The 122,479-nt window shown below is 46.8% G+C and overlaps 2 protein-coding genes, 1 long non-coding RNA gene and 2 other non-coding genes across 5 annotated transcripts in view; 2 read left to right on the forward strand and 3 right to left on the reverse strand.

Moving 5' to 3' along the window:
• Nucleotides 1-18,589: 18,589 nt before the first annotated feature.
• Nucleotides 18,590-48,808, forward strand: LOC126526369 (uncharacterized). Its single transcript, XM_050174289.3, has 4 exons — nt 18,590-18,907; nt 25,034-25,329; nt 40,626-40,736; nt 45,089-48,808. The coding sequence occupies exons 1-4, from the start codon at nt 18,844-18,846 to the stop codon at nt 45,182-45,184; spliced, it is 567 nt and encodes a 188-aa protein (XP_050030246.2). The 5' UTR covers nt 18,590-18,843; the 3' UTR covers nt 45,185-48,808.
• Nucleotides 48,809-53,745: 4,937 nt separating this feature from the next.
• On the reverse strand, nt 53,746-80,342 carry LOC129383493 (uncharacterized). The gene is made up of 4 exons (XM_055068079.2): nt 80,259-80,342; nt 73,448-73,785; nt 67,917-68,024; nt 53,746-53,965 (listed from the first exon to the last, which is right to left on the reverse strand). Exons 1-4 carry the CDS (start codon nt 80,320-80,322, stop codon nt 53,774-53,776), a joined length of 702 nt encoding a protein of 233 aa, XP_054924054.2. The 5' UTR covers nt 80,323-80,342; the 3' UTR covers nt 53,746-53,773.
• Nucleotides 80,343-90,394: 10,052 nt separating this feature from the next.
• Nucleotides 90,395-90,558, reverse strand: LOC126526528 (U1 spliceosomal RNA). Its single transcript, XR_007598594.2, has one exon. It is a non-coding gene; the product is annotated as a U1 spliceosomal RNA (small nuclear RNA).
• A 5,417-nt stretch (nt 90,559-95,975) lies between these two features.
• LOC126526533 (U1 spliceosomal RNA) lies at nt 95,976-96,139 on the reverse strand. Its single transcript, XR_007598597.1, has one exon. It is a non-coding gene; the product is annotated as a U1 spliceosomal RNA (small nuclear RNA).
• Nucleotides 96,140-114,963: 18,824 nt separating this feature from the next.
• The window catches only part of LOC140219792 (uncharacterized), a 10,568-nt gene continuing 3,052 nt past the window's right edge, over nt 114,964-122,479 (forward strand). The window contains exon 1 of the long non-coding RNA XR_011895973.1: nt 114,964-117,485. This is a non-coding gene — a long non-coding RNA (uncharacterized lncRNA). The remainder of the gene's footprint in view (nt 117,486-122,479) is intronic.

Below are 122,479 nucleotides of genomic sequence, written 5' to 3' on the forward strand. Positions count from 1 at the left end.
CCTCCTTCCTTCGCCGGCTGGAGAGTTGGAGTCATAAATTTCGTGTATTCTGTTAGCGGCGTGAAGCCCTGCGCTTACGTAGTTCTTTGCAATACGGCTTTACGGTGTGTCATATTACTTTTTCTATCGCTCTACCCTAGCTCTTGCCCATTCTCTATTAATGTTTCCCATGCTATTTGCGAAGAAAAATTGAATATACAACTAGAAACCACCAAGGAAGCTCGCTCGTTGATCTTGATTTACAGTGCGGTCATCCATCGTTACATCCTATGTGGTGCTTTTCAGAAAATTTTCCGCGTGTACTTGTCCAGATGTGCTTGTGTTGCGTCTCAATTCAACTCGCGGAATAGTTGTGATGATAGCAAGAATGACAAGAACTCCTAGTCAGCATCGTCACCAAGTTACTTTGTTTAAACACTGGGCTAGGCTCTAAAGAATTTGAGGAGTAAAGCCGAATATAATATTACCCGAGCCATGTTACTTTTTTGGTGCCTCTATTAGCTCTAGTCCATTCTATAGAATGTTTCCCATGCAATGTGCGGAGAAAAATATACTATTCAACTGGAAACCACCTAGCGAATTCTGAAGATTTGAAGGAGTAAGGCTGAATATAATATTACCATGCCCATGTTACTTTTTATGTGGCTTTACTAGCTTCTGACACTTCTGCTGTGTGCAATTCACAGCAGCCGCCGCAGACAGACCTTCGCTCACGCAGCCCTTTCTTTCCATATATGGTATCGGTGGACGCGCTCGCCGCATGATATAAGTGAAGAGTCGATGGCGCGCTACTCTGGCGCCACTTCGTAGCGGCTGCCGCCACAGAGCCCTCCTTGCATGGTACTACGCTTTTCTTCCCGCGCTTTTGCTATACCCTCCTCCTATTAGTTCGTGATTCTCCAGTAATGCCCCGCAGGGGCGTCTGCGTCAGCAGGCGTTTGGTCTGTTGCGACACCACGTACCCGAGCACACGAGGGTTGGACCCTCCCGCGTGTAGCCGTGCGCGGTTATGCCATGGCCGGGGAAAGCGGTATCCTGGGGGTGGAGCCGATGCCGGGTGTTCGGACCTTTAAGGCCCCCCGGCGGAGGCAACACGCCTCTTTGGCCTCTGCTTCACGTAGACGGCACTCCCGGACTGACCCACCCGGGGGAAATCGGCAGTCGCCTTTTCCTGTCTCTCTCTACCCTCATCTTCGTCTTTCTCTTCTACATTTAATCTTTCCTGTCCTCTCATCTTTTCCGTTCACTTCAAATTTTCCTGGCGGCAAGGGTTAATTTTCACTAACCTGGTGTGGCTGTCCTACCTTGGGTATACCATATTGGGTTATAGTAACGGCATACTGCTGGCGCTGTGCATACTTATTTACATGTTCTGCCACGTCCCCTTGTTGGGCTCCGTGGTGGGTGGCAGACGCCGTTGCCGAACAAATCACTTCTTCTATGGGATCCTCGAACCCGTTTTCACCCGATCGTGCGTCGAAAAGGGTACGCACCGACGCAACCTCTCTATTCATTCCAAAAAGCAAAGAAACTTTTCCGAAATTCCACGTACTTCACTGCGAACAATTATCTACAAAAGCAAGAACAATTTCACCATTTCTTGTGGCTAAGTGCCTAAAAGAGACCATTCGAGCTGGCTATAAGGTAACAAAGATGGCAAGTGGGGATTTGCTCCTCGAGCTAAAAGACAAGGAACAGTACAACAAACTCGCACACCTCGTAGCCTTTGGTAACATCCCTGTTTCTGTGAGCGCACATCGAACCATGAATACAGTAAAAGGCGTAGTATCAGATGAAGACCTAATGACATTGAATGAAAAAACTCCTGGATGGATGGAAGGACCAAGGCGTAATCCATGTGCAGCGCATCAAAATCAGACGAGATGACAATGAAATCCCAACAAAGCATTTAATACTCACTTTCAGCTCAACTACTCTACCCGAAACACTTGAAACCGGCTATGTAAAACTTCATGTTCGACCCTACATTCCGAACCCGCGACGTTGCTTCAAATGTCAGAGATTTGGTCACGCATCCCAGAGCTGCCGAGGACAACTTATGTGTGCAAAGTGCGCCACAACCGGTCACTCTGCTGACGACTGCAATAATGAGGTACGTTGTGCGAACTGCGATGGCAGTCACCCTGCATACTCCAGAGCTTGTCCAGCCTGGAAGAAAGAAAAGGAAATAATTACTGTAAAATTTAAGGAGAACATAACATTCCGTGAAGCACGACAAAGGGTTTCCTCGTTATTTTCACTAAAAACAACTTTCGCTGAAGTGGTGCAAGGGGGGAGCAGCCAGCGCTGCCCTGCCATCTCTCAAACTGTCCACAACAGTGGCCTCTTCAAGCTCCGGCAGAAGCCAGGGCACCGCAGAGGCCACAGGGGTCTTGTCGACCTCTGCCCCGGTAGGGACGAAGACTTCATCGCTTGAGATGAAGTCTACGCGACGCACACATCGCTCTCCGGAGCGGGTGTCCAGTGCCTCGCAAGAGGCTATGGACACTGGTCCAAGCCAAACGGCGCAAGTAGCGTCGCAGGAGCGGCGAGGTTCTCTTGACCGCTCCAAAAATGACAAAACACCAATTACAGGGCCTAACAAAGGCTCTGTAAAGTAATGTCACTTTTGAGACAAAGCACAATTTCTTTTTAAACATGGATGACGTCATACAGTGGAATGTTAGAGGACTATTAAGAAACCTAGATGATGTCCAAGAAATCCTCTGTCAGCTTAAACCTAAAGTGCTGTGTGTTCAAGAAACCCACCTAACTTCCAAGCACACTAACTTCCTCCGGCAATACATGACTTTCAGGAAAGACCGCGAGGATGCTGTCGCATCATCTGGCGGTGTAGCCATCATTGCTGATAGAAGTGTAGCGTGTCAGCATCTGAAGCTCCAAACGGCCCTTGAGGCCGTGGCCGTTCGAGCCGTACTTTTAAATAAACTCATTACCATCTGCTCTTTGTACATACCACCACATTATCAGCTTCACAGACGCGACTTAGAATCATTAATAGATGAGCTCCCAGAGCCCTATATGATTCTCGGTGATTTTAATGCACACAGTAGTTTGTGGGGTGATTCACGCTGTGATGCGCGAGGTCGCGTCATTGAACAGGTGCTTTTTTTCTCTGGAACATGTCTCTTAAACACGAAGGAGCCCACATATTTTTACCTGGCCAACAAGTCATACTCTGCCATAGATCTTAGCATTTTATCGCCGACGCTTTTACCGTATTTTAAATGGAATGTGCTTAACAACCCGTATGGGAGTGACCACTTCCCAATAATCCTAACTACGCCGAAACAAGATCAACTTCCCCCGCAGGTCCCTCGGTGGAAGGTTGACTCAGCCGATTGGGAACAGTACCGAACTCTTACACACATGACCTGGTCTGAGATGTCCGGTATAACCATAGATGACGCTGTTGCATATTTTACAGCTTTTATACTTGATGCCGCATGTAAATGTATTACTCAAGCGAGCGGCATTGGTTCCAAACGGCGTGTTCCCTGGTGGAACGATGCATGCAGGCAAGCACGGAGGAACCAGTACAAACCGTGGGCGATGCTTCGCGATTCTCCAACAGCAGAAAACCTGGAAAACTTTAAATACGTCAAACCCCAGGTGAGGAGAACGCGCCGACAAGCAAGACGAGAGAGTTGGGCGAAGTATATATGAAGCATCAACTCGTACACAGATGAGAGGAAAGTATGGAATAGAGTGAAAAAAAGTCAATGAGCAACAAACATATTCCCTGCCTTTAGTAAATAGCCACGGAGAAAGCCTGGAAGATCAAGCAAATTTTCTTGTTACACACTTTGAACACATATCCAGCTCCTCACACTACTCCGAAACATTCCTAAATTACAAAACACGAATAGAGAAGCAAAAGTTAGAAAGAAAATGTGCAAAAAGTGCGGCGTACAACGAACCATTCTGCATAGCGGAACTGCAGGCAGCTCTGAACTGTTGTAATACATCCGCCCCAGGTTCAGACCGCGTAATATATGAGATGTTAAAACAACTACCATCCGAAACACAGAAAACCCTCCTTTGCCTTTACAACGTTATATGGTTTTCCGGCGAGATCCCCTCTGCTTGGAAGGAGGCTATAATAATTCCAATTCTGAAGCACGGAAATGATCCTTCCTCTGTAACAAGTTACAGACCTATAGCACTAACAAGTTGTCTCTGCAAAGTATTCAAAAAATGATTAACTGTCGCCTACTACACTTCCTCGAGTCAAACAAATTGCTCGACCCATATCAGTGCGGGTTTCGGGAGGGTCGATCCACCAGTGACCATCTCATACGTATCGAGGCACGTATCCGTGAAGCTTTTGTCCATAAGCAGTTCGTCTTATCAGTATTCCTTGATATGGAGAAAGCCTATGACACTACGTGGCGGTTCGGGATATTGAGAGACCTCTCACACTTAGGTATACGTGGTAATATGCTCAATGTTATAGAAAGTTATCTGTCTAATCGCACATTCGGCGTTCGAGTGGGCAATGTTTTGTCACGGAAATTTGTACAGGAAACTGGAGTGCCGCAGGGTGGCGTACTTAGCTGCACGCTCTTGATTCTAAAAATGAATTCGCTTCGTCTACACATACAACATAACATCTTCTATTCAACATATGTTGATGACGTGCAGATAGGATTTCAATCAAGTTCTCTTGCAATCTGTGAGCGACAGGTCCAGCTAGGTCTTAACAAGGTCTCCAAATGGGCTGATGAGAACGGGTTCAGACTGAACCCACAAAAAAGCACTTGCGTGATTTTCTCTAGAAAACGAGGCCTGCACCCTGATCCTGAAATTGTGTTGCATGGTGAGCGTCTGCCTGTAAACAGGGAACATAAATTTTTAGGTATAATTTTAGACGCGAAATTAACCTTTGTACAGCAGATAAAGTATCTTAAAAACAAATGTATGAAAACAATGAATACCTTAAAGGTGCTCTCACGCACAACCTGGGGCAGTTATAGAAAATGTCTCATGAACTTGCATAAAAGCCTAATACGCACACGACTAGACTATGGAGCCATAGTCTACCAGTCGGCTACTCCAACTGCTCTAAAGATGCTAGACCCTGTCCACCACTTAGCAATTCGCCTGTCCACAGGTGCCTTTAGAACAAGCCCAGTGGAAAGTCTGTACTCTGAATCGGATGAATGGTCACATCAACTGCAGAGAACATATTCATCTTTCATGTATTTTCTTAGAGTGAACGGAAACAGTCAGCGCCCCACGTATTACACCATAAACGATTTGTCCAGTTGTCAACTTTTTCGCAACCGGCCCACAGTGGCAAAGCCTTTCTCACTGCGTGTTAGAGACATAGCTGAAGAAACAAGGGTTCCCCTGCTTGAATACCACCTTACGTCCCCTGCTATACGGCCCCCACCGTGGCAGTGGCAACCAATAGAGTGTGATACATCGTTCGTAGCTGTTACAAAACGCGCGCCTCTGGCGCATATACGAATGTAGTTCCTGGAATTACAGCACAAATACTCCTGTCCTGAATTCTTTACAGACGCATCAAAGTGTAATTCTGGCGTATTTTACGCAGCAGTCGGTCCATCCTTTTCGGATACCGGTGTTCGGCACACGAGCACAAGTATCTTCACAGCAGAGGCCTACGCGATATTGGCTGCCGTTAAACACATTAAAGAATTGAATATCCCAAAGGCAGTTATATATACAGACTCTTTGAGCGTCGTAAACGCATTGAAAACTGTCAAGAAATATCAAAATCCTATAATTGTATCTCTCTATTCAGCATTATGCACCACCTATTCGTCCAAGCAGCATATCGGAGTATGCTGGGTGCGGGGGCACCGCGGGATTGAAGGAAACGTGTTGGCTGACCAGCTAGCCACATCCGTCCACGTGAACGCTGCAGACACTTCCACGACTGTCCCTGTAATGGACCTTAAGCCCTCCCTAAGAAAAACGCTCAGGGCTTACTGGCAGCGGTTGTGGGATAAAGAAACAGAAAATAAACCGCATGTTATCAAGCCATATCTTGGCAACTGGCCGCGGGTATCAAACAACCGCCGCACGGAAGTAACACTTTGCAGACTTAGAATAGGACACACATACAGTACACACGCATACCTCTTGTCAGGTGATAATCCACCCACGTGTGATAAATGTGGTGAGCCACTTACAGTGCTTCACATCCTGATGCATTGCAGGGAATTAGACGCAAATAGGAAAAAGCATTTTCCATTACCTAACCGGCAACAAATTCCACTTCATGCTCAAATGATTATAGGTATGGAACCTCTCTTTAAACATCAATCACTGTTTCAATTTTTAAAAGCTGTAGATAGTTTTCATATTATAGCCCCAGGAAATCCGTAGCACAGCATCTTAACAGAGGTTTCTGCTGCGGTAGCTGCATTAAAAGAAAGCACCTGCCTCCCAGCCTTTGGGCTCAAAGGCCTTAACGAGACAGATGTGCTATTTCCATATTCATGCATTTTAGCCCCATGATCACTTGTCATTCGAGCTATACCCACAGACCACTCCACGTATCACTGTCATAATTTTATACCTATATACTGTTTTATGCTTCTACGATAGCGATAATTTTAGGCCACTTTACAGCCATGCTACACCCCATCATCGTAACTCACCAATCAGCGCTTAACACATCATTATCAGTCATGGCGCTCTTTGGCCAGACCTGGCCCTTGCGCCACTAAACAACACACATCCATCCATCTCCGGCAATGACTTAAGCGTAAACAGTAACGAAATCACGTTTTAGATAAATAGCACTTATTACTGCGGTTGTCTGACCTCAGGATTTTCGTATTGTAGAAACTTTTTCCTATTTTTATACATGCTCACGGCAAGCGCATCTTCCACGCTTTCGGGCTGAAAAATGATGCTCCGTTCTTGTAGCACAACTAGCGTGAGATGCGGCAACTATGAAAGCCAAATAAACCGGTTTCCGGTCTTAGTTGACACACCTGTCTATTCTTTCACTGTGGAAAAGGCCCGTAACCCCACTCGGTCATCGGTACTGCCAACAGCACTACCATATAGTACCCACGTCAGCGAATGCAATGGGTCAATACAGGTGTATAGCTACTTACTTCTGCTACATTTTCGTGAGTGCCACCACGACACTAGCAATTGCCAACCACTTTATTGGCGGCTTCACGGCTCACTAATATTGTTACGTAGGAAGACGCCGACGAAAAGCTATATACAAGTATATCTACAAGGCAATACACCGCCCTTGGCGAAGAGGCAACAGCCCGCGCTGTCCTCCAATCGTCGGCGTCGTATTCACAGTGCTCGCCTCTTCGTCATCGCAAATACTGTTCCGTAGCACTACCCCCGGCGGCAAAAGTGCCATCCCGGAGCGACTAAAGGCCGGACTCGGAAGCAGTGTAGTAGGCCTTGAGCCTACTGACGTGCACGACATCACTAGATGCCAGAGTAGATGACGAGGTTGAACTCACAGGAGCAATTTCGTACGTCACAGGCGTCACCTGGCGGAGCATGTGGTAGGGCCCTGTATATCGCGAAAGGAGCTTCTCTGAAAGTCCGACGTGACGAGAGGGCGACCACAGGAGCACGAGCGCACCAGGCGAAAACTGTACGTCATGGTGGCGGGCGTTGTACTGACGCTGCTGAGTGGTTTGCGAGGCCGTCAGTCGAGTACGGGCAAGCTGGCGTGCATGGTCCGCGAGGGCGATGGCGTCGCGCGCATACTCGCTTGTTGAGATCGCCGCAGGAGGAAGTGCCGTGACTAGGGGCAAGGTCGATTCGCGACCGTACACTAAATAAAATGGAGAAAATCCGGCGGTGTCGTGCTGGGAAGAATTGCACGCAAATGTGACGTAAGGAAGGGCAATGTCCCAGTCGTGATGGTCCTTGGAAACGTACTTGGACAGCATATCGGTAAGAGTTCGGTTTAACCGCTCTGTCAGGCCATTGGTTTGAGGACGGTACGAGGTAGTCATCTTGTGGTGAATGGAGCAGGAACGCACAATGTCGGCGATAACTTTCGAGAGGAAGTTGCAACCATGGTCAGTAAGCAGCTGTCGCAGGGCGCCATGAAGTAAGATAATGTCACGCACGAGAAAGTCCGCGACGTCAGTGGCGCAACTGGTAGCGAGAGCCCGCGTGATAGCGTATTGGGTGGCGTAATCAGTAGCGACGGCTACCCATTTGTTCCCAGACGATGACGTGGGAAAGGGACCGAGGAGGTCTGATCCAACACGAAATAACGGTTCCACAAGGACGGTGATCGGCTGGAGATGACCGGCAGGTAGCACCTGAGGTGTTTTCCGACGCTGGCAAGTATCACAAGCAGCAACATAGCGTCGGACGGCGCGAGCGAGACCAGGCCATTAGAAGCGACGGCGGACGCGGTCGTACGTGCGGGTTACCCCAAGATGTTCTTCAGTGGGTGCGTCATGCATCGCAAAGAGCACAGTCTGTCGTAGATGTTTTGGCACGACAAGAAGAAGATCAGAGCCGTCAGGGAGGAAGTTCCTTCGGTACAGAATGCCGCCCTCGAGGACATATCGGCGAACGGATGCGTCGGTAGCTGTAGAGTGCAGACGCTCGATGAGTACTCGCAGCGATAGGTCTCGGTACTGCTCATCGGCGATGTTAGCGAAGATAGACACAGAGAAAATGCCCTTGGCGGCACTACTGTCGGCGTCGTCAGGCTCGTCTACCGGGTAGCGAGACAGGCAGTCAGCATCCTTGTGTAATCGGCCAGATTTGTAGGTGACAGAGTACGAATATTCTTGGAGGCGTAGGCCCAGCGACCAAGTCTTCCTGTAGGATCTTCCAGTGAGCATAACCAGCAAAGCGCGTGATGGTCTGTGACAACGGAAAAGGGTCGGCCATATAAGTATGGGCGAAACTTCGCAACCGCCCAAACTAGGGCCAGACACTCACGCTCAGTGATGGAATAGTTGCGCTCCGTGGGCGAGAGGAGCCTGCTGGCGTAAGCGATAACACGGTCGTGGCCGCGCTGGCGTTGTGCCAGTACTGCGCCAATTCCGTGACCGCTGGTATCAGCACGGACTTCGGTAGGCGCAGAAGGATCGAAATGGGCCAGAACGGGAGGCGTTGTGAGAAGGTCGATTAGAAGCGAGAATGCAGAGGCCTCGTTATCGCCCCACTGGAAAGGGGCGTCTTTTTTCAAAAGCTCGGTTAGTGGTCGTGCTATGGGCGCGAAAATTTTCACGAAACGACGGAAGTACGAACGAAGGCCGATAAAGCTCCGCATTTCACAGCTATATAAAAGTATATACAAGTATACAAAAGTATATACAAGTATATACAAGTATATACAAGTATATACAAGTATATACAAAAGCTATATACAGGTATATTTACAAGGCAATACGCTGCACTTGGCCAAGAGGCAACAGCCCGCGCTAGCATCTCATCGTCGTCGTCGTCTTCACCCTGCTCGCCTCTTCGTCATCGCAAATACTGCTCCGTAGCAATATTACTCTGACTGACTACCATGTTGATATTATTGTCAGAGTGTATACACGCGGCCAGTGGCAGTATATGCTCGGGTAATATTATACTCGATCTTAGTCATTCAATTCCCACTGTTCAAAGAAACGAAGTTACTGACGACGTTGGCTAGAAGTCCTCCTAATTCTCGCTATCATCAGAAGTATTCCACGTGTTGAATTGAATTCTGAGGTTTTACGCGCCAAACCACGATTTAATTATGTGGGACACCGTAGTGGGGGACTCTGGATTTATTTGTATGACCAAAGGATCTTGAACAATGCATGGTAAGCAGGCGTTCTTGCATTTCGCCGCCATGGAAATGTGGCCGCCTGTGTGAGAATTTGATCCCGTGACCTCGTGCTTAACAGCGCTACACCACAGCCACTAAACCATCGCGGCGGGCACCGCATTAGTTAAAAGGGAAGAATGATTACAACGTACCTTCGTTGAATCGGCAGCTTTGGGGCGCTCTCATATGTTGTTGCGCAATTCCATAGACAAGGAGATGGTCTTCCTTTATTTTGAGATTGTTTTATTTTCACCATATTGGCACATCAGTACATAAAGAAGTGTACCTAAATGGTGAGGACAGCGGGAAAAAAGCTGCGTTTTAGCGACTTGACTAGCCCGCCAACCCCTACTTACAAAGGCAGCAATGAAATTATTATTTAATATTATTATTTCTTTGGAAACATGTATACGTTTAACAGGAAAGGGAAAGCGAGGAGCAGGCTGGGAACTGCCAGCGAAAGGGGCACGACGCCTACCTAGTACCTACCCTTCAGAAAGGAGGTGACAGCAGCACAGAAATGTAAGGTAGGAAGGAGGGGAGTAAAGAGTAAGCTCACACAGAACCATTCAAAGCAATGGTCTCATCTAACTGTATAATTCACAACATTTTCACGTTTCAAAGTGCAAGAAAATTCATTATATCATAGTTAAAATACAATTTTTCGATAACTAAGCGTAAGCTTCCATCTGTTCGTTCAAACTTTTTTAATGTGCTCGGCACACAATACTGTAATACTTGCAGTCCATAATTAGTTCACAGCCGGGGGATATACCAATGGTTTGTATGTTTTGTTAAGCGTGAGGAGAGATTAGGAGATAGATTTGCTTAAGTGCGTATGTGGTGGCCTTTACGAAATAATTCGAACCTAAAAGCTGTCAAAAGGTGATATTCGTATAAGGATGTAACTTTCAAAACGTTAAATTTGGCAAATAATTCGGACATGTGCGCATTGTACGACAAACCTGGAATGCGAAGCAATTCATGTTTTTTTCTTGCAATATTATTAAGTTGGGCAGCAATTTCATGGTGGCAGTAGCCCAGACTACATGACAGTAACGCAGGGGAGGAGAGAAGAGAGCGCTTTATAGCAGAACCGCTTGCGGCTCTGGCAGTATGCATTGATATTTTGGCAGGATACCTATGGTGTTACTAAGTTTATTTCTTATGTGGTCTGAGTGGTATTCCCAGGACATGTACCCAGTATATTTTCCGATTACGAAAGGAATAGGAATATCATGTAATACTTCTCTCTCATGTGTTCCTTCTATTCATTTCGCATTCCCACGCATTTGATCGCGCTATTCGCTGGCCGGAATTAAATGATCACAATTAGAAACACCCAAACTCGCTGCTACTATATTCGGTAGTATTTACCCACTGCTCAAACTCACTCTATTTTATTATGCGCTAAAACGTAGCAAGCCTCCAGCCTCCTTCTGCCCCCCCCCCCCCCAAGCCTCGAATGTACCGCACAAGCAAAACAAAACATAATTCTCGCCATCAGCACACAACTTTCCCGCTTGAATGACATCACGTTAAAGTTACATCACCTTCGCCGCGCAACAACGCGCAGCTGGCTGATACATAACCGGTCTAGTTATGAACGTATGCGCTTCTATAGGCAGGCTTGGATAAACTTTCTTAAGCAAGAAGTATCAACGGCCGTTTTAGGTTTTGAATCTACCTAATAACGCTTACTTTTCACGCAAGCAAGAACATTCTCATCAGCGGTACAGGCCTGATGATGCCCACAGTGCTCGTGTTCACGACAGGGGCCATGGAGTGCATGGTAATGTTTTTATAGTTTTCATCTTGTGAGTACGTTTCTTTTATGACAAACTTTCTTGCTCTGAAATGGCACTGTGAATCAGGTTGGCATGTCAGCTGATAATCAGAGTATTATTAGGCAACAAGAATCAAACGTTTGCGTTAGGTGGCAAATGGCAGAAGGATGCAACTAAAGGTTTGCGCTCTTTCCAACTGGTAACTTTTTCTTGAGCACTTAGTTCATCAATAATATAAGAATCACGCACACTGACCAATATACACTTTAATAAATCAGTTTTCATGAATAACTCTAGAGTATATTCTGTTATGCCTATTGTTTTCTTTTTCTGGATGTGCGATTAAATCCGGTACTGTTCTTTTTTTTTGGGGGGGGGGGGGGGGCGCTGAAACAGTCTTTTTAAGAAAAGATTACCAAATATGAACGCGATTTTGCAGGCTTCGCTTACGGTAATCACCAATGCATTTTAAATGACTCACATCTGCGTCATGGCCGCATAACACGAGGACAGAAGAGTTTCAAGTGACTTTGGGCTCCGGCTTATCGAAATGTCATTTGCGAATTCTGTGGCTCTTTACACCAGCAATGAAATTGTTCATCTGCTGTGTGTCTAGGACGCAGGCAACAACGTTTCTTTGGTGACGAGGCCCGTGAGCCTATATCTTAGGAGATATATCTGAAAACGCTGAAATCCAGGCGACCGAAAACCTCATAACGTCATTCTCTTATATTTCTGAGGTGTGCTTTGGAGCCTGCAAGACGAATAACGTCATAGGTATCCTTGGAAAGAAAAGGTGGGGAGGGTGCGTTGGTTTTTTTTAACAAGCTCTAAAACTATCTGAATGCAAGATAGCCGTTGCAAACACTATCTCAAACTTCAAGTAACTCATCGCAACTGGGTAGTAATCATTGCCCGTAGCGGTGTACGAGTATTAGCTTTTTATACCGAATCGGATAGGAATCGCGTAGTGTCAGAAGCAAATGGAAATAACTATCGAATACTTCCCGAATAGGTCACGAATAATGTACAGCATTCTCACCATTATTATCGAACAATTTTCACATAGTGGTATTCCCACTATACGAAAGCTTCTAGTATTACAATCCACACTATGAAAAATTCTTTATTAGAAAGAGAGAGAGAGAGAGAGAAGGGAAGACGGAAAGGCAGGGAGGTTAACCAGACTGAGTCCAGTTTGCTACCCTACACGTGGGGAGGGAAATGGGGAGTGAAAGAGAGAGAGAGAGAACTTAGGTGTAGGATGTCTGTAGTCGGGCACTCAAGTCTGTTGCCCTAAGGTAGCGAAAAAGCGCTCGAACTGCTTTCTGGGCTGATTAACTGTGAGGCCAGGCTCCCAAGATTTTCGCTTCCGTAAATGGCCTGTCATCCAGTCTATTTAAGGCACACTGGAGAGTCTCACGTTTATTATCGAAGCGAGAACAGTGGCACAGAAGGTGACTGATGATCTCTTCACACTTGCACTTAGCGCACATTGGTGAATCCGCCATTCCAATACGATAGCTGTAGGAGTTGTTGAATGCTACTCCTACCCACAGCCGACACAGCAATGTTGCGTCACGTCGTGGAAGGCTCGCTGGTAATTTAAGTTTCAGTGATGGGTCGAGGCTGTATAAACGACACTTAGAGTTCTGTGGTGTATGCCAGCAACCTAACGTGATGGTACGAGCGAGACTGCGAAGCTCTCTTGCAGCGTCGATTCTGGATAAAGGTATAATGAGTGTCGGTGAGCCAGCCTGGGCACGTCGGGCAGCGTCATCGGCGAGGTGATTACCAACGATGCCACAATGTCCCGGCCGCCACTGAAATATAATATCATGTCCTCGTTCAGAAGCGCAATGGCAGGTTTCGTTGATTTGTGACACCAGCTGTTCATAATTGCCACGTCGTAAACTTCGGAAGCTCTGGAGGGCTGCTTTCGAGTCACAAAATATTGCCCATTTGTTGGGCGGTTCTTTTTCAATATATTCGACAGCAGCGCGAAGAGCGGCCAGTTCGGAACCTGTAGATGTCGATACGTGTGAAGTCTTAAACTTCATGACGACCGATTGAGATGGTAGAACAACGGCGCCCGTAGAATTTTCCGAGACATTCATTCATTCATAAGGAACAAAAAAGCATTGTGCTTGCAAACTCAGGGCTCTTCAGAGCATACGCGGTGATGCGTTATTATGCACACTCTTTAAAAGGCTTGTGAGCCATAAAAGGCTTGCGGGCCAATTCTACTCTGTGGATACCTTCGCGACCAATCCAGAAATGCTGATCGCTGGCTGCGATGGCAGGGGAACAAAATGAAAAAAGAATCATTTTTATCTAGTTTGCGTAGCACCGCCAGAAGGTGTCACTAGTGTATCAATAAATATAAATGTAATGCATTCAGATTTAATCCAACAGAATGACGTTGATGCTGCATCTTTAAATGGTACCAGCCAATACCCACTGTTGAATGCCAATGTCTAGACTACATTGTATTTCGAGTCCTCATGTTTAGAAAGAAAAAAGTGGCTGTCTGAGTGACGCACCGTGTTTTAGTATTTATTTATTTATTTATTTATTTGTGTGATACCCTCAACTTCCATAATTGTAGATTTCAGAGGGGGATGTTAGTCAACTGTGGATGGGATGAATATAATCGCATTGTGTGCTTCATTGTTATTACTAATCGTGTATTGTTGACGATGTGATGCATTTGAAGACCATTTGATATATATTTTCGAAAGGTGACTGTTCGATTCGAAGAAAATATCGGGTAGTGACTTCATTTCCAGTACCGAATCGAATAGGCCAATACTCGATTCGTTATTGGAAAGTTTAGATTGTTGCCCCCCCCCCCCCTCCACACACACTGAATGAATGAATAAAATTTACTGATAGGAAAGACAGAGAGGTCGGCCTGAGCTAGTGCGCTCTAGTCTGCTACTCTGCACTGGGGAAGTAGGAAGTGGAGTGAAAGTATTGGGATGGATGATGATGATAAGAGAAGTGGTGAGTGCTTATGTACATGAGACAGTTGTCTCGCTAGAGCCGCTCGTCTAGCTTGGTGTCCTGCAGAAACTTCAACAATACTTTTGTTGCACGCATTGAAATTGCAGTGTCAGGCCATGGGCCGAGGATAGCTTCCTCCGACAGTAGTTGTCTGCCAAAGCTGGCTAGGAAACTGTCGAACGTCCTTCGCTCCCGCATATATGCCGGGCAGTCGCACAGTACGTGTTGCAGTGTTTCGGGCATCTGGCAGTGTTCACAATCAGGGCTGTTCGATTGGCCGATGAGGTGTGCGTACCGACGAGTGAAAGCAACGCCGAGCCGAATCCTGTGTAGCAATGATGTTTTGCTCCGTGTAAGCTTCGGTGGCAAACAGAATTTACCGTCTGGGTCAATCATATGTAGACGTCTGTGGATGTTGTCATAGTGGGCTCTGTAAGCCTTTGTAAGGTCCTGCATGAGTGCCTTGATCATGAGTTGGTGTCAGGTCACGAGTAGGCAATCGGTACTTCATCAGAGGAAGAGGAGGCCGATCTTGCCTCACTGTCAGCGAGTTGATTGCCAAAAACACCACAATGGCTAGGCACCCATTGAAAGGTGATCACGTGGCCACTTAACTCGGCGTTGTGATGAAGTTCGACAATTTCCAGCACGAGCAGATAGTATGGTCCTTTCTTTAAAAAGTATTTTAGCGCCTGTAGCGCTGATTTGGCATCGCACAATATCGTCCATTTATGGGGTGTCTGCGTTCTCATAAAACGGACAGCCTCCCGAATTCCCGCAAGTTCCGCAGTTGTAGATGTCGATTTGTGGTCTAATCAAATTTTTCGAGTAATTCCAAGTCGTGGGATGGCAAATGCGGCCGTTGTGGCAGATGGCGTGACCGAACCATCGGTATATACTTGTACAGTCCCACTATATAATGTATATATATGGGACAGGGTGAGCTGCTTCAAGCCAATGGAGGAAACGTGAGATTTCTTCATACTTCCGGGTATCTGAAGCCTCACTAGTGGTCTTGGTAATGTCCACAGAGGTGTCGCGGGGATGTCGGTGGCCTGGAATCTTGCAGGTATAATGCTTGCGTGACATGCAATAGCTTTAGAAAAAACACAGTCAAGGTTGGTGCTTTGAAGTGTTGACACACACACTTCCTTAACACTCTATAAATATACATTCACAGGGTAAGACAACTATGAATATGCCCTATACAGCGCTCTCCTGCACTCTGCAGTCGTCTGAAAGGCAAGTACCAGTTTCGCGAAACAGACTTAACATTGGTGCGAAAGGACAAAAGGATCCATTGAGCGAAAAAGCAGGCGCCTGTAGCAGCAAAACGGAACCTAAATTCTCACTGGTTACGGCGCCACGTCACGTTCGCGGCCCGACGGAGCGGAGCGGCCGAAAGGGACGACTTATTGCCGAGCTGGCGGCAAGGGGTTGCGTGAGGTGAGAGGGAATCGCCGAGGCGCCGTGTAACCTTCGCTCACGGAAGCCTGTGTTATCCGCGCCTGCCTTGTGCGCGCAAGCTCTCACCTGCCCTCTAACTTCGTTTCGGTACTCGCTATAAAAAAAAATTAAGTTACATAAGCAGAATACACTCGGCAGAAGAAACGTCGGTGGTAGTGAGTTTCGAACATACCACCCCACAGCCGAGTGTCTTACCCACTGGGAAAAAACCGGCGCACCCTAGATAGCAGGCCACGTGCTCTCTGCATTAGGACATCGTGCTACTTGGACCGATATTTCCATTGCCAAGCCCAGCCTGACGAAAAGCGGTGACGTCAAAATCATCGCTGCTAACTCAGAAGCGTTCCCGTAAGATTCTATGGCAGTCGGACAAGGTAGCATGACGTCACTGATCAAAGTGCGCCTGCCTTGTGTTATCTAGGAGGCGTTGGCCAAGCGTCTCAGCGTGCTCGCTTGGCCGCGAGCAGCTCATCACTCGAAGGACCGGTCTGCGGCGTTCCACTGCACATTAATGCTTTCGAATCCACAGCTCACAAGAAGTGTTTAGAAGTCCTCGGATTTTAGTTTGTTACAAAATGGACAGGCGCGATTGTAATACTTTCCCCGATAACCTCAAAACAAAGCGAAGAAAACAGACGTAGAGAAAAATCTTGAATTTGAAGGTACATGATGTTTCCCGCACAATACCACGAACACTTACGAATAGCGCTTATGTATTCTGAAATCGTGTACCACAGCCCTTTCTTTTTCTTTTTTTTTATCAGAGAACATTCGTATTGAGGTATCGCTGAAAAATGATTCGTGTAGTACCTTTTGCATGTCAAAGTGCACTAACCTCAACCACGCGATTGAGATATTTTCAGGTATACTTGTTACGTTTGCTAAGATTCTGGCGACACAAGAATCGCAGTGTTTCACTTTAGTTATGGCTTAATTCGTAGGATCCTTCGAGAAGAACGTTGTAAAGAGGAACATCACGTTTTTCTGCTTAAATTCTACCTGAAACCTGGGATATTTTTCAGTAATAATCGATCTATTAGCGGTTTACACAAACAAAAAGTAGTACTGGGTACTTAAATGAAAAAGAAACATTAAGAAATATAGGAAACTCTGATCGTAAAAACACAGACTTGTATTGATTTCCAATAGCACAATCTACGCGTCTGCTTCACTTGTTTTTCCGTTCAGTATTATGCGCTGGAAAGCATATGAACCTGGAACAGAAGTTATGACTTTTCAGGCATTAAATGTGTTGTGCGAGACAATGCCTCTGCATATGTGCATATTGAAACAAAAAAAACTATCCCAAGTCCTGCCCTGACAGTCTTTAGGTAAGAGAAGTTGAAGTTAAACAAAATCATATTCTAGGCTTTTACGTGTGGAAACCACGGCATTATTATGAGGCATGGCGTAGTGAGGGACTCCAGAATAACTTTAACCACCTGTAGCCGTTAGACGTGATCCCAGTGCGCGCACATGGGCGTCGCTGTTTTTCGCCGCCTTTAAAATGCTGATACCGCTGCCGCCATCTCATCACACAACCTCAAGCTTAGCAGCGCAATGCCAAAGTCACTACGCCATCACCGCGGTTTTGTAGCTTATCGAACTTTGTTTGGTGTACAGTATCGAACACGAGGAATAAGGAAACCACCTGCTTTTCGGCAACATTACAAAGCTCTCACCCGCTGTAACAACTATACAGGGATCAGCATGGGAACAGAGAGCTTACGAAAAATGTGTCAAGTGGCAAAAGGACGTACAATTCTCTCAAGTTAGACACATGTGCAAAATATGACCGCTTTAAAAACAGGAAACGCTACAGAAATTTACACTGAATATCCGATACGTCTAATTTGTATTCGCCATGCCTTGGTACACAAAACACAGTTTGCAGTGACACAAACACAAAAACTGCGCGCTCAGAAGAATAAAACTATAAAACTGGTGCTGCACAATAATAATGCTGCCTAGTTTGCTTCGATGTAAAGTGATCTGTATGAAACGCAAGACTGTGTTCCAAAAAAGAGAACTTAATGGCAATGTATTGCGTGTGTGGCTCAACATTTAATCGACCACCAACCACTGGTTGAAAACTGAGTGGTATAACGTCTGAAATGACAATGTGTCCGCCTTGGCCGCGGATCCAACCCGCGACTTCCTGATCAGCGGGCGTACGCCAATGAAATTGAGCTACGGTGGTGCATAATCTTTTCTTCGAATACCAAATGACGTACTGGTTTCTGGTCCTCAAACGCGCGCTTTCAATGTGCGTACGACCCCTAAATGGTAGCGCTAAAAAACACATTTCTTGCCCTTTCACACAATTGCGCGGTCGAGAATTAACTTTTTTTTTCTGGCTGCCAGCCAGCAGAGGGACACTTGTGGGATCCGAGATCTCTTCTTGGCCTCTCGCAATCACTCCTCCATCCGTGCTCCTTGATAGGCGATCGCCCTCGCAACATTGGACACCGAAAAAAAAAAACCGGACCGAAAGCGCGCTATCTTTGACACGCGCTCGTGTTAACGAGAAGTGATGTCTCGCAGAGCCGCCGCGGTCACTTGAAGGAACGCGCTCGGCGCGGCGTCACCAACCGAACGCTGGTCCACTTTCGTCCGCAATACGCAATGCGTTTCCGGGATATATAGGGAGCTTGTGTTCGTGTGTGTGGCAGTATACGAGACCTTCTTTTTTTGTGGCCTCGGCAAACAGCGAGTTCATCAACAGCCCGCCCGTGCGCGTTTCTGTGCGCTCATCACCGTGTCCCAGCTGTTACCATGGGCCTCTTCACTCGAGCCGTGTATTTCTTCGCGGTCACGATGGTAGCGTCCTCCAGACCCGGTGAGTACGCATGCGCGCGCGCGCAAACTGTCAGTTCGAGCTACACCATGTGTTCACTGTAGGAAACCTCGCCAGACGATCTTCGCAAAGAGTCTGCGCAAGATGGCGTCGTGGGGCCCAGCCCAATCCAGCGTTGATTTCGTTGTTTCTCATCGGCTCAGCGTAGAATCGTGAACGAGTGCCATGTTCTGTCAGACACGAGCAATTATGCCGTATTTCTTTTTTTGTTGTTGTTGTTTTTGTTGGCGCTTGCTCCGCATGTTAGAGTTGGCTTTTCGTCTTTTTGGGAAGGAATGTGAATGCATGTCAGAAAAGACGTAACCAATAACTTCTCGGGCGTTTCTTGCACCAAAGATTGCGCTTTTACTTAGCTTGGTGCGAAAATGTCATAGATCGTACCAGCTAGAACCTCGTTGCTAAATGTATTTAAACAGTGCAGCAAACTATAATAAGGCGATCGATTTCGGCTCGTCAGTAACAATTTCTGGCTTTTATGGTATTGAGCAACATTTAATGAAATGGGCCAATGTAAAGCACATCTTCCAAGCTAATGTTGCTCTGCGGCTCGCAGAGACCAAAGTAGCGGCAAACACACGTGTCACACAAAGCCATCTCACGTGAAATGTTGTAGCGGAGTGACGACAGTCAATAATCAAAAACGATGTCTGTCTTCCTCCTCGACATCTCGTACTACGATCAACAATTCCTTTTACGAGCCACAATTTATAGCCGCAGCTCACGGGCACGCCCAACAATCGTACACCATCCTTTTCAGTCTACACGCAAGGGATTCGCTTCCCATAAGAGAGAGCTGAAAGCCATTCAGCGGAGTTTGGTCGTCGGTTATATGGGCTTGCGTTAATCGTTGCCATTGCATGCTACGAGCGATGCCTTGACAAGCACTCTATCAACTGCGTGCCACTGCACTCCCGTGTTCTATTCTTAACGTCTTTTCGTGTACATGCGCGCCTTTTTTATCTCTCAGACTCTCAGCCTTTGCTTTTCGTTTTTATCTTCTCTTTTTTCTCCATAGTAAAGCCTTAACTCTCTCTCTTTCTCTTACTTTTTTTTTTTATCTTTCAGTCTGCATTTACCTCTTCTCCAGCGCAGAGCTCCAAACTGGATGTTGGCCTTCTGGTTATTCTCTCCGCCTTTCGCGTTTAGTTTCTCACTCTCTCTTGTCTCTACAAACTTGACCACGAGCTAGTCTTTTTAGTTGTGCGAAAACGGGACTGCGTACCGTTCCCTAAGGACTGGGTTCGTCCTATTGAGCAATATGCCCCCGTGCGACCCAAAAGCAACTATCTCTGTTATAATATACGCCCGTTTGTTCTATCGTTGTGCTACTCATTTGCAAATATAGACGTTCTGGTGCAAAGCCATGGTTGCTTTTTCTTGCCGTGCAGGCTATGATTTTCTCTTCGTCCTATATGTTTACAGCAGAAAAGATACAAGAACTAAACGAATCATATTGCTTTCAGATTGTTTCGCACTGATTTATCCCAATTTCATGGCTTTTCTAGAAGATTTTTTCCGGGTTCATCCGTGTCAGTGCAGCTCTCTTGTGTGGATGAGACTGCTAACATAAGGTGTAATAATATTCTTTGAAAGTTTGAAAGTTATTTATGCGTCACTATGTGTAATGCTCTTTCTCTCGTTGAGAATTAAACTCTAAATATAGAATACGCCCACTTGTTCCATCTCTGCGTTGCTCATTAGCAAGCACTGAGGTACCGGCGCAAAGTCCTGTCTGGTTCATCCTGTCATGCAGTTTTAGATGTGTTCTTCGCCCTATGCATTTTTTCTAGCAAAGAAAACCGAACGCTCTGGTGGTAGCGACATATACAGAAGCAAACTAAAAAATAAAATATGGGGTCTTATGTGCCTAAGCTACGATCTGATTACGAGGCACTCCGTAGTGGGGGGCTCCGGAAATTTGGACTACCTGGGGTTCTTTAATTAACGTATTCACGGGTGTCTTCGCATTTTGCCCCCATTGAAATGCGACCACCGTGGCTGGGGCTCGATCTCGCGACCTCGTCCTTAGCAGCGCAACACCATAGCCTCTAAGCAACCACGGCAGGTACGAAGCAAACTAATCTCGCGCCTCATTACAGCAGTTAAATCGCAAAAACAAAATGCTGGAGGCTGTTTTCTCCGCTCCATTATGCAGGCAGTGGATCATACTTGATGGCGTTCTTACAACTCGATGACATTTCTACAATAGCCTGTCTTGATTCTTGCTCTATCATCACGCCTGATATGTCAGTCGCATTTCTGCGTCTGCATTGTACGGAGCTGTGTCTGTATATTCCACTGTTTTGTTGTTCAAACGCACTGTATGGCATTTCGTAAAGCGCACTCCTGCTTAAGGCCTCGAATACAGGCATGCAGCACCTAATAAATTAGTAAATAAATAATAAATAAACAGATGTGCTAGACAAATATCGTGTACCCTGTTTTCTAATCAATTCAGACAGCACAAGTCCGCAGTAATATACGTCTACAGTACCTTATTTTCGCCAAATCCCATAATACGTCTGCGCAATAAACTTGGCTAAAACTACGCAATCGCGATATCCACGTAGAGAAGATGCAATTTCTATTCTGCTCTCGCTCATTCACGTTTATATTTCAAAATATGTATGGTGTCTTTCGTTCCGCTTACACCAACCGTGGTGGCTTAACGTCTGTGGTGTTGCGCTGCTAAGCACGAGGTCACGGGATCAAATCTCGGCCAAACCGGCCACATTTCGATGGGGGCTAAATGGGAAAATGCCCGTATCGAGTGCATTGGGGCCACATTACGGATACCCTGGGGTTGAAAATTAATCCGTAGTCCCCCACTATGGTGTGCCTAATAATCAAATCGTGACTTTGGCAGGTAAAACCCCAGAATCCATTTGAATTCGTTCCGCTTAGCAGCGAGATTTTTTTGCCTTCCCCGTCATATAGTTTCCCTAAACACGAAGCATTGAAAAGAAACCATGTAACGCACATTTTAGGCTAAGAAATAGAATGCTTTGTCATGAACTGAACCCTTAAGATGATGGAGATGGTGCTTATTCAGTTTTATATAGAACACCCTCATGACAGAATTCTGACGCGCACGAACATGCTCAAATTCGGAGACATATTACGAAAGTGACACTGCACTGAGCAGCTTAAATCAATGCCTAAAGATGACTCCAATATAGACGCATGTATGTCGGAGTGCCTGCTGCAATAGTAAGGTACTGAGGTGAGACAGCTAAGCGTATCAGCAGGCGATCTCCAAGAGGACTATATGGGATACTGTGTGCGCTTAGCGCTGCTTATTCTGAATGCGAATCCCGCAATAACGAAGACAGTGGACGTCAGAAACGGATGTTCAAAAAAAAATTTCTGAAAATTTCTTATCTCGAGTACAAGCAAAGCGCTTGAACTTTCGGATCTTCCCGTGTTGGCACAAAAATGCCAAGCGTTACAGTGAGGGTGGCATATAAGCACAATACCACTTGTATTCCCATGACATATCGAAGTCTTGACGTAAATGACGATATACCGACAACGAAGCCCGTAAAGAGGAAGCCAAAGGTCGCGTTGCATCACACGACGCCAGCAAGGAGGCGTCGGCGGCTGGCAAAAGCACCAAGGAAAAACAAAGGCTACGAAACTTCTGGGCTCTTCTTGCGGTCAGATCAAAGCGATCACGAGCGATAGCTACCCTGGCGGCGTAACAAGAACCCCTGCGCTGGAGCGTCTGAACAAGGGGAAGCGAGGGCACAGATTGGCGAGGGGAAGCGGCGCGCAAACAGGCCGGTCAAGGTCGGACTGACTGCGTCAGCCAATCGCCCGGCTTCCGCTACTGCGTGGTCGCCTACAGTAAGCGGAAATGCTTGCTGCGTGGACACCTGGGGCAGAGTTCGCGAACTAACATCCAAGTTAAAATATAAAGAAGGCGAGGAACGCGAACAGTCACCTGCGACGTGAAAGACAAAATAAAACTAGTATTATTGCCTTGAAAATGAACTTGTGTATCCTACACGACGCATTGCTGGCATGTAGTAGCAGTACAAATTGTGAAGATAGTTCTTTTCCTCATTCAATCAAAAAGAGCAGGGTGCAAATGTCGACAGTACGATTCGAGAGACCGACACTGCGCTTTCATATTTTATGTTTTAGTTCGCTTCGTTGTATATGTTGCCACCACCAGAGCGCTCGGTTTTCTTTTCTAGAAGAAATGCATAGGGCGCTGAACAAATTCCAAACTGCATGACAGGATGAACCAGATAGGACTTTGCGCCGGTACTTTCGTCCAGTCTCATGGGCTGTTTGTCCGTGGGAAAGTCTTATCAATAAGTACTTATTACAAATTGTTCTTAAGAATAAAGATTACAAATAATGACGATATCGAACTTAGCTTTAACAAACATCCCGACCCGCCGTGTCATCTTGTGGTAACCACCTGCCCTCTCGAAGAGATTGAGCCCACGGCCCATTGCCGCAAGCTTGCTTGCACTGCGCATGTATGTGACCTCGTTCATAAGGCATGCGGTTATCACGAGGCGCTGCTGCAGGTATCGGTTGCCATGAACTGGCGCGTTCCTGGTACCGTATCTGAGCTGTGTACGTCAGATCGAATTGTGTTTTAAATACAATGTGTTTAACGCCTAGTGAGGGTGCTATTCCGCTTTCGTGTTACGTTTGCGTGTACTAGATATAAAGGTGGTCGATGAACTGCTCGTGACTATCTACACTTTAATAATGTAAAGTGGAAAAGGAAATATCAAAAACGGAAATTTTCTATTCTCACTGCCAAAAATATAATTCAACGGAAGCAACAGATGTGTCATTAGAAAAAAGAAAATCACCACCAAAGCACACTGTGCGGACGGTTAACTAGAGCAGTTGAGACATGCGGCCCCGGCGTCTATCCTGCGTTAATCCCGGCGGTTCAGTAAACGACGGCTTGGTACGCTGCCGAATCCTCGGTACGCATTTGCTGCTTGCCCTCGGCTGCACGGCCATGTTCTTGTGCCCAGGCTGCAGCATCGGCACTGCGTAGAAGAGCTCGTTCCTGGTTCTCCTCGCCGCGTTGCTGTTCGAAAGCTGCCTGTTACTAAGCAGTAGGTATGACGCGGGGCCTACTCATTTCGGAGACCGGGGTAAACTGCTGCGCAAACGCTCGGCCGCGACGGAGAGCAACGACGTCACTACTGGAACAGCCAATCGCGCGCCTCTCTCTTTTCTTTCGCGCATGCGCATGCGGTTGCGCCGAAGGAGTTTTCGGCGCACAGGCGACATACGGACATACGGACGAATCGGCTAGCCATATAGAGCTTCGCTGTGAAAATGACTTCTCTCGGTTCATGGTCAAAGACAGATTTGGTTTTCATTTTTTTTAGAGAAATTGTCCCCATCCAGTGAAGTGACAATTTTGTCATCAATATTGCGAGAGAAATTAAATTTGTTTGCGTGTTTACTCCGCTGAATTACCATTGGCGTGCAACTCCAGCAGCCACGTAAGTATAGGCACGTAGTTCTCAAATGCGCGAGCCAATGAGTCTTCGTCTCTGGATAAAATACATCTCCAATCAGGGTGCGTCCTGCCACTGCTAGCATGGCTAGACAAACTCGGGGAGTGGTTCATTGCATGCGTCACGTCGTGCGGAAAGTCTTGACGCTATATGTCTTACTGTCAATGGTCACATTTAGTAATTTTCAACTCGCGTGCTTGCGTGTAATTATACAATATGCTACAACAGTCATCCGAGCATTTGACTCTTTCGTAGTTCATGAAAGCATGAAATTAGTACAATAAACCCGTTAACAATGTTTTTTAAGCTAAAAAAAAGAAATAGACCAATTTGTCTTCTGAAATCTCAGAAATACATGCTAACCGAAAACAAAAGAGAAAAAAAAAGGATATATTACAAAAGGTGTCATACCCTTTCTGTTCTTTTTAGCCATGAAACATTTGTAACAGTGTAAAGCCCTGGGAACAAAATACGTGCACCTCAGGGTCATTTCTTCGAAGAACTTAGCCAACAAGAATGCGTCTGGATATTCGCAATGCACCTTGTACGCAAGTATAGTACGGTCCACGGGCATTGCTGACGATGCTGGACTACGTCTTTTTTCCAGCGATAAGGACCTGCAACGAGACCATCGAGCAGCAGGTTCACGAGGCCAGCTGCCGGCTGGTTGGCCGGCTGCCGGACCGCTGGCTGCTTCGCTTCGACTCGGTCGGGGGCAGCAACGAGTCCGTGCCGGTGCTGGCCCTCGTGTTCGGTCTGGCCGACCCCACCACCCACATCGAGAGCAGCAGGTGCTCGTCCGAGATGACCGCCGCGCTGGCGATGCAGGGCATGGCCAAGGTGGCACTGCCCGAATCTACGGCGCGCGTGTTCTTCGCAGCCAAGGCCAAGGTCACGGCAGAAGTGAGCAAAGCTATTAAAAGCGCTCGCCGGGTGCCCGCTCACGTTACGCTTGCGTTGTGTCGCAATACACACGAGGAAAGTCAGTGACGACACAACTGTTACAGAGCTCCTGACTTATCAACTAAGCATTGCAACATAGTAGTACGTAAGATAGCTGATCACGGCGGCAAACCAAGTGCCATACGCCGCTTCGTCGGTCATCTAAGAGACCCGCACTCCACGATGGTGCCGCGTTTGAGTTAGCGCATAGTGCAAAGAACGAATGGCCGCGTATGATTTCCGGCCGAATTTGCGGCATTTCCATATCAGTAGTGTTCAAACAACGTGTGCATCCTCGTTTATTGAACTTTTAATAGGGCAGCTGGTGCTAGCCAGATGACGCTGCGGCTTTTTCAGATTCCTACAAGGTGTGCCGAAGCTAGCCGCTTCGGCTACAGTTGGAACGAGGTGCTATTTTGAAATGGAACAGACCCGCACCTGTTTGTGAACAGACACGCACTTGAGAAGTGAGGCGTTGCTCGACGAAGGCAGGATTCCAACGCATAAAGTTAAATTGAATTCCTGAGTTTCACGTGCCAAACGACAATATTGTTGCTCAACAAACGCATATTTACAAATATTGCCAAGTAAGGCGAGTAGCACAGGGGTAACAGCAGCCAAGATGGCGAGGAGCAACCTCTACCTCTTCTTCCTCTTTGCCGGCCTAAAGCTGCAGCTTTTGCTGCGGCATTACCCCCTGGGTGAAAACACCCGCCGCATCTGGGCTGGTCAGAGTGCAGCTTCAGCGGACGGGTGCGCCATCATTATCATTTATTTTCGCTTAAGGACCCCTATCGGCGTATCAGGGAATTACATAAAGAAGGAGGGGGTCGTTACAGTAGATCAGAATAGAAACAGAGATATGGTTACAGTTTCCTACGAAACAACCTGTGGATTCGTATGAGAACAGAAAAAAAAAGGCTGAGAGGCACACTGAATACAATGCAAAAGCAAATCAGCAGAACAGTCACAATATGACACGGCAATCGCAAAAGAACGAAAACACAGTAAAGTCATTATAAAGTTAGGGTTTAAGGTAATCAATAAGCAGCTGTTTGGAAGATAATGGGGTTATGTTCGTTGACAGCTCTATCTGGTAAATTGTTCCACTCTACGATCGCGCTAGGACAAAACAATTTCTTAAAGGAAAATACTGAACCATGCAAGAGCTGGATGCTGCAAGAGTTAAAAGGACCACGAGATGTACGGGTTGGTGGGATTAAAAGCTTTCCATGCAGTTGAGGTAAGTTATTATTGTCGGTGAAAAAGGCACAACTTTGCAATTTTCCGGCGGAAGACCGAGGGTTCGATTCTAAGGGATGATTTAATCACACTGACACTTTTTTCACGGCTGTCCCTGGAAGTGACGAATCTAGCGGCACAATTTTGTATTGATTCTAATACGTTAATTAGGTAAGGTTGGTGCGGCTTCCAAATAGCTGAGGCTTATTCAAGTTTACTTCGAATGAAAGTTTCATACGCTTGTTTTCTTGTGGATGAGGGGCACAGGGCAAAGGTACATCTGACGTAACCAAGTGATTTAGTGGTGTCGGTAGCCAATTTTGTGATATGGTCGAACCAGGTCAACTTGCTGTTAATAGTGATACCGAGATAACGCTATGATTCAACGGTGGATAGGGCTGTCGAGTTTAAAGAGTACGGGTGATCCTTATTAGAGTGTTTGCGGGATACCTGCATAACTTTACATTTGGAGATATTATGTTTCATTAAAGAATTGGAACACCAAGTTTCTATTAGGCGCAAAATTTTTGAAGCATTGCTTGGTCGGTTGGGCCTGTAATTCGACGATAAAGTGCACATTCGTCTACAAAAAGTTGAATAGAGGATGATATGTAAGGAAGGTCGTTTATGAATATGAGAAAGAGAAGGGGATTGAGGACGGTCCCCTGTGGTACTCCGAAGATGACGCTACCAGTGGTTCAGCAATTATTTTCTACAGCTGTGCGCTGGCAGCGATTAGTAAGAAAGCAACGGATCCATGACAATGCGAGAGGGTCCAGACAACATCAAAGTTTGGCCTGAAGCCGCTGACGGGGAACACAGCCAAATGCTTTGGTAAACCCTAGGTATGCGATGCCAGTTTGAGGTGATGTGTCTAAGTTTAGGTGAAGTTCAGTATTACATTCAAAAAGCTGTGCATCGCATGACAAACCAGGCAGGAAACCGTGCTGATTGTGAAAAAAATGAATGATCAGCTAGATTACATGCTATTTGCGAATATATTATATGTTGTAGGAGTTTACAGGGAATACTTATTAGAGAAATGGGGCGATAGTTGGAAGGATCAGAGTAGCTGCAGGACTTATTTAATGGTGCCACTTTATTAATTTTCCAATCATTTGGCAGTGCATTATCGGTAATGACTGGGTAAAAATTACTTGAAATATTAGACCGAAAATTTCTTTCGTACCTTCTAGTATCTTAGCAGTGATGTTATCTGGCCCGTGGACACTAGAAATCTTTAGGTTTTCGATAAGTTTCATAATGTCTTGAGAATTAATCGTAATGGGAAACGTGAGGCCTAAACTGTAGCTGGGCAAATTAAAGTCCTTCAGTGCACGCTCACGAGTGAAAACAAAAGAAAAATACGAGTTACTGAAGTCTGACCGCTGATCACGCGGCAAGTTGGAACCGCCACAGAAATGTTATTGGAACTATTGTTTGGTTTCAGAATATTCCAAATTTTTGGAGGTTGACAGGTATGATGTAAGGCAGGTCGTGGTTGAAGAACTTCCTTTTGGATTGTCTCAAAGCGCTAGTGTATTCGCGCAGGCATGTAAAGTACTTCTCCCACTTTGAACACGATTTCGAGCGTTTCGCATCACGAAAAATACTTTTTTTTAGGCAGCCTCCTTAGTGTGTTAGAAAACCAGGGTTTTCCTAAATCGGCGCGAATGTGAACCAGAGGCACATCTTGCTCAACAAGCGATAATAATTTATTCTTAAAAGCAATAAGTTTTCATCTAAAGTACGAGAAGGAGCAGTCTCACCAAAAAAAAAGCGATTTTTTAAAGTGTTTAGTTCAGTGTTAGTTTTGCTAAAGTCTGCTTTGTTGTAGTCCCTAATGTGTTTGGTCGAGGGCTGTGGGATAGGAACTGAGATGCAGAGATTAAATACTAGTAATTTGTGGTCGTTTAGACCGGCAACGGATAATAGCGATTTTATTACTTAAGTATTAGAAGCAAGCACAAGTTGTAGAATGTACTCCCCACGGGCTGCCATATTAACCATCTGAGTAAAGTTGATGTCAAGATTGTGTGAAGAAATTCTTTGGATTGCCGGTTATGTGCCTCTATATTTGTCCTGTTATTGTCGGGAAAATTAAGATCGCCACAGGGCATAACATTCGCAGACGAGAAGCTTGAGTAAAGATTCGCTAGTGCAGAATTTAGTTCATGGTTGAAACATCACCGTCACAAGCGCGATAACAGGCAATAATCACATTCATACTTGAAAGAAGCAAAATATCTACAAAGAAAATTTCGCGTTGACAGTTCAATTTGGTGACATATGAAGGAGTACTTTCTTTCACAAAAATCAAAATGCCGTCTCCCCAGCGCCCCAACCTGTCAAGCCTGTGAAGAGCGTACATTAAGCTATCATGTAGTAGCTCCTGGTCACCAATATTTGTATGCAGCCAAGATTGTGTAAGTATAGCGAGCTCAGTATTGTTGTCTTTCAAAATATATTCTAGTGTGTCTTTCTTAGGCAGATAACTAGGCGCGTTGGCAACCAAGACCGACATATTTTGAAAAACAAGAACAGTGATCGGGGTGAGGCAGGTCTGGGGGCAAGAAGAGGGACGCGCATGCGTGGAAAAACGCAGTGACCGCTATGCCCTCCGTTCAACTACGCATTCAGATTTAGCTGTGTACGTGAATTGCTTGCCATCAAGCAGCAACCTGTCAAAGCGAAGCTTAAATGTTCTGCCGCTCACGAAATGTTCTGCCGGTCCATGAAGATAGTTTCCTTCACGCCTGTCGAACTCTGGCTGAGTAGTCCTCGTGAATGGAAAAATTAGGACCTTTGAACTTAAAGTCACTGAAAAAATTCTTGATTTAGCTTCAATTCTAGCATATTTTACAATAATAGACCTATTTTTGTCTCTATCGTAGTGACCAAGGCGGTGTGCACGCATCAAGTCGTCTGTACTTACGGATAAACCAAGTTTTTCGGAGCACAATGATACTATATTTGTCAGAAACTGAAGCCAAGTCTCGCCTTTTGTGTCTTGAATTCCTCAAAAAATGCTAGTTTGCACGACGCCGGCAATTTTCTGCGTCATCGCATTTTTCGGTAAAAAATTTCATTTCAGTGGAATGTTTTGCAAGGCTACCATTCGCGTCCAGCTTTAAACCTATATCGTTAGACTGAGTCGACTAGACAATCTTCTCTAGGGCATCAACGCGAGCCGAAAGGCTGATCACGAAGGTCTCAATGCTATTCTGTGATGCTCGGATTAAAGAAAGTTAGGACAGAACGCAGCTTTGCGGTGTTTCTATACGAGATATGGCCCTTGAAGTAGTTTCAATGGATGGCGGTGAAGTGTCATTTGGTGCAGGGTTTAATTCTACATGTCCCAAAAGCAATAGCAGCAGATTCGTTTCTTTGAGCATTGAGGTAAAGAGGTAACATTCAACACAGCCCACAACAAATTGTAAAAACACAAATGAGGGAGGGAGCGCTCCACATCGCAAGACAGCAGCGGTTTCCAGAGCGGACACAAGCCGCCTTCAGAAGATAACTGACCTGCGTCAAGAAAGGGACTTTTGTGACCACTGTCGTTGCGGTTGCGTGATCCAACTGGCCCCAGTCCGGTGACTCAGTCTGTAGTCGATGCGGCTTTAGCGGGTTACGCGATGCGGGTTATACGGCTTTAGCCAAGTGGCGTGACCTACATTCCTCTGGGCTGGCACAGGTGGCACCATTGGCTGTGTCGTTGTAATATCATACGTCACGTCCGTTACTTGGCGCGTGTAATAGCGCGTCTACTAGCGTAACGCCCGGCCTAGTCTATCTCGACAGTGACTCATTTGTTCCGTGATGCTGATGTAGAGAAGGGTGCGAGAATAACGAGGCCAACGCGGAAGAACTGCTCTACTCGGACATCGATGGCCTGATGGCCTCTTGCGTCGTTGGCACAGCTCGCAGCTGCCAAGCTAGTTCTGCACGGAGCGATAAAGCCCAGGTCAAAACAAACAATGCCGAACGCAATGATAAGTGCGCGTTACACCAAAATGGCCTGCTACGGATTCGTCATGAAACTTCTGCATGGAGGACAGTAGAACGCATGCAAGAGGGCACGAGAAGCAACTGCTCACGACATTCTTTAACTTCTTACGAAAACTAGTGCATATCACGGATATGTGTGCACCAGTATCGATAAGGGCCGTAACAGTAACACCATCGACTTGAGCTTCGATCAATTCTTTGGTGAGGGCGCTGGGTAAACTGCCTGTTCATCACCACCACCCAAGCACGGAACTCTGAAGCTGCCTCCGCGTTGTTCCCTCTGCCAATGACCACTAAAGAGAGCACCACGCCCGAACCCACCACGCAACAGTCATCCCCACCTTTAGTGATTATGTCGCTTACAAAAGATCCAGGCAGCTTCTGTGGCACGGATGACGTGGACAGCAAGAATTGGATCTCATGGCATGAGCGTGTCAGTAAACAGAACAGTTACGACGATAGGCTTATGCTGGAAATTGTGGTATTTTATCTTAAAGGGACCACGCACGTCTGGTACGAGATGAATGAGCACAATCTGAACAGCTGGGATCTATGCAAATAAAAATTGAATGACTTGTTCGGCAAGCCCTTTCATTGCCAGCTCGCCGCTAAAGCAACTTGGCTATCGCGCGCAGTCTTCTATTGAATCGTACATTTCTTATATTCAGAATATTATTACACTTTGCCGTAAAGTTGAGGGCAACATGTCCGAAGCAGACAGGATCGGGCACGTACTCAAGGTTACCGCCGATGACGCATTCAACCTATTAATATTCAGGAACTGTGCTACCATGGATGCTGTTGTGAAAGAGGGCGATAATATAATTATGCGGCACGTCGTAGTGGGGGACTCCAGATTAATTTTGAACGCCTATGGCAGACACCTTTATAGTATAGATAAATATAGTAAATTATATTTAGTATATTACAATGCGGTTCTAGTGCTCACATATATGCACAACGTCGAAATTGCTGCCTCGAGATGGGTGCTGGCTGGAAGGCATGGTGAACACGCAAAGTGCCTGCTGTAGCAAAAATCAGGGGACAACTCTGCACGTCCTAAACGAATGCGAAGGTGCTCACCCAACAATGTCCGTAGTTAACATAGACCTTCCAGAAACACTGGGATTCAAAGTAGATGGAAGTAGACCAGTGAGCAGTCGAGATAAGCTAGTGGCGTTTAGAGTATTGGTGGCAAAATGCAGGGGATAGATTGATAGGATCGAATCCGTTACAGGCGTATAGGTAACTGCACAAGGTAGGTAAACTAAGAAGTTTTAAAACAGAGAAAAATAATTAAGGAAACGTAAGCAAAGTGCTCCATTGAAAAGCATGTATAGCATATCTGATTAAGCTAGTGGCGTTTAGAGTATTGGTGGCAAAATGCAGGGGATAGATTGATAGGATCGAATCCATTACAGGCGTATAGGTAACTGCACAAGGTAGGTAAACTAAGAAGTTTTAAAACAGAGAAAAATAATTAAGGAAACGTAAGCAAAGTGCTCCATTGAAAAGCATGCATAGCATATCTGATTAGCTGAAACAGGATAGATAAATATTTGTCACCACCCCGTTTCGAAGGGGATGCCAATACATTGTCATCCTCACCATCGTCTTCAACAATGTATGATCCTTCCAATCACTTGGCTACGTGACATGGCCCTGCTGTCAGTAGGGAAAGCTTAAGCGTTCAGTATATGCAGAGCACTCTGCGGCCATCTGTCATGAAAGATATTTCTCATGCGATAGTATAGCCGCCTTGGTTTGATAAACCCCATCTGTAAGGTAAAGATGCGAACTAATGCTGTTGGTTCCCACATTACAACAGTGTTTTCGTCACTTCTTGCACTTATCGGTTGTTTTATTTTGTTACGCTGAATTATTTTACCACAACATCTTACGATGTACTCTTAATTAATAACGTCTTACATACATTTCCTTTCGACACACCCTTAAAACGAAAGCAAAGGACTGTTCTCAACCCGAATCGTTTCCTGTGTTCCATTTCTTATTTTTCGTTCTTTTTTGCATAATGCTGATATATTCATAGTTAAATTTTGTCAAATCTGCCTTTCGAGAGCCCCTGTTGAATCCGCCCCGCCCTGCGACAATGACGACGATGCTTCCCCTGGGCCCATAAGCTCTAACACTTTCGCACAAGATCAACGTGCCGATCCTTATCTACGCTGTGTCGTTGAATATCTCGAAGGCAAGACCGATTCGGCAACAAAGGCATTCAGGCACGCGCTTTCGTCGCTGTGCCTGCGCGACAACGTGCTTGTGAAGGAAAAAAATTCACACAGTACAAAGCGGCATACCTTCTCGTCGTGCCAGTCTAGCTCCGGCAAAATATTTTAGAAGCGTCTCATGATGAGCCGACAGCAGGGCATCTGGGATTCACTCGAACTCTCAGAAGAATCCAAGAAAAATACTATTGGCCCGGCCTAAATGCAGACGTCGCCCGCTACGTGAAATCCTGCCGAGATTGCCAACGTCGGAAAACACCGCCTACAAGGCCAGCCGGCCTCCTGCAACCAATCGAGCCACCATGGAAACCACTCCAGCAGATAGGGATGGATCTACTTGGCCCCTTCCCGACGTCTACTTGCGGGAACAGGTTGATGGTGGTAGCAACGGACTACATGGCCGCGCTATGCAGAGACAATGGCGTTACCATCGAGAAATGCAATCGAGGTCGTCAGATTCTTCGTAAAGAACATCGTTCCCCGTCATGGTGCACCCGAGGCCCTTATTACCGACAGAGGTACGGCATTCACAGCAGAACTCACGCAACAGATTCTGCACTTGAGCCACACGAGCCATCGGCGCACTACAGCGTACCACCCGCATACAAATGGCCTTACGGAGCGTTTAGATAAAACCCTCACCGACATGCTCACCACGTATGTCGACGTCAGGCACAAGACTTGGGACGAAGTCCTTCTGTACGTGACGTTCGCGTACAACACTGCGCCACTGGAGACAACGCAGATGAGGCCATTGGAGCTTTTCTTCGATCGCCAAGTCGCCACCATGCTGGATGTGATGCTGCCTCACGTCTAAGACAACAACATCCATGCAGACGTTGCGGGCTTCCTTCAACGCGCCGAGGAAGCTCGCGAGCTCACCCGAATACGTATTAAAGAGCAGCGAAACGTCGACGCCCGACTCTACAACCTACGACGACGAGACCAAGAGTACGCGCTTGGTGACTGCGTTATGGTGTGCACACCGATTCGTCGCCGCGGGCTTAGTGACAAGCTCCTGCGCCGTTACTTCCGGCCCTACAAGATGACTCGACGACTTGGGCCGCTAGTCTACGAGGTTGTGTCCGATGGAGTGACACAGTCACAGCGACCTGAGATGGTCTACGTCGTGCGCCTCAAAAAGATTTTTTGAGCGTTAGCGGACTAACGGACATTTCTTTATTTCGTTTTCCATGTCTGATTGCATGCTTACATGTTTCTTGTTTTGTCTAGCATCGGGGCGGTGCTATTTCACGGAGGGGGGGGGGGGGGGGGGGGGGGGTTACGCCACTTGAGTTTATTTCGACGCGAGCGACGCCGTCGCTCGCGGCGTCGCTCACACCGCGTTTCGATCGTGACCGCGAAATGTATAAATACGGGACCACCGCTTGCGCTGGCTCAGTACGGCGAACGCCGTAGGCGCGCTTGCTGCTTTCGCCGTCACCGAGTTGTTCGCTTGCTTCAGGGCACAAGTTCGCCCAATACACTATCTTTAAGTTTACCGCCGACGCAGCGCCCCTTTCTGTCTGCCTGCGTGCCAGGCAGCTCACCGTCACCTACGTGACAATATTTCCTGTACAGGGAATTCTGAAGCGTAGCAGTCATTTTGGCCACGTAGAATATTTAAAATCAAGATGAGCAACTATGCGTGCGCTTAGGTATTGCCCTGTGTTCTTGTATATTTCGCCTCTGTCTTCACAGGTGGTCTGGCAGGCGCTCACTGCATTCAATGTGACGCAGGCTATTAATTCTCGCTCTGCTGCAAAGGTTGCCTTAATTTTCATCGCCTGTTTTGCTGCATGGCAGGTTCTAAGCAAGTTTCACCGCTATCATCGCCTTCTACTAGACTGACGTAGAAAGAAAAAAAGCGAGCTCCGTCACCACAATGGCGCAGCACCACCAGGCTACCATTGCATTCATAAAATTTACACAATGCATTTGCTACAAGAAATAATCTTTTTTCACATGGAGGTTGAAAGATTTGCAAGCATGTTTGTGGCGCTATCAGTCATGTGTTTACGGGCCCGCTAACATATTCAAAGGGGTTGGCCTGTTAAATTTCTTTTTGGGAAATCCTCATTCTCACCACACTAAACGCTCTGAAACTGGTCAATGGTTTCTGTCGTCCCGAGCCTCATAGCAGGTACACCTGCTCCTTTCCATTTGCTGTCCTAGGTATACAATAAACGTCCTAGAATTACGAGCTGACGCTCTTTTCTACATAGCATTACGAGCTTCTCACAATTCTCTTCATAGCCAGGCACATTACGGACATGTTACAGCAAAAATGTCTGAACTGTAATTAGCTGAATACCATCGGTTATAGGTCTAGCACCAGGGAAGCACTTGTGCGACGCAGCGCGTAATATGCGAGACACCCGGATGGTTAAAGAGACGAATCACGAATGTTTTACTCGCCTCATTCAAGAATTGTTTAACGCTAACGAGCTCTATACGATGACTATAACCACATTTTATCGTCGATAACTGACTCTATCGTTAAACACGTCTGGGATGACCGCCGCAAACTTTTAGATCATCGAATAGATCCCTCTGATGGCGATGAAGAACGCAGCCTCGAATTCAGCGGAATTTCACAGCCGCTCCCCTCTCTTCTGCTAAGTGGTATGTGCGGATCCATCACCATTGTTCTCCACGACAGCTGGTAGCGGTAGTGGTGGCGAATTACTGTGATTTTTGCGTGTTTCGTACGTAATAGTGTGACGTCATGTGGGCCAACGTCCACTGTGCTGATGCGCTGTGCGAGTAGGCTGATATGCAGAATATATTTCTCCGGCACACGAAACGTACAATGCGCCCGAAATGAATACGCGTAAATATAGCTGTATAGTAGAAAAATAAAGCAAACTGTCTCTTGCGCTATGCGCAACATGGCTTTGCAGTTAACTGCGTGTTTTGTATAATACTGTAGGAGGCGGTACGAAGACGTAGCCGCCGTTGCCATGGTTTATTTAGGCCGGTCAGCAATGGTGCCGCGGGATTTTCGAACCGGCAGCGGCCACTCAGGTCGAGTGCCTCAGCTTATTCTTTCTCGTGCTCACTGCACACGAGCGATCTTTGCCAGCTTTGGAGGCAATAGTCGCGCCGCTACAGGGCCCCCCTCCTAGTCCTCCTAGGGTTAAGTGCGATTTGAATAAAGTCCAATGGTAAAGTCCAGGTAAAGCAGTTGAAGTAATATGTGCAGATGATGTCGTCGTTGGTAGTGTCGGGTTCCCGCAGTCCGGGAGAAATGCACCTGGCAGCACCGGCAGCGTGGGTTGTGAACGAGGCGCAGCCACAGTGATGCCGTAGTGCGAAATCGCGACCTCCGGCAGTTCCCGGGCCTGTAGAAGTCGAAGCTCTAAAGTAAACCTTCTGGCAGCTCGGGACTTGCGTGGAGATAGCGCAAGTGTTGGTGACTCACAATGTACATGTAGAAGTGATGGTGGAGTTAAATAAACCTGATGGCTGGACTGCTCCTGTAAAACTTTGCTAGGCGAAGCATCTGCGGAAGGTGTGAGCACAGAACACCGGAAGGCTCGCCTGCTGCTTCTTACGGCGATACCTTGAAATCTCACAGCATCAAGGCGGTGGTCACTGAAGGCATCGCCAAGATTGTGCTTGTGGCGTTGCCGTGCCTGCGAGAGTGAAATTGCGCCTAGTGGAGCCGGAGGAACAGCCTCTGAATCGTTGATGGGTGAGGTGCCCCCGAACGGAAAGCGGACAGTTTGCAGGGACGTCCAAGGAAGGGGAGCGGCGGGCCGTAGAGTAGCTGAAAGCGCTTGCATTGGGTGCAGTGAATTCCTTAGAAAAAGTCTTCGCGCAGCCTCGTTCGAGCTGGGGAGGAGGCTCACGGACCAAGTAGAGAGAGGTTTGACGCTGGGGCTGGCGCTTGTTCATGATCGGCGCGGTTGGACGCAGACGACGTGGGACAAGACACGCAAGGACGCGGCTGTTCGAATGGCGCGAGCTGTTGTGACTGGGCGCTCGAGGTGGCGCAGTGACCAAGGACCGCTGCCCCCAAGTCCTCGTAGAAGTTGGGGCGGGGGGGTGGCAGCCGGAGCCTGGAGCGCAGCCTCAGCTTGGAACCTTGTTCATACAGAAGTGGCTGCGAAATTTGAAGAACCAGAGGAGCGGCATTTGGATATGGAATTCCCGAACATCCTATACCCGCGGGATGTTTGCTGGACCGCGTGAGGCTACATCACTCTCGCCTTGGTAGAGTCGGTGCGCTGTCGCTGGCAATGATGGGCTCAGTCGTCCGGTGTCACCAATTATTGGGAGGTGGCACGAAGAGGTAGCCGCCATGACCACTGTTTGTTTATGCCGGCCAGCCATGGTGGCGCGGGAAGTCGGGAGCGGCCGCTCAGGTCGAGCGCCTCAGCGCGTTCTCCTTCTCGCGCTCACTGCACGCCAAGGGCCATCTTCTTCGCCGGCTTTGTACGCGATAGTCGTGCCGCTACAATAGTAAGCAACCGCTGGACAGTTATTTGTTAAACTTTATATGGTGGAGCGGATGCCCCGCAAATGAAAAATATTCGAGATATACATGCTACCAGAAGCCGCGATATAAAGCGCACGTATTAGTTTCGACAACGCAGTCACTGCCAGTTCACATACATACACAAATACACATAAAAACAAACATGCATAAGAGTAATTGCAGCACACAGCCAACCGCAGATACCAGCACGAGGGCTCAGCCCGATATATGGCGCCACTTTCACAAGGTGACGGCACCCTCATGGATGTGGTCTATAAGGCGTCATTGTTCCCCATAGGGAGCTTGTGCTAAATCTCTCCATATTCACAGAAGCATCTGAACACACAGCCTAAAAATCAGTGGAAGCAAAATGGGAGGAACGCGACGCATATTCGACCTGGCATATTTAATCGATTATCAGGGGGCAATAATGACCGAGATCTAGAAATATCACAGTGCGCATGCAGCGTAATGCTGAGCATGTTCCCGATAGACACCAGAAGCGCGAACAATTTCGAGCTTGAGCTCGGCAAAGCTCGGCGCCTAGCACCATGGCCTCCTGTATATTGTTTACCTGCGGAATCAACGGCGAACCAATACGAAGCGGCCATCACTGGAACTATGGCACCAGCGCCACTTATCTATGGATGCCCGGAGTGCACTTCTTACACTTGTGGTGCTCGCTGCCGACAGAAAAAGCATGGTCATCAATGAAAGAGTGGCAGCAACGAGTAAAGTATTAATTCTTTTTCTGTAGTTACTTTAAAACAATATCATCTGGGGGTATTCTGTAAGAGTCCACCTAGTGGACTGACCATTTCGGCCACTGCTGATTGGCTACGTCCGCTCGTCTCCTCCTCTCTCGTACAGCTGCATCCAAACAGCAGCGGCCAGAACGGACAGTCCACTATGCGGACTCTTACGGAATACCCCCAGGTGCGTCTGATGCGTACCGCCAAAGACAAACACTTGTTTCAAGAGTAGACAACTTTTGCCTTCGCCGCAAATGTTATATGGTAGGCGCTGGCAAGGTTTGTTGCTACCCTGTCCAAAATATCGGTACTTGGCTATCGGGTCTATGGCTACGCCATGACGCCGCCATAGACGATGGCAGTATATTTGGTGGCCCGGCAGACACCGAGTCTATAGAGAATGTCCCACGTAACTTGAGCTAAACATTAAAAATATGGAAATGCAACATAGCTGGACTGAACTAAGGTAATATTGTTTGCCGTCGCTTGGAGCTACTCAGGATGGTATCTTTCATTCCGCCTAATTTGATAATTAGTCTTAATCAATTATCTAGGTTCTCAAACATTATAATTAGATTAACAGTGCCAATTAGAAAATTGTAGAGAAACATGAAAAACACTCGATGCAGCTTTCTATTGCTCGATACGTAGTGCATAAAAGTGTTTTAACGCGATAGCGTTATGGGCCCCATGTCGCAGAAAATCCGGCGTCGGACGTCATTTCGGCAAAAAAGGGTTTTCGAACCGCCCATACTCAGGCCCTCCATGTGGCGCAAGGAAGCTACTGAATTAATTGAATTCCTCAAGCTAGAATACGCAGAAAAACCGTAAAGTACGACTTACACACAATCTACAGACACGACAGCATCGAATTGTAATTTGACTACACGAGAAAACATAATTTTGTTTCGCGAAAACTAAAACAAACCTATTTTCCAGCGTTTCTAGAATTCATAGGTCGGCCACGGCGTCCGCCATTGGCGCGCGGTGGCGCGTGAGTATCTTGGAGGCCACAGAGCGGCGCGCTCGGTTCCTTGAAATGCCTTCAGAAGGCACTCGCCTCCGCCGCTAACGGCCCACGCAAAAGGCCGCGTTTCTACCAGAAAGCCCCCTTCGTGCATAGCGTTCGCGGCCAGCGTTTCCCGGTAAACATTGCGGTTACATACGCTCCAGCTGCCAGGAAGCGTGAGAAGCGGTCAGGGATCTTTGAATGCTATCGTGTTCCACTCTTAAAGGCGAAGCTTAAGCATCCTCCATCTTTTTGCAGGCATCAAAGAAGCCCGCGAATACACGCAAAGTGCCTCGAGCGGCGCGTCACGAGGGAATTATGCGTGTATTTGTGAGCTCCTTCTCACGCTCAAAAAATCACATTTAAGTAGCACGTACTGAACAAGAGAAAGCTAGACAGATAGATGGCACAGAAAAAGCGCAGTGATGATACCCCTCTGCGAAGGTAAAAAAAAAAAAACCTCGCGAACACACAAAAGTAAATAACCCTGGTGAAATGTCTTAATACACTGGCCGTTTATTACAGAAACCTGAAGTCTGAAGCTCGCCAGCATGATCTGAACACTTCATAATGTACAACTGTGTAGCTATTGTGCCTCAGTTTATTTTCAGTTATTTGTTTAGTTCGGAGATACATATGTTTGAATAATGCGGCGAGCACCTGATTTTTCCATTCAACATTACCAGCACAGATTTCAGGCAATATTTTAAGTAAAGCGAACTTAGAGCGATAGGAGCCCCTTGCCACGCACGCTATAAATTGTATGAGAGCATCCTCCTATCCGACACTAGTGCGCGTGCCTCCTCATTGTGTCCTGCGCGCACTGCTCCTACGTTCACGCATTCACCACGCACCATGACATTCGCGCTTTTCCGGTAACGCCGTCGATAGATGCAAGTCCATGAACTGTACAGACAATGCAGGGAAATTCTCCAAGCGGCTCTCCGCGATCACATTCAATGAACTTGAAGCGCGCGTAAAAACTGAACGTGAATGCTATGAGCACATTCACATTTTTCTAAACTTGTTAAGTGCAACGTAAATATAGATATTTTTAATGAATTCTTATGTGGCTACATATCACCCATTGGAAGACATAATGAAGCAATGTGAATAAAAATGAAGGAAACAATGAAATGAAACGATAGCAACAAGAGGAGTGTGGAGAAAGTTGTGTGTTTGTATAGAACCTTTATTCTGGTATTGTTATCGACATTTCAGCAACGCAAACTAAAGTGCTGTAGATGCACGACAGCTCGTAGAGCGAACGCTTTGGCCATCAGTTTGGAATACACCGACGATCAATTTCATAATAAGACGTGAAGGTCGATAACCTTCCTAGAAATGACAGTAGGGAGACCTTCCTCAGGGACACACAATTGCGCACGTGCGTAATTTTCTGGGTATCTCGTCCTCGCGAAGCAAGACGGCAGAGTTTTTATGAGTAGCCTGTTTGGTCTTATAGTCGTTGCAAGTATAGTACTAATTTATGAATGGTTTCTTGCCTTTTGTAGCTTTCATGGCCTGGACCTCTGGTGGACGAGCTCTACGTGGGTGGGTGGGAGCTTATGGACAGCTCACACGACGAGGTGGAAACAACGAACGACGCTGAATTCCTGCTGCAGGTATGGGCCGCACAACTGCTGTGGCTTCCACACACAAAAAAAAATGAGTTGATGGGAATCTCGTATGCTACACTCTTAAAACGGCTGCACCCGTTGGGGTGTATATTTGTCCCACAAAGATAATCGTCATCTGCCTTGCTTGCGTTCCCTTTCTTGAAAACGCTGCGCTCGCTACTTTCCTGTCGAGAATGCTCTGTCAAGCTGATAACGCGCAAGCCGTTCGTGACTGGGAAGTAGCGGGCTCGAAGCGTTAAAGAAAGGAAATGCGGGCAAGACAGATGACGATTATCGTTGTGGGACAAGCCCCAAAGGGTGTAATTCTGCCGCGTTGGCACATCCCCTTCTGGTTTATCATAAGTGCTAATCGTCCACGTTTACAGCTTATTCAATATTAGAGGGGATAGTGGTTTGTGGATGGAAAAAAATTACCGACGATTACGTTACTTCCTAATGCGAAATTTGAGCGCAGCAAATAAGCTGTTTCACCTTTTCGATAGATTGAGGCAAAGAAATCGAGCAACACATGTATGCGCTATCACAGAATTTTTTTTTTTATTTTTCACACGTATTCCTTTAACAAAGACTCCACTAACAGTTCTTGACAGTCATGAAGGAAGCTTTGTGGTCGGAGATATAGACTGATATATGTTCGACTTGGTACACCAATGCTTGATTCTCAAAGACGAGATCTATACAAGTGCCTCGCGAGGTTGTCACAGCCGTGGGACGCGTTACGAGCGAGAGGAACGGGATGTTCTCCCGCATAAGTGTTAGGAAATTGCTGTTTGTCTTTATGTCAACATTAAAGTCCCCCACTACTAACATCGGTGTGGATCGATGGACGGTTAATGCGAGTTGCAGGAAGTGCACGACGTCTTTCGTGAGTGCGGTAGGGGCGAAGTCAGATACTACCAGCAAGCCGTTGGGCAACTTTGCGGCGCACAGTTCGCCAACTTCATGTGACGTGCCAAACATTTCGACTGGTATTGCAGAGAGACCTGTGCGCAAGTAGATAGCGACTCCTGCCGCTCTGTTGTGGTCTCTGCGAGCACCACAGCAGTATAGGAAATCTATGATTTCGAGAGGCTCTTCGGGATCCATCCAGGTTTCAGCAAAGCAAAGTACAGAGGAATGGCGCATAATGTGATCGTGGTGTACGTCCTTGGCATGTGCGGCAAGGGAGCGTACGTTAAGAGCGGAGATCAACAAGCAGTGCGGCTGTTCAGTCATGGCGAGGCACTTGGCGGTGATGGTGTCAAGTTTGTGGGACTGCAACCGACGAAATTCATCGGCTAGCTTTCTGTCCGGATTGGCTTTTCCGTGGTAGAATGTGAAGTCGAAGAAAGGAATTAAGTTTGAGCCGGCGCTTTGACAACCGGAGACTCGCAGGAAGAGGGGGGAGGGGGGCGGCGTGTACACCCAGCGGCAAACGATGCGGGCAGAAGCGCGCGCAGCAAGCGGACAACACGATAAAGGGAGGAGGGAAGAGATAGCAGCGACTGACTGATGCCGCTGACGCCGATAGTGAGTCAACCCCAGCTGCGAAGTTGGTTTCAGGGACAACGCCGCCGAAGCCGACACAAACAATATGATACCCTCGCTTAATAATAATATTTGGGGTTTTACGTGCCAAAACCACTTTCTGATTATGAGGCACGCCGTAGTGGAGGACTCCGGAAATTTTGACCACCTGGGGTTCTTTAACGTGCACCTAAATCTAAGCACACGGGTGTTTTCGCATTTCGCCCCCATCGAAATGCGGCCGCCGTGGCCGGGATTCGATCCCGCGACCTCGTGCTCAGCAGCCCAACACCATAGCCACTGAGCAACCACGGCGGGTTGATACCCTCGCTTCCGCAGCGCTAAGAACCAGGTCTAGCCGTGGGAAGGTGGTCACGTATTCGTCGACGTGCCGGGGCCTACGTGAAATAACCGGCGCGTCGGCAACTGAAGAGCACCCTATCCGCCACACAAGAACAGGGGGGGGGGGGGACCCTTTCCTCCTCTTTCTGCATGGCGGCGACGGTGTTCTATGCAGTCACGTTATCTTGACTCTCTAGCGGCGTCAGCGGCATCCAGCGGTATCAGTCGGTCACTGCTAGCGCTGGGGGGATGAAAGGGGGGCGGAGCTGGTTACGAGGCCGACGACAACGCCGACGACGACGCGAAACCCAGGAACGGACGCCAAAGAGCTGCGCTCTAAAAGAGTGAACAAAGTGTAGATTGCACAATTGTTTTAAATAGCTATTTTGTGGACGCCCTAGCTGCGTTTGAGATGCTGCCATCCTGCTGTCCTGTTATCGGGAAGGCGTGCGCTGCTAACGCGTGGAGTGTTAGGAGCCAACCAGAGACCTGTAGCGCGTTCTACTGGAAAAACCAAAAGATGCACCCAAACGAATGCACTGTCACGCTCTGCTCAATCGGCTTTGCCAAAGCCAGGGCAGCGTCCTGGTTTCCACTGCTTGCACGGGCATTGTGCGCTCATATATTCGCAATCCTGCTCAGGAGCTGTGCGCATGCCCCAACGTGCTGCATACGCAGGTCTCAGCGGAACGGATACTAAACCTTAAGCCTAATCTACATAGTCCTTTCATTCCTTGCTTGAAAAATATTTATCTTTGAGACATTTCTCACGCCGTAGACATTGTTTCGCCGTCGTCACCCGGTCGCCGTCACTGCGTTGTCATTCGCGACCATGCCACCGTCGTCACACCGTCATATTCACTCCATCGTCATCATGCCGCCATCTTCAAGCCGTCACAATCACGCAGCCGTCGTCATTCCTGCATCGTCCTGCTGCCCTTGTCATAGCATCGTCATCACGCCACCGTAATTATGTCGTCTTCATTTATCATCACCTTGCTGTTATCCTCGTGCCGTCGTTTTTCTTGCGTCTTCGTCATACACTTATGATGCCATCGTTATTTTTCCATCGCCGTCATTCCTGTCTCGTCAACCCACTGTCTCCCTGCCGTCGTTGTCCCGCCGTCGTTCGTTTCGGCGTGACAGTGATCATTGGTACACGGTGCGCGAGTTGTCTTCCCTTCCTTGAAACAGGGAGCCTGCGCTTTCCCTGCTAATTGGTTGACACAAACCCTATATAGCCTTCGATGCACCACCTGGAATTTCTGAGGCGGAGAATAGAATGACTTCATCGATTAAACTTAAAGCCGTGTTGCGAATGACAGCTACATCGTGCACTGATTTTCTGCGTGAAGACATAGGGTGCTCTTACAGCCTAAATTCGTGCACCGAAGCCACCGCCGTCCGAGTGTTTGCAGCGCATGCTTTAACTATACTCTAAGGAACGCTGAAGTGCTCATTTTGTGACAACTCAGCATTTAGCGCGTCACGCTCACATTTGCATATTGTCCCGATTGAATATATCATTGCCCAGCGTCAGCGCGTGGGGCAAACGTTTAGTGTCTCATCATAAGTAGTCGGAAATCTGTGTAAGGCAGACTCTTCAATCAAACGTGACAACTCGCTGTCAGATGTAGAAGCAAGCTGTATTGCATGCTGAAATTTCAACTTTGTGCTGATAATGAATGCGTGCAGTAAAAACAGTGAAGCCGCCAAAGAGTTGGTTAGAAGAACGCTATTGGAATGGGCAGGCAGTTTTCTTTGCACATCCTTTCTCGCATAAGAAAGTTCTCGCCGTAGTACATTATTACTGTGAACTTGATCATCGCGCATGTTTACTTTCCGGATGTTGTGCTTGTTTCAATGTCGGCCCATCTTTTTGTTTTTGCATTTATAGATAGGCTTGCTTTCTATCTCTCAAAGAAAGACCTATCGCCGTCTTCAGTGTACAAATAAACTGCAATGAACAATGATTCTGGCGAAGCCGACTACCTTACTCTGAGTCCGCAAAGAAAGGTGTTCTCTTGGAAATGTTTGCAGTGTCTGACTGATGTTGCTTCAGATGCGTTTATAGCTTGAGCGAAAGGCGGCCAAGTTGTCGCTGACACACCTGATCAGCCGACGTGATAAAACCAGAAAGAGAAAGACGAAAACCATTCAAACAAAAAAGCGCAAGATAAACAGTGCTGGCCTTGCTCATATTTTTCGTGGACAGTCTCTTATTATTGGTTATATCCAGCTGCCTTGGTATAGCATGTGTAGGTGTTTCGCCTGCCCTTGTTGTCTTCCTTATGTTTCTCACCAAAATATCAGGTCGCATTTACTAGCGCTAGACCAGTACGCCTCATTATTTCGTCTCCTTTCTCGTTGTGCATGCATCAGATGTGTATGCATCGTTGTGTATGCATCTATATATGATATGTATAGCTGTGTATGCATCGAGTTCTCCATGCCCACGCTTTCTTCAAACTGGCTGCGATTTTATGCAGGTGACTCGCGAAGCTGCGCTTACAGCGATCCGCCGCCAGCTGCCTCGACTTCTGCTGAAGGTGTTGAAGCCCCGGTCCCCGACGATAATGCAGTAGCAGCACCGTCGTATCGTGGGCGAAGCTCCGCCCTAATGAAACTGCAGAAGTGACTAGATCCCATTCACTGCGCGAATGTCGCTTGAGTGACGTTGCGCAGCGTAAAGTGCGATTGGCCAAACCTCTGTCTTCTTTTAAAGGAACATGATTGCTTTAGGAGCTGTTGTCGCTTAACAAACAACTTCTGCTCCTCCCGATAATAGTAAGCCCACTGTTTTGAGCGAGAGGGTGTTAAAGTGTTATTTTAGATGCACCGTGCTTTAGCGACTATGAACTGGCTTTAGTGATTATACAATGACCAACATTGACGCCAGTACGTAGCAAACGGGTCCTTAGAAATGTTTAGCTGTTTCCTTGTTGTCCGCGTCGTCAGGAAGTAACGGTTTATTTTTTATGTTGAGCGTCATGCAACTAAAAAAACCAGAGTTATACTTTACTAAATGTAACAATTTTTTTTTTCATTATTGTGAGAGAGAAGGAGCGAAACAGCTAAAAAGCGACTCAGAACACCTTTGAAGTTCTGTGCATGTTAAACCCGGCTTTTTTGGAAGTCCATTCAAACGCGCAAGTCAAAAAAATCAGAAGCTGTACATACTGGTCTTTAAGTTCACCATTAAATATGGTTGGCGCTGCCTTCAACTACTACTACTAGGCGAATCAGAACAAAAATGAAGACGCAAGACAGACTAATATAAGAAGAGTCCTTGTCCCGTCTTTTTGATGTTTGCCGACTTATGTTGCCACGACAACAGGTCCGGCCAACAACCGTTTTGCGTAAAATAAGTGCAATAACGTGACCAAAAATGGCCGCGTTCGGTAAAATGTCAGCTTGCGAGAAACGAATCTCCACTGGAAGAATGCACTGCTACTGCATTCACTTTTGCTCTCTATTCTAATTATGACAAATTATTTTGCTTGGATGTTCGCGCGTGTTTTACTAGGCGATTTTTTTCTAAAGACACATCTAACATATGGGCTGAATGTTTTGCGCTGCGGCGTCCGATATATTTTATCAACTATGGTGTGTTTCACAAACGCTAAAAGAAACACTGTGAGAAAGTCTGTTATTGCAGGCGGTAACTATTCCCGCGACACGTCTTTAGAAATGTTTTGCAGGAAAAATACTCACCATTAAATATGGTTGGCGCTACCTTCAACTACTACTACTAGGCGAATCAGAACAAAAATGAAGACGCAAGACAGACTAATGGGCTTTTCCTTGAGGAACCCGTATGGGTTTCCTTTGTAGCAATTGCTACGATCGGGTGGATGTCTGATTTTCCCTTTATTCATTACTTCCCTCCACCTTGCGGGTTTCCGCAGAGCTACTACGTCAAACACTTGCCTTTGCTTCGTGTTGTCGACAAATTCGACTTCGCCCTGCCACCTGCTAGCCGCCTGGTTAGCTCAGATGGTAGAGCGGCTGCCCCGGAAAGGCGGTGGTCCCGGGTTCGAGTCCCGGACGAGGACGAATTTTTCTTCAACTATGAGGCTTTTCTTTCGAGGAACCCGTATGTGTTTCCTTTGTAGCAATTGCTACGATCGGGTGGATGTCTGATTTTCCCTTTATTCATTACTTCTCTCCACCTTGCGGGTTTCCGCAGAACTACTACGTCAAAAATACTTTTTGTGTATGTTAAGAGCCATTGCAGGTGTGGAAGGCGACAGGAAATGAACACCATAGGCACATTTTCGTTAGCCTTACCGTATGTTGCGCCGTCATTGCCACTTAGCTTACGTAGGTACGTAACCATTGTTTTAGATAAGTAAATGCATATCTTTAGTCACATGATCGCTTTTACAGAGCCCCTCAACTGCGCTTGTTAATTTTCATAAACCTATCACGAATCGCTGCCATGAAGGCGCGGTAAAATAGTGAATGGACGATTCTAGCCACTGAACAGGAAGTACCCACAATCAATAGTGTGTGAAATACGTCAACAACTCAAGGGAAGCAAGTGCATTTTGACAGCGTTGTTAGGCACTTCACTTCTCAGTACCCTCTAAAAAACAAGCCGAAAATGATCGTAATATTCAGAAATCTGCCGCCCTTATTCTTGACCAAAGAAAGGCTGAGAACTTTTGAGTCTCGTGTAGTGTGCGTTACAAGCTTGAACTTCACTCTCATTGAATTAAATGCTCACAACAAAGAATTGAAACTGTTGCTAGCTTGATTAGTGTGTCTGAAGAACAAGTTGCGACTCTCACTAGCGTAGCAACAACTTTCTTTTGGTGTTCGTTGCGCACAGTATGCACAAGTGTCTCTCACTGGAATGGAGATCGCTTGCCTTCTGTACAAAGAGCAGATTCAGTAAGTTCCACGAATCCAGCAGTTACGGTTCTGCACATTTAAGATGCAGATGTAGCGTGTGAACTCGGTCAAGGCCGATGCACATTCATCGTTTACGCAGCTCATTATAAATAGCTGTTCTGTAGCACAAGTAATGGCTGTGCAAAAACTAGCGAATGTCTGAAAAAGTGATTTCCCGTATGAGAAAATTTGGCAAACATGGTGTAAACTCTATCGTCGCAGCTATAGCACCCTGTTATGTTGTCCTATATCGCAGTTTGCAAATGAACCATATTTTTAGAATAAGTTTGAAATAATGCTACCTCCACATGTGATAAATTTGAAAGCATGGTGTCTTGGCTAGAGTCATCTGCGGTTATATCCTATCCTCTGTACCATGACAGCGCGCCTGAAAGGGGTCGCCACGCTACGCCCTTGAAGCCAATGTACAAATGCACGTTTTGGTTCATATATACTATCTCTATGCTTTAGTTCAATAAGTATTTGCATAAGTTGCTCGAGCTGTGCATTTGTTCCATCTCTACAGCGGGATTCCGAGACAGTGCCACGTCTAGCTATGATTGCTGGCTACATGGCAATAGTACCACAAACACACCTTGAATTCTTACACAGTACAACGCCCCCCCCCCCCCCCCTTATAGATAAAATACACTCGTATCATTATCAGGTGGTCCACACTTTTCCATCATACTCAGGACCACCATGTTCTGCAGTTGGCTGGATCTTTGGATGCTGATCAGCACTCTTTAAATTACGTCTTAATTTTCGCTGAGGTGAAATACCGGTTGCCCAGCATGATCGCCAAGTCATGAACTATATTTAGAAAAAACCATGCACAGCTGATGCTCCAAAACATGCTGACTTCATACACGCGATGTCTACTAAGTGCCAGACAGAATTACACGTTCATGTAGAATCGTTTATATCGCAGCGATCATCTTGCACTTTCGTGCTCAGAAGTCCCATGTACAGCGTAAACACTAATTTCTAGCCTCTATATTTTGTTTCTTTCGACACCACAGTTTTTCCAGTAGTGCACTGTAACACAGCACCCTTTGTGTTTTCGCTTGTGTGTGCTACTTCTCATCTCTATTTTCTATATAGTCCAGAATCAAAGAACTCCAGCTTAATATATATAGCTTCAGAAATAGTTTGAGAATATTGTGTCATTGCTTTGTGTGAGTCAATAAAGGAACAGTGTTCCCTCCAAAAATGCACCTTTCTTTATTGCACATAAACATGTATTCACTCTTTATAGAATCTTTATAAAATGTTACAATGAATAAACAATATAAAAAAGCCGACCTAACATACTTGTTGGAGCTTTGGAGTGGTTTGTGGAACTTTGCTTAAAATGTGCCGATCCGTCTTCTCTCAAGATCAATGCAATGGCAAATTGAATATCCCACACAGCGTCCAATGGTAGATCGAACACATTCCCTTGTTGTCATATGCAAAGCCCTCAAACAATTTAATGAAGGTTATTTTGTGTATCAGACCTTCAAATGTGGATGTGATTAGGTTTGCCCTTTCCGCACGCATGCTTTGAAGTCAGTCTAAATAGACTTCTAATAGTTCAAAGTCCCTGCACGCGAACTTTGACCACTCGCACGCACAATTGTGTACTCTCCAAGCGTTGTGACAATGTGAACGCAAGAAGCACGAGGTAAAATCATAGCTACCCATCTTTTTCAAATTTTTCGCTAACATTGCCGACTGGGAATACTGTTCACAAATGTTTACGATTTTACAAATTCTGCGTGAAGTTTTGAGAAAAATGCTGTTCGCGAAAAAAAGTTTTGTTCGTCGGACACCGAACTTCCTGTTGGAAATGTCCCTATGGTGAAAGGGTGCAAGAGTGGCGCTTGCTTCGAGCAAGTTGATACGACTTCCTGAAGCAGGTGAAATCTACAAGAGCAAAATCCCCGAAAAACTTCATGTGATGTAAAAATCAATGCGTTGCTTGGCATTCCCGGTTGTTCCAGCTTGACTGCTGCCGCTTGTGTATGGTGTCTAAAGCTAAACCATTATTATTCAAGTGCGTACGTATCGCCCAAAAAGCATGTACTCCAGGGTAACGTTAATTGAATATAGTCTATCGCCCCTTCCTACTAGTATCATACCGCAAGAATTTGCATGAATGTTAAAGTTCGATGGTTTCGAGGTAGGGTAAGACGGTTGGTGTCGATGACAAGGTGTCAACTTAGTTTTTCACTTAGCTCCAAGCATCGGTTCTCGCTGCTCATGGTCCATCGCTAGAAGAGCACAGCGCTTATCTCGCACCCGACCTCAATAAAAGAAGCACTCTCTCTCAACGCGCTCAGATTTATGTGCACATAAACGAAGAGCATCTGTGCTATGAACCAATGCCAGAACGCTCTCGCACAACAAACTTCGTATGTGTTTGCGTCTGCTCATTCATCGCCACACCTGTCACTTCTCCCACACCGCTCTCACAAGTCTCTCTAGGCGTAATTGCTCCGAGCTTATGCAAGAGTTTTGCCTCTCTCAAACGACGCGATTCAATTCTTCTAGAGTCCATCTACACACTAAGACAAAAGAGAATAAACGGGTTGCGGCTTTTAGTCTTTTGGCGGGCTTAGCGGGCTGCCACAGATTTCTAACCAGTTTGTGGCTAACTGCGGGATGAACTGCCGGAATCTGCCGGTCACAGTAACGGCGTCAGCATCGGCGTAAACTGGCGTCTCGTGTGAATAGCAACAATTACCGTTTACTGCAAGAAAAAAAAAGCAAGAGGAGAATCCGGCTGGCCACACAGGCGACTGCTGATATGTGAGCGACAGCCAGCAAGTAGAGGGGCAAAGGGGCATACCATAAAAAGAGAAAGGGATAACAGAAGGTTTAGAGCTATATGAAAATAAAGAGGGGCCATGTGGTACATTTACAGCCTTTGCAATATCGACTGTCAGCGCCATTTAATCTGGACATATGTGGGACACATCGAGAGTGCATGTCAGCGGAGGGGGGAAAAATGCGTCATTGTTTCATTGTGCCCAAGGGCTAGTTTCGATAGTGCGTCATTGCAGAAATATGCAGCGTCCTTACATTTGTTCGGGGGCCAGTGTGGAGACGTTTCTGAAGTGCACACCCATCACCTCCTCACCCAAACTTCATATCGCATACGCCAATATCTGGCATACACAGATCTGGGCGTCACTCGAGCGTCTACCTTTGTGACACGCGCCAGCAGAGGAGAAAAAAGGAAATTGCTTATTGTGTGAAGTGCTTCGGTGCCAGAAGCTTCTCATTCAGAAATAATACTCGCTTTTTCCGCAATCAGACGCGAGCCAGCCAACGACGCCAACGTTCCATTTCTTTTACGTATTCATTTATTTGTTATTTATTGATACGGAACTGCAGCACATAAGGGCCGCATCACCAAAGACAATCAAGAAGACAAAGTGGTGCAAATTGATAATTGCCGTCACTTAGATCACTCTTTGACTAGCGCTGAAGATACACCTCGTAAATAGCGGTGTACTCGAGTTAATGTAACATTGGTGGATGGTCGGCTGGGAAACGCTCGTAAAGGACGATATCGAGCCTTCGTGCAGTCCTTCCGCTTCCCTTGTCATTCTTGTGAAAAACATGGATGTAATGGGGCAGGGCTGTGTAGATTGTCACCAATAGAACAAAATTGCAAAGGACATTTGCACTTTACCGCGTATTCATGACACCCTAAGCTGCCTCTTTGATGTAACCTACATTTCCTACATCGCCTTGCGGTCGATTTGCTGGAGGATTGCCATCGATGGAGTGGGCTGCAGAAGAGTGCCCTTGACGCCCTTGATGGTATCTATCAGTTCAAGGCGGTGCCATTTGATCTTTCAACGCACCTGCTACTTTTGAATGAGTGATCGGCTCTTTGCTTAAAAAGTTCAAGTTTTCGATGTATTTGTGTTACGTAGACTGCGTAAGTGCTTTCTTCCCTACGTGATAGGCATCTCGCTCACCTGGCAGTGATTCTTGATGGCTTGCGGAGGGGCGGCCTCCAGTTCAAATCCTCGAAGTGTCACTGTTGTTGCCGCCAAATTACTCTCCTTCGCCACCTTATGGACGCTACGGGCTTTCGTCTGGACCTGCACACTAATGCGCACCGGAACATCTTGCCTTTTTTCGATGTCAGCCGTTGTGGAATTGCCCTTTTTATGTGCGTATTGAATGCAACTAGAGTGTTGAATATGAATATCTGCTTTAACGCAACACTCAGTGTCAAGAAAGTTATTGCGTCAGGTATACACAGAAAGAAATAATGCAAGGCTGACGCGATAGCTTAACCAAAAAAAAAGGGGCTGATCGTTTATATGGAAGAGTATATTAACAAAAAAGACTACATTTTCAGCTCAAATATGAAAACAAAAGTTAGTATTCCGAATTAGTACGTAAATAAAACCGAATATGCTGAACCCAATTTATAGCGCAACAATACTTCCTTGCCTTATACCACGTGACGACTATGGGCCAATAGCAGACATTCCCGTTCGCCTTATTAATGTTTCTACGAGTTTTTCTACCACACGATAAATTGAACAGGAACGAGGCCGTAACTTTACGCTTGCTCCAGACACACACCTACCCTATCCCCGCTATCTTATACCACTGCTATCCGCGTTTATATCTAACAGACGCGTGTAAAACTTGCGGCCAGAGAGCAACGCTGCGACACATGCTCTGGGAATGTTCCGGCAACAACGGTAATCAAACCAGCTCCGTTCGCGACGCGTCCATAATCGCGACCGTTGCCAGAGTACTGGGAGGCTCGAGCTCGCTTCTTTCAGACGCCGCCCCGGATGCGGGAGCCGCCGGGGATCTTCTCCGTAGGCGTCGCCGCCGCTGGGAGGCGGCTCTCAAAAGTTCAGAGCTGGCAGACCAGCTCTGGGCCGTCCGGCAAGCCGAATATGCCGGCCGAGTTCAAGGGCTTCGAGCCGCCACCTGGGGCCACCACTACAAAAACTGCTGGACTACTCTCTAATAACGTTCCTTCTTCTTCTCTTCTACGAGTGTTTTCCACAAGATTTTCTAGATTTGTATAAAGGCGAGCACGTTTCTAAGTCATCGGAAGAAGTGCGTGAACCTACAGGTTCTCAATGGCCATTTGTTCTGGCTGCTCGAGGAGCACCAGAACCATTCTTAGGGAAGCCTGAAAGTAGCGAACATCTTCTACATTGTTTACTAGGTCACGCTTAATTTGAATATACTCAAAGCACTAAGAAGGCTCACCTTTAAACGGTTAGGATATAACCAATCGATAATCATGAAGGCATATGCCCCTTGTGGGCAGGCTTCTGGGTCTACCTGGTATTTGATTGCCGACGATGGCCGTTGCACATACAGATTTGGTCGTGACGTCACGTCAGGGGTCATTTTCGCGGGTCTGTTAGCCATGTGGTTTCAGTCATACATTCGAAGAACCGGTACAGTACGAGCTTCCATTTTTAGCAGAACCGACGAGCAAAAGTGTACGGACCACAGGCCCGCACAAAAATTTACTTACTCGTAATTGAGGTGCGCACATTGAAATTGGCGAGTGTGTTTGAAAGTTCGCATTGCCAAGTCTTGACCGAACTGCACAATTTAAAGTTACAATCATAGGCGAAGAAAAAAAAATGCCTTTATCGCGGCAACGCCGGGTTCCGCATACCTTTGCTCGGAAGAGCACACCCGGCCACCAGTCTTTACAGACCGCGGGATCTCAGAAAACATTCGATTTCCGAGCACCCCGTAAGAGTAGTCAGTAAAACCGAGCATCACAATGTTGTTGACATATTCTTCATATATATATATATATATATATATATATATATATATATATATATATATATATATATACACTGTAAATGTGAACACTAGGCTGCGTTGTGAGGCTGCACAGATATTCACCTTTTTCTCACATGTTGTGCTCCGTAACATTTATGGCCGAGTGTACATGCGAGAGTGTTCCCTTTCTTTACCTCGCAAGCCCATGCTTGTCTCACGCGTGTGTTCGCTTTACGATTGTCTGAATTGTTCAGGAAAAAATTTGCTAGTATTTTGAGACCACCTGCGTTACAGCCTTGCTGTTATCAATTAGAACCCGACTAGTAAGGACAATTTTCTCTTCGTACATCGCCAAAGCGTTCTAGCGTTACATCACAGCAATAGCTGGACTCCAAACCTGCTATCTTCATAGCGCACTAAAATTGTCTTGGTTACAGCAGGGACACGAATTATCTTCAGTGGACAGCATGTCTACTCCACATTATTTTATGCGCGATTCTTCAGCAGACTATCGTGTAGTTTGACCGAGGCAGCCTATACTGTTGGAGCCCCATTGGACAAGGCAGCGGTGGCATCGTGCGATTTCTGTGGTGGATTTGGTTCCTCCGTCTTGATGACCCGGTGCCCATTACCCGCAGAAAAAACTCGGGCAGCTGCTTGGAGATCCTGTTCATCAAAAGATCTTCGGTGGCCTGCAATAATAATCAAATAATAACTTATTCAATCAATCATTTATTTACGATGCCCACGAACGGCTCTAAAGCCTGAATGCTGGCGCCAGCCTAAATTGAAATCCAAAAACAATTCACAAAAAAACACTGCATGGGAGTCTGTCCTGTCCGCTCCCTTTCTTCCCACCCGTATTTTCGCTCAAAGACACTACACACTGCAGGGAATTTAGTAATAAAGAAAACAATGAATAAAATTACCAACCGTGAAAAGTAGAACGTGCCTACAACAAATCGTGACATCAATACAAAAGAAAAGGTAGGAGAAAGGCAGATAAGCAATGCGTACAAGCATGACACAGCAAGCCCACTCTCGGAAAAACCGATGACGGAATGTTATCAAAAAGATCAAGATCACGAAAGTAAGCGTTTAAAGACTCAGAATTCTGTGGACGGTTCATGGTTTCGTGATGACAGGCAGGAATATGGAAAGGTCTGTGTTCTCTGGTGATCTTGCGTGGAAAACGAAACATGATACAACTGAGGAGTTGTAATGCTGTAATGCTTGAATGGGCGCTGTGGGTGCTCAATAAACAAAACGTTGGAAGTACGAAAAAAAAAGAAGGTCAGCAGAATTGCATCTGCACCGAAGTAAGGGCAATGAGAACAATGCGACAGCGCTAGAACAAGGTCCAGTGTCCGTGTTAGCAAAGCGATGATGATATATGCTACAAACTTTTTCTGGACCCGATCTGCAATGTTACTGTTGGATCTAGAAAAGCCATTCCAGACGACCGGCGCGTATTCGAGTTGAGGAATACAGTTTGTTGTGTACAACTTGCGGAACGGTGTAAGCAGCTTTAGTTGCCTCGATAGTCTAAAAACAGAGCCGACGAAGCGTATACCTCGCATTGCAACGCGTTTAGTGTGAGCAAAAAAACTTAAGGTTGTATAGAAAAGTAAGCACAGATCATTGATCTCACAGACTATAAAGAACGGCACAGAATCTACAGAATAAGAAATAGAAATCCTTGCTGTTTTGCGTGTGAAAGTCATGACTTTGGCCTTAGCAGCATTCAAGGTGAGGTTACCGTGTTTGCACCAAGGAGGTTAAACCAAAACTGCTAGAGTGGAAACTATACCCCAAAGGTGAAGCCGCACAGGATGGGCATGGTTAAACTGTAAATAAACGATAAAAATGATGAAGAAGCGCTTTTCGCACACTCTTCAAGAGTTGATCAACCTCCATGGTTAATCCCAGCCTATATTACCAGACAGATACTTATCTACGTGTATCTCTCTATTACTGGTTTTACTATCCTGGCATATCGTATCGTGGAGAACGTCATCAATATTCAGAAGAAATTACTACTTTCCTCGGGAACAACCAGCTATTATTTTTCCAATTATCCTAGCATAACAATAACAGAGCTAAATCAATTAATCTGTAACCGGACATCACCCTACAAGGTTGTATTTCAGGTGAAGGAGGGGCAAGTATTGGCTTCACCTTTTCTGGTAAGAAACGATGGCACCTTCAACTCCAGCTGCTTTTCTTTAACCTCCCTAGTTTACACCATAAGGAAAAAGAAAACATATCCAACTGCAGGGCACAGCAATCGTCAACAGTGTCACTTTTCTTCAAAACCTTTATGCCGTCACCTTGTAGAAGGAAAGAAAAGTTAATAGTGGAAAGAACGTCATTATAAAAATTTTTTTAAAGGAGTGGTCCTAATACTGATCCACTAGTTGCGAAGTAAAAAGACCTTTGGCCATTGACATTACTATCACATTATCTATGAAGCAGATAATTGCGCAGGAGATTGAGAACTGAAGAGTCAACAACATAGTGTGTAAGCTCGATCAGAAGCAGTGAGTGGCTGAATACTTCAAATGATTTGCTGAAGTCACAGTACACGCTGTCAACTTGTCCTCTTTGAAGTGCTGACGCAGAAACCTGTACCACAAAATATTACATATATTTGCGATAGTGGAGCGGACAGTGAGAAATCCGTGCTGATTCGTAATCAATGACTTCTTCACAGTAAAAGACAGTATACCGGGTGTTTCAGCTGTAATGACGAAGTGCGCCGTGCAGAGCTCCGCAGCTGCATCGCCAGCGCTACGCAAGAGGGGCGTGGGCTAGGCGTTGTTCCTGGTGTGACTGGCTAAGCCTACACTGTTGCGTCTTCCAGTCGGCGTCAGTCGTGTCGTCTACAGCCGTGTCGGACTTCTTTGTCATAATTGGGGCAGGTTTGCTGGCTCTCCTGTAATCCTGGAACTGCGCAGCCGGACTCTCCCTGCCATCATGACCACCAAAACCACCCCGACTCACCACCATCTGCTCCCTAGTCCAATGTGTGCCTCCGCGCACTCCGTCAGCGGGACCCTCCCATCTTCAGCGGCACTGACAAGCGCGACGTTGATGACTGGTTCTCATCTTATGAATACGTCAGTGTTAACAACAAATGGGATGACATTATGAAATTCACCACCGTCCCTTTTACCTCACCGGAATCGCCCACTTGTGGTTTCGAAACCACGAAAGCAAAATCCCAAGCTTGTCTGTGTTCAAGATGAAGTTCAGCGAGGCCTTAGGGTACCCTGTTGTTCGAAAGCTTCGTTCCGAACAGCGTCTACAGTCTCACTCTCAGCAACTTGATTACACATTCACGAGCTATATCGAAGATTCCATGCACTTCTGTAAACGGATCGATGCATCAACGACCGAGGGCAATAAAATCAAGCATATATTGAGGGGTTTCGACGACGACGCGTTTCAGATGCTGATTTCAAAGAGCCCCTCTACGGTTTCCCAAGGTATTGAGCTGTGCCAAAGATATGACGAGCTCCGCCGAGAACGCCTCGCCACCCGCCGCCCTGTTCCACTCAGGAATCGTTGTCCGGCTTAACCCCAGCTTTTCAAAACCCCACCCTCCTCTCGCAGGTCAAGGTTTTCATGTGGGAACAAACTCCTCGACAGCTCTCCCTTATCTGTAAACCGCCGGAGTCAAGTTCATCCCCCAGTCTGACCCTACGACACGTTATACAGGAACAAGTGTCCGAGATCCTTCCACAGGGGCGGGCGCCTCAGGTCACCGAACCATTCACTTACGCCGACGTCGTCGCACGACCACGACCAGCGACGTTCCGGGCTCCGCCTCCGGTGCCTAGCCCTGTTTTCACCTCCTCGTTACCACGATCTCCAGTCCATCGAGTAATTAATCGCTGGAGCACAGGGGACAATCGGTCCATCTGCTATTTCTGTTGTCTTCCCGGACACGTCGCACGCCTGTGCCGCCACCGTCCACTTCGTCCACGCGATGACCCACTCACAGCTGCGTACGACCATCCGTTGATTTGCGCTCCAGACCCCGAATTACAACTTCCCCGCCCAAGCCTTCAACAAGTTTCTTCTGACTGCCGTTCTCCTTCTCCCCGTCGACACTCGCTCTCACCGATGCGTCGACGTCCCACTACCGCTGGCACGGAATACTAAGCGGTGCAGTTCCCGAGGCAAGAATTGCGTCATCGTCGCCAAACTCAAGCCCTCTTCTTTTGCCGCCAAACATTATTGATGTCGCTGTTGAAAGTGTCTCTGGGCTTGCCCTCATGCACACAGGTGCCGCCATATCTGTAATTACCGAAAAACTAGACCGCCCAATACGAAAAGTCACGACGCCTTTCTCCAGGCCATTACTCCGCACGGCCACAGCACAGCACGTACAGCCAGTGGCTGCGTGTACCGCCAAACTTGGCATTCAAGGAGTGCTCTGTATAGCTGAGTTCGTCGTTCTTTCCCACTCCTCCCACGATATTATTATAGGTTGAGATTTTCGCTCCCGTGACAAAGCTGCTATTGATTGCTCTCGTGCAGAAATCGCCTTCTCTTCACTTGGCAATACCATATCTGACAACGTTTCGCTTTCCTGCGCCAAGTTGTCCCTCACTGACGACATCCTCATACTTCCGCATACATCCGTTCTGGCACCTGTATCCTCTTCTGTTGCCTCCAGCTCTACCGTACACTTCACGCCTTCTGCTGCTTTGGCTCATCGCCGCCTCTCACCACTCCCAACCGCTCTGCTTGGCCTTCAAGCTGGTGCGACTCACCTTACTGTACGCAACGTTTCCCATTCCCGATTACGTTGCTTCGCGGCGAATCTCACGGCACTGTGGAGCCTTACGACACCTTTACCATGTTGCAACTTCCTGTTGGATCGTCAAAGGTCAACATCCTCTACGGTAGTCCCGTAACTGCCGCATCACTTTAAGACGTTTTCAGCCACGTCATCGACAACGCTTTAAACCTCAAGCAACGCCGTGAACTTCTCCGTCTCCTCGCAAAATATTGCCCTAATTTTGACAGTCATAGCACTTTTCTGGGCCGAACGACGACTGTATGTCACTGGTGTCAATCCGGTGATGACTACGGCAGTGACCATACCGTGTATCGTCAACAGAACGCAGTATTATTGATGAACAAGCAAGTGAAATGCTAAAGCGAGGCGTCACTGAATCGTCCGACAGTCCATGGGCATCGCCATTTACGTTAGTAAAAAAAAGAAGTGTGGCTCGATCCGCTTTTGCGTGGATTACCGTCGCCTAAACAAAATGATCCGAGAGGATGCTTATCCATTGCCGCGGGTCGACGACGCCCTGGACTGCTTACAATGTGCAGTTATTTTCCTCCGTCGACCTACGCTCTGGTTATTGGCAAGTGCCTATGGCTGCAGACGATAAGTCAAAAACTGATTTCATCACACCAGATGACTTATACGAATGTCTTGTGAGGCCATTTGGCCTTTGCAATGCGCCGCGACATTTGAGCGCATGATGGACACCATTCTCCGCAGCCTCACATGGAATGCGTGTTTGTGTTATTTGGATGATGTAGTAGTGTTTGCACCACATTTTCCTAATCACCTTCATCACTTGGAGCTGGTTTTACGCTGTCTCAGTGACGCTGACCTCCCACTAAACTTCAAAAAATGCCACTTTGGGGCGCGCAAGCTGACCATTCTCAGACATGTCATGTCGAAGGACGGCGTTCTCCCTGTTGCCACTAAGATATGTGTTGTTAAAGAATTTCCGAGGCCCACGTCTCTAAAAGACTTGCGCAGTTTCATTGGCCTCTGTTCGTACTTCCGCCACTTCATTCGAAATTTCGCTTCGAATATGGCGCTGCTGACACGGCTTCTTCGGGGAGACCCCAATCTTTCCGCGTGGTCCCCAGCTTGCGACGATGCCTTTGCGATGCTACGACGCCTGCTCACAACACCACCGTTACTGTGCCATTTCGATCAACCTGCTGTCACGGAAATCTATACGGATGTTAGCGGTGTTGGTCTTGGCGCTGCGCTCGCCAAGCGAAAGCCCGGCTACCAAGAATAGGTTGTTGCTTACGCGAGCCGCACTGTCATGAAAGCTGAAGCGAATTATTCAGTCACGGAAAAAGAATGTCTAGCGATCATCTGAGCCATAACAAATTTCGCCCATACCTGTGTGGTCGGTCCTTCGATGTTGTTACCGATCACCACGCCCTTTGCTGGTTGTCGTCTCTAAAAGATCTCTGCGGGCGCCTAGCGAAGTGGGAATTAAGGCTCCAAGAGTACGATATCCGGGTTGTCTACCGCTCAAGCAAGAAGCAAGCCGATGCGGTTGCTCTCTCGCGCTCGCCTATCCACGCCGACATTGTCAGTGTCTCCGTCCTAAACGACCCACATCCTCCATTAGCTGCTGCCGACATGCCTTTGGAGCAGTGCAAGGACTCCTGCATTTCATCTTTGATAGATTACCTCTCTGACACGCCTGCACGAACACCATCGCGAGTGCTATGCCGACATGCTTTGCATTTCGCCATCCGCAATGGAATCGTCTATCGCCGTAACTACCCTTCTGACGACCGCAAATGGCTGATATATGTCCCACTTTCCCTGCCGATCCTCAATGCGCACTTGCTGGTATCTTCAAGACCTACACTAGACTGCGTCATAGGTTTTATTGGTGAGGTATATACATCTTTGTGGAAAAGTACATTTGCTCTTTCACAGAATGTCAATGCCGCAAGCATTATCCTTACCGCATCTTCTAGACCAATGCAACCTTTGCCGAGCCCTTCGCGACCCTTTGACCGTGTTGACCTATGGGAGCCCTAGCCATACACAGCTGCTGGCAATCACTGGGTCATTCTGGCTATACCAAGATCAGGGTCCTGGGCCTGCTGCTCAACAAGAGAAGCCGCAACGACGAGACCATCAACAAGCTTACCACCTAGGCAATAGACGGCATCCGGCTCATACACCGGCTCTACACGACGGGCGGGCATGCGTGAAGACAGTCTGGTGCACCTTGTCCAGTCGTTCGTGATCGGTCACATCGCCTACCTTGCGGCTTACCTCAACTGGCAGGTCACTGACAGGACCAAGATCAACACGCTGATCAGATGGGCTTACAAGACGGCGCTGAGCTTAATGGAGACTACGAGTACGGCTCAGCTCCTGCAGCTCGGCGTCCATAACACCCTAGAAGAAATAGCCGAGGCGCAGCTCACCGCGCAAATGGAGCGCCTCTCTACCACCAAGACGGGCCGCAGTATACTGACGTCCGTGGGTTATAACCCCCAAGCTCCCAGCCGGCAACCGTGCGAGATCACAGAGGAGGCGCGGGCCCACATTTACGTAGACCTCATCCCGAAGAACATGCACCCACAGTACAATCAAGAACGGCGACTGGAGCGGGCCAATGCCCTCACCGAACAACACGCCCAAGACCCGCACGCCTGGTACATGGACGCAGCGGAATACAAGCGGGAAGGCTTCGCGGAAGTGGTCGTTGCGGCGGCTACCAGCACCAAGACAACGGCAGTGAGCGTGCGGTGCACGAACGCCACAGATGCTGAGGAGGTTGCCATCGCTCTGGCGATCACCGAGGCCGAGTGTCGCACCGTGCTCAGCGACTCGAGGAATGCCGTGCGCAACTTTGCCAAGGGGCGAATATGCGCGCCGGCGGCCGCCATCATCGGCAAGCTCCAACTTCAAGACCGCGGCAGCACCGTCCGTATCAAGTGGTTCCCGGCGCAGGCCGGCGATTGTGCAACCTCACCGAACCACAACGAGACGGCCCGTTCGGCGGCGCGAGCGCTTACCTTCCGCGCCCCCGAGAGTGACCGTTCCATGTGGTGGTTCGAGACCAAGGACAGATTGACCAGTTATGCCGAAGTAACCAAGTGTTATCTCTAAGCTCGACGGACAATGCCGCCTCCCCACCCGGCTCTCAGTCGGGAGGAGGCCGTAATCCTAAGGCAAATACAGACCACGTCACCCCTCGCCCCCGCAATGCTGCACATGCTTCGCCCAGAGCTCTATCCGAGTGGGCTGTGTGGTGTTTGTGCAGCGGGTCCAGCGGACCAATGGCACATCATGTGGGACTGTGCCAGGTTCCCGACGGCAGCTACCTCCAGGACTTACCCGTCAGAACTTCAAAGTGCACTGCAGTCTGCAGACAAGGACTCACAACTATGGACCGTCCAGCAGGCCCGGGGTGCGCTCGAAAAGCACAAGCCTCATGGCCCACTACAAACGGGCCCAGCTGGGGTAGTGCAGAGTAGGGTACAATCCCGGGTCTACGCTTGGCCAGCGTCACGATGCGTTAAACCGTCGGTTGCCGGCACTTTCTTAAAGTTATTCCTATCCTATCCCTACCACCTCACGAGGCATGCCGACACGGCCGCTCTGCCAGCCGCAACGGCTCGTTACGTTGCCTCCTGCTTCAACGCTTCGTTCTACATCACGGCGCTCCCCGTGAACTCCTGAGCGACCGATGCCGCATCTTTCTCGCAGATGTCAATCAAGAACTTCTCACTAAATGCCGCGTTATTCACCGCTGTACCATCAAATATCACCCGCAAACAAACGGCTTGACAAAGTGCTTTAACCGAACTCTGGACGACATGCCTTCAATGTATGCCGCCTCCAACCATACCAACTGGGACCTCGTCCTTGCCTATGTCACGTACGCCTACAATACAGCACCCCAGGCAACACCGGGCTTTTCGCCCTTCTTTCTACTACATGGCCGAGAAACGCCATCTCCCATTGACACTATTCTTTCTTACCACCCCGACTCGTCAAAGGGTACACTGGTTCCCGAAGCTGCCCGGTGTGCAGAAGAATGTCGACAACTAGCACACTCACTTGCAACGCAAGAACAAGCGCTGCAGAAATTTCGTCATGACGTCGGACACCCCACCACCAGTTTTTGCCTCACGCTGTCGTTTGGTTGTCGTTGCCTCCTACTTCGACACCAGGTGTCTCCTCCAAGTTTGTCTCCAGATACCATGGACCCTACCGGGTCCTACGTGATCGAACCTCTGATGCATCCTACGAACCTGCATCGCCGCAGCTGCGAAACTGTGCACGTAGATCACCTCAAGCCGCACCACGCTCCCTTCGTCCTCACGACGCCTTAGGCCACCTGCGTGGCTCCATCTTCAGAGATGAGGGAAGATGTAATGAAGAAGTGCGCCGTGTAGAGCTCCGCAGCCGGATCGCCAGCGCTACGCAAGTTGGGCTCGGGTTAGACGTTGTTCCTGGTGTAACTGGCTAAGCCTACGCTGTTGCGTCTTCCAGTTTGCGTCATTCGTGTCGTCCACAGCCGTGTCAGACTTCTTTGTCATACAGTAAACACTTTCAAAAATTTTGAAGGTTGTCTGTGGCAAATAGCACAATTATAGTTCATGAGCTGATCTACTTGAAGAGGTGGGCATTACTTGCGCAAAAATTTTTATGCAAAATGAAATAATTAACAAACATTCACTGATTACGTTATTAGCTAATTACCTTATGGCCCATATTGCAATTTACCGATTTTAGCTGTGCAGTTCGCAAGTCGGATCCACTCGGAGCGAATTCTAAGCATGAGGCCAGTTTTGACATATTAATTGCCGATCTTTGCGGAGAAATGCACTGGCGGTCCATTTACTTTCTTAAAAAGCGTCGGTTTATGCATTCAAGCGCAAAAGTAATTGGAACGCTAATGCATTTATCCGCAAATTTCCGCAGTGTATATCTCGAGATTGGTGTCTTCCTGAGAATTCGTTCCAAGTGGAACCGTCTTGCAAACTCCCCACTTATAATTTGTAAGTTGCAATATGGACCATAAGGTACTTAGTTAAAAAGTCATTAGTGAATGTTTCCTAATTAGTCGATTATGCATTTCAATTTTTTCTGCAAGTAGTGTCCGTTGCTTCGAGTAGACCGTCTCAAGAACTAGAATTGTGCTATTTGCCACAGGCAACCTATAAGGATCTTTGAAAGTGTTCGCGTAAACACTGGGTATTGTGACGAGCAAGTTCAAGGATCTTAAACGCGGCACAGAGAATGTAAAATTAAATTATGGGGCCTTATGTATCAAAACAACGACCTGGTTATAAGGCACATCGTAGTGTGGGACTCCAGAAAATTCGACCACCTGGGGTTCTTTAATGTGCACTTAACTCTAAGTACACGGGTGTTTACGCATTTCACTCACATCGAAATGCGGGCGCCGTGGCCGGGATTCGATCCCGCGACCTCGTGCTTAGCAGCCCAACACCACACCCACTAAGCAACCGCGGCGGATGACACATAGAAGGGAGATGCGGTGATAACTCGAGACATTGGTTTACAGCCAGACTTAAACACAGAAAAAGCACGAGCAGTTTTCCACTTGTACAGAGAAGCGGAAGTATTGAACGGATATTAAATATAGATATCAATACTGCGTCAAGTGTACTGCCAAAAGCTTGTAGAATTGCTCAGGAGATGACATTAGGGCTGCAGGTAGGGAAGATTTCATGTGCTTAAGGCATTCGTGCTGAGTCTTGCATCAAATAACGCAGCAATAGACACAGGAAACGGCGCGTGCTGTTGACAACAGCGTTGAAACCTGAAGCGTTATATAGAAATGAGAAACGTGCACCAAAACATTCCACAACTGCTTGGACTTCCAACCCGCGGAAATGGAGAAGGCGAAGTACTAACCGCTTACTAGAGCGTTTGCGGATATACTTCCGAGATTCCGCCAGCCAGTCGGAGGCGCTCTTTCCCCGGAATGCAACATATGAGTCATGATCCCGCTTAAGAAGGTGTTCACAGAGAGCCAGAAAAAAGCACAATTCTTCTCTCCACTTATTAGGCAGAGGAATCTTTATACTTTAGCGCATTGATAAGTTCAGACGAGAATCAGCGGGGATATTATGAGTGTTTAGGTCAGTACTGGGCAATGTACTTGCGCATGCTGCTAGCAACAAGCTCCTAAACATACCTAGTTTGTCACCAACATTGGTTTTGTCTATAACCAGTGACCACTCGGCGGTGGACAAGAAATCATGTAAGCCACCCTAATCACCACGCTTGAAAGCAAAGCGAGAGAATTTATTTATGCCATTGGAGGAGGTCCGCCTCAGGGATAACACAGACTCGATTATCTGTAGTGAAGGGTGAAAGTTATCGGTACGCACAGGGGAAATGTCATAACGAGAGATATCTAAAACTTCAAAATTCGAGGTGCACCAGGTTTAAAAATTTGCCACGGGAATGGGCGAAAAAGTTGATTAATTCACGTATTTACTTGTTCCCTTGTTTATTTATTTCTTAAAGTACTTTCCAGGCCAGAAGGCATAACAGAAAGGAGTGGCATACATGAAGAACAAAGGCACGCATGTGCAGCAATAAAGTTTCAACACAACGTGTTGCTTACGGCTCTTTGAATTGTGCTCCTGAAGCGAACACAAGGACAGAAAGTACAACAACAGGCAGTGTTTCTTCTCTATGTAATGATTGTAATGATAATATCTAAGCGTGTTATAATCAATTACAGATGCATTGAAATCGCCAAAAAAGGATTTCTCTGTGCTTGCTATGGGAAGATATTACGCATTTCATGCAAGAGATTACCTCATCAAACAAGAAAGGGGACATAATCAGCTGTACATAGAAAGATCCAATTAACATTCTTTTTTTCGCAACGCGCTAGGCTGACCTCTAGCCAAATTTATTTCCGGATAGTTTCTCTGTCGTTGCAGCTAACAGCAAGGGGGAGCCAGTTTAGGAACATAAAAGCTGCGGCAAGCACACCATCGGGTCGTTGTCACTAGGCTTAACACTCTGCTGTGCTGAGTTACACAAACTGCAGCAAAAGGAGCGGGAGCCGGACTTCGAAAGCCCCAGTTCGTCGTCTGGCCAGACTACACACTCTAAACGCACGAGTTTTTCACAGATTTCACAGTGAAATAACTGAAGTTTTCCCTAGAACAGGGCACAAGTAGCGCAAGCATGCGTCCTTATTTGGTGCCATGCTGCGAGTGTATAATAATAATAATAATAATAATAATAATAATAATAATAATAATAATAATAATAATAATAATAATAATAAAATGTTTATTATAGTGCCCAGCAAAAGAAAATGCGGTAGACGAAACAATGCCAAATAGAGAAACAAATGGGGAAACAAACAACGAGGAGGCGGGCGTGAAAGGAAGCTGACAACACAACATGATTATCTACATTGATGCGAAACACAGTAAATTAACTCTGAAATATGTTCATACAGGCAGAATACTTGTCACAAGTTTCTTTGAGTCGATCAATAGGACAGTCTCTTATTCAACAAGGTCCCACAGAAAACACTGAATGCTGCCTGGTATACTTTTGCGGCACGGAAAATTGCGCATGATTAAGAAGCTTTGTGCAATGTATAACGCGCTATTGGCCACCTTATATAGGAACGAAAGGCGTGATTTAATACGTCTTGATTGTAGAGGCGTAAGTTGACGTATATTTGAGAGGTCTAGACTATGGTCGCCAAAACATCAATACCGCTATTAATAATAATGGTGTATAATAACAATAATACTAACATGGGAGCTTACTTTTAGACCGTACGCTAATGACTGACTTCAGGAAAGACAATCAAGAGCTCCGTGTATTATATTTGGTCAAGTTGGCTTTTGATGGTATAGCAGCTCCGGAGAACGAGCTCGGGGCGGAAGCAAATGGTTCATTGCCAACTGATCTTATAGATGAGTGAGCGATAACCACAAAGCCAATCTCGCACTCACAAATGCGTTCAGGAAACCATGCCACCATCACATGGCTCGTAGCTTTTCAGTCCAAGGTGAATGCCTCAAGAATACTTGCTTCGTAGCAGAAGTTACGAAATGTCCTCTTGACCTTATCAAGAATTGGCAGCGACAAAGAGGACCCATGTGTAACAATATTGCAACAAGTTGAAGAAAATGTATTTCCATGTCATTAATGTTTTAAAGCATCTGCGCCGTATTATCTGCACCGAAGAGAGTTCAACTGCGTAAAATTATCTGTGGTTAATTTCCATCTATTGTTTCTTTCTGCATATTTTCCTTAACCTCAGCAGCAGTTTCTTGAGAAATAACGTGATAGCGTTAGGGGGGGAGGGGGGGGGGGGCATGTCGCATAAAATCTGGTACCGGCGTCTTGCGTCCGAAGTCGTATAGCGGAAAATTATTCCTAACCATTAACACACCGGCCCTCCGCGTTACGCACACTCCTTAGTAAACTAATTGAATTCATGAAAGCAAAATGCGTCAGAAAAATTGTAAAGGACAAGCTAAACGCAACCTACTGACATGATAGCGTCGGATTGTAATTCGAATATACCAGAAAACATAGTTCTGTTACGCAGAAAATGTTTTCCAGCGTTTCTACCATTTATAGAGTAGCATGCCGCACTCGGTTCCTTGCAACAACACCATCCAGATGGCGCTCGCCTCCGCGCATCCACGGCACACGCAAGAGGCCGCATTTATACCAGAAAACTCGCCCGCTCGCCTTCGTGCAAAGCATTCGCCGCCAGCATACGCCGGTAAATATTACGCCTACATAAGCTGGTGTTGCCAGGAAGTGTTAGATCCGCTCTTAAAGGCTAAGCTTAAGCGTTCTCCAAATTTTTTCGTCTACTTCCGCTAGCTTTGCGTTTTGTTGCAGTAGGAATTATAAGGACAACCCAGACGCAATTCTGCCATCGGCATCGCCGTCGCCATGATGTTCCATACTACGTCAAAGGACGGTAACATCACAGCCGTGCGCCGTATGCTATATGGGAGAGGCAGGGTTGGGAGGAGGATGGCGTTCTACTCCGGGCGGCCGCTGCGGATGGCGCGCCGTCCGGGACCCATCTTGAAAGCGATCTGCGACGAGTACAGAGTCTAGGTTCACCGAAGGCTAATACCTTCGTGTGCGTTGTGTTCTCGCCGCTATGTCGCTCGCATTGAAGCGATAGGCAGCACAAAGGTGAATTCGCTCGCTGCTGCGGCCACGCTTTCTCCCTCCAGCGCTTTTACAGCGAGTGTGCGCGGTCATCGAGTAAGTTGTGTTCCCGTTTGTTTGTGCGTGCGTGACACCGTGCTTGTTAACTTAGTAAGCGCATGTTCCCAAGTTTATACGGCCGATAAAACTACTATTCTTACTTCGTATAGCTGTCAACTAATTTGCTTTCGCAATCCATGCTTCACCCTCAAGGCTAAACTATGAGTTTTTAGTTTTTTGTTTTACAATACTTCTTTTTATATCTAGATAAAGTATATTTCTATGATACATGTCAGTTGGAGGGGGGGGGGGAGGGGGGAGTAGGCTCAATACAAGTTGTCCGCATACGGGTAATACATAAGAGTGGTAACTTATAAGTACGAAAACTGAGCGTTCCTATTTGTTTCCCCCAACTGTTGCCCTTGTTGCACGGCCGTTCAGCTAGGCTTTCTTACGCGTTTGCTACACGCAATGGATTCCAGCCCGATTTCTTTCCAGCTCAGCTCAGCAATGTTGGCAATTACGAGAATAATTGTTTACATTAAAGGATGGTTAACATGCGATACCACAAATGCGCGCCCATTTCTTCGGCGCAGTTTTCATCAACGTCCAAGGTGCAATAGCTGCTGGAACAGCTCCCGTCGTACCTGCGCGATCAACTTGGCGTGTCCTGAGTCTTCACTCTCCGATGGTTGAACGAGAAAGCGGAAGGCGGTTAAGGAAGCGTTGTCCACTCGAGGTCCGGGCCACGAGATCTGCGCGAAGCGTACAAACATGGGTCGGTTACAGCAGGAATCAGTGAGCAATTTGTTTAGATAAAATTGTAAATATGCACAACTATTCCATTGCTGGCTACTCCGCAGACGACGCATAGTTCGTTCGTCGAAGCACAACAACAGTAAGCATGAAAAACATTGAAACGTGTAAACATTTTAAAAAGCATTCCGTCAATAACATTATCTGTATATTCGCGTATGTCTATGACTGTATTCGAACGCCATTTACTATGTTTAGCAAGGTCTGCTCTAGATTTCTCAACCTCAGAATGTTGCTTACTATTGTCTAACACTGTTTTACTTATTACTGTTGCTTTCATACGTCAACAAAAAGCAGATTTCATAAAGGGGCTTAAACAGACAAAAACAAAAAAAGCTGCAACACAATGGTACATACTGCTCTTTCCGCGATTGAAGATGAGTTAAGTAGCCTGGATTTCTAGGCCACTTGGTGCACGATGACTGCGTGATAGTCCCAGTAAGTAGAGACGTGAGCACTCAGGCCACTGTGCTGTGCGTTCCTCTTTTTTGTTTTAAGAGTTGACACCACCACTAGTTGAGACCATCACACTGTGAACATGAGTTGGTCCACGAAGTCAATGAAATAATACAAAGTTTAATATATCGACGCACACGTGCACACTATGCATCCCATAGATATGATATTCCTCGCAGTCAACAAGGACAAGGACACACTAAGTGTTAACACAAGTAAAGAATGTCCCTTTCAATGAAGAAGATTATGAAGTGGGACTGCCGATACGTCCGACTAACTTTCTTTTAAACAGAAGGTTACATCACGAACGGTCCTTGCCTTTGCTGACCCCGGCTGCCATTGTGTTGCCGAAAACACCGAGTAGCAAGCACGAAAGCACACACACACATCACTTTCTAATACGCTGGATTTGAAAGGGCCAATGAGAGCCAAGCATGCAATTCCCTTTCGTGTCGTGCTTCATTCTACAAAAGCCTATCCTCACAAATCCACCTGCGACAAACTTGAAACATATGCTTCGTCCTCCTTAGATCGTTGCATCGACGTTTCACAGTGTGAATTCGCATTAACTTCTGCGTGCATTGGGGCATAGCTGGTGGCGGATGCAAGTGCACAAACGAAGACATTGCACGACACAGTCGTCGCTACTTATGAAGGGCATCAATCATAAACGCTGCAAGAGGTTACGCGTCGCATGGGGTGGAAATAAACACAAGTGTACACATTGCATAATGATTTGTAGTAATAAAGCGTGTTCGTTAGAGCTCCATAATTTCTTTCGAGCCCCCATGGATTCATCAAGTTAATAGAGAAGTCTTTAGCTCATGTATACAAGTCCTGAGTAGGCACGCATCAAGAGCAGCCAAATAGCGTAGCCGATAGCGGATGACCTCTTAGGTGCTTAGGTGTTAGAATAAAACGAAATATTCAATTCGTAGAAAACTTCATTCGCCTGGCGTACTACCTCAGTCGGCGTCTACTCAGCGCTTCGTAATTGATCTTGCACATATATATAGACAAAGTAAAATGAGCAAGAAACGTGGTTACCAAGCAGTATTTGGTTGCTGTCATGTTCTGGGCATGAAAAACTTGGAGGACGCGCAAGCTTCGCCTTTAAGAGCGGAACGCGATCGCGTTATTGGGCCCCTTCGACGCTGACACCGACACCCGATATTCTGCGATCCCGCCGGCAATGCAAGGCAGAGCAATGACTCATACCCCCGTGCGGCAGAGGCTACAAGCAGTGAGTCATCAATGGTTCATACTCTAGCTATGGTTGGTGTTGCTGAAATATTATCCAAGACAATTCACATATCAATGTAGACTGATGATATTTGTCTTTGGTCTGCTACTGTTACTCGCCTTCAAGTGCGCACAAGGATTCAGCGGGCAGCCACTCTAACCTGCTCGTACCTCCGCAAACAAGGCCTTAGTGTGTCCATCAAAAAATACGCGTTAATCGCGTTTATGTGCAAACCCGTGGCACCATACCCTGTTTCTCTCAATGGTCCGGCTATCAAATAGCAAAAGACTCATCGCTTCTTATGTATGATTATTGACAGGGATCTTTCATGGAGCCCCCACAGCATCTACCTGAAGCCGAGACTAATTGTTGCACAAAAAAACGTATATTTACAAATATTTACAAGTAATGCGAGCAGCACAGGAGTCACAGCAGCCAAGGTAGCGGATAGCGAGGAGCAACCTGTACGTCTTCTTCATCGATGCCGGCCTAATGCCACAGACTTCTGTCTCGTGGCAATATATTGAGGTTCATGTGCGAAAAAACCTGGGGCCCGTCGGTACAGTCCATGCCGCAGCTGTACAGAGCACTGTTTGTGAGCGTTTTACGGTACAACTTGCCGGTTTTGGCGAACACGTGTAAAACAAGTATTCGTACCCTCGGAAGTTTTCAAGGTCAGGCTTTACGGATATGTCTTGGACTACCATGATGAGCCTCGACTCATGCAACAATCATGATGGCTAGAGACTACTTGGTTCCAACATATATAACGATTCACAACTTTAGAGCACACATTCGACGTCTGTGTCGCGTACCCAGTCACAGTGTTGCTGCTTTGCCAGCACAAAGAGCTCAAGTCACATTTTCCAAAACTTTTTGCAACACCTCAAGTCTACCTTCCGCCAGGCTTTATGCTAGCAGTAAGACCACTGTTACCCCTGTGAGTCCTACGACAGCCACAAGTACGCCTCACGATTGCGGGAATTGTGAAGAAGACCGTCATTCAACAGTGGCTCTACGTCATTTCGCACTGTCATTATTGAACGAGGCATATGAACAAAGAACGCACATTTGCACCGATGGATCGGTATCAGCCACCAGCTCCACAGGCGCTGTTATCATCCCCGCCTTACAAATCACAATTACGTGCAGAGTGTACCATATACAGACCTCTACGGCAACAGAACTTGCCGCTCTAACTGTCGCTGTTAATTACATTACACAAGCCAAACCTCAAAAGTGGGTTTTTTTTTTTCATGTGTGACTCCAAGGCAGCCAATCAGAGTCTGCAGTCAGCCTTACGACGCAAGACCCATGAACAATTGGTGTTTGAGACCAGAGAAGTTCTCCATCCAGCCTTCCTAAACGGACATGAGATCATCCTGCAATGGCTTCCGGGGCACTGTGGCATCGTCGGAAATTACCTTGCTGATGATGCCGCCCGGTCAGCCCATAAAGAAATCATGACACTTTCTATTTCCTTATCAAGGACAGATTCTGCGAGGGGTATTCGTTTACTTGATCAAACCAAGACTGAAACTTTGGGGAATACCCCAAGATTTTCTCCTACTGCCGTCTCCACCGGCTGGATCCTACATTGAAGCTGAAGATTCCATCGAACTTCTCCCGCCGTGATGCAACTTTACTGTGCCACCTCTGGTTAAGGATGGCTGGCTTTTACAAAAGCCTACTCCATTCCTTATTCGAGAAGAAAAGAACCGCGACTTCAGACGGTGTAGGGGTTGAGGGACAGACTTCGGGATGAAAAACAAACTTGGGAGGTTTATTTTACATTATGTACAGAGAGGTGAGAGACAAGTAACAGTCGTACAGTCATTACGGGCCGGCAGCAACTCGGACGCTGCGGCCCGCGGCAAGAAGTTCGAGAGAGGTGAATCAGGGAATGCTCTGGTCTCTCTGGAATGCTTCTTTTAAACCCTTCGAGGACTGGAAGTCGCGTCATGTTCGGCCAATGGGAGAGCCCGCTCCGATGACGCCACCTTCGGCCAATGGTAGGCACCCGTGCGGTGATGTCACACCCGGCGGCTCCCCGCGGTCTTGCCTTGCTGTGGTGCAATGCTCTCTTCAAAGGAGGAGAAGGGGGACGATTGGGCTCCATTGTCCGAGGGCTCACCTGCTCCCGGTGGTACGGCCCCGCTGTAGTGGCAAATGCCTTCTTCAAAGGCGAAGAAGGGGGACGCTTGGGCCTTCCCGGTACATCACAGCCGTCCGGTTGTCACGGCGCATTACCGCCGTCAGGCCGTCCCGGCACAATACCGCCGTCTTGGTTTGGCACCCACTTTACTTTCAACAGTGCCGGGCTATCCCTTCGCTTTTCTGGAAGAGTCAAGCAGTGAATAGCTACCCCGGGGCACACGTAGTGGGGGCCGCCAACTTGTTTGCACTTGTCGTGCCTCAGGAATGTGTCATCCATGCTTCTGCATTCCTTACGTAGCAGTGGCGCGATTCGATGTGGTCCGGGGGAACTCGAAGTAGGCGCAGGAAACAGCTCCATATCTAACAACGGGACGTAAGATGAAGAAGTGGACAGGACGAAATGTGCCGCTCGTCCTATCCACTTCTTCGTCTTAAGTCCCGTCTGAAGGCGCGGTTCTTTTCCTCTTTAAACATGTTGGACCAAGTGGCCCAAAGATCCACCCCCCCTATTGATCTTCATTGGAATGTCCGACACACCGATCTGCAACTCATGCAACTGTGAAGAGACGATCGAGCACGTGTTGTCTTTTTGTAATCTCCATGACAACGAACGCGACATTCTTCGGAGGGTGTTAAACTGGTTAGATAATAGACCATTTTCAGAGAGCAAGATTCTAAGACCATGGCCTCATGCGTCGCAGGTTTACAGGCCTTAGTGACTGACTGTAGGCATGAAGTTATGAAAATTCGCACGTATTCACACCGATAGTACCTTTTTCCCTCCCTCTCCTTCTTTTTTTTACCTTAAACCTCTTCCCATGTGTAGGGCAGCAAACTGGACGTGCGTCTGGTTGACCACCCTACCTTTCCTGCCTTCTTCCTCTTCCTCCTCTCATACTCTCGTAAGCAAGGAAATTTGTGCTCGACTTTCCCCGTAACAGAATAATGTTTTCGCGTATAGTCAAATCACCACCCGATACTATCATATCTATAGGTTGTGCGTAAGTCGAACTTTACAAATTTTCGAACGCATTTTACTTTGAGAAATTCAGTTAGTTCAGTAACGCGTATATGCCACGTCGAGTGTCCGGGATGATTTTTTCCGACGGACAGTGCCGCGGACACAGTATTTCCTGACACACAGCGATATTAACGTTATCGCGTTAACATACCTCCACACCTTACCATTTTTACTCAGAGCTAAGATGCAACTGAGAGTCGGAAGGTGTTGAGGACAGGAAAACGTTGTCGCCTTGCCTTTTTAGTAGACGTCGAACATATGTTTCATTCAGTCCCACATGCACAACTTTTTGGGATTGTTAGGACCTGTATGCCACATGTCCTTCTTGTTTTTTAACATCACGTTTAGATCCGAATACTCTTACGGTAGTTGGTTGAATCCAACCCGCGGGCCTCATCTTCGTCAGCGTCCGCGCTGCAAGAATGTCAGGTCGATCAGACGACTGACCACGCGACGCGCTGCCGAAACGCAACCGCTGTGCTCACCTTTGCCACGACATGGCCGGAGCCCAAAATTCGGACTTCCTCCGTGGCTGCGGGCAACACCAGCTCGGCTGCTCCGATGAGAATCGCGGAGACGTTCATTTCCATAGAGCAGCCGTGGATGCGCATGTCCGCGACCGTCGGCGTGAACAGGTTCAGCTCGAGCAGCGAAGACTCGTTGGTCCTACTCTCGGGGTCTCCACGCAGCGGCCAGTAGCCAAAGTAGCGGCGGGTGAAACGGCCGCCTGCCCAACGCACTTTCCGCTGCAGGGCCTCGCTGCACACTTCGTCCTCTGAGAAGTAGGTGCGCTTCCCCAGCTTCGCGGCGAAGAATGAGCCATCTGCGGAGTGTAAAAGACAGACGCTCAAAGCTGTCGGGTGTATAGGGACACGAAAAGAAAAGCGCCGGACCAGTTTATACTGATAAAGTATTTTTTGAAAGCTCTATTGTCCTTAATTACACGGTAGTAGGTTTAATATTAAAGAGAAAACAAAGGTGAAAGATAGATTCTGTTTTTCAATTTCCTGCCGGATCACCAACGGCACTACGATAGTGTGAAGTTACGGATTTCGCAGTATATTTCCTTACTTGCGCTGCGTGCGCTCTGTAAAGGCTCCCCAGCCTTGCCATGTTTCATCTTTGCCTCCTTTAGAGCACAATGTGATCTATTTTCATCGATAAACAGTTAACTATGCGCTAAAATAGACAGTCTAAGTGCACGACTGCCCGCGGCGAGCTGGCGCGAGTGTTTCACGGTGTTCTCGCCACAGTCGTCTTTCCCTTTTTTGCGACCTTTGTGGCACACCAAACGACTTTTCTACGTGCCAGTGGTGAGTTTGGCAGTCTGGAAGGATAATTTACTAATACAGGTGAAATGGTCGTCGTCTGCGGTGTTCATTTTAACGTCCCAGAAATATCGCTCTAAGCTATCAATGCCGCGGTGTCCTGGTGGATGCTCCACAATAATTTTGATCACCGCGCATTCTTTAATGTGCTCCTATATACAAGCGCACACGCAAGTTCTTTTTTCTTTGCATTTAGCTTTTACGAAAATTCAGTGTCCGCGGACCGGGAATCAAAACCATTCCCTCCTCATCAGAAGCAGAGCAGAGCGTCCCCACTGTACCACCCCGACAGGTCAAAGCCAAGCACCGAATACTGAATTTGGCAGAACTCGTGCATTTGCGCCCATGGAATGCTCTCTGCACTAGTTGGTCCGCACCGCGAATCCGTGGAAACTATGACGTTACTTCGACCCGTCACAGATTGTGCGCTGTTTCCTTGGGTTTTGTTTCTCTGGCCCGCACCTTCAGGTTGAGCTTTAGTTTGTTTCGGGATGAAGTGTCTTCACTTGTGAGGGCATTTGTATTCTCTAGCCTAGACCTCAGGCTGCCGGAAACTGTGACGTCACGGAAACCGCTCGGTAACTTTCAAGGCGGCGTGGCGACCTGTCCATCGTTTTCACTTCCCTTCTAAGCCACAGAGCTCCCGCTTATGATATGACCGATCTGTTGTAGTCTTATTAAAGTAGTATAACAGTTTAGCTTAATATTTGTTTTTTGCATAGATTTGACAATTCATACTGCCAGTGAAAGTGGTAAAATAAAGTCTGAACAAGACGAAACAGGTAATTTTTTTGCGTCATAAGCTATAACAGAAAAAATTTATCAGAACCAAACCAAGTGTTCGAATGAATGTGAAATGCTGTTTTAGTCTAGCGGTGTGTAATGAATCCCACGCAACTAACGGCAATGTTCACAGTGTATACCTTCATCATATGGAGCGTGCGTCCTTTTGGAATGTTTATGTTTGTCCGCCACAAAGCTTGCAATTTTAATCTAATACCGTGTTTATCTGTATACGCTAAACCACTCACAAGCTATGCCGAGATGCAACGAAATCAGGAGGCCCCATATTGTTAGACGCTCACGCAGCAATCTCACAAGAGCGAGGACGCTGTATGATGCTTCTCGAGCAAATAATGACAACGGAAGTACATGCATAAAAAAGCAAGACATATATATTATTATAGCCGATGATCATGTTGCTTTTCTGGCACAGTGGCATATATATACCAATCCTGAAGAATCGCCCCAAAAATAGGCACACAACCAGTGACACATACCGAACGGCTAAGTCGAAGAAACTAAAGTAAATCGAAGAATTGTTTGCTTATATTGCACAATTTTATTAAAAAATCGGCGTGCTTTAGAAATACCTCGGAGCCGTACAGGTTTCATGTAGGAATTCATTGTATCATTGCGCAGAACGGAGGTGCGCTTACTGGCAGTACATTGTCATTCAGCATGCAGCCACAGGATCTCGTTTGCTGGTATATATATAGGTGCACTCAACGCCCGTGTAACTTCTGTAAATAAGGCCACAAATATATCGACCGAGGTACCAACCCACCCAGCAGCAAGCACGTCAAAACCTGGAAAAAAAGCGTCGCTTTAATTGAGACGAGATGTGCTGCAACAATTTGTGGCAAATGAATGAGCGGGCTATGAGCGCGCTCGGCTAAAAAATATAATTTGTCGGTGAAGCAAAAGGGCACAGGCGCTGGTGCCTGGTGTTCACAAATTATATCTTTAGCCGGGCCCGTTCAGTCAGGCGCAAGCCCGATTCCACCGATTCCACTGCTCGCGCACCTTCCGTGCACTGGTCGTGTCGTCGTCGTCGTCGTCTTTTGTGACCGGACCATTGTGGGCCATTGTGACCGGTTTCAATTACCCACCACAGTTTGATCGTAAGTCGGGCCTCAAGACACCGAATGCTACCGTGGCCTGGAACGACACCGCCGATCGCGCGTTTAGAGGAATCAAAGAAGCCATTGCCGGCGCGGTGCTCCTCGTTTCCCCCAAATGCGGCGCCCCAACATCTATCATGGTTGACGCATTGGACGCCGCTTTCGGTGCAGTCTTGCAGCAGCTCGTTGCTGGTGCTTGGCAGCCCATCGCCTTCTTTTCCAAGAAGCTTGCACCCCCTGAGCGACGATACAGCAGGTCCGGCCGAGAGCTGCTCGCCATCTATTTAGCTGCGAATCACTTTCGACATTTTATGAGGGACGCTCCTTCCATGTCCTTACCGACCATAAACCACTGACTTCTGCCCTAGCGTCCAGCAGCATCTCCCACACTCCCCGCGAAATCAGACAGCTCTCCTATATTTCTGAATTCACCAGCGACATTCGTCATGTCTGCTGAAAATCCAACATTGTTGCCGGCGCACTTTATCGAGCCGCTATCCTTGTAATGGATCCCGGTCGACCGGTGATCGACTTCATAGTGATGGCTACTGCCCACAGTGTCGACAGCGAGATCCAGCTCCTTCGCACGAGCGGTAACTCTCTGGTGTTTGAAGATATCTTGCTTCCTCACTGCGACGTGTCCTCGTTTGTGATACGTCGACCGGACGTCCTCGTCCTTACGTGTCTCGCGCATACCGGGGGGGCCTTTTTATGCCCATTCTTTGGCTTATAGCGGCATTCACGCAACACAGCGATTCGCCACTTCTCGTTATGTCTGGCCCAGTGTCAACGTAGACGTGCGTAGCTGGTCAAGCTCGTGCCTCACTTGCCACCACTCTATAGTGCATCGCCACAGTACAACTCCTCCTGGCACATTCCCGTCTCTGGACGCCCGCTTCACGTCGATTCACGTCGAAACCACCTCTCAGGTTATACCCAATACAATTTCAGGCATGACCATATTAGAGTTCCATTTCGAAGGACCAACTACGGTAGAAAACAACTAGCATACTTAGTCCCATCCTTCATAAATGCACATCCTAACACGATCACTATCGCGCAAAACTTCAGATCATTAAACTGCTTTAAAAGTGCCATGAAAAAATATTTGCTTTCCCTTTCTGATTGACATTGGGCTAATTGGTTTCTTGTGTATTTTATGTACAATTATTTTAAGTGCGTTTCATTTTGTGCTTGTATATATATAAAGTTTCTTTTCGTGTTCATATTATTCTGTTGATCCTAAACTGTTTCTACTTAGAAAGTTGTTCTGTGATTGTTGTATTTAATGCACGTATGTTTGTAATGTATGCTATGTATGTCTAATCCACGCTATTGATATGTGTGTATACTATCTGTATGTTATATGCTACCTCACTGTTGAGCAATGTATGGGTGACAGGGCCTTAGTCAGGCAGACAATGTACTGCCTTTAGCCTTGCCATCCAAGACCTTCACTGTGTCTAAATCAATGCTGAATAAATAAATTGTTGGCCCCTTCCTCCCTGCGGGAACCATCGCCACCTGTTAACCTGCATTGACAGGTTCACCAGATGGCCTGAAGTGATGCCCCTCCTGGACAAAACGGCGCAGTCGATAGCTCGAGCACTCATCACGCTCTGGATTAGCCGCTACGGTGTTCCTTCCACGATTGCGACTGACCGTAGTCGTCAATTCGACTCAACGTTGTTCGCCTATCTCGGCTACTCGATGTCAATCACATCAAGACTACCTCTTACCACCCGATATCCAATAAAATCATCGAACGTTTTCACCGCCAACTCAAAGCTTCCCTCATGGCTTCGACTTTTCCTTCATCATGAATCGAGCGCCTTCCTTTCGTTCTGCTGGGCATCCGCACCACTCTTCGGAGTGACTCTTCCCGCAGCGCCGGCGAGCTTACTTTTGGCACCACTCTACGAGTCCCTGGCGAATTTTTCGACGACTCGCCTACTTTCCCTGCTGACGTTTCCGACTAGACCTACCGTCTACGCAACGCTATACGTACTGTCGTTCCCCCCCCCCCCCCCCCCAACAACGAAGTTCTGCCCGGCGTGTATGCGTCAACCCTGGCTATGAGACCCGAACGCAGGGCTTTGTGCGCCTCGACCCTGTGCGTCCTCCCTTACGGCCCCCGTAAGATGGTTCATTCAAAGTACTCAAGCGTGCACCTACAAAGTTTCTATTGTTCATCAACGGCCTGGAAGATGCGGTCTCAGTCGATCGTCTGAAGCCTGCCTGCGTGGAATCTGACGCTTTAACCAGTTCTGCTGTAACATTCCCTCCCGACCAGGCCAGTCCTTGCCGCCTGACCCAAAAGCACTTTTCAAACTAATCATAAAATGTCATCACCACTAAATTACGTCGCCTCAGAATCTCCTGACGCAAAAAAAAATTTAGAATCCTTCAAGCGCAATCGAACTTAGACATAGTTATCGGAACGATAAGCGGCTTGCTTTCTCACTTCACTTCCACAAGAGCGCTTGAAGCTACACAAGTTAGACGGCAAGGGGGCGCAACGGAGCGATTCTCCGCGTGCCCCGTCCAAAAATTCCACCCGAGACGGCTTGTGGCGGCACCGCGTGGCTGCCGCGCTAACTACCGTACGCTCTTCTTATATCGCAGGCCACGCGCAGTACACGCAGCAACACGCAACTGTGGTATTTCCACCCTTAGCGTAAAGATCAAATTGGTTTCCTGCCTTTTTCTCTTCTTTACAGCAAAGCTGTATAGCTCTACCGTCCAAGAAAATTTTCATGTCGTAAGCAAAAAACTCCCCATACGGGGGCCGATACCGAAGATAGTGCCGTGCCGGGCCGACCTGCGGCGGAGGTGCAATTCACCATTAAGGGGCCCACATACACAGCTTCGTTGGCATCCTTCTTCACAGAGTGGAAGGGCACTGAGTTTTTTTAGAGAGCGCAGACATATACATATTTTATTCACTTAACTCGAACGAGCAATAATTTCATTACTGAAAATGTTCTTGTGAGCACAAAATCAGCCAATAGCTGTTGTGGGTCCAGCTGCTTGCGATGAGGCAGCAAGACGACATTGCAGAAGCGAGAGCAAGCGATCTTTCAGTGCATTTAGCACGAGATTATAAATTCCCTGGTGCGCGCAATGCAATAACATTTGGCTCCAATGGTCACGACAGCCTCAGAGAAAACCTTTACTTCTAATGTTCCTTTTGACTTTAACATGTAATACCTTCAACAATTTCTTTTTCGCATACACTAGCACGTGCTAGAAATCCAAAAGCCAGGTTTTGTTGCGAGGCTGCACAGATATTCCGCGTTTTCACAGTATCCAGCTTGCGTAAGTTCTTGCTGTTGATACCACATGCAGACATCAGGTTAGATAAGTTAATCATGGCATTTTCAGTGATTCGCCACGCAACTGCTCGAAAGCAATAAAGAAACCTTGTACGCAATTTCACTTTTGAGTACAGAAATTTGGTAGAACAATCCTGATGCGTGTACAGTAGTGAGCGAAAGTATACAGAGCACAGTATTATACAGGGTGTCCGAGCTAACTTTAGCCAGAGTTTCAAGATATGCAGATGCCACGTAACTGGACAGAACAAAAGTAATGTTGTTTGCCGTCACTTGCAGATACTCGAACTATTTTTTCATTCGCCTAATTAGATAATCGGTAGTAATTAATGAATCAACTTATCAAATGTTAAAATTAGGTGAAATGTGTCAATGAGAAAATTCTGGAGCGACAAACAAAACTCCCGATAGAGTTTTCTGTTGCTCAATACGTTCTACATAAAAGTATTTTTCCGGACGTGAAAGAAGCCCGCAAATGCTTGCAAAATTGCCGCTCGACTTGCCACTCGAGGTCCTTTGCGTTCTTTTCATTCCCCTTTGGTATGCTTTAAGTGCGCAATAAAGAAACAATTAAGGCTGCACAGTCCTTGAACTCCAACTGGGGCGTTTTTTACTGCCACGACATTTCTCCGGGACGCTAAACCCCATGCTCGGGCTCATTCTATCAACATGTCTACGCGTGTATGAACACCAATGCATAGCTTTCCACTCGTGACGAGCCGCACTCACCGGCTTGGGAAGACGCTGCTAGCGTTACTGCCAACAGGCACAGTGCAACAGCGAACGGTCCCATGCCAGCAGCTTGAAAATGTGAGCGTCCTACAGCAGCGCCCAAAGGAGCCAACGTTTCCTATATCCCTCGGATAAACATCTCGATCGGCGATAGTAGTGTTAGTTCGCTGTCAGAGGCTTTAGCGAGTTTATTCAGACCACCGTGGCAGCTGCGTGCTATATAGACTTCGCTATGCGATAAAGTACTTTCAGCGGTTCTTCCTGATGGTTTGCGGGGTAAGCCGTCAGAGAATCACAAGTATACAGAAGCCAAGCAGAGATTACTGCACCGATTATGCTACTCCCGTTTGTTTTCGAACAACCGGTGATAGTGAGTTTTCACACGGCCATTATCGTCAAGGGGCAATGGACTAGCCATTCTGCGGCGCGAGTTATCACAAACCTGGTAACTCAGACTCCCCCATTTGCTAGACGAACATCATTAGCACGTGTACCATGCAAACGTCAATACTGCTTATACTGTAAATATTGGATATATTGTAAATACTGTATATACCAACCTGCCGACTTTTCTCGAATCTAATAGATTTTTTTTCACGTCAGCATAGGTTGGTGAAGCTTTTATTTTGGCAAACGCGACTAATTCTGTTTACTAACAAATTGTCTAGAGGAGTAGTCAGGATATTGTTTACAGGTTGCGCATTTTTAGACGTCGCGAATGAATTAGGCGCATAGGTGACACAGTTTCCCATGAACCCCTTTTTTTAGAGTGCTTAAACTAAAAATTTATACCAACGTTTAGGCTTCGGAGAGTGCCTCTTGCCGAACTGTATTCTCAATACTAGCCTGCAGGTTTTAATTCTCCGTCATTGTCAGTGTGTCCTCGGGAGTGCTCTAAGGATTCATTTGGTGAAGTTTGTTGTATATTATTTAAATAAATTATTTGCCCGTCGGAATCACCTCTTGGATTAAGCTGTTCACTCATGATTGCGTCTTACGTCGCATTATCAATAAGGTATAGGGCTCTTCTTTTGCAAAGTGGCGTAAATAAGCTCTCATCTTGGTGTGATGGATGGTCGATTAGCCTTCACGTCTCGAAATGTAAAACAAGAGAATATTGCCCATTTCTACGCAGCTCCGCCCCTGACCTACTCCCTGGACGACAAATCCCTAGCAGCTATATTCTCTTATAAATACTTCGGAATGCACATTACACAGGACCGGTCCTGGAATATGTGTGATAAGTTTCTATTTAGAAATACTAGTCGCAGGCGTCGTTATTTTCCCAACAAAAAATTTCCGCCGTCAGCAAGTTAAGCCTTCACATCATAATTCTGGGTGAGATCAAAGCTCAAGTATGCCAGTTCTTTCTGGGATGAAGCCACTGAAACTTTAAGGCATGCTCTCGAAAGCGTTCAAACTGTGCTGCTCATTTTTCTGTACCTAATTACTCTATGGAAGTCATTATGTCTGCTATACGTTCTATGCTTGGTGTACCTACCCTCGAACCACGCCGCAGGTGTTCTCGTTTTATTTGTTTTATAAAATGTATACTACTAACCCGCTCCTTAATGAACAGCTTACTCGCCGATGTGGCGTACTGCTTTTCACATTACGCTAAGCAGAAGCACGCCTAATGAAATCCCGGCAACAGGGACCCATTTCGATGGGGGCGAAAGGCAAAAATGCCGTGTACTGTGCATTAAGTGCATGTTGCAAAACCCCACGTGGCATTATTCCGGAGGCCCCACCACGGCGCACTTCATAATCATGTGGTGGTTTCGGCCCGTAAGACGCCTGAAGTTATTGAACAGCATGCTCTGCCTTTCACCTATGTATTGTGTTTTCTGTTTACACCTTCATACAGCGTATAAGCTAACGGCTGGAATTATCTTACACCTTTTGTGGCTGCAACTACTCATGCTGTTGCCTTCAATAAGTCGCTGTTTAAATCTTTCTGTATGATAGAAAAAAAACCTCCTTTATGCAAAACTATCAGGCCTTAAAGTACTGAACTAAATAAATAAAAAATTCTGCAGAGCCCATCTCACGATCGCTATCGACGGTAACCTATTTAGCCTTGAATCAATATAAAGATACAAGGTAATGCCATCGTTAAAGTGAGTAACGTAGAAGACGTGTACTTGGGTAGGACTCCTCTTTTGTGCTTTCCTTAGAACAATCGACGTCACTTAGCGCCACCGCAAAGCCTGCGACTGGCCTCTCAAATACATTATGTACCGGTGCCTGCAAACGTGCCTTTCTTCTGGACAGGCGGCGCCATCTAGGGGCACTGCCGAGAAGTCCGCGCGTGACCTCCAAGACGAGACGCGTGTCACGGCGGTGCCTGCGAATGCTGGGACTCGTTCCCACACTTGCCGCATAGTCAGTGGCAGATACTTAGTGACCCAAGTTGGGTGACACCTTCGTTAAGAGCAGCACACACCAGGGACGTAGCCAGGAGGGGGGGGGGGCTTATGGGCCTTCAGCCCCCCCCCCCCGAAATTTTTTCTTGCTGTCATGCACCGCCAACCAAAACAACCCCCGGCGGGTGAGCATGGGTGAGCCGACGACGTTGGCTCAGTCTTGTGTCCGCATGGGTGAAAAGCGGGGAGGAAGCGCGGCCTTTTCTGTCGCGCGCGATAAATCGGGGGGAGTGGAGGGAGGAAGTGGCAGTCCTTAGGATTCTGTGGTCTGTGAATCTGTCATTGCCCGCCATGTTTATTTGCCTTCTTTGATGCATTATATACAGTGACTTTTTCTTTTATATATAGATTTATTGGGGATGTATACTTATATTTAAATATCTTGTTGCGAGCTCTTGTGTATACGTGCATAGAACTTTGTTTCCAGTGATCAAGCCTTATCTTCCCATTTGTATATCTCATTGTATCTTCGCATTTCTAATGTACGAGGCCGATTCAAATGAATGTGAGTCAACCCACCCCGCGCAATGATGGTTTGGTTCATTATGTGCGAAGCATGCGTGTAGCACCCAGGCATTTCTCATTAACAAAAGTGTCACGCAGGTGTGAGGATAAATGTTCTTTGATGCTCTCATACACTGGACTGAACACGCTTGCGTGACATAATGGACGCTCCAAAGGTTGAACCGCGTGGTGTCGTGAGGTTTTCGACAGCTGAAGGCGTTTCCCAAAAAGAAATTAGTCGCCGTATGGCTGCCGTGTACGTTGAACATTGCATGTTATTGGCCACTGTGAAGCGTTGGAACAAATGGTTCAAAGAAATACGTAAAAGTTGCAAAAATGGTCCAATACCAGGCCAAATCCACCGTGCAATCATCTCCACACAATTGCAAAGGTTGATGATGATTAGACAAGAACGGAGGATACGCATCGATGAACTGGCAGAGCGTGTGAACCTCAGTCATGGTTTGGTTCACACCATTATTCATGAACATCTCGGTTATCGGCTCTTGTGTACGCAATGCATGCCAAAAATTTTAAACCACCACCAGAAGACGGAGAGGTTCGGCGCTTACTTGACTCATCTGATCCGGTATCACAACGAGGATGATGACTTCTTGTCTGCATTTGTCACCGTGGACGAACCATGGTGCCACTATTACGAGCCTGAAACACGACGGCAAAGATTACCGTGGAAACATTCGAATTCACTACCCCCAACGAAAGCAAAGGCCGCCATTTCCGCTGGAAAAGTTTTGCTGACTTTTTTTTGCGATCGTCATGGGGCAGTACTGATCGAATTTGTTAAACCTGGAGAGACTATACATCAATCGCTTCCGATATTGTGAAACGCCCGATCAGCTGCGTGTCGCAATCAAGAACATACAACATGGAAAATTGACGAATGGGGCCATCTTGCTCAACGACGATGTCCATCCCCACGTCGATGATGCGGTTAACACAAAAGTGGCAACGTTCAAATGGGAAACGCTGCAACATCCGCCGTACAGCCCCGACCTGTCGCCTTGCGACTTCCACATTTTGGGGCAATTGAAGAAACAGCTCAAGAGAACCAAACTCGTGTCGGACGATAACGTGAAAGAGTCCGTTACAGACTTTTTGAAGCAGCAACCCAAGGATCTTTATGAGACGGGAATCACGCGACTCGTTAGTCAGCCGGACAAATGTATAAATACTCATGGAGACTACGTTTAAACAAAGTACTCGGTTTGTCATATATTTGCATTGGCTCACTTTCATTTGAGTCGCCCTCGTATATTTTGCAGAACTGGTGCTTTATATATGTGCTCTCTGTTGCAACTATAATTTTAGTGCAATTACTCACAATACATTACCGGTGACAGCTGCTCCTGCGCAGTACATTATGACAAAGGACAGCGTCATTTAGATTTTTTCCTGGCCGTTGCATATGTACAAGAATGGAAAGAAGGTTCCTGAATGACAAAGTTTCATTAAAATATTTGTCCTCAACTTCTTAATTTCACGGCCTTTACATTTTTCATATCAGCGGGGTGCGTTGCTTTGCTGGTTTCGAATTTATATAGTTATAATGTTCATGTGATATTTTCTTCGATTATTAAATAGACAAAAACATGGAAGCATTGATATCGGCTATTTCGGTGCATAATTTTTGGGACATACGACACACAGATTTCACCGTCGTTTAGTCGAGCAAACCACATGAAATAGACATAGGTACGTACGATTGTATAACACTGAGCCGTAAATCACGTAGACCGAAGCCAAGCATCAAATCTGGAGCACCAGTAAAACGAAAAAAAGATATGGTTGATCCCTCTTTCATAGGAATCGGCAGAACACGAAAGTGAAACGGGTCTTCACAGAAGCTGTCATACGTTTACTTCGTGAACTCAGGGTCTACTGCAGCGAAATGCGCAAAATTTTAGGGTCGGCGACCATGTTGCAGGTTTGCTTGGCGCGCAGCGTCCTGTAAGCGAGTGACTGTAAGCGAGTGACCTGGTGCCGAGTCGCTTCGGCGAAGGTGCGAACACTTTGGTTCGGCTTCGTAGTGTCTTGGGCAGCCAGTTGAATGGCGAGGCGCTCAGCTTCAGGAATAGGAGTGGCAGAGTTTGCAGCGTGGGCCGCGAACGCGCGAAGGCGTTCTGCTTTACGCTGGCCAGACTCTCGCCGGACCACAGCGAGATTCACCCTCGTCGACGTCGTTGCTTTTTGCGACGCTTAGCACAGCAGTTTTCTTAGTTGGTGCCATCGCAAGCGACGCAGCAGGCGGCGTGTAAGCACCGCTGATGCATGTTGAAGCTTCACTCCGTAGAGGACGAGGTGTCACAGACTAATTAGACGCGAAAGACAAACCATGTGCGGAAACTGCGTCGTCCCCTCATCATAAGGCTTACACCGCCTAAACCAGGCTACGCCGCGTTGGAGCCTCCGCTGCGAAGCGCTTAATGTCGGCGTTCATTAGTTTGATGATGCAGTACCTCACTTCACCGCTCAGTGTCGGCGCCATCGCGGTCAAGCGAGAGCATATTTTACGCGCTCGCGCCGACGTCGCCTCCGTTACAGGAAGTCGATGGGGGACCCCGCCATAATATACTTTAGTGTTAAAGAATTCCTCTGCGATTACGGTACTCCTTAATGCAAAATTTGAGCGTAGCTATGTACGTGTTTTTATTTCATATTGGCTGGCGCGGACAATCTGTCTCATCGGACAAGTTGCAAACGGAGCCAAGTGTGGCGTGAATGCCTCGTTAATCGGGAGATCGCGAGAGGCAGCGCGCGGGTGATGCGTGGGCGTGATTCACAACAGCCGCCCAGACAGACCTACCAGACGACGCGCGCTACCCAGGCGCCATCTCATAGCTGTCGACGCCGCAAAGCATGTCTTGCGCGGCACTCTCCGTTTCTTCTCGCGCTTCCCCCATACGCTCCTCCTCCGCTTTCTTCCTCGCGCTCTCTTCGCTATCGCCGTTTTTCATGCTCCACTGTGCTCCGCGTTCGCTCTTTCATCCTTCGCTGTACTCGTTCGCTCGATCACGCCTACGCTCGCCACAGGAACGGGCACCTAAGAGCTACACTCTAAAATAGTTTATCCGGAAACACTCATGAATTGTCCAATGGGTGTATTGACATAGCGACGCGCCGTATATTTCTTTAGAATATTATGTGCTGTACAGAACCGCGTCAAATGAATGGTCGCGCCTTTTATTGTGCTCCCATATTCAAGCCGCAAACCAACCGACTGCCTAGCAATTACTCTGCTCGCTATGTAATGTACTCATAAGTTTGAAATGTGGCGGAAAATTGGGCGAATCGGTTCATACGTGTCACGGCAACGTGAATAGAATGATGGCACATGCAGAGAAAGAGAAGCCGGCAGCATGAACCTTAACCTTGCGTGCTTTTCATCCGCCTTGGCACCCTCCTTGCGCTGCCGAAGCAATAAAGAAAAGTTTTCTACGTTCATGTTCAACTGCGTCAGCAAAAGGCAAGTGAGTTGTTGCAACGAAATCTATATATATGCTCAACAGTTGCTAGGGTGACATTTTCGCACACAACCTAAAAAAGGTTTCTTTCTTTTTCATTCATGGACACGTGCACGCTTTAGTTAAGCTAGCACGGTGTATCAAAGCAAGAATAAGGAACGGTGTCTCACCTTCTCCATGCCGGAAAACAAAAGAACATTGGTTGACTAGTGCCTGCCGCAATTTTTGCACCACAGCACATAGCAGACAGAACTGTTCCGGGAATCGGTGCGCTTGTTGACTGGATCGGGGAAATTTGTGGCCGTCGCTGCAAACCCAAAATTACTTGAGCAGTTTATTCAAGCGGTCCTGTCGAAAACACCAGTGCTGTGCAGTGTCCAAACAGGAAAATCAACAGCACGCGAACTGAAATTAGCTGAACCTAGCGACGCCGATAAAGCCAGCAACGCGCGCAAAAGAAATCGTTTTAATGGCATCGCGATGCTTCTCGCACAAACTCGAGAGCGCTCAAATATGGCTCACGCGGTAATTGAGGGTGAGAAGTCAATGAAAAGGAAATAAAATTACTTTTTTTTATTTCCAGTGCTTCTCAGTCTAATAATTGGGGTATGAAAAAAAAACGGCAGTAATAATATATCTGAGCTATATATCGTAAACTTTCTTGATGTCTGATGTGCGACAGGTGACACAATGCCCGAAAAGGAAATTAGTGAGCGATTTTGCCTTCTGACCGTGGTCTTCCTGCTGTCGTCACGCGCACACTGCTACTCGACTTCCACAAACACGTTAGTATAAGACCACCAGCACCCGCTGTGGTTGCTTAGTGGCTATGGTGTTGGGTTGCTGAGCACGAGGTCGCGGGATCGAATCCCGGCCACGACGGCCGCATTTCGATGGGGGCGAAATGCGAAAACACCTGTGTGCTTAGATTTAGGTGCACGTTAAAAAGCCCCAGGTGGTCGAAATTTCGGGAGTCCTGCACTACAGCGTGTCTCATAATCAGAAAGTGGTTTTGGCGCGTAAAACCCCATAGTTTTACATTTTTAAGACCACCAGCCGCGTATTATTGTCACGTTGCAGTGGCGGCGAAGGACGACGCAGTGACAAAACTATGAGTCGCAAACTTAACTCTTTATTGGGCGAACTTGTTCCCAGTAAAAGAAGTAACACTCAAGCACAACGATAGCAGCGAGCAGAGTTCGCGCTCGTCAAAAATCTGATCAGCGGGTCAAGCGCGTCGAAGTTTATACATGACTCGTCGAAAGTGCGCAGCGAATCGCTGATACCCGCGTGCATTAAAGAAAGTACTACACAATTCGCGTCGCGCATAACATCAGATTACACAATGTTCGGCGGCAAGAAACAACGGATATGACTACCGATAACTTTCCATAAGCTTACGGTACACGCGGGCGCGTCCTGCCGCGAGCTAACGTCAAACATTTGTTAGCGGGTGAAATGCAAAAATTGAACTATATTGGGGTGTTTTACGTCCCAAAACCACTTTCTGATTATGAGGCACGCCGTAGTGAAGGGCTCGTGCAATTTCGACCATGTGGGGTTCTTTAACGTGCACCTAAATCTAAGTACACGGGTGTTTTCGCCACTGTCGACATGCGGCCCCCGCGGCCGGGGTTCGATCCCGCAACCTCGTGCTCAGCAGCCCAACACCATAACTACTGAGCAACCACAGCGGGTAGGGGGAAGTGCAGTCCCCGAGAAAAGGGTAAATAAATGCACGTGTCATTATTAAGTAGCTTCAGCGTAAATATATAGGCCGTTTTATCGTCAAGGAAGAACGTAGAACCAGAGAGCTGCGGTTTTCTCCTCCTCGCAATGGTACGTCCGGATCGACGTTTCTCCCGGCGGCAGCTTTGAACGGTGAGGGTGTCAGTGCGAATTAGTGAGATTCTAGCGTGTTCCTTCTCTTGACTGCTGCGGTATCAGTTGACTCAAGGTTAACGGGCCGCCACTGCGCTGTATTGAGCTGCAATGATAACTTACGGAAGCGAATGTCAAGTGCATCTTCAGCCGCCTCGACTCAATAGACTCCGCCGCTACGGTTGCAGGCAAGCGTCTGTTTTGGATTGCCAGCACAAACAAGAAGAAGCGCTTGACGCCATCAGCTTCGTCCCGTGCACGCTCAGGAAATTTTATTTCCAGGGAGCTCGCAACGACGAACTAGCCGTTCAGGATCAAACTGAGATATGAACTAGAGGAGAGTATGTTCCAATCGGACAACCATTGCGAATGGACGAAGGGACCTAATTCTTCGCGCACGCACATTAAAAATATTCTGCTCAAATGTTTTCTAAGGATAACATGCTTGGCAACCAACGTTCTGGGGAAAGTTCACCGAAGACGTATAATGAAAACTACGTGCCGACTAAGAAAATGAAGGTGCTTATAGGTGAAGGTGCCTAGTTCATATAGGCTACCAAATCTTGCCGGCAAGCTGTCCGACCGATGCCGCACATCGCGCGCTGTATTACCAGGACATAAAGTTGCTGTTGCAAAAAGTAGCTCGTTCTACTGCAATAATAATTATATCGACACTCCAAGCGAATATCTGCCGTCGTCGTCGCCGTGAGGTTCCATATATATCTAGATATATCTGTGCTATATGTCATGCCCTGCTATATGGCATGCGGTGTATGCGTATTTTATTGCCACAATTCTATCACTAGAGTTACTCATACAACGTCTTACATTACTGACAAAATTATTCTTCAGAATATTGAGGTTCGCAGCCCACAAACAAAATGACACGAAACAAAACATCTGCAGGCGTATGCTTTTCATCTGAAATCTTCACAGGCTTCAATATTAAAATTCCGAAACAATAACAGAGCTCAAACATGAAAATTATGTCATTTTGTTGGTGCGGCTGTGCACTATTTCCGGGAGCGGCTCAGGAAAGAGGTTTGAAACATACCCAACACGGAAAAGTTGCTGGAAAATACGTTGGCTTTAATTAATAAACATAAATGAAATTCTCCGATGACTGGATTAAAACAGAGGACCCATCAGCACAACAGCTCGTTTTTACTTAGCTTACATTTTCTTCGATTCATGCTGCCATTACAGGTGTACGAGCCTCACACTTCGTGCACTATTTTAACACTTTGCCATTGCATTCATTGCTCCAGGCTTATAAAGGAACAGATCTTTTTTTTTTTCTCAGCCGTCTCGATCATGTCGGCGCGGCGCTCTTGCACAGGCACCACTCGTAACCTAAGAGCGCGCATACTCTTTCAACGAGTCACGTGCGTCTGGTTGATCGTGGCGTATTAACGGCCACTGTCATCAGGTCGTTTTATCAAGTACTCCATGTTCACGGCCCTTGTGGTCGAGTTATTGCGATAGCGATTATATCGGCACTTTTTTACAGTTCCTTATTTTGTAAGGCTTAATACCCCGGTTCCAAATAAACAATGCTTGGAAAATCGTTCCGCGAGAACTTTAAGAGCATGAAAGCTAGCAAAACGTGTTTCCTCGAGGATTCGGTAGCTAAACTTGTTCCGGAAAAATTTGACACCTCTCAGGAAAACGCGAAAATTTGCCGCTCGTCAACAGCATTGTTCACCTTCCAGCGCATCCCATATAGCAGCATACCGCCAAATGATAAACCACGCTCTGATCGCAAAATGGCAGCGCTCTCATTAAAACGGTATACAGCATGGACGAGCGCTTCTCAAATCTGATTTTTCGTTTTGATACGAGGGGGCTGGCGCGCACGCCGAGCCCCACTACCAAAAATTACATGCCCCATCTGCCCCAGTTTGGGGTAGTGGCGTGCGTCAGCCAACCGTGGTGCAATGGTAAGGCCTCGGCACGGGAACTCGGCCTAATTGATCGCCAGAGAGCCCGGCACCAGGTAAGTATGCATGAGACGGCGTCACAAAGCACGGTCATTCCGAGCTTACTGACATGTGGCGCAAGTTATCCCGGGCGTATTTCACTTACCACTAAAGCAACGCCTAAAGTACGTAGCTGACGGATTAACTAATTACGCGCGTAAGCTGTGCTGCCACAGTACTGTAAATCAAGTTTTAAGAAACGTGGACGGCTAAAGCGTAGATTGCAAAATTATTCTCCATGCGATTTGTCCTGCGCTGATTTTACGATGACGTTGGAAAGCACGAGGCTGGGTCATTCCTCGCCAAACATCCCAGACATTGCACTCGACCCTTTCCGATTCTATTCCAAAAAACTGCGGTCGATCATTTAGGTTACGCTATTTCACTTCGTTGATTATTTTTGCAAGAAAATTTTTTTCTGTCTCTTGCAGCGATTTCAGTGTGACCGTGGTGGGTGAAACCTAGGTGGCGAAGGAACGCCCGCCAAAATTTATTACTAAGCGGAGCACCTTTGAAGCTGTTGTTCGCTAGAAAAGCAATACCGCTTTCTTATTTTCCCATATTGACGGCCACTAGTTTGTCTCACACTCTGCTTTGTTGTCAAACAATACTGCTACTCTGCGCCAATTCTGAATACTTTTAAGAAATTCTACAAGATTTACAGAGACAATACAACCACAGAGCATCTACATTACTAAGAGAAGGGAAACTGCTTTCCACAGTTCAATGGAAATAAGAGTAGCGTTGGCGTCGTGAACTAACTAAAGTATCCGACCTAGAGATGGCACTGTCAAAATCAAGATGTTGTTGTTGACGTTGCAACAAACAAATATCACCAAAGGCCGTCTTTATCATAGGGAAAGTTTCCATTGCGGAGTCGCAGAGTTTCAAACAAAACCTGATGGCAATCCTTTGTTCCAACGTGCGCGGCATTACAGCTTGCACTAGAAGTGAAAACGATATTAACGCAAAGGCCTGTCCTTACGCTCCAAATGGTCGAAGACAACTGATCGACCACACGCGGTTACGCAGACTTCCCCCTCTACCAATCCTAACCGGTCCTACGCGCTTAGACTTATAGTCGCTTCACAATAGAATCACCGACATCACTTATTGGACAAACAGTATATGTATGTATAACACGAATGGAAAAAAAAATTATGGGGCTTTACGTACCAAAACCACTTTCTGATTATAAGGCACGCCACAGTGGAGGACTCCGGAAATTTCGACCACCTGGGGTTCTTTAACGTGCACCTAAATCTAAGCACACGGGTGTTTTCGCATTTCGGCCCTATCGAAATGCGGCCGCCATGGCCGCGATTCGATCCCGCAACCTCGTGCTCAGCAGCCCAACACCATAGCCACTGAGCAACCACGGCGGGTTTTAACACGAATGAATGCGAATGTATAAAAATAAATGTGTGTGCGTACCTTTCGTCACGATGGCCACCGATCAAGACAATAGATGTGTTGGTACCTTTGTTCAAAGTTATGCGTCACATCGTTGACGTTTGCTGCGCAGCTTCTCGGGTTATCCGCCTTCACAGAGTGGAATGGTTCGTGAGTCTTTTTGAGAATACGCTTCCAAATTGCCGATTTTTTCCAAGTGCTTGACTCAATCGACACAATACGCAAGTGCCCGAAATATACTAAAAATAATAATTTTATTTGCGCGACACCCATAAAAATTTGATCGATTCTAGAGAAACTTGGTTTCACTACACTGCTTGAAGTTGGCTTTTACAACATCAATAAAATAAACAGAGTGGGCATCCCAAACACAAGTTCTGAGGTCTGTGATAGCTGTAGCGGAACCGAGTGTCACGTAGAATTGCATTTAGTTATGTAGGAAGGCCCACGTAAGGCACACATCAAACTTTACATAACAAATAGTGTCATTCCACAGTTTTCACAGCGCTCTGCGTTTCCTTCTTTTCATACTTTTATCTGCTGTATTAGTATATACTTATATATACTGTCTTTATACTTTATTATGCTAAATAAAGATATAGGTTAGAAATCATAAGCCATGCCACTCTATGAAGGGAGATGACCGTCAAATTGTGTAGCACACGACAAAGAGGTGACACATAATTTTGAAGAAATGTACGAACACATTTATTATCCGGACCAGTGGTCATCGGGACGAAAGGCACGCATGCATGTTTGTTTTTATACATCCGCGTTCATTCGTATTATGAGTCAGTTAAATTCATTAGTTTTTTTTTTTTTTCATTTCTCGATACATTGAGACAGGGAATTTCAAACCGAAACCAACGCAGCGACTGGTGTAGGCCGGTGCCGTCAGCGCCTTCGCAGAAGGAGGGGCAGCATGGGAAAGCTAGCATGATGAGCGCCATCGGAGCCAGCTGTGAAAGAAGAGGACAACGACGAAAGTGTTAGCAGTGGCAAAAACCATTGCTCATGATAGTAGTTTTTGCTCACACAGACTTGTGGACCGACACAAAAAAAAGCACGGAACCCCAGCCATAAACAGCTTCGCTGTACTAAGAGAAGCACGTAGGAACCATCATGCGCGAGCTTGTACAAATCACTTTCCATGTCGACTTATCTACAATAAGATACATCCAACCGTATACAATGACAATCGACCCTAGTATGGAGAGAAACATACAGTATACCATGCAATATGTGAATGCCAGAATATAAAGGCACTACTCATTATACACAATGCCACGCCGGAGCAGTGGACGACTGCGCTGTCCAGCTGGGAACCGGAAGACCAGATTTCGCTGGTTGAACGCGCCAGATGGGCAGCTAAGGCTGTGGGAATCCTGGACTGAGTACCTATCCACAGGCACACTGCAGAGCTCCACCTCTGGAGCAAATGAAGTTGAGTCTCTCTCGCTCGTCCCGAAAGATAATAATCAATTCAACCGTCCGACTCCCTTCCGCATTCACTGTCCGACGTCAGTACGAATTGTTTCATGTGTATAGCATGGGTGTCCGATAACCATAAGTACGACACATGGAATGTGTTGGCGGGCAGCCTCTGTACTGAGGTTGCGTCGTAGTGGGCTCTACTGTGTTCTTAACTGTTCGGTTACGGAGGCGGCGGTAGCCGATCACCAGCCTCTATGCGCCGTCCTTTTTAGGCACGAGAACAGGGCTGCCGTACTCGGAAGTACTATTCCAGATTAATCCATGTGATTTCAGCTCATCGGTAATTTCTTTCCATACCCGCCTCTGGTAGTGAGAGCTGCGATATAGGGGCTGGTAAACTGACTTGATTCCAGGAAGCTCCACGATTTTCTTCTCAGCGATGCCGGTGTACCCCAATTCATCAATTTTGAGTGCGCAGCAATTACTCTGCTTATTGAGAAAGTCGCAAGGCTCTGTTTTGTCCTCGTCAGAGACGATCGAACCAATATTAATATCGCAGAGGCTCCTCGTTAGTGGCCAGTAGAATTTGTCCTGGTATGTTGCAAGGAACGCATTGCCGCATGAGTATTTGTCCTTGCTTCAGGTGCACCTTGACGTCATTGTAGTCCGCATCCGGGACGCTGAAAACATCAAGTGCATCAAGGGAAGCCGTTCCCGACACAAACGAAACCGTTCGAGGGGGTATCGGTGGGGACATGCCTATCGCAGCTTGTAAAGATATAACAAAAACCGGGTGAATTTCTCAATAACAAGTTGACGGCAGCACAGGCAAAGCGGCTTGTCATAGAGAGAGAGGGGGGGGGGGGTTGCTTCCGTGGGGACGCTAGGGAAACTTCGCACCTGGCTATTTGGAGCAAGAATAAAGGTGGCCACAGACCACAATCCTCAAGCATTTCTGGCAGGCTCTGGATCCACCAGACCGATGCTTATGCAATGGTTACACGCGCAACAAAACTACAAGTTAGATAACGGTCATGGGAGAGCAACACCTGATCTGAGAAGTGTGCGGCCAATCTGGCTCTGGTGAGCTTTCGTGTGTACATAGGCCTGTGTATGTGCGTGTGCAGGTTAGTACGCACAGGCCCATTTCCAGTGTTCGCGAGCGCTGCGGTCGACAGAAAACTTAGAAAACGTCACGACAGAGGAGAAACGGGGCTCCAACTCGCGCCGTCGCCTTCAAGGCTGACCACGTGACACCGTGACGTCACGACAGAGGAGAAACGGGGCTCCAACTCGCGCCGTCGCTCGCGGCGTCGCGGCGGTATATAAGCCGCTGCGCTTGTTTCTAAGCGGCTTTGGCTCAACTCTTGCAAGATGGGCTGGGTGGGAATCGAACCAGGGTCTCCGGAGTGTGAGACGGAGACGCTACCACTGAGCCACGAGTACGATGCTTCAAAGCGGTACAAAAGCGCCTCTAGTGAATGCGGTGTTGCCTTAGAAACGAGCTGTTTCTAAGGCTCAGGCGTGCGTCGCTTGCTCAGGCGCACATTTCGTTGCCGCGCCGAACGCTGCGTTGCTCGACGCTCACCGCGTCCAATGCGGGGCGCGTAGTCGCTGCGCCGTAGCCCATTGTCTTATACCCCTTGGCGGGTCGACGGGAACGCTGTCGCGTTCCACTCTTGAAGGCGAAGCAGAGTAACGCATGAGTTGTTTCTTCGTCTAGCCGAACCAAATATAGCCAAGCAACAGCAGTTCACCAGGCTAAACAGTGGTTCAACAACTAAAATAAAGGCTAGTATGCTTCGCATCCTGGGCTAAGCCACAGCCATTTTTTTTCATTATTTAGCCGGTTAAGTATGACGCCACTTTCTTGCATGCGACGTCATTAGTGACACCAACACTTCCGCTTTCTACTTCCGGCTTTCCAGAAATTTCTCCAAAGCCGTGCTTCGTGGCGGGTCTCTAAAGTCTACGATTCTGTGATTTGGTGTGCGGTAATGAGTGGTTTCTAATTCTAATTATTGCACACACTTCAGCAACTCCACTTGTAAATAAACTTATGCTCTGATATGATATCTATAACGAAATTCATGAATTTTGTATTGTACTATATTATTCTATTTTTTTCTGATTTATATGGAATTTCGTCTGCGGTCATCACAGTGATTTCTCATTAATTCTAATTATTCGAAACGATTCAGTAACTCAACTTGTAACTAAACTTATGCTCTGATATCATGTCTATAATGAAACGCATAAATTTTGTACTGTACTATTTTATTGTATTTTTCTGATTTATTTTGAATTGCTCCCCGGTCGTCTCGAGAGGGGAACCGAAAGTGCTGCGCAAGAAACAAGAGTGCCAGCAAAAATACAAGTCAAAGCAGACGGCTAGTTACAGTAGCTCCACTTACGCGCTTCATGCTGGGTTGTGGCGCAGTTGATTTCTCGCCTTCTATGGCGGTCGTTGGAACTTGAGTGCGTTCGAGACTTCTGGTTCACCGTCCAGCGTGATACCACGTTACGTTGTGATCGCAATATGGAGTCGTCGACATATGACGAGTGCTTTCTAATCTGATTTTTGAATACGATACGAAGGGGCTGGCGCGCACGCCGAACCCCACTACCAGAAATTACATGCCCCATCTGCCCCGGTTTGGGGTAGTGGCGTGTTTCAGCCAACCGCAGTGCAATGGTAAGGCCTCGACACGGGGCCCCGACCTAATTGATCGTCAGAAAGCCCGGCACCAGGTAAGTATGCAAGAGACGGCGTCGCAAAGCTGGGCCATTCTCTGCTTACTGCCATGTGGCGCAAGTTATCCAATGTGCATTTGACTTATCGCTAACACAACACCTAAAATAGGTAGCTGACGTTTTAACAAATTATGCGTGTAAGTTCCGCTGGCACAATACTGTAAATTAAGTCTTAAGAAATATTGAGGCTAAAGTAACAGATTGTCAAATTTTTTATTCCCTGGTTTGCCTTGTTCTTAAATAACGATGACATCGCAAAGCACGAGGGTCATTTCACGCCAAACGTCCCAGCCATTGCTCTCGACCCTCTTATATTCATTCCAAAGAATTGCGGTCGATCATTTTGGTTGCGCTATTAGACCAGATTATTTTTGCAAAAATGTTATTGCGATTAACAATTCTATGGACACTCCAGGCGCATTTTTGCCGTCGGCGCCGCCGTTGATGTCGGCGTTGCTGTGAGGTTCCGTATGAGTGAAATCTTGTGAGGGGGAGCCGGCTAATGCGGTTCAATATCGCGTGCGCGAGCGGCGAACGCGGTCCGGGGTGCGTGCCCTCTCCAGTGGCGCGCGAGGCAGGGGGTTCGGTCGAGGGAGGAGGGGCGTTCTTCTCCCGGTGGCGTCTAGGGTGCCTCAGTGTACTGCTCGCCCGCCACTCTGTCCAGAGTGGAGACAACCGCGGCGCCTACTACTGTGTTGGCCACGCACATCGCGGAAGCCGTAGCAGAAGCCTTTGGCGAACGCTTTTGGGGACGCGTTGCCGGCGCTCGTGTGTCTTGAAAGCGATCTGCGACGTGGCCAAAGTGCGCGCCCGCGCGGGCCTCATCTTCACAGATATCTGCGACCTTTGCAGAGTGCGCGTAGTGCCGGTAGCTTCTTATGCGCCGTGCTTTGCCCGTTTCTTTCGCGTTGGAGCAAGAGATGCATGAAGGTCAATTCGCTTGCTGCTGCCGTGACTCCAGAATTTTTATAGGGAGTTTCCGCGCTGATCGAGCGAGGTGTGTTCATGTTTATCTGTGCGCCCATGACACCGTGCTGGTTAATTTAGTTAAAACACGTTGGCGGGCTAGTTGGTTCGAATCCACTATAGAATGTGTAAGCACGACTGAACAAGGACGTGGAAGGAAACACACACACAAAGACTGCGCTGTCTCTGTATGTCTGTTTCTTTCTACGTCCTCGTTGAGCCACGCTTACGCATTCTATCATTGTTAATTAAGTTAATAAGCAAATGTTTACAATTTTATACAGCCTATAAAAATACTATCCTTACTTCGTGCAGCTATCTACAAATTTGCTATCGCAATCGGTGCTTCGCCTTTCGGGCGGAACTGCGAATTTTTTTTTACAGCGAAGCTGTTTATGCTGACCCTGTGTCGTCGTTGTCGGAATTCGCTAAAACTAACACCATCAGCAATGGCTCTAGCATCGTCATCTTCTTTCACAGCTGGCCCCACTGCCACTCGTCATACCAGCGTAGAATTTTACTTCTGTCGTCGTCACTGACGTCTTTCTCTCCGTCACACCCCATCGCGTGTTTAACCTCGTTAAGGAACACAAAGACTTCAATCAAACCAATCCGACCAATCGTGAAAACGGTTGCAGCGCCCGCTTCTCCAGTGGTGGGCCTTGCGGCCAATATACGGAGCTTTGAATTAGCGGTTCCGCACATTGCATCCCAGCTACAGCTATGGAAAGATCACGAGTAGTGCGAACTACTGAGGAAGAAGCTGCCTACCACGAGCGTCAGCGAGAGCTGGCTAGTGAACGGGCTCGTCGTCGTAGGACCTGCCTCGAGCGCAAAAAAAAACAGGAAACACTAGGAGAACTGCCAAAAATAAAGTGCTCCTGAAGCATGCTCGCCACGCGAAGCACGCAAAAGCGAAAATGAGGTGAAATAATGGCGAAATAAGAGATGTACACTACAGACTGCTTGCGAAGTTTGACTTGCATGGTGTAAGACTCGGTTTAACTAACACAGCTTCGCTGTTCGACCATCCTCACGGACTGGAAGAGGCGGTGATTTTTTCCGTCTCTTACAGCGATTTCAACGCTGCCGCGGCGGGCGAAACCTGGGTGGCGAAAGAAAGCCTGCCAAAATGCATTATTACATGGAGCGCCTCAAAAAATAGAACAATACCATTTTCTTATTCTGATGGCCACGAGTTTGTCTCACAAGATGTTTTGTAGTAAAATAATACTGCTACTCAGCGCCAACAACGTTTAGGAAACCCCACAAGATTCACAGAGAAGTCAACCAATACTATATCACGTGGCCGGGTAAGGTGGCAGTAAGTGTGTCAATGTATTGAAGCCTGCGGGCGAGCAGTTTCGCAGTGGAAGAGCCACAAACATTGAAAAACGTTTGCGCGGCAGCGGCAGCTCTCCCACTGCTGCGGATGGAAGAATAGATGGATGGATGATATTTATTATATTGCCTAATTTCCTACCTATGTTAAAAAAAGAAAGAAAACAATACCACGTTGAATTCCCATAACCAAACTTTCTGAACCCCTATTAAGTACTTTGTTTTTGCACGCCTCCGTTGTTTGTCGCCTCCCCACTTCAACCAATCTTCCAATCGCCGCTTACTAATCTCTACTGCGGACATGCTTACTTTGTCCCTGCTCTCGCTGAACCGTCTGCTGCTGAATTGCGTTTGCCTGCTGAACCCAACTTCAACCCAACGCTTCACCCAACGCTTCAAGGAGTGCAGAGATGCCTGAATCCACTGCTCGGCTGATATCTTCACATTCTAATAAAACATGCTCCATGGTTTCCCTAGCTTTACGGCAACAAGCACATGCTTCTTCTTCCTTCTTATATCTGGATTTATTAGTGCGTGTTCTAAGGCATCCCGATCTCGCTACGAAAAGTAATGATCTTCCCTTTGAATTATCATAAATTATTTCTTTCTTTATTTCATTTTTTTCCTCTTAAGTAGTTACTCATAGCAGGTTTCTCTTCCATTGCCGCCACCGATGAGATTATCTCAGCCTCTCTGACTTTCCGCACGACGTTCTTTGTTGCCATGTTGCTCAACGTACAGGTCGCATACTTGCGGGTAATGCTTCCTAGTTCTTTTCCTGCACTGTCAATCAATGTTTTTTCTATACAAATACCTGAAAACTCTCCCAGCCCGCTTACGTTCTTCCATATTCCTCAGTCGCTCTTCATAATCAATTTTACTGTGAGCTTCTCTCACTTCGAAGCTTGTCCAGCTTATATCACCCTGCACAGCTTCATTTGTAGTCTTCCCGGATTCGCAGAGGCCACCGCCATCTGGTGGTGCTGCAAGCAAGCCTGCGGAGCGCGCAGCGCGCGTGATGCTGTGTGGTTGGTTGGCCTCTTCAGCAAGGGAAGAACCAGCCTGCAGCCACGGTCACAAAATCCGGCAATGTTCGCAAACGATTGCTTCGTTTTTTAAAAACATGGTCTGCCTACCCTTGTCGATGATATAAGACACAATCGAAAGCCGTCAAGCACGAGGGCATAACGAGCCATACCTGGCGGCCGAAGTTATTATACAACTTGGACTACTGGGTTGCGGTATAAGGAGCGACGACGACGACGACGGCATGTTGCGAAATCTAGAGATTCCAAATTACTTTTCAAACTGGATTGGTGAATTTCTAAATGGAAGAACATTTTACTGCAGTCTGAGAGGCGTTTCCTCGAGCATATATAATCAATCACGAGGTGTTCCTCAAGGAGCTGTCACTTCACCATTACTATTTAATATTCTGATGTGTTACATTCCCCTACAGCAAGAAGTACAAACATACGTATACGCGGATGACTTTGCTTTCTTTGCATCAGACAGTGATATTCACTCTCTATATTATCGCCTACAAAACTACCTCTACGCCATAGAAACCTGGTTAAACAAAATTCGCCTTTCACTTAACGTTAGAAAATGCTCGATATTGGTTTTCCCTCTTAACAATCCCGTTAATATATCGATATCCTATCGCCTCGAGACTATACCTCAAGTGGAGTCGGTGAAATACTTAGGTGTAGTATATGACGGTTCCCTCAGCTGGCTCGGCCATATTGACCGTATAGTTAAAAAAGGAGTGCGAGCAGTTGGTATGCTACGTAAGCTGTGCAACAGTCGGTCCGGAATGCGGAGAGATCCACTTTTAATGATATACAATATGTATGTACGGCCCATTTTAGAATTTGGATGTGTTTTATTTTCTGGTGCTCCAGCTTATAAATTACGTCCACTTGTTCTACTTGAGCGGGAAGCCCTACGACTGTGTTGCGGGTTACCGAAATATGTTGCCAATAACATATTACACCAAGAAGTCAGGTTGCCCTCAATATTGTGTAGATTTCGGTTACTGACGATGCAAACAGTATTAAAATTGTATGAATCCCCTATTACAAGATTGAAATGCATATTCATTTCCCAGCCTGCACTTTTCTTCGGAGTACACTGGCATCGTTTTCATACACCACAGGTGGTCTTCGCACAAACATTGATAAATCCCTTAAATGTACGTCTCTGGGAGGTACCGCCTATTTGTGATGTGCGAGAGAACCTACAGATTATATATGATGACATCTACCCAAATAATGCAAAACATCTCCCTTATAATATATTAAACGGCTTATTACAGGACCATTTATTGAGTTTATCTATAAGTACGGTCATTGCGACAGACGCCTCACAGTGTGAAGAAAAATCTGGAATTGGCATTTTCTCTCCCGCTCTAGACTGGTCATTTGCAATCAGGATTCCGGACTTCTATTCTGTATTTTTGGCTGAATTTCTAGCTGTAGTCCTAGCCTTACGCAAACTAAATTCGTCAACATCGGCAGTAGTAATAATAACAGATTCTTTATCCTTATGTTCCTCGCTCACAGCAAATGGTGTCACTAACCTTTTACGTACATTTCATTTTCTAGTGCCTGCCCACATAAATTTAATTAGATTGCTTTGGGTGCCTGGACATAAAGGATTAGTCATGAACGAAATGGCTGACAGTCTCGCGAGAGAGGCCCTCAGTGGCCCTGTATTACCATTACTTCCTACAATAGCTTACCTGACGACTACGAGATTCCGGAGATATACAATTACTCAAGACTTTTTGAGCCCAGCTGTAGCTAATTTTTCAGAATATCGACACCTCCTATTCCCTTGGCCCAAAAATTCCTTTCACACCACAAAAACTGAAGTCATCTTTACCCGATTACGTTGTCGAATACCAAAATTAAACTTCTATCGTCACAGGGCTGGTCTGGTGCCCTCCCCTCTGTGCCCAGTCTGTGGAGAAGATGAAACAATAGATCATTTTTTCATATTCTGCCGCCGTTTCACTTCTTTAAGAAAAAATCTAGAATCAAGATTTACGCAGCTTGGTTTGAGCTTTTCAATTATAAATATCCTTTCTCTAGGAGCCTCCTCTCTTGGAAAGTGCCACAGGGATATTTGCTCTACCGTGGAGGATTTTATAAGTGCTACAAAGAGATTGTATTGAATTCTTAAACATTTTATTTTGTTCATTTTCTCCAGTTAGCTTTACCAATTTCAGTCTTTTAATAAAGATAGCCTAATTTCACCCAAATCTTGGCCAATCCCCCACTGTGGGTGTGCGCCATCGCATAAGGACTACCATACCATACCAAGAGTTGGATCAGGGAGCTGGAATGACGACAGTGGAATGACCACGACGGTGTAACGACCAGGAGCACATACGTAGTGACCACGTAGTCGCGCGTACGAGAATAGATAGATAGATAGATAGATAGATAGATAGATAGATAGATAGATAGATAGATAGATAGATAGATAGATAGATAGATAGATAGATAGATAGATAGATAGATAGATAGATAGATAGATAGATAGATAGATAGATAGATAGATAGATAGATAGATAGATAGATAGATAGATAGATAGATAGATAGATAGATAGATAGATAGATAGATAGATAGATAGATAGATAGATAGATAGATAGATAGATAGAAGTTTTTCAAATTCAATGTACCTTTTCTCAGAAAGTATTCAGCCCATTCCGGTGAAACTTTGTACACATGTACTACAACAAGTCATAAATATCCTGAAGTAAAAAAAATTCTGATAATATTAATGATAACACTGGGAATAATTACACAGCAAGAAACCGCCCTGTGGCTCTATGAATGAAGTGATATTTTGGGGGGTACAAACTCCGAAGAGGATATGATATCTCTTTAGATCAGATATAACTTACGGGTATTTATAATAACACTGTGTAATATTGCTACGGAATGTATTTCCAATGATGAAGAGGCGAGCAGTAAGAAGACGACGGCGACGATTGAAGGCCAGCGCGGGCTGCTGCCTCTTGGACACCACCGCACCACCGATGGAAGCTCGCTTTTCTAGCTCTGCGTTTAGGAATCCAGTTCCTCGTTTCTGGCTTCTCCTGCTTTGGGGGCGTAGGTCAAGTATCGGGTGGTATTCTCTTTGCTCAGCTTGTAATTTTCCGTTACTCTTTTCTTTATGTGTTCTTGTGTTAGCCTTGCTTGATGTCTGTATCATCACCGGGCTACGGGGCTTTCCCATGGTCAGCCTCGGTAGCTCCTCATGAGCTGCCGCTGGAGTTTTTTCTTCGCAGTGGAGCCGGCAATGTTCCTGTGGCCATGGTGCCCACCGACGGCGGAACGATCAATATGAAAAATCCAAAGACGATTCAGGGCGAATTGCAGAAGGCCACACCGCACTTCCGCCAGATCACAGAGGTCCGCCAATTTGGCAAAGGGGGTATACTATGCTGCTCACCAGACCAGACCTGTGTGAAATAACTACTCAGTTGTACCACCTTCGCTTCACATCCGGTGAGCTGTTTCGTACCGCCACATCTCGCATGCTTTAGAGGCATTGTGCGAGGAGTAGACGTCACTTTCACCCCTGCCGAGATTTTAGACATGTTCTCGGTGGCTGGAGTCATATCCGTTTACCGGTGTAGTCGAGTAATTGACAATAAAAAGGTACCAACAGAGTCAGTCATAATTACATGTGCTGGGACGATGCGGCCAACAGAAATTAAGGTCTGGCCCTTAATTTACAAGGTAGAAGCTCTGGCTCCACGCATTCTACAATGCAACAGGTGTTGGCGATTTGGTCACAGCGTTAGGGGCTGCAGATCTGCACCCCGCTGCCGTACTTGTGGAGACAACCACAATTTTAGTGATTGTTCGTCATCAGAAGAGAAATGTTGTCTCTGTGGTGGTGGTCACCCCGCTAACTACTCGAATTGCCCTGCAAGATCACAGGAAAGGCAAATTATAGATGTCATTGAAAGGAGACGCTGCTCACGCCGTGATACTGTTGTTGAGGTTCAGGGGAGACCTAGTGGATATGCAGGAGTGACAGCCCGTCAGCAAATGGTTGCAGACTCAGCCCTTTCCGTTTCTATTGCGACAGCGGTCGAAAAAGCGTTGTCAAAAGCAATGGCACAATTAACATTAATTTTGTCAGAGACGCTAGCTCAAGTGCTGACTTCACAAATGATTCAGCTGTTCAGTCCTTTAACGAGTGCTAATGCTAGCTCGCAGATTCTTTCACAGACCCTAACATCGAATGCTCAACAGCTAATGGATCCATTATCAGTTAATGTAGAAGACGCAAACATTGCGAGGCCATCAACTTCTACTCAGCAGACCGACAACGGCTGCTTGTCTGGATCAGTGTCGGAGAACAACCAGGATGTAGAAATGGACCTCTCGACCCTCAAATGCACAAGATCACCTAACGATAACTCATCGGTCTCTGTGCCGCACTCAAAAAACAAAAAGTTTGTGAAAGATAGTCGTTCCAAGTCAGATTCTAATTCTAACTCTTCCAGCTCTGTCCCTGAATCAAAACCCGCAAAGTACGGTAAAGACAGTATCTCGAAGAAAGATTTTCTAAAAGACAGTATTTTAGAGCAAGCGTTCTCTAAAGTAGGCATTAATTCATCATAGGTTATTTAAAGGTATTACAGTGCAAGTGCCGTTCCATTATTTCAGCAGCTACCGATTTAATATATTTTTGTTCACAACTTTCTCCCGACATTATTCTTTTGCAGGAAATTTGGCTTTCCAACGGCCAAGATTTTCATATAAAAAATTATCGTTTATTTCGATTGGACCGTCCATCGAGAGGCGGAGGACTTGCTTTCTTGATAACAACTAAAATATGCCACAAAGTAAAAATTGCCTATCAGTATATGTCTAAAGAGTGTGAGATACTAGCAATAGATGTAACTATTCCTGGTTGTTCCCCATTTTCATTAGTTAATACATATTTTCCCACAGGCGTGCATGAATACTCGTTTCCTCGATACCGTTGTCAAATCTTGTAGGAAAGAAATTGTGCTAGCCGGATACTTTAATTCTCATCATGTGTCTTGGGGTTTCAAAACGGACTCATGTGGAAAGCGATTGTCGGACTGGGCAAGTTAGTCAAAATTTTTGTAGCTTAAACACGAATTCAGCTACCTTTATTCAGGGCCTTTCTAAATCAGCATTGGATCTTACATTTGCCAGTTCAGGAATTGCCGTAACTTCCTGGTCTACTCTCGACTCAGCCTCAACTAGTGACCATCTTCCTATTAGGTTTGATATTGTCTGTCCTGTTATTCCCCTGGAGTCTCCGACGCGGACTTTTGTCAACAACCAGAAATTTCAGAGTGTCTTGAAAACGGTCCTCAACTCCCAGAAAACGATACCCAATGACATCAAAGCCATGCGGCTTTGCGCTGTATTAAAATGTTCCTTTAAAAAGTCCCAATTTAATGTTAACATAAGCAAAGGTAATACCTCTCCTTGGTGGAATTCGGATTGCACGCGGGATTATAGAAGACGAAAAGCCGCATGGAAGAAATTACTTTACCATCAGTGTCCGAGTAACTGGAGTGATTATAAATTCGCAGCTGCTGCGTTCAAGAGAACAGTAACGAATGCCAAATGCGAATATGACGAAAAACATCATGACTTCCTCTCTAAGCCCAGCAACAAAAAAGCTCTGTTCAGATTCCTGCGATACAGAAAATTCATACCAACACGACCGTATACTGAATCGATAATTCTTTCACCACACGAGATATCTGCTTCATTAGAATTCATAGGAAAGGGCTTAGCTCAACTCTTAACGTTACGTTTGCCGAATGGGCCACTAAGGCCCCCCACCGCCGATGACTTTGTGGAAGCAACAATGTCAGAACTGTCTGATGTCCTTGGGTCTCTGCCTGCCTCAGCTCCAGGTCCTGACGGCATTTCCAATGTCATGCTAAAATTATTGTGTGAAATGTCTCCTGACGACATTCTGAATACGGTAAATTATTCTCTACAAAATTCATGGATTCCGCAAGATTGGAGGATAGCAAAAATTATTCCGTTGCTTAAAAAACAAGGAGCCGGCTACAATCTTGACAACATTAGGCCTATCTCTCTTACGTCAAATATGGTAAAACTAATTGAAAGAGTTTTATATGATCGTATGATGGATCATATATACCAAAATTCGTTACTGAGCACATGCCGAATAGGTTTCCGGCCCGGTCTGTCCATTTGGTGTGCGCATGTAGATTTGGAAAGCCGCATCCAACTTGCTCAACATAAAAAAGAAGTGAGTGCTTTAGTGACTCTTGACATCGCAAAAGCTTATGACAGCGTTAAGTACTCTCTCCTGCTAGACAGATTACAGTCCTACAATTTTCCTAGATATATAACGGCATGGATTTTTGAATTTCTAAGAAACAGAAAATTTCATTGTTTTCAAAACGGTTTTTCTTCAAGGCAGTTCGATCAGACAAGAGGGGTGCCCCAGGGGGCTGTTCTGCCTCCTGTGCTATTTAACCTATTGATGAGTTCAGTTCCGCTGCACCACGATGTAAGTCTGTATATCTATGCCGATGACATTGCATTTTTCGCGACTGCTAGAGACATCAATTCTCTTCACCTGTCTTTGCAAACGTACCTCTGTACTCTACAGACGTGGCTTCACGATCTGCATCTATCACTTAACGTAAACAAAAGTGCAGTCCTTGTTTTTCCGTTATCCGGGACGTTACAGTTATCATTAGTATATGAACAAAGAACCATTCCTCAGGTAGAGTCAATTAAATACTTGGGTATCATATATGACGGAAAACTTAACTGGCGTTCTCACATAGAGAATATTGGAACGAAGGGGACACGAGCCGTAGGTCTAGCTACTACGTAGAATTAGTAACCGACGTTCTGGTATGCGAAGCGACACACTAATTATGATTTATCGTATATATATACGACCGATTCTAGAATTTGGCTGTGTTTTATTCTCTGGAAGTGCAAAATATAAATTAAAGCCCCTTATTCTGTTAGAAAGAGAAGCTCTTCGACTATGTTTAGGTCTCCCTAAATTCTTTGCTAATAATGTATTATACCAGGAAGCGCGCCTACCTACTCTTCACACGCGATTCCGCATGCTTACGGTTCAAACCTACTTAAAAGCTTATGAATCTTCGCTACGACGGGGACAATATGCATTTATTAGTGAACCACATCCATTTTTTGAGAACACGTGGTCACGGTTGCATACCCCACAAGTTGTATTTGTGCAAGCCCAATTAACACCTTTAAATGTTAGCCTTAGAGAAATAATTCCGCTTCATAGCTCTACAGGATCGCTCAAAATTGAATTTGCAGACATTTTTCCTAACAATGCAAAATTTCTGCCCACAACATATTTGAATGACCGTTTACAAGAATATTTGGCCCGTTTCAAAATAAATGTAATAGCGACTGATGCTTTTTCGTGTGAAGAGAAGGCAGGCGTGGGTATTTACTCACCATCCCTTTATTGGTCTTTTTCACTTCGCCTACCAGATTACACATCAATTTTTCATGCCGAACTTCTGGCAATAGTTCTTGCCTTGAGGCAATTACCCGTTGATACTACAAGAGTTATTATTGTTACAGATTCTCTATCTGTATGCAGCGCACTTACTGCGTCTACAAAATCGACAGCATTGAACACGTTTTATTCATTAGCTCCGCCTCATTTAAGCTTAGTTCATATGGTATGGGTCCCTGGCCACCGAGATATTCATATTAATGAAATAGCCGATTCCTTGGCCCGAGCTTCTTTAACAGGCCTTGTGCTATCTCTGCCGCCGGCAACTGCGCACGTCACTGCAGCCAGATATAGACAGTTTTCTTTGAGCGAAGACAAAAAAGCCCTATCATTAGCAAAATGCACAGATTTTTCGCACCTAAATTATTCTTGGAACCGAAAATGGTGTCCTAACCGGAAATTCGAAGTTTCATTTACTAGACTGCGTTGCCGTATTCCAACACTTAATTTTTACATGCACAGGTGTGGTCTGGCGGCATCCCCTCTATGCTACCTCTGCAATGAACCCGAATCTATAGATCATTTTTTATTATCTTGTCGGCGATTTTCTGTTCACCGAAAACTATGTCTAGAAATCCCACTTCAAAATTTAGGATTACCTTTAAACAGCAGTACTATTCTCTCCCTTCGAGCAGCAGTATTGGGATACAGCCACAGGAACATATGCCCAGCCATTTATAATTTTCTATGTGGCACAAAAAGAGTGCCTTGTTAATAGTTCTTAGTTTCCACAATTGATTTACTTCTACTTCAGTCTACGAAAATCAAAAAATATAAAAGCACAAATACACAGTTTAAATACTTCTAGTATTATTGTTCAAAAATTTAGCTTACCCAAGTTTAAGTATATGTTTCTTTTAATAATTTAGTATTCCTATCAACGCGAGGTTTACTATAGTATTGATCACTAGTTTTACTCAGGTATTCACAGTTTATTTTTCATCTTGGATTACATATTTATTTTACTTTTTGGGTTAGTTACTTATTAACCAAATTCTTTTATTCACTCAATCATATTACCAACCGATTCGTGGCCTATCCCCCATAGTGGGTTTGTGCCATTTGTTGAGGATTCATCATCATCATCATCATCATCATCAAGTGCAGCGTATTACGTTGTAACTATACTTGTATATAGCTTTTCATCTGCGTCTTCTTACGTAACATATCTGGTGGAGGTGGACGTTCCCTGTACCTCCTCACGGAGCTTCGCAGTGGACGGTACCTCGAGCCTTCCTTCATGGCTCCCGGCGATGACAACTCGACTCAGCCGCCTCCGACACCTGCTGCCACTTCGACGACCTACATCACTCTCCCTGCTCCTCGTGATCCTGGCGAATTCTCGGGCAAAGATCGGGAAGACGACGAGTACTGGATAAGCCTGTACGAACACGTCAGCCGCAACAACCGGTGGGACCCTAGAATCATGCTCGCCAACGTAGTCTTTTACCTCGATGGCACACCTCAAGTTTGGTATCGGACGCACGAAGATGAGCTCACCAGTTGGGATTCGCTCAAGCAAAAGCTCCGAGACTTGTTCGGCAACCCCTACGGTCACCAACTTGCCGCGCAGAAGGCGCTTTCCGGCCGTGTGCAGACGTCAACAGAGTCCTATGTCACGTACATTCAGGACGTCTTGGTTCTGTGCCGCAAAGTTGACGCACACATGACTGAGTCAGACAAGGTATCCCACATCCTCAAAGGCATTGTCGATGACGCCTTCAACTTGCTCGTGTTCAACAAGCTCGCGACGGTGGATGCAGTTATAAAATAGTGCCGCCGCCTGGAACTCGCTAAAAGCCGACGTATCGACCAGCAGTTTGCCCGTTTGCCCAACACCCCAGAGACATCTTCTTGTGCCGACGCTCCTCGTCCCAACAACACTGACGATATTACCAGGATCGTCCGACGTGAGATTGAGGCCGCCTATCCGGGTGATTTCGACTCCAGCCCCACCAACGCACCTACAGCCACAGTTTCCCTGATCCAGGCAGTTGTCCGCCAGGAGTACGAAAACATGGGTCTTCACACCATCTGCTCGGCCCATCGCCCTGATACCCACCCGGCTTCTTCGATTCCGCCCCGTCCCGCATCTTCTCACCCACCACGTTTCCGCAACCCATCTGAATGGCGCACTGCTGACGACAAGCCCATTTGTTTTCACTGCCGTCGAATGGGGCACATTTCTCGGCACTGTTGCTGTCGCTGGACATCCCCGACCCTGTCTGCTTATAGTGCGTACTCTCGCCCCTCAGGTGGCCCTTCTCGTCCATATGCCGCACGCTCCGATAATGCCGCCACTGATTCTCCTGCGCCGAACCGCCCCTATTCTCGTTCACCTTCGCCCCAACGGCGACAATCTCGCTCTCCCCATCCCCGTCGCTCCTATTCGCCGACTCCCTTCGGACGCCGCTCCCAGCCGGAAAACTAGATGCAGCGCCTCGAGGTGACGCTGCATTGCTCCCTACACCGCCAAATCCTCTACTGACTTTGCCCACTCATCTGAACCTTCTTGACGTGCAAGTCGTCGGTGTTTCTGTATCTGCTCTTATTGAGACTGGGGCGCATTTGTCGGTAATGAGCGCTGACCTTCGTAACCGCCTGACGAAAATAATCACGCCCGCCACGACACCTGCTGTCCATGTCGCCGATGGCGGAACAGCCCACGTATTTGGTATGTGTGCCGCCAGTGTCTCCTTCGCCAATCGCTCCACAATCGTGCTATTTACAGTCATCGTCCACTGTCCCCACGACATCATCCTCGGCTTAGACTCCCTCTCCGCACATTCTGCTGTCATCGATTGTTCCGCCAGTACTCTCCGCCTTGACCTGCCCGTTCTGGATCCCACTGAACCACACCCCAGTCGCCTCAGTTCCGCCGACTTCGTTCGCTTGCCGCCTTCGGCACTGACTTACGTTAACTTAGTGTCATCCCCACCAGTTCCCGACGGTCACTACATCGCGGCTCCTAAGCAAGACGTCCTACTTACACACGGGATCACAGTACCTCATACCGTTTCATCTATTACGGCGAATAGCGTCTGCCTGCCAGTGGTCAATTTTGGCTTGACGACACAAGTGCTGCCACGCGGGATGTCTCTGGCCCAGCTTTGCTCATTCGAGGATCACTCAATAGCATCTATTGCAGTGGACGACAATTCAACCGGTCCTCCTCTACCATCGCAGTCGGCAACTTGTACCATCGCCGACTTACAGAATATGATTGCACCCGACATGCTGTCCGAGCACGCTCGTGAGCTCTACCACGTTCTGTTTTCCTACCACGATATTTTTGACTTTAACAATCTTCCTTTGGCCCAAACTATAGCTATTAAACATCGCATTAATACCGGCGATGCCCCTCCTATTCATCGCCACCCGTATCGAGTGTCATCGGCTCAGCGTCAAGTTATTCACGCAGAAGTTCGCAAAATGCTTGCCTATAACCGTCATAGAACCGTCATGTAGTCCATGGGCGTCACCTGTTGTACTGGTAAAAAAGAAGGATGGCTCATGGCGCTTTTGTGTGGATTATCGGCGCCTTAACAGGGTTATCAAAAAGGACGTGTATCCCCTACCTCGGATTGATGACACCCTTGACTGCCTCCACGGTGCTCGCTACTTCTCCTCTATTGACCTTCGCTCCGTCTACTGGCAGATTGCCGTGGACGATCTCGACCGGGAGAAGACTGCTTTTGTAACACCCGACGGTCTTTATCAATTCAAAGTGATGCTGTTCGGTCTATGTAACGCTCCTGCCACTTTTGAACGCATGATGGACTCCCTTCTTCACGGTTTCAAATGGTCCACGTGCCTGTGCTACTTGGACGACGTTATAGTATTCTCCCCAACGTTCGGTACGCACCTCGAGCGCCTCTCGGCAGTCCTGGACGTTTTTCATCGAGCCGTTCTGCAGCTTAACGCATCGAAGTACCAATTCGGCCGTCGCCAGATTACCGTTCTTGGGCATCTCGTTGACGCGAACGGAGTGCAACCGGACCCAAGCAAGATCCATGCTTTTACGCACTTCCCTATTCTGAAGTGCGTCAAGGATGTGCGCAGCTTCACCGGTCTTTGTTCGTTCTTCCGCCGTTTCGTGAAAAATTTCGCCGCCATAGCACAACCACTAACCGAGATATTGAAAAAAGCCGCCCCTTTCCAGTGGCGCGATAACGAGACCTCTACATTCTCGCACCTAATCGACCTTCTCACAACGCCTCCCGTTCTGGCCCATTTCGATCCTTCTGCGCCTACCGAAGTCCGTACTGATGCCAGCGGTCACGGAATTGGCGCAGTACTGGCACAACGCCAGCGCAGCCACGACCGTGTTATCGCTTACGCCAGCAAGCTCCTCTCACCCGCGGAACGCAACTATTCCATCACTGAGCGTGAGTGTCTGGCCCTAGTTTGGGCGGTTGCAAAATTCCGCCCATACTTATATGGCCGACCCTTTTCCGTTGTCACAGACCATCACGCTCTTTGCTGGTCATGCTCACTGAAAGATCCTACAGGAAGACTTGGTCGCTGGGCCTTACGCCTCCAAGAATATTCGTACTCTGTCACCTACAAATCTGGCCGACTACACAAGGACGCTGACTGCCTGTCTCGCTACCAGGTGGACAAGCCTGACGACGCCGACAGTAGTACCGCCAACGGCATTTTCTCTGTGCCTGCCTTCGCTAACATCGCCGATGAGCAGTACCGAGACCTATCGCTGCGAGCACTCGTGGAGCGTCTGCGCTCTACACCTACCGACGCATCCGTTCGCCGATATGTCCTCCAGGGTGGCATTCTGTACCGAAGGAACTTCCTCCCTGACGGATCTGATCTTCTTCTTGTTGTGCCAAAACAACTACGACAGACTGTTCTCTTTGAGATGCATGACGCACCCACTGCAGGACATCTTGGGGTAACCCGCACGTACGACCGCGTCCGCCGCCGCTTCTGTTGGCCTGGTCTCGCTCGCTCCGTCCGACGCTATGTTGCTGCCTGTGATACCTGCCAGCGTCGGAAAACACCTCAGGTGCTACCTGCCGGTCATCTCCAGCCGATCACCGTCCCTGTGGAACCGTTCTTTTGTGTTGGATTAGACCTCCTCGGTCCCTTTCCCACGTCATCCTCTGGGAACAAATGGGTAGCCGTCGCAATTGATTACGCCACCCGATACGCTATCACGCGGGCTCTCCCTACCAGCTGCGCCACAGACGTCGCGTACATTCTCTTGCGTGACATTATCGTACTTCATGGCGCCCTGCGACAGCTGCTTACTGACCGTGGTCGTAACTTCCTCTCGAAAGTTACCGCCGACATTGTGCGTTCCTGCTCCACTCAACACAAGCTGACTACCTCATACCATCCTCAAACCAATGGCCTGACAGAGCGGTTAAACCGTAGTCTTACCGATATGCTGTCCAAGTACGTTTCCAAGGACCACCACGACTGGGACATTGCCCTTCCTTACGTCAAATTTGCTTATAATTCTTCCCGGCACGACACCGCCGGATTTTCTCCATTTTATCTACTCTACGGTCGCGAACCGACCTTGCCCCTTGACACGGCACTTCCTCCTGCGGCGATCTCAACAAGCGAGTACGCGCGCGACGCCATCGCCCTCGCCGACCATGCACGCCAGCTTATCCGTGCTCGACTGACGGACTCGCAAACCACTCAGCAGCGTCAGTACAACGCCCGCCACCGTGACGTACAGTTTTCGCATGGTGCGCTCGTGCTCCTGTGGTCGCCCTCTCGTCAGGTCGGATTTTCAGAAAAGCTCCTTTCGCGATACACAGGACCCTACCGCGTGCTGCGCCAGGTGACGCCTGTGACGTACGAAATTGCTCCTGTGAACTCATACTCGTCATCTACTCTGGCATCTAGTGATGTCGTAAAGGCCTACTACACTGCTTCCGAGTCCGGCCTTCAGTCGCTCCGGGACGGCGCTTTTGCCACCGGGGATAGTACTACGGAATGTTCCAATGACGAAAAAGCGAGCAGTAAGAAGAAGACGACAACGATTGGAGGCTAGCGCGGGCTGTTGTCTCTTGGCCAAGTGCGGCGTATTACGTTGTAAATATACTTGTATATCTTTTCATCTGCGTCTTCTTACGTAACAGTATCATCACATTCCTCTGCGTGGTTGCAGAGAAAAGGTACATGAAATAATTAAGAACACCTGAAATTTTGGGAGCGGGCCAGAGGAAAGGCAAACCATCTAGACACAAACAAAGTGTCTCATGTTGTACCCAATAGCATCTTTTGTAAGTGCGTGAAATTTGATGCGAGTATCTGCAGCCATTTCTAAAATATTACGTTAGAACTAACATGTATCAATTACCCTACCATACCCCCTTAAAGGGACACTATAGGTTACCATAAAGTCAAGTTAAAGTGATAAAGCAATGCTCTAGAACGTCTAAGGCGTCAATATAATCGCGAACAGAGCTTTAGTATCCGAGAAATTTAGGTAAATGCATGACACGATTTGAGACTCCCCAGCGGCATTCCTGTACTAGCCCGATGACGAAGCTACTTCTCATCATAATTTATGTCACTAGTACTCAACTAATCGTATTAAAAAGATAACTTCATCAGATTATAAGACGGAAGAAAATGTTACTTGTCAACTTCTATTCGATTTTAAGAAAAAATAACATTTTGACGTTAACCCTGATGGGTGGTCGAAAGGTTTCGTTTTCGCTCGACTCTACGCGCTCGACTCTGCACCGCGCGCACTTTGGAGTTTCAGTTGTTTCGTTATCGCGTCGGGCTGCGCTGGTTCTGCTGGCTCGCTGCTCGCGACGGCAGACGGTCTTCGTCGCCCGAGGTCGCATCGCTGGAGTCCTCGTTGCCTTCGCGCTCCGGAGAGCCGGTGTCGAGGCCGCCGTCGTAGTAGCTACGCAACGACGCCGGCAGCGCGAGCCCTCAGCAGCAGGTCACGTTCACCAGTGCTTAAATCGCTCAAGTCGAGCACAGCATCGCGAGCCAATGTGTCGTTGTCAGGGTCGTCCATTGCAACGAGCGTCGAAGTTGGCGCCATAAAATAAAGAACAAGCTTATCGTCGCGCGCTTTCCCTTCCGCCAGCCACCATAGTTCCGCTTTCGCGCTGCTGTCGGCTCTGTCTTGGCTCTGTTTCTGGCCGTGCGTTTGCGTTTTGTGCAGAAGAGCCGTAGCGCCATCTGCGGGCACCGTTTTATTCACCGACGGCGCAACGTCATAGAGTTTCTCACTACATTACCTAGAGGGAAATCTGGCGCTGCTGCGCTGTGGTATGCGCTGTGGTAGAGAAAATAACTAAGCGCACAGCCACAGGGCTAGACGAGGTTCCCGTTAGGCTGATAAATGAACTAGGACCAAAAAGTAAGGAAGCTCTGGTGAAAGCAGAGGAAAAAACTTTAAAAGATAGACGAATACCAGACAGTTGGCGACAAAGTAGAATGAATTTAATTTATAAAGGTAAGGGGGAGAAAGACAGAATTCACTCGTATAGACCATTGACCATTACATCGGTAATATACGGGCTAGCAATGCAGGCAATCAAATTAAAGCTTCAAGCATGGACAGAGAATAATGGCATTTTCGGAGAGCTTCAGAATGGCTTCAGAATTGGCAGGCGTTTGGACGATAACTTGTTTGTTCTTACTCAGTGTATTGAAATATCAAAAGCAGAAAGCAGACCGTTGTATGTGGCCTTTTTAGACATTACAGGAGCCTACGACAACGTAGACCGCAACATTTTGTGGGATATTCTGGAAGGGGAAGGCTTAGGTAACGATTGTATACAGCTTTTGAGAGAGATTTACCTAGAAAATACCGTTTGGGTTGAATGGGAAGGGATGAGGAGCGCGGAGAAAGTTCATATCAACAAGGGACTGAGGCAGGGGTGCCCTTTATCCCCGCTGCTGTTTATGATGTACATGGTGAGGATGGAGAGGGCGCTAGAAGGAAGTAATATCGGGTTTAATCTCTCATACAAACAGGCAGGTACAGTAATAGAGCAGCAACTCCAAGGTTTATTTTATGCGGACGACATTGTGTTGCTCGCTAACAAGCAGAGCGATTTGCAACGTCTGGCTAATATCTGTGGACAGGAAGGCAACAATTTAGGTTTGAAATTTAGTGTTAGAAAATCAGGTGTTATGGTATTCAATGAAAACAGTGAACAGACAGTGGAGATACAGGGCCAACAAATACCTCGGGTAACAGAATATAAATACCTTGGTATATGGATAAACGAAGGCAATGGATATATGGAAACACAGGAAAAAACCATAACAGTCAAGGGGAAGAGAAATGCAGCCATAATGAAGCACAGAGCGCTATGGGGATACAATAGGTACGAGGTCCTCCGAGGTATGTGGAAAGGGGTAATGGTTCCAGGACTTACTTTTGGAAATGCGGTTGTTTGCTTTAAATCAGGGGTACAATCAGGACTCGACGGGAACCAAAGGTCAGTGGGTCGCCTCGCATTGGGCGCTCACGGGAAGACTACAAATGAAGCTGTGCAAGGGGATATGGGCCGGACTAGTTTTGAAGTGAGGGAAGCTTGCAGTAAAATTGAGTATGAAGAACGGCTGAGGAATATGGAAGAAAGTGAATGGGCTGGGAGAGTGTTCAGGTATCTGTACAGGCAAAACATTGATTCACAGTGGAGGAAAAGAACTAGGAAGCTTACCAGCAAGTATGCGGCCTGTGGGGTGGGCAACACAGCAACAAGGAAGGTCAAGCGGAAAGTCAGAGAGGCTGAATTAATCTCATGGGTGGCGGCAATGGAAAAGAAACCTGCCATGAGTAACTACTTAAGAGGAAAAAACGAAATCAGGAAAGAAACCATTTATGATAACTCAAAGGGAAGCTCATTACTTTTCGAAGCGAGATCGAGATGCCTTAGAACACGCACCTATAAAGCGAGATATAAGAAGGAAGAAGAAGCATGTGCTTGCTGCGGTAAAGCTAGAGAAACGACGGAGCATATTTTATTAGAATGTGAAGACGTCTACCCAGCGGTCGATTTAGGCACCACTGGCCTCCTTGAAGCCCTTGGGTTCAGCGGGAGCAGTGGTAAAGCAAACAGGTCCGCAATAGACATTAGTAAGAGGCGATTGGAGGATTGGTGGAAGAAAAGTAGGGAAACGACAAAAGACGGAGACGTACAAAAGTACAATTCGCAATAGAGGATCAGAAAGTTTGGACGTGGTAGTTCATAGTGTTTTTTTTTTTTTTCATTGGTTAACCAAGGTAGGATATTAGGCAGCATAGTAGCAAGAGCTTGGTGGCGCAACCCACCGCCCCGTTCCAAAGGGGACGCTCATAACATCCATCCACCCATCCATGCATGGGAATGCCGGTATATTGTGGATTCGGATTGGCATGGTTCTCGTAGAGACAGGACACCTTGAAGACGCGCTTGGCAACTACCGTTCCGTCTGTCGCAACGATTCATTTTCTACTAGAACAGCACGTGAAAAGCTGTTTTAGCTTTTTTATTACGCGAAAACATGTTTTGTTTAACCATGAGAACTTGTTATTGTGTGTACGACTACATGTTACGTAAAAAGTATCAGTGGGCCGCTAAACTTATGCATTCACGCTAATATATGCGTGAATGGAAACATTTTATGAAGATTTTACTTTGAAAACACGTTATTTGCGTAGCCATATACACGTTTTAGACGAAGCCTCTTACAACACCAGCCAACACGAGCCTCGCAGACACATATACCGTCATTCCCATGACGGCACTATGGTGTCATAACGGCACGGTGCCCCCTTAAGTACAGTGTACTAGAATAGGATACTCTAGTACACTGTACCTTAAGAAACTCCCATAGACGGTGGCGCCAGATTACCCTCTAGGTGTTATAGTGAGAAACTCTATGCGCAACGTCACTATGAGACGATGATGTCACCAGGTCACCACTCCTCGATCTGAGGGCGGGCGATTTGAACTGCGCTAGAGGTACGCGGACGCTTCAGAACGCATTTTCTCTTAAATAAATCCCCTCTTCTCACGAAAAAAAGTGTTTACAGGTTTCTGGGATGGTATTTCAATAGTCCACGTTGACTTAATATTAAGCTTTAGTGTCCCTTTAAGCAGTGTAGTAGCAAGAACTTAGTGGCGCAACCCACCACCCCGTTCCAAAGGGGACGCGCTTTACATCCGTCCACTGTTCCGGAACAGGAAACAACGTTTTCAATACAAGTTCAGAACGTTTGGCACAAGACCTGGTGGCGCAACGCACTGCCCCTCTTCAAAAAGAACGCTTATAGCATCTATCCACGTAGCCAAAATGCTTTTTTTTTTTTTTATAGAGCACAATTTAATATGGCCGTTTTCCGCCAGTGGTATACGCTGATACGCGCCGTGCTCGCTCTGCTGGTGTTGCGGCATGCCTCATTGCGATGACTGTCACGTAGCTGGTGCGTTCTAATTGCCAGGAGACCAAAGAGCCTCTACTGACGCCCATACAAACAAGCCACAAGTGAGTGAACAGAACATGCGACTTTATTGGCAGAAGACAAGCAGTGCACTTTCTCGTACAAGAGCAGAAATAAAATTTGCATGTCGAGATACGTTGGAATCACTAACGCGAGCTCGTAAACGGCTCACCTCCGTCGTCGCACATGGCGGTCTGGTAACGAGAGACAACCAGCAGTGCAAGCAGATTTAACAGTGTCCCACCTGTTTGCACCGACAGTCGCCGTCGAAGATGAGCAACTTACATTGCGAAGCAATCGGGTGACGCAGGCATCTGCTGCCGCAGCCAACACAGCCACATGGACTACCTGACATTTTGCGTTATCTCCTTTCCAACTTTCACGTTTCTTTCGGGGGCCGCTAATGTGTCGCTCACACTTGGTGCTCTATTTTGTCTCAGTATGAAAATGGTCGGTGTCGTAGGCATCGCCTTCGGCAGCCACTTTTTCGGGCCTTTCCACCCATGTGGCTATCAACTTCATACACGTCGGACCATGTAAGCACGTATGCTGGTCACCGTTCATGCCAAATCGCAACGAGAAAGGCCACAATTATCAGCGGGATAGAACGGGACGGGGAGCACCAAACAGGGTGCGTGTAAATTTGGTTTCCAAGTCGCTGTGCGGACAGCAGGAGCAAATGCTTACCTCGAGAGACTGTTTCCCAATGCAACTGACCAGGCCATCACATCCAAGAAACGTAACACAGCGACCACGACCAAGTGGGGCAGCGAAATCAGATTCTGCAATCAATCACTTCAGTGGAGCTTGCGTAAAGACCCAGGCTGTCGAGCAAGAGCAATCCTCAACGAGACTAGGAATGAAATATAGGAATGAGATCTGCTCAGCGAGCACTGAAGGCCAAAAACATTAAGAAAAGTCAAATGCTACATAGCACATAGTGCATAGGTTAATGCAAGACACATGCCGATGCCACGTCAGCTGTTTCAGGAGAGGAATTGCACATGGCAACGTGCACTAGAAAATGCTGCTACAGATATGTTATGCTACTGCGCAGTGACTAGTATTAAGCATGAGCGAAAAATCGGGTGACCTTTATGTTTGGATGAGGAAAAAGAATGATCTTTAACAAGAATGGGTAATGAAAATATACTTGGCACAAATGGAATTTGACATGGCCAGGAAGCTGATCAAGGAAGTGCAAACTGGCAGAACTTTTTCGGCCAGCGTCGTCCGTGCTTGTTCAAAGGTTGCATGTGCATCTGAACACGAAGAATTTCTAGAAAGCATTTGTTGAGGTACCTGGACAACTCGGCCAATACCCGTGCTGGTTGAGTGATGGCTGAAGCTCTTTTCAGTATTGACACAGTTCACCGTGGACTTGATATCTCATCCAAATACTTCTGCATCTGCTTCTTTCTTTGTGGTGTAAAAGCCTTGCAAATTTGGCTCCAGCTCTGCCTGTTGGTGTAGATGGGGGCTCTTGTGATGACCAAGATGTGCTTGTTGCAGGTTGTGTTGGGGCGGAACAATAACACATGATATACAGCATAGATTAGCCAAACTAAAGTAGTGTTTTTTTTTATGGTTGGAGCTATTATGCTGAACCGTAAATAGGAACAAATTTCATATCACCTGCTACAAACAAATGACATGTATCTCAAGACTAGCTAGCCAATATAGCATATATCAAGCATATTAATTTCTGAACCTAGTGTTGTTTACTTTGCAGTAGCAGCCAAAGTCCACACAATGGCCTTGTTGTAGTAGGCAGTAGCTTCTCTTTAGTGCGTGGAGTGTGTTGCTTTACACTGGTACCGCCCTCTTTAGTGCATGTCTCAAACAAATTTTAACTGCATCAGAAATTGAAAAAGCATAATTTTGCAATATGAAATGCAAAAAGTTGTGACATATCTACCGTGATGGTTTGTGACACATGCAAATGCACGCTGTTTGTTTAGGGTGCTTAAGCAGCATGTTCTACTGTACATAAAATTGATCTCTGCCTAACTGCAATGAATGTCAACAGCTTAAGTATTATTAATATCACAAATGAGAACATTTGTGTGATTTGTGCATAGCTTAGATACTAGAAGAGATATACTGCTGGTTTCACAAGCAAATGCATGAAAGACATGAAGCTATTAGAACTGATGCATTCTTTTTCTACACGAACATGATGCACCACTTCACTACTGCAAAAATAAATGCCCCGAGGTAAACCAAACTGAAAAGCAAGAAAATTTGGAACCACCGAGTACGAAATATTGATGAATTATCATGCATGCAGCTGCTTAATACATTACATTCGGTACTTTTGCTACACTTTACCAAAGGATTACTCGGTTTTGGGGGCAAAAGAAGTTGCTGGCGGGCTCGAAAAAAAATACATGTATATTGATAAGCCTACTTTGTTGCCCATGGCCACGGCAACGATAAGATGAAAAATCTGATGCACATTTCGATATCGCTCTCTTTTTCCTTCCTGGTTGTGTGTGTGTAACTACGGCCTTGCAACTAAAGGTTTATTTTGGAAACGGCAACAGAAGGTCCTGCCTACCCATATTTAATGCAGGATCTAGTTTGTTAACTTGTCTCCATCTGTAACTTAACGAGATGAATATTATATAATGATTCAAGAAGCCAAGTTAAACGACTTACCGGTATTGCAGTCATCAGTCGCAGTAGAATCTGACTGCCGTTTCGATGCAGACGTGTTCTGCGTGGCTCGCGACTGAAACCTAGCTTTTGGGCTTACATCTCTGCTTGAAACACGTCACTTCACTCCAAGGTAAATAATACGAGGTATAGAAGTGCAATAAACTGGTTTTAGCACAAAACAAGCAACCAGCTTAAGTGTACGAACCAAGGAATCCGTGCCTGCCATGCACGTGAACTTACTGGTAAAATTTTAAATCCAGGCCAGAGGTCACGTGGAAGGTCGATGATGCTGAACGCTATTTCGAGTTTATAATGGCAAAAAAGAACGAAGTTACTAACTAATAAAGAGTACAATGCATAATTAGGAGTGATAGTTTTGTTCTCTTTGTAACATAATAAAAATACTTTGATAAGTGTGGGAGAAAGCCTGTAGGTTAAAATTACGCTTATTGCGGCGCCTCAAGCGGGAGGTATTAGGCTCAAGCAGGCAGACTTCAAATGGCTATACTATGCTTGTTTTATTAGCAGCGTCACGCGGTCAATTTCTTTCACTCTCTATGGCCTGTGTGCTACCCCTAGCATTCCTCGCCGGAGGAAACATGGAGGAGTGTTCATGAAACCCAATGGCGCCTTAAGTGAAGGAAGGTCCGTCGTCTCGACTTGGCTAAGCTGAGAAGGCTTGAGTGAAGGCATGTTTAAGAATATAGGAGTCCGTCTCGTACAACATGGGAAAGTGACAGGAAGTGCTACAATAGTCTTGTTCGATCATGTTTGGATTACGGTGCCATGACATATCACTCTGCCACACCAAGCATGTTAAAGGCGCTGGATCTCATCCACCATCTGGGTATGTGCCTGGCCACGGGCTCCTTCAGAACAAGCCCTCTTTAGAGTCTATACATCGAATGAAATGAGCGATCCCTTCACCTTCAAAGAACATTTAGCAGTTTCAAACATTTCTTCAAAGTGCACTCTAGCCCTCGACATCCTTGCTGCACGTGCATTGATGATATGGCGTGCTGCGCTATTCCGTAATCAAGCCTCATTGAGAGAGCCTTCTTCAATGTGGGTCAGAAAACTTGGTGATCCTTTGTAGAAGCGCGCTCCTCACTTACACATTTGCATGCACTTCCAAGAATTTCAAGCGAAGTATTCATGTCCTGAATTCTGTACTGATGCATCAAAGTCGCATGTTGGTGTTTCTTATGCTGCAGTGGGTCCGTCCTTGCAATCTGACGTTCTGCACCCAGAAACAAGCATATTCACGGCTGACGCCTATGCTCTGTTGATGGCTCCCAAACACATCAAGGCAATAAAATTACAAAGGACAATTCATCAATTCATTAAACGTCATTCAAGCTTTGATGTCTCTACAAAAGAACAAAAATCCTGTATTTACTGATCTATATTGAATTTCGAACATTATGTATGCATCTCATCAACACATTATTATTTGCTGGGTGTCTGGCCATAGAGGCATTCGGGGGAATATGCTTGTTGACCGTATTGCCACATCAGTAACAACAAATCCTAGCAATTCTTCAGTAGCTGTTCCTGCCATAGATTTGAAGCCCTTCATACACAAAATGAGGTCATATTGGCCGCATATGTGGGACAATGGAACTCTTAATAAATTCCACATTATCAAGCCACAGTTAGCATTTTGGCCTTCCACAACAAAAACTCGACAAACTGATGTCCTGTTCTGTCAACTCAGGATAGACCATACATACAGCACACACAATTATTTGCTAACTGGTGGTTATCCTCCAAAGCGGGGTAGTTGGGGTGAGATGCTGACAGTCGTCCATGTTTTAATGGAATGTCAGGAAGCAGAACCTCAGTGTAAAAAGTACTTTCCTTTAGCCTACGAACATCAAATTCCTCTTCACCCAGCAATGTTCCTTGGTTCACACCCAATTTTTGACACTAAATCACCTTTAAGGTTTTTACGTGATGTTAGCACATTGCAGGTCATTAGCCCTGCAGATCACACCACAGCCTCTCACTAGAGGCTGCTGCTGTGACAGTACCGTTTAGTATAGCACTTGCCCTTATGCCCTTGTGTTTAAGGGCGGTAGTTAGGCAGTAGTGCTATTGGCACTCACCTTTTAGTGAATCACCCTCCATAGCTTATATTTTATTCCTTTAGCACACCTTCCACGTGATCACCATAGTAATAAGTAGCATACTTTATGCTATCTACAGGGACTGTGTTCAGGCCACTGTACAGCCATGCTACAAATACTCTTTGTTATCGACCACACCGTCTGTACATACCATCTCTTGGAGCTCTTTGGCCAACATTGGCCCTTGCACTATAAAGCCCCATACGTCATCATCATCAGTGGTTGAGCCATTGCCTGTTGTTTGGACT

Source organism: Dermacentor andersoni, chromosome 8 (assembly GCF_023375885.2).
Source record: "Dermacentor andersoni chromosome 8, qqDerAnde1_hic_scaffold, whole genome shotgun sequence".
NCBI classification, from domain to species: Eukaryota; Metazoa; Arthropoda; class Arachnida; order Ixodida; family Ixodidae; genus Dermacentor; species Dermacentor andersoni.

Bases quoted from the DNA above. Each gene is read 5' to 3' on its own strand.
- LOC129383493 (XM_055068079.2), bottom strand. From the start codon at position 80,322: ATGGGACCGTTCGCTGTTGCACTGTGCCTGTTGGCAGTAACGCTAGCA. The intron at 73,786-80,258 runs GTGAGTGCGGCT...TACACTCCGCAG, and splicing joins AGCAGCGTCTTCCCAAGCCG to ATGGCTCATTCTTCGCCGCG. The intron at 53,966-67,916 runs GTACGACGGGAG...TTATTATTGCAG, and splicing joins ACGCCAAGTTGATCGCGCAG to GCCACCGAAGATCTTTTGAT.
- LOC126526369 (XM_050174289.3), top strand. From the start codon at position 18,844: ATGGGCCTCTTCACTCGAGCCGTGTATTTCTTCGCGGTCACGATGGTA. The intron at 25,330-40,625 runs GTGAGCAAAGCT...TGCCTTTTGTAG, and splicing joins AGGCCAAGGTCACGGCAGAA to CTTTCATGGCCTGGACCTCT. The intron at 40,737-45,088 runs GTATGGGCCGCA...GATTTTATGCAG, and splicing joins ACGCTGAATTCCTGCTGCAG to GTGACTCGCGAAGCTGCGCT.